This window comes from Vidua macroura, chromosome Z, assembly GCF_024509145.1.
Source record: "Vidua macroura isolate BioBank_ID:100142 chromosome Z, ASM2450914v1, whole genome shotgun sequence".
In the NCBI taxonomy this organism is placed as follows: Eukaryota; Metazoa; Chordata; class Aves; order Passeriformes; family Viduidae; genus Vidua; species Vidua macroura.
The window spans coordinates 27,633,055-27,777,233 of NC_071611.1; the positions used below are offsets into that span (position 1 = coordinate 27,633,055).

At 37.8% G+C, this 144,179-nt stretch overlaps 3 protein-coding genes across 5 annotated transcripts in view; 2 read left to right on the plus strand and 1 right to left on the minus strand.

Annotated features, from left to right (window-relative positions):
• Positions 1-846: 846 nt before the first annotated feature.
• DMGDH (dimethylglycine dehydrogenase) lies at positions 847-47,949 on the minus strand. Of its 2 annotated transcripts, XM_054003309.1 has the most exons (16): positions 47,543-47,788; positions 45,491-45,656; positions 40,541-40,639; positions 39,137-39,301; positions 38,493-38,697; positions 31,754-32,002; positions 30,242-30,440; positions 26,758-26,927; positions 26,443-26,596; positions 25,387-25,552; positions 22,847-22,977; positions 21,134-21,351; positions 20,095-20,252; positions 18,845-18,904; positions 2,385-2,519; positions 847-1,600 (listed from the first exon to the last, which is right to left on the minus strand). In XM_054003309.1, exons 1-16 carry the CDS (start codon positions 47,617-47,619, stop codon positions 1,385-1,387), a joined length of 2,568 nt encoding a protein of 855 aa, XP_053859284.1. In that variant the 5' UTR covers positions 47,620-47,788; the 3' UTR covers positions 847-1,384. The 2 variants fall into 2 exon arrangements, with proteins under 2 accessions (XP_053859284.1, XP_053859285.1); XM_054003310.1 differs by lacking the exon at positions 2,385-2,519 and having other exon boundaries at positions 47,543-47,949.
• LOC128821909 (betaine--homocysteine S-methyltransferase 1) lies at positions 47,941-65,167 on the plus strand. Its single transcript, XM_054003311.1, has 8 exons — positions 47,941-48,045; positions 51,806-51,938; positions 55,772-55,890; positions 57,851-58,042; positions 58,628-58,775; positions 59,624-59,806; positions 63,461-63,689; positions 64,169-65,167. Exons 1-8 carry the CDS (start codon positions 48,007-48,009, stop codon positions 64,341-64,343), a joined length of 1,218 nt encoding a protein of 405 aa, XP_053859286.1. The 5' UTR covers positions 47,941-48,006; the 3' UTR covers positions 64,344-65,167.
• A 29,585-nt stretch (positions 65,168-94,752) lies between these two features.
• JMY (junction mediating and regulatory protein, p53 cofactor) overlaps positions 94,753-144,179 on the plus strand; it is a 64,368-nt gene continuing 14,941 nt past the window's right edge. For both annotated transcript variants that reach the window (XR_008441163.1, XM_054002792.1), the window contains exons 1-7: positions 94,753-95,825; positions 112,874-113,047; positions 126,490-126,640; positions 128,440-128,609; positions 133,898-134,063; positions 137,371-137,558; positions 144,073-144,159. Coding sequence is in view for 1 of the 2 variants with exons in the window: in XM_054002792.1 (XP_053858767.1) it covers positions 94,986-95,825; positions 112,874-113,047; positions 126,490-126,640; positions 128,440-128,609; positions 133,898-134,063; positions 137,371-137,558; positions 144,073-144,159 (1,776 nt within the window). In the remaining variant the exon portion in view is untranslated. The remainder of the gene's footprint in view (positions 95,826-112,873; positions 113,048-126,489; positions 126,641-128,439; positions 128,610-133,897; positions 134,064-137,370; positions 137,559-144,072; positions 144,160-144,179) is intronic.

Below are 144,179 nucleotides of genomic sequence, written 5' to 3' on the forward strand. Positions count from 1 at the left end.
TCACTTATAAAGGTATAGCAGAGAATAATTTTTGAATGGATTTTTTCACTCAAGATAGTAGAACATGTAACCTGGCAGAGCTCATATATTTAATTTTGACCTGCTTTGTAAAAGGTATTCAAAACAGCACAATGTAATGTCAGCTTACTTTATCAAGAGTGAGTGTTCAGTACTCAAATTGTGTTTCTCCTGGTATATACTATTTATACATTTGCTTCTTTGCTGAAGATTTAGAGGCACCAACTCCCTTGAAGAAAGTGCATTTTGGACATGATTCATACATACTTTGAAAACATTTATCTATAGCTGAAAGGACATAGTTGGATTTAAGTTGCATTACTAAGTTGGAACTTTTAACATTGTTATTCAAAAGAATCGTTGAGATTATAATTGAATTCCAAATGAATGTTTTAGTAATTTAGTGTGTTCCCATCATACACACTATTCCAATGCTGCTTACTTGGGTTGCTGAATATTTAACACTCAATAAAGCTCATTTGCTGTGAATTTAATTATATTTTTTCATTGCTAATATTGCTATGTAATAATATATGGCTCATACTGTTGCTTCAATCTATAATTAACAGTAAGAAAAAACTGACCATCTTTGGTGCCTGTCTAGTGGTTCAGATTTAATACAGTAAATCTGTAATTTAAGCTTTGTTCAGAAATTGAACAATAATATACTGTTTGTTGTAGAATATTACATGTAATATGCTGGATGATTTATGTAAAATAGTGAAGAATGGGCTTCCTATAACTGTTTCATTGAGAAAAACTAGATTTTGGTCTTCTATGAGAATTTCTGCCAGGCTGACACACAGAGAAAAAATGCCCAGAGTTCAGTTTACCTTTAGTAATGCCTTTATTATTTTAATGGTTAATGGGATGTTTTTCAATTCCTTATGAAGCATTCTGTGTAGAACTAGTGACATGATTTTATGGTAAGTTTGATATTCATGTGTAAAGAAGACAGCATAAGCTACTTTACCTCAAGGGTAGGCAAAGGAGGAACTGTGAGTGTGAGGGAGGGAGAGGAATTTGCTATTGGACAGAATCAAGAGCACATTTCTCATATGGATTAACACAGATATGCCAGCCAATGTGGGAACAAGCTGAATCAATTATGTACTCATTCCCTGCCACTTTCTGCTCTCAAGTGCTCCTGGGAAGCAGAACATGGCAGCTCATCAACTCTGTTCAGTTCTCTAATGTGAACAGCGCATACAGGGAATTAGGAAGTAATGCCATTGAATTTCTCGTATATGGCAATGAAGATCTTGAGTTTAGTAACTAGAAAAAGTGAGTAGTTTAATTATCTTAATTTTATGCATATTAATGGCACTATTTCCTACTGCACAATTTGCTGTATCCTCATCTGTGTTTATATTTTGGGACTTTCACCCTTTCTCTGAAGGCGCATTCTTGTTGGTTCAGTCAGCACCAGTGGCTCCTGTATAATGGTTGCTGGATAATTTTTACCTAAAAGTTCAACTTCCAATTTCTGTCCAACTTTGCTGAGTTCCATGGGAACATATGCGAAAGCTAGACTCTGCTGAGATCCATAGCTGAAACATCCAGATGTGGTATTGCCAATAACCTGAAAAAACAAAAACCAATTGTATTTATTTTCAAGATGCAGTGGATTTTCTGGAAAAAAAAAAAAAACAAACCCAAAACCAAAACCAAACAACAACAACAAAACAAAACAAAACAAAACAAAAACAAAACAAACAAAAAAAAAAAACAAAACAAAACAAAAAAAAAAAACCAAAAAAAACCTCACACCAAACCCCAGCCAACGACCCAAACAACTAGACATCTCACATTTTGGTTTATACATGTCAGACATCAAGCAAGTTTCAAGTATGTCATACAGTTCATAATATTCTCAACAGAGAGTAACACCACCTGAAACGGTGAAGTTTTTGCTTTTTTAAAAAATACCCTGTTCTTATTATGTTCAATTAAGTTTTCACTGGAACATATACAATACATATGCGTATGTTTATTATCTATAACAATTTAACTGCTAGTGAGCATTTCAACCCATAATCTATGTTGAAGTGTGCAGCCCCAAACTTTGGTGTTGTTTAATTTCTTTTGAGTAGCAAAAGTGTTTTCTTAGAACAGCAGTGAACTTGCAGAAGAAGAGAATGGATGACAATACACTAGTCTGTTCCAACCCTAGTTTCAGTGACTTGACAGCATTTCACATATTCTCTGTATGTCTTCACTTCTTGCTTGAAGATTAGTGTGTTTATCACAGCTTCAAATTGTTCTGGGCCAGTAAAATAAAATTAATGCATTCACACTTGAAACACAAAGATTCTATTAATGGAGAATTAAGACTGATTTTTTGCAACATGAACTGTAGTCCTTGCCTTGCCATTGTGCCACACACTTTCATTTCCCTCTGGATCAACGTTATCTGTTTCCAGGGTGAGATATACCAGTTGTCGTTTGATTCCCTTTTCTTTAATCTGCTTCAGTGCTTGTTTTCCTGTAAAGTCTGCTGCCTGAAAAAATACAAGATAGGGATGATATATGTTTATTTGTGTTCTCCAATATGTTTGGAGATATAAATATTTAAATGTATCTTAATGTGTTTGCCTGTCACATGAGTATTTTGTATGAAATATAGATGAAATCAAATCTTTAGCAGATAGTAGATCTTGTATCTTGGTATTTTTATACTGGTACATTATATCTTGGTAACTTTATTCTGTATATTTATTTTCCTAGATCTCAGCCTTTAATATCCATAATTCCAATGTAGCAGAAACATATATATAGTGAGCTGTGTTAAAGACTATCTGCCCAGTTAAGGCTGTAAGCCAGAAGACTGTACATCATTTCAATGTCTATGAGAAGACATGAATTCCAATGCCCAGATCCTAAAGTCTGGGCCTTGCTCTGTGAATACGCTTCCTTTTGCAGGCATCATCTATTTATGACAGTAGCCTATCAGTATTCCACTTTGATGTCTCTGCCAGGCTTTGCACACCTGGCAGTTTACTCCATATTCTTGTTTTAACATAGGTACATTTTTTCCCCATATCTACCATTTTATGGGATAATGAAGCACGTTTTGTAAAGAATACTGCTATTGGCTGGAGTTCCCTTTTTCAGCCTGCTTAGGAAGGTACAAGCAGATTCTCATATTTCCAGAAGACTGCACAAATGTGTGACTTGTATTGGGGTAGTCATTGGCAAGTTTCAGAACCCTCAAGGGTATATAGGACAGTATTTACTGTATCTGATCACACTGAGCTGATTCTATCACAGAAACATTTAGGTAGGAAGGCTCCTCTAAGCTCATTGAGCGCAGTCTTTCACCAATCACTGCCTTATTAACTACAGCATAGCATGAAGTGTCACATCCAGTTGTTTCTTGAATATCCCCAGGGATGGTGACTCTACCACTTCCCTGGACAGTCCTTTCCAATGCTTAACAACCCTTTCCATGAAGAAATTCTTCATTATGTCCATTTTTTCTCCTATGGCATAGATCAGACAGAACAAAAGAATTATATTCAAACTAAATTGCCAAATACACACAAGCCTCCCCATGGGCAGAAACATAATAGCAGTTACAAAGTCCTTTAGCTTTCGAGCCTTTGCTTCACTAGCAGTGAAAGCCATTTTAAGGAAGTTGATCTTAGGTCTGAAGAAGGAATTATATTAATTTGACAAGTGTTTAAGGGAAAAGAAATGAAATATTGTTGAAATCTTCAAAAATACTGTTTCTGGTAATGTTCTTTAATTTCAGTAGAGAATTATTGCACTGTCAAAATTGCAAGCAACATGTATGTCGAATAGATATTATACAGTTAGTTCATGTGTTCTTGTATTTCTTGAGGTCCATATAAATCCATGGAAGAAATTATTTAAGTGATGAAGAGTTTTTGCACTATGAAAGGCTAGGATCTGTAAGCAGTTGTGAAAAACAGCTTATGAACCACTTAAGGAGCAGTTAGTCTGAAAATCAAGGTGATTCAACTGGGGATAAAGCAGATACTGCACATAAAGGTCAGAGCCTTTACCCTTGGGGGGAAAAAACCATGAAATACAGGTCAGATCAGAAATCAGAATATGAGGATTCATTTTGGAATATAATGTCAAGATGCAGCTGCAAAATATAAAGTGAAGATCTAACACCAGAGAATAACCAGCTATTAGTAGTTCCCTCTCACTTTTTTGCTACATGGTAGGTACAATTGTAAGAAATACCTACAACTAGAAATGCAAAGAAGACTGTATGTCATAGCATGGCTCACAGACTAAAATGCCTTGTATAACAAAGAAAAATAACAAGAAGTAAACATTCTACAGGGATACTTAGCACTGAATCAATTCCTTCCTATTCATGCTAGTGTAATGTCAGGTATTTAGCTACATAGAATGTAACTGTGGAACTAAATGCAAGTATTCAAATGCAATGTTATATGCCCTAGGTATGGAAACCACTAGAACAAGTAGCTAGCAGGCTTTAATATCTACCTAAGCATGGATCTTTTTTTGCCCGTTGCTTGCAGATACAAAATTAAATCCTTTCCCAATTCATTTTAACTGGGCCAAGCTTTTGGCCAACTGGAATAAACCACTACATAGCTATTATGCTAACTGAAGATGCATATGGGGGATTTAAGGTAAAGGGCTTGTTCTTTGCTAATTTCTGTTCATTGAAGGTTAAGAATATTTCAGTCTTTTTAGAATGATACCTTGGAAAAATAACCTGGATGTAACCTAGAATTCAAACTCTACAAAATACACGCCTGTCATATATATATACACATACTGCAAAACTGGGTGTATCTACACGTATAACTTGGCTACCCATGTCAATTTCACACTAACCATTATTCATTTTTGCTTTTTAAGTGTATATACATGGGATTGTTTGTTCCAATCAAAACAGAATTTGGAAGCTGATGCATTCAACCTCAGTCTGGTTATTTTTGGTAAAAATGCTTCCTCTTTCTAGGAGAAAAACAGTTCTCATACTGATTCTATTTGCTTTATCTTGTCATACAAAATATAATGCAAAAAAATAATCCTATTTAAACCAGTATAATATAACAAAACAAAAGAAAAACAGCTGCTGTTATCTACTATAACCATAATGTTACAACACTCTGGAGGCAGCCTCTATTCAGTATTTTGAAATTTTTCGTAGCTAGATGCTCTTTAATTATTTCAGGGTAACACTCCAAATGATATCTGCCTCACCAGCCTCATAAATGAAGACAATTTTTCTTCTCAGAGAGCGATTATTTGAAAAAATTCTTTTTCTGTAGCAAATCAAAACTACAAATTACACCACACAAAAATTTTTAAGGGAGGTGGCCAGTCTGCATGTATGGCACCTGCACCAATGCATCTTTCATTCAATCCACCTAAGCTCTTCTTATATGCAGTCAGCTCTAGGAAGTTGATATGATAGAAACAACTGATGAATTACTGAATTATTTTGACTAAAAATCCCTATCTAAGTGGGTGCTTATTCCTTTACATGGCCAAACAAACACACAGGGAGTCACCTAGATGTGCATTTTATGCAGATAACAAAATCTTTGCAGATTCTTTCTAACATGTTTCCTAACCTGTATAAATTTATGGAATAAGTCCTCTGTTTTCTGACCCTCTGGAACCAAATGATGTAATGATAGAATGCAGCTTCACACTGCTGAACTTCAATTTGAATTGGAGGAAATTGACAGGACTTAGGTGGAAAAGTACACTCAATAGGTTATATACATAATACATGGGGATTGAAAGGAGGGGGAGGAGGAAGAAGTACCACGCCTCATTTCAAATATCCTAATTCATCCTTTTTCCTGTTCCTGGGTTCCTTAGCCCTTCTTCAGTAAAGCCTCTGCTCTTTCTTCTTCCTTCCTCTTCCCTTTCTTGTACGGAGTAAAGCTGGCATGGAACACAATCTTATTCCAGGTTATGGAGTGAAGTCAGTGATCACTGTTGTAGTCATTTCTCTCAGAACAAAAGGGATGCAAGCTGGAGAAGTGAAGCAAGGGCAGGCAATGGCAGTCAGGAGGAGCTGCAGGAATTCTTGAAGCTCAGGCTGTTCCACACGAAGACCATGGGAACACAAGTTGGACTGAAACAACTGAGGGGCAGTTTTGGTAAATGGCCAGGGCAGAGACAAACGACTAGAAAGAGGAGGGAAAAAACTGTAAATCTAAGCCTGCTATCAAAGGAATAAAAGGATGGAGGCACATCCTTAGAGCAGCTCATTCTTGTTTCCTGAGAGATAACATCTTACACATTGTTATATTGGAGGATAGGTCAATACTCAAGGACTGGATCTTGTCATTCACTTACCTATATGAAGCTGAAGAGTGTGACAAAACTTCTATTCATAATGCATACCAAAGCAATTAAATACTCATGTGTCTAACAGGTGTAATAGTAAAAACCAGCAAATGTCAAAGTGAGAAAAAGAGGTAGCACTTGTAGCCTGAGAGATGGCAGTCACTGAGCAGGGATGGAGGAGATGAAATGCGATTAGTAATAATCAGACAAGAAAAAAGCAAGAATCAAAGGAGAAGGTTTCAAGTTGGTAGTACAAAGGAAAAAAAAAAAAAGCAAAAAAATGGGAGAAAAAAAATCCCTGGTAGAATAACCTAAGAAATAATAAGAGATTCTGGATACAGAAAAATCTGGAAAGAAGTTTGGAATTAAGAACAAAAAACCTGCCCCAGTAAATAAAGAGAGCTGAGGCAAAGAAACACTGCCTCCGAAAACAATAGCTTCTCCTAATGGAAACAGACAAAATATGAATTAAGCATTTGGATCCTGTCCTATTAGAGCACACTAGAGCAGAGGTCCAAAGGGTTTCCTTCATCTACTGCACTCCCATAGCAAGCCTCGGTGCTGTTCCCAAGTCTCTGCTTCTGCAGCAAGCGCGACCAGGAGATGGCAGTCTTGGATACAGCAACACAAGCACAAACTCACGAACAGCCAACTGTGGACTTAGAGCTCAGAAAAATCCTTCTGAAATAATTAATTTCCGTGAGCTGAAGGTTTTTCACTCAAACATCAAGTTTCATAGGGATTTCTGGTCCATTACAGTCAGGAGAAAAATAAGGCTATTTTAAGCATTCAGAGGTGATATACTATATTTTCGAGTACTCAAAAATCTGAGCAAGTGCAAATGTATGGAACAGCATTCTTGGATGTAGACCGAAAAGAACTGCAAATTTTCTTCCTTAAAGTTATTCTGTATATTTCCTGGCACAGTGACTAACATTAGGACGCTGCTGAATATTTTGTAGCAGAGTTCTTATTAATGAGATACCTAACTAACTTACTAAATGCAATTGAACAGCCAAAAGAAAGTCAACAGGTATTGAAAAAAACCCCAAACCATCCCTACCTGTACAGAATTTTGTTGCACAGTTGTGAAAGCATTTTATACTCTAAATTATAAATTGATCCTGTTAGTGACCCTCCACTTTAGTTAAATTGCAGCCCATCCTGCTCATCTGTGCAAGGAAGCAACTAACACTAACATTAATGAAACAGGGATTATCAAGCAGACTCTAGAGGAAACCACCTAGAACAGGGCCTCAGACTTAGTGACAAAATGGAAGTTGCCACAGAAACCCTGCGGAAATGGGTTTACTTATTGCCATGTTATAATTTAATACCCTGTGAAGTATTAAAGAAAGTCAGCTTCAGCTTTGAAGAGTTTTTCCTATTATTCATGACAAAAAAATTACTAGTTTGTCTGTACATGAAGATGATGTATGCACTAAACTTTCTAAACAGAGACCATCAGGATTTTACGAGGACTTTACATCTCTTCATATATATTCCCCAGATACATGAATGTCCTTTTGTAGAAATTAAAATTATTTTTGATCGTATTGCCTTCGCTGGCATCTGGCTCTTCATTAATTTTAATCTGTTTAGAAACTCTTTTCATTTTCCATGACATACCTCTCAAGATTCACTGTTTGTTCTAATTTACACAGCACTTTCCCCAGCTGGAGGCGCATGCTTAAAGGAATAATCTTTGTGAGGAGCTGAACAGACCAGAATGTCAAAAAGAAGTATTTAAGTATTTGTTGCTTGTAGTTTTTATCTCATTTACCCTTTTTTGAGGGGAATGTTTCCATAACAATAGAAACAGGTAACAAAATAGTGTTTGGCTTGTGTTGACTCACAGCAGCCTGTGAGGTCTGTGCTATGCGAAACAAAACCAGAGGCACAGAACTGGGACTCAAACTGCCAAGAAGCAGAGTAAATAATCTCACACTGCATTTCATGCTACAGTGCTTCCAGTAGCTGAATTAGCTCAGGTACCTCTGAAGTGTCAACATATAGTCACAACTGCCCTCAATTAAGTCAATAAAAAAACCATTGATTTCCTTTTTCACATTAATTCAACAAAACTGGCAGATGTTTCAGGCTGACATGCTGCATTTCTGTGGGACATTCATTCATGCCTATTTGTCTGCAATGTGAGTACCTGCTCTGGAGAACTGCTCCAACCCTGCATTTCAAACATGCAGAGTGTGCAGAGCAACTAAAGAATCAAGTGCTTCTTGCACTTTAATGTTTTTCTATTATCTGCATGGATATCTTGGCAAGCAACAGCTTTCCAGCAGCTTTCCCTGCTTATGGCTGCTTTTCTACTTATACTAAAGGAAAGGAAAAAAAAAAAAAAAGAAAACAAACAGATGTATCAAAACAAAGTGGAAATAAAAACAAGTAATAGTAACAATTTTTTATTGCCTTCCCTGCAATTCTACTAATCTCTCCTCAAGATGGGAAGGCTTTGATTTGTAAACGCAACTTAATCCTAATCTATACAATTCTGTATTTCCCTCACATGTGACACTTCCTTGTATTAAGGCAAAATTATACTACCCAATGGAGAGAACTATAACTCCACTACACGTAGGAACTGCCATTTACAATCTTGGGAGCAACCTGCCTCAATCATGCATAGGTTGAAGAACTTTATCTTCTATAGACAGGTCAACAGTGAGAGGAAAAACACTGTCCAGGGCTTGTTCTGTTATCTTCAGTGAAATTGTCTCATAAATATAAAAGCATCTTTTTATACTTAACATGTTTCTGTTATTCTTTCCTATGCAAAGTTCAAGATTTGTTTTTTATTTAGAGCTGTAACTTAAAGTTTGGGATTCTTCTTATCAGTTCTACAGCGCCTCCATATAACAGGGCAAAAATATCAAGGACCATTTATTATCTAGGTATTACCATTTCAGCTATAAAGGGAGCATAAATAATGACAGCTTGTTGCTATAACACATTGCATCACCGTCAAGATTAAATGTTTTGCAAATATTTTTTCTTCTTTAAAGAAGAAAAATATATATACCTTAGACTATATTTATATTTATATAATGTAAATTTATATACTTCAATTTACAAACTAATAATTGAAGCAAAATATTAAGTCAGAAATAGCCTGTCATTTAGGACACCTCACTTCCAATCTCTAGGACCGGATTTTTCATGTTAGAAGCTTCAGATCTGTTGTGCAGGCAACTACTGTTTGAGTTGATGGAGTAACTGATAGCAGCAGATGGCTTTAGGTCTGCACAGGACATGATTTCACCAGTTTTTGTGGAAAGGTCCTCTATTTAACAGAGTTTAGACATTTGATTTATGATTCATTTGGACCGGGAAAGAGAATTACAAACAATTTTTTGTATCTATTAGACTAAAACACAATTTGAATTGCTAAATATTAATGCAAAAAAAGTGAGGTTGCTAATTAGAGGAGACTGAACAACATATGGAACAATATATTTTCTTTTTTACTGCACAGTTAAATTCAACTAGGTCCATTCTCTAACCTTCAAATCAGGTGAAAACAAGTTATAAGCAGAGAACTGCTTCAGAAATTCCATGAGTAATTAATTATTCTTTTAACTAATGTACTAACTTAACTTATATTTAACTTATTGTTGTCAGTTGTCCCTAGCAGTTCTAAAAATATATTTTTTTTCAGTAATTGTTGTAGCAGAGTGGTAGCCAGGGAAAAAAATTCTAGATATACCTGCTTCAACAAGAATGAATAGGTAGAATATTATCACAATATGAATAGGTTTGTTCAACTTACCTTTACATAGATATATATATATATATATGTGTGTGGGGGGGGGGGGGGGGGGGAGGGGCCCCTGGGCTGCCCTGGAAGGTTACACAAGTATAAGTGAACTTATCCATCAGATGTTATGCCCTCCCTGATCTATGTCAGTCAACAGTTGGTCTACTCCCCTGTTCCAGAAAGTTCATTGTTCTTGTTACCCCTATTGGTTCTTTCTGTAAAGCCACTCCTTTTCCCTCTCTCCATTGGTTCTGTGTATGTCACCCCATCCTTGTTCCTCCCCTTAGCCTTTCCCCTATTGGTTCATTTGTACCCCGACCACTCCTACCCCTCCACTGTTATATACCCTAGCCCCGCCTTCCCTCGGGGCTCTCAGAGTCTGCTTCCCTTCCGAGTGGTTGTCTCCCTGCACCTCTCCCACATCCCTCGCCCTCTGCCTCTCCTACAATAAAACCCTCATGGAATACAGCAGCCTGAGCATCCTCCTGTTTCTCCAGTGGAGCTATCCATAACTATCTGGGCACCTGTGGATTAGCCAGCTGTGGGCCACCCTGCTGGACCAGATCTGCAGGCGCTTTACAATTGGCGCCCAAACACACTGACCACTTCCCTGGCCAGTGCAAATGTCTCCTCAAACCTTCCAGATCTGTGACCCAGATTTTCAGGACTTTAAGCGTCATTCGGAGCCAATTCCGGGAACAGTTGTGCTTCTATCTAAGAAGACCTCTGCTTCCTGACCCTGTCGACAGCCTGTAGAAGTCCAAACCTGCAGCTTCGAGGGAAGCTTTGGACCCTACAGGACCAGCTGGACTCCACCACCCTTCCAAGGCTCCCTTCCTTTCGTCTGTGTTTTATTTTTCCCTTTGCTTTGGTTGGGATTTTAATTGCTGTGGGAAATACAGGCAATCGCCTTTCCCCAGCGAGACAGGAGTTCTACTCCCAAGTTAAATCCACCCTTGTTGTGGGGAACATTTCTTTTAAGAAAAGGGAGTTAAAATCCTTTGTTAACTTTATTTTTGAGCATTTTCCCAATGTCACTAAGGAAGATGCTTCATATGTTCTGGGGAAAAGTTGGGAGATATATTTATGATTTACAAGTTGCTGGGAACTTTAAAGAGGGGCATTATTTTCCTGTTTATGATTCCATTTTTAATTTAGTTAAATCAAAAGGGGAGAGTTGGGTCCCCAGTTCCTACCCCTCATTCCTCCCTCCCCGTCCTATTCCCACTTCCCCTAAGGGTGGGTCGGGAGACAGATCCTGCCGCAAAGAGGCACAGTGTTGCTGCCGTCTCCCTGCTGCTTCCCGTCCCACTCTGTCCCTCTCTTGTACTGGGACTGGCCACCGCAGCATGAGCTCTACCCACTCCCTCGCTTCAGGAACCCCCGATCCCAGTTCTAATCCCAGTTGCAATGATAGCTTTAATGAGGAGTCAGCTACACAAAATGGCGACGGCCACAGGGCCGATTGTCAGACCCCTCAAAATGGCGCTTTCCCTCCTTCATCACTCCTTCAGGTTCCCGCCACTACATCGCCACTCCCTTCATCGTCAGGTGCTGCCCCATGTCGGGTCCCTCCCTTGCCATCGCATCGACTTCCGTGTCATTGGGACCCTCCCCTCCTGCCTCCCTGACCACACCCCTGCGTGGGCCCCTTGTGGGTGGGACAGGACTACAGGAAAGCTACGCCCCGGTGGGTGGGTCAGGCCACGCCCCCTCTCCTGCCACTTCTGGTTCCCACACCACAGGAACCGGAAGTAGGCCTGGCCGGAAGCCGGAACCTGGCCTGCCGGGTTTCCCATCACTGAGACCTGCCGATCAAGGAGAGGCTCCACGCCCTAGCCCGTCTTGCTTCATCCTCAGATGAGGATGAGGACAGTGATGACCCCCAGCCTACCACCACGTCGGGGTGGGGGGGCTGAGCCCAGATCAGGGAAGAGGCCATCCAGGATGGGGACCTGGATCTTGCCAGGGACCTGGGAGCGTTCGCGGCACCTGTGATTTTGAAAAGAGGGAAAGAACCCAAGTGGGAGCAGTTGCCATATGTAGAGGTTAAGGAATTGCGGAAAGCTGCTAAGAACTATGAATGCAACTCACCATTTTTTAAGAACGTGTTAGACCTCACGTTCTTGGGCCATACATTAGTGCAACATGATTTGAGATGCATTGCAAAGGCACTTCTCTCTCCCACGGAACTCTTCTTATGGGAGATCCATTGGAAAAAACTGTTAAAGCCACTTCTTACAAAATATGATCTCATGGAAGTGTTGGGAGAAAGGACTGAGGGACTTGAAGCCCTCACTGGAGGGGGAGTTTAATCGGCCTGAGGACCAAATATTACTTCCAAACGATTTGTTGGATGAGATCAGAGATGCTGGCAAGGCCACACTCCTTAAGATCCCTGATGGGACTACCCCGCTCCAGAACTTTGCATCTGTTGTACAAGGCCCAGAAGAGACATTTATAAAATTCATAGACAGACTGAGGGAGGCAATAGACAGGCAGATTGATAATACTGAAGCAAGAGATGAGCTTCTCTGAAAAATGGCCATGTCCAATGCTAACTTTGAAACTAAGAAGGTGCTTCAGGCATTACCTCAGGATCCTGAACCTACCATCACTCAAATGGTTGAGGCATGCTCAAAAGCTGTATCCATGGAGCACACAGTAGCACTGGCCGTAAGCAAAGGTGTAGGAGAAACCATGATCACTCTTAACAATACCAGGTGCTTCAACTGTGGCCAGTTGGGACATATACAAGCAAACTGTCCACACTGACAACCGGAACACCCGTTCCATACTAACATCCAGTTTCCAAGATCTGCCTATTGGAACCCATATCACCATCAGCAACACCGGCTGGGAAACGGGCAGCGGAGCGCAACAAGGGGCCGTGCGAGGACAGCAAGTGGCCCATCGCAGCGTCCCAGTCTTCCTACTATCCAGGAGCACCACTGCCCACCCGGTACATTTCTATGGACTGGCACAGCCACGAGGACGGGCTCCGCCTCTTCCATCGGACCTATCAAGTAGACCAAGGTCTCCGCCTAGTCCTCACCAGCTCCATCCATATCCTTTTCCCGGATGAAGATTTGGCGTGTGTTCCTGCAGGGTTCCTTCCACCACCCTACAGCCAGTAATCAACAACCGTCCTCCTCCTTGGAGACAGTCTGAATACCCCTGACAAACTGACAATCATCCCTGGGGTAGTCTGTGTGGAACCAGGTAATGAGATCACGGTTTCTGTGACCTACACTGACCCCCCATTTTCGTTGTGAAAGTGGTCACCTTTTGCTTTACTTTATATCCTGGACACACAAGACTCTGATGACAACAACGACAATCCACATGTCTTTTTTACACAGAATGTGTATAGAGAAAGACCATTAATTAAGTCTATAATTTCTTCCCAGGGAAAATCCATCTCCCTGATGATGATGGCAGACACTGGAGTGGACATCACCATCCTCCCGCAGGCAAAGTGGTCCCGTGACTGGGAGTTGATGTCCCCTTGTGGCACAATCTCTGGAGTGGGAGGAGCTGTCAATTCTCAAAGGAGCAAAAATCTGGTAAGCATAGAGGGACCCCAGGGTCAATTGGCAACCATCAGACCCTTTGTAGTCCCATCTAACATCATGCTGCTAGGCAGGGATGTTTTGTCCCAGTGGGAAGCCAAACTAGACATCCCTGACCCTAACTGGGATTTTTAGTATGGGCCACTGCAGAGCGCACCACCCCACCTTTGAACTGGAAATCAGACACGCCAGTGTGGGTGGACCAGTGGCCCCACCCGGTGGAAAAATTAAAGGCGCTCCAAGAATTAATTGCGGAGCAGGTGTGCCTGGGACATTTAATACCCTCCACCAGTCCCTGGAACACACCTGTCTTTGTGATTAAAAAACCTGGCAAAGACAGGTGGTGCGTGCTCCAAGATCTCTGTAGGGTCAATGACGTCATAGAAGACATGGGCCTCCTTCAGCCTGGCCTTCCCTCTCCCTCTATGCTTCCCAGAGATTGGCAGCTCGCAGTCATTGACATCAAGGACTGCTTCTTTAACATCCCATTATTCCCCAGAGATGCCCCTAGGTTCGCATTTTCAGTGCCCTCCATCAATCGTAGCGAACCATTTAAAAGATATCAATGGACCACTTTGCCTCAGGGAATGAAAAATTCCCCAGTGCTCTGCCAAACCTTTGTGGCACAAGTTTTGTCACCCATGAGAAAAACCTTCCCAGAAGCTGTTATTTTACATTACATGTCTCTGTGTTTGTGCTGCCACAGAGACATACTTAAAAGCAGCTCTCGCAAAGACAATTTGTGCCATCGAGTCAACAGGATTCCAAATTGCCAAAGAGAAGATCCAAATGTCATCACCGTGGAAATACCTAGGGTTCCTTATCACGGGACGGACCGTCGCGCCCCAAACCCTCACCATCAGGGAGGACCCACGAACACTGCGTGACCATCACATGGATCCGACCTCTCCTGGGACTCACCACTGAGAAGCTGGCACCCCTTTTCAATCTCCTTAGGAGAGACGGCGACCTAGCTTCTCCACGTCAGTTGACAACAGACGCACACCGACCCCTGGAGAGAGTCACGGACGCACTGAAACACCGCCAAGCACATCATGTGGCTCAGTCCCTTCCCATTGAGTTCTGCGTCCTGGGTAAGTGTCCTCACTTCCACAGTCTCTTATTCCAATGGGACACTAGTCAAAAGGACCCACTCATTATCATTGAGTGGTTGTTCCTTCCCCATCAACCCAGCAAAACAGTGTCCACCCCCACTGAGCTCATGGCTAAATTAATCACAAAGGCCCGTTTCCGCCTTCGGACCCTCGCAGGATGCAATTTGGAACAATTGGATTCATCACTGCAAACAAACGAGAATTTACAAATTGCAATTGATAGCTATCCCGGGATATCCGGGATAGCAATTGATAGCTATCCCGGACAGATTTCGATTCACTATCCAAAACATAAATTGTTCAAGGACACTTTACATTTGGCTCCAAAGACATTCAAAAGCAAAACCCCTATCAAGAACGCTCTCACGGTGTTCACTGATGGATCAGGTAAATCCCATAAATCAGTGATCACCTGGAAGGACCTGGACAGTCAGAAGTGGGAGTCTGATGTCCAGATAGTTGAGGGTTCCCCCCCAGATAGCAGAACTTGCTGCAGTCGTGAGAGCATTCAAAAAATTTCAACAACCATTCAATCTAACAATGTAATCAATGTAACAGATTCAGCTTATGTCACCAGGATAGCAGAGCGAGCAGAACATGCTCTGCTCAAAGAAATTCAGAACAAAAAATTATTTAGCTTGCTCTCAGAGTTAATTTGGCTGATCTCCCACAGGGAGCAGCCTTTCCATATTATGTATGTCCGGTCCTACACTGATTTACCAGGCTATATTGCTGAGGGCAACCGAAAGGCGGACGGACTTATTAGCCATGATAACACAAATGTCACCCGACAGACCTACTTTACTGGATATTTTCCAACAAGAACAGCTTAGCCATGCTTTTTACCACCAAAACATGCCAGCGCTCTCCCGACAATTTAAGATATTGCGAGAGCAAGCCAGAGCCATAATTTCCACCTGCCCCAATTGCCAGTCCTTTGCCTTTCCATCTGTAGCAACAGGGGTCAACCCTAGAGGACTGGGAGCTCTAGAACTCTGGCAATCTGACATCACACATTATGCGCCATTTGGACATCTAAAGTACATCCACATGTCTGTTGATGCATTCTCAGGAGCTATATTCACCTCCCTGCACACTGGGGAGAAGGCAAAAGACATCATCAAGCATTTTTATATGGCCTTCGCCTCCCTGGGCGTGCCAAAAGCGTTAAAAACTGATAATGGTCCGGGGTATAATCCAAGCAGTTTCGGGAATTCTTACAACAAGGGGCGATTGCCCACACCACCGGCATCCCACTCAATCCTACAGGCCAATCTGTAGTGGAAAGATCCCATAAAGAAATTAAGAAACTTATAGAACAGTAGCATAATCCTACCTTGTTAATGACCCCAGTTGAGAGACTGTGCAAAGCCATATATGTGTACAACTTTATGAACTGCTCTGATAGAGAGCCGAACCCCCCCATCTTAAGACACTTCTATAATAACACCAGAGCAGTCTTAAAGGAAAGGCCTCTGGTGCTCATCAGAGATCCAGAGTCAAAAAATATTCGAGGTCCATACCCATTACTAACTTGGGGAAGAGGGTATGTATGTGTCTCCACTGAGCAGGGTCCCAAGTGGATTCCTGGAAAATTCATCAAACCCTATCTGGACATCACGCCCATGGACGACACACCCCCAAACCATGCTCCTGAAACGTCTCAGCCAACTCAGCCAGACACCTTGGTCGCGTGGAGACGACGCAAGAGAAAGAAAACTGCACCACCTGATCTCATTGCCTGCGTGCTGATCACCCAGCGATACTTACCAATCATTAGAGATGCAATTCTTGCTACCCCTTCCCCTCCGACTTATCCTCCTTTTCCCTCTTACCACTTCCCTCGACCTTCTACCCTTTATCCCTAGCCCACAGTTTTAATTTATTTTATAATCTTTAATAAAGGGGGGGAGAAAGGAGGGAAGGAAATTAAAAACACTTCCATTAATACATGTTTTGTTTTATTGTTATACCAGAACCACTGAAACAACAAACACCCAGATGGCACCAGTCAAGACACCCCACAGCTGTCTGATTGTTGTGACCATAATTACCATTGTTGTATGGCTTCAAGTGGCAAGGAGCTGAATTGTCCCACAGCCCAAAGAAAATGTGTGGGCCACGCTGGCGAAATCCATCAGACAAGACCACTTCTGTATGGCCATGGGCAATATAGACAACCCATTGTCTACGTGTCTGGTGGGAGTCCCCCTGTCCAAAAATGATTATCCCTATGCAGGGATGAAACGCAACCCAGCGGGCTCCTGGCTTGGGTGGGTGAGGACCCTTCCGCATGCACCACAGGAACCCCAGGAATTGGAGCTACTGGGGTCCACAAGAGCCTATTTTTGCATTTGATTTTATTATAAGGCACCACAGGCAAACCATTGAGACACCCTCAGAGATATATCTCTAATTGACAAAAGGTATAATGATGACTGGTGCAATTATACAAGCATCATATGGTCCAAGTCCTACCCATATCCAAAGGAGCTCCCCAGGGGAGTATTTCTGATCTGCGGGGACAGAGTATGGGCTGGGATCCCCTCCAAGACCAAAGGGGGTTCCTGTAGCCTTGGCAAACTTACCACGTTGACACCCAACAAGACCCAAATTTTAGATTGGAAGAAAGAAAGTCAATTGGCTCGCCAAAAACGATCCTATGGTGAATCCAATCCAAATGCAACTCAGAAATTTATGACTGGGGCAAGAGCAAGAGGGTTGCTGCATCCATCTTTCTACCATGGTATGTGGCAGCAAAGGCCCTCAGTGAGATTTCTCACCTGGGGTGTTGGCTAAGTAAGTAGGCCAACGCAACGTCCGCCGCCCCGTCAGACCTGCTGGCGGATGAAGAAATCACCAGACATGCCACGCTGCAAAATAGAGCAGCAATAGACTTCTTACTGCTCGCCCATGGCCACAGTTGTGAGGATTTCGAAGGGATGTGCTGCTTCAACCTGTCATCAAGAAGCACATCCATCCAAGCAAACATCCAGCAGATCCAAGCACAAGTTAAAGATCTCAAAACAGAGACCCGGGCTGTGGACACGGTGAATAGACTGCTCACGCAATGGGGTGTCCCTGGGTGGGTGGTTCCGATCTTAAAAGGACTATGTTGGATTTTGATTATAATTTTTATTATTTCCCTTGCTTTAACCATCTTTAAGAAGACTTTAGTTAAAACTTTAGGGAATGTTTATTTAATTAACAGAAAAGGGGGAGATGTGGGAGGGACCCCTGGGCTGCCCTGGAAGGTTACACAAGTATAAGTGAACTTATCCATCAGATGTTATGCCCTCCCTGCTCTATGTCAGCCAACAGTTGGTCTACTCCCCTGTTCCAGAAAGTTCATTGCTCTTGTTACCCCTATTGGTTCTTTCTGTAAAGCCACTCCTTTTCCCTCTCTCCATTGGTTCTGTGTATGTCACCCCATCCTTGTTCCTCCCCTTAGCCTTTCCCCTATTGGTTCATTTGTACCCCGACCACTCCTACCCCTCCACTGTTATATACCCTAGCCCCGCCTTCCCTCGGGGCTCTCAGAGTCTGCTTCCCTTCCGAGTGGTTGTCTCCCTGCACCTCTCCCACCTCCCTCACCCTCTGCCTCTCCTACAATAAAACCCTCATGGAATACAGCAGCCTGAGCATCCTCCTGTTTCTCCAGTGGAGCTATCCATAACTATCTGGGCACCTGTGGATTAGCCAGCTGTAGGCCACCCTGCTGGACCAGATCTGCAGGTGCTTTACATACACACTATATGGTTACAAAAGTACATGACTAAAATTTCTCTCTGAAAATAAATTACAAAGAGTTATTTTTCACATAGACAACATATAGCATTTGGAAATTGCTCATCTAATGTATAATTTTGATAGCAATGAATGTGGGGAATATTTTTTTAAACAAATTGCTACTTATAAAGTAATTATAATTGTAGTTGTATCGTTTATTTACTAAATCTATTTTATTTTTCAGCTAATGGAATTTTTCATGTTCAAACACTTAAGGAATAATCTTGGAAATAATAAAACACTTTGAAAATAGTAAGACATACCTTGTTTAGCTTTACAAAATACTCCAGTCCAGCTTCCAAGGGATTAGTGTCACAGTTCATCTGTTAAATGATATAAATTCACCATCCATACATTATGGACCATCATAACTTTTGGATTAGGCATTATTCATTCTACACATCTTTCAATTTACTCCTGAGGAAAAATCTTCCACACTGTGCATGCACAGCTTCTGTCTGAATACACTGCAAGCTTCCAACATGGGATTCAGAAAAGGTATCAACACACCTAATATGACATATAGATGTGTAAACCGGTCATCTAAGTTTCCATATGCAAAGTAAACACTTTGCAAAGTAAGAAATAGGATTTTTCATCAAAGCAGAATGGAACTTCATAACTGAGGTATGCACATCATTTGCAACACAGCAGAGTGGCTTAGCCAGAGAGGAAAATAAATCGCAAAGCCAATTTCATTCACCGCCTTCCCACTAGGTGGAGGGGGAATAATTTCTTAGGCAGCACTTGAAGAAAGGATGAAAATAACTAACACAGGGCAAACCAAAAGGACCCCTAAATTCCCATAGTTTCAACCTCTTAGTTCTTTCATTTCCAAAGGAAAAATGCAAGGTAAAATGAAATTCCCCCCAAATTCTCTAGGCCCTTTGAGTAGTTCTTTGTTATGAGTGAGCAAATTCTGCAGGAACAGAATGGAGAAAATAAGTTCCAAATACATTATGAAGAAAAGAAAAAAAAAGCCTTTCTTTTGTCTCTAGTTGTTAGAGAAATAAAACACTTTGAGTACCTGTCAGCCAAACCTTTGATTTTAAAACACTGGAGCTCAGCAAAACCCTCATAATTTTGTTATACACAAGAGGAAAACCATCCATTAATCAAAATAAGTGTTTCTTTGCCAGCAGTTCAATGGAGTATACCAGTTGTTTCTATTTTAAAAATCACCAGTAAGAAAGTAGCTTTTCCTGCTTGAGGAAAATTTTCTTTTCACACTAAACAGAGAAAATGGTACAAATAACAGCTGTGCAAATTATGACTAAAAACTGCATAGTCATAACAAAATAAAAAAAATAAAATAAAAAAGCCCCACCAACACAACACCTCTTACCCTCTTACCCAACACACATACACACAGACACACACACACACACACACACAAAAAAAAAAAAAAAACAAACAAAAAAAAAAGAAAAAAAAAAAAAACACATTAAAAAAAAAGAAACTCAAACAAACCCAAACTTCCAGAAAAAATAATAAAGAAGTTATATTTCCTGACCTCTGCTCCCCAGGCTCGGAAACCCTTTTCCAGCCTCAAAGCATTTAGAGCATATGTTCCAAAGTTATCAATTCCCTCTTTTTGGCCAGCTTCCATGATTGCACTGTAAAGAGGTACAGAATCTTCTTTTCTATGGTAGAGCTCCCAGCCCAATTCACCTGTAACACAAAAAAGATTAATGTTTTAATCAGCTCAGTTAAATGATCCTAATAAATATATTCCTGTCCTTGGTCAAAAGTAAAGATCAATGCAGTAAGTGTTCATTCATACTCTAGGGTCAGTTCTATCATATAGTAAGTCTAATTCCCAGCAAGAACTACCAGAGGATTTGTGCCCTACATCTTAAGCAGTGGTACTATTATTCAAATTTGAACAGTTAACTGAAAACTGTGGGTAAAAAAACTATCAAAATAACTCATAAGGAAAGGTCATGTAACAAAGTCACAAGGATAAATTAAGGACATTTTAAACAGATGATGACTTGGCAAGTGAACAGCAAATGTAACTGAGTGTAAATAAGAATGTGTGTATTTAGCATATTTAGGACAAGAGAAAGAGAATATGAATTGCAAGGACTCCAGCTGCTTCAGAAAGCTCTCAATTCAATCTATTACACTCAAAATTGATGTAAAAAGGGGAAAAAAAGTAACCAGGAAAGCCAAATACTAAGCACTACAGTGTTACATTTTCAAGGCACATTACAAACACTAATATACGGTAATCCAAAAACAATTCTTGACGTTGGTTTTGCAGCAAATACCAAAGAGGTTATCAGAACTGGCCTTTTGTTCTGCAAAATAAATATTTACACTACAGGGTGTTTCTAGAGAAAAAGGTTTTGGAAAACTCAGCACAGACCCTGACCATATCACATCTGAAAGTCAATGTACCGTGATGCCTCCCACACTTACGTGTAAGATGCAGCAAACCTAGTTCTCATGAATACATGATGAGACTTAGTTTTCAACATTATTTTAGTGACATTTATTATTTTATTCATTGTCTCTTTCCTTAAGTGTATGTTTTTTCCATTGCTTACCTGTGTAAGATATCCTAATGGCAGTAACAGCAATATTGGAAAGTTTCAGATGTCTACACTGGAGAAACTTAAATGAAGCATCACTTAGGTCTTCATTTGTCAATTTCTGGAGGACCTGTCGTGCATATGGACCTGCTACACTAAGTACTCCCATCTCATCTGTCTTGTTTTCTATTTCAACCTTGTATCCACCTCTTGTTATTTTCTCTTCTATCCATCTGCATATAAAACATAACACTGATGTTACACTTCCTACAAAAAAACCTGAATTTTGTAAGACTTTATTAGGTGTTATTTTTTATTAGCGTTCATTTCCCCAGCAGCTCCCAGTCCTCTACTCTCAAAACTATGTGCCACATTAGACAGACAAATCCATCGTTGATGTTAAACAGAGTTTTCTGGTGAGACATTGATAGAGGATCACAGGCATCTGAGATACAGCCAGGAAAGAAGAGCATTTAAATGGGTAGAACAGTATTTTTAAGATACAAGAAAGAGGTGACCTCCTACAATGACAACAGATTTGGGCTTGGATCCAGAAGTGTTAATAAAATGTTAACATACAGGAAGAGTAAGGAATAAACACTATGAACATAAGAAATCTCTAAATAAATGTCTGTGACAACAGAAACATACAAGTAGGTTTGTTACTTCCTGAATACAGCATTCAAAGTATTGGCAGGAAATTCAGTTTGGATTTAATCAAAAACAACAGCTGCAAATTACCTTTCAGGAAGCTCAGAAAATAAATAAAATGGTTATATTTTAAAATCTTATGGAATTTTGAAGTAGTATTGTAAGATCTCAGGCCTAAGCGAATACCAAACAGGACTGCAGAAAATCTGTAGAATTAAATACATTAGATCTGACTCTGCCTTTGGTTTCTGAATGTGTCAATGCTCCTACCGATTCCTGTGGGGTTGTTATGAAACAGTACATTATTCTTTGCCTGTTAGGGTAGTGAATTTCAATCTTTAATGTGTTGGTTCATTTTGATTAACTCACTTGCCAGCAACCTCCAGTAAGAAGAGCACTAGAAATCTCAATTCCAATGCTCATCTATGAGAAGTAATTTAGTGAAGTCATCCTGCAACTGCTTGCTCTCTTCTCTTCTCTTCTCTTCTCTTCTCTTCTCTTCTCTTCTCTTCTCTTCTCTTCTCTTCTCTTCTCTTCTCTTCTCTTCTCTCCTCTCCTCTCCTCTCCTCTCCTCTCCTCTCCTCTCCTCTCCTCTCCTCCTCTTTATGAAAAAAGCCCAAAGCATAAGACACTACCACACATCAAGAAGACTACACTGCCTATCTGTTTGGGCCAGGTCAGTGCCCCTGGGGTCATCCCGGTCAAGAGCCAATTTTCTTTTTTGCGTAAGAGAACACACTAGAAAGGAACAGCCATGCTGTGTTACATCATGCAATGCCAAAGACAAATGGGATCAACAACAAAACAAGAACTACCTCCAATAAAGTCTATTACATAACTGTTAGCAAGTTCTCCATCTTTTTACATCAGCAATAATCCAATAGCCAACTAATTATACTTCAGAATTCAAGTCAATCAAGTTTCTAAGAAACTAAAATCAATAATAAGTAGAATTCTCGTGAACTTTGTTAAAAGTGTGTTGAGTAATAATTGAGAATTTGGAACTTAGTAAAAAATTTTCTGTACTAATGTGACTGTATAGCACTATATACTTACTGCATTAAAAAATACACTAACCTCAGATCATGGAGTTCTGACCCTGACCCAGTCACAAGCATGAATTCTCCAGGAAACAGTTGAGAGACAGTTAGCTCAGCATAAACTTTTCCTCTTGGTGTTAACATATGGCTTATATTTGTGGAACCCACCTACAGAGTAAAATTTGTGATTATTAAGAATGTGAAATAAAACCTTTGAATTCTTAAACATCCTTAAACATATGGCTATTTGTCTTCATTTGAGAAACAATTTTTTAATGTTTGCTCTGCTGTGCTGTAATAGGAGTGGAGAGATACACAGCTGGCCAATCTCAAGCTTTAGAATAGAAACTTCACTTTTTCCTTTATAGAAAAAAAGGAAATTTTTAAAATAAGATAAATCAAGACCTTTTTAAATATTTCCTAATTATGGCATTCTTAAGCTACATTTATTTCCATCTAAATAAAAAATTCTCCATGTAATTGACATGAATATTCTTTTTCAATCCTGTGAATCATGTTTTAGGTCCCCAGAGAATAACATATGCTTTTCCCCTTACTATAAGGAGAGAAATACTGAGCTGGCTTATGCTTTTGTGGCCCTGATTTATGAATGCTTTTCTATTTTTTGTAGTTGCTGACTATGAATCTATATCTCTGCACTTTTGAATCAGATTCTGTATAGAAACTCAATCCCTAGAGACAGAATTTCAAGTAACAGTTACTTAGCAGTGACCATAAAACACATACAAGTTCATACATATATCACCCATAGAAACAGAAATGTGAATGTGCCATAGCTGTTGTGCTGGCCTGGTTACAGAGGCAGAATTTAATCTCTCTGCTTTAATAACTCTGCTTTCACCAAAACTTGTCAATAACCCAGTCAGCAGCCAGATTCCATACAATGAACCAAGCAAGGAAAAATATTTCAGATATTAAAATAATTTTTCAGGTCTTATTACATCAATTAATTCTGCCATAGTTATTGGCATATTACAGGCATACAGTTGAATTTTCAGAACCTGATGCTGGTCACTCTCAATCCAATCGCAATATAAATATCACTGGTAACTCCAATGGATTATTTTATGATGGAGACAAGCATGAATGGGGCTAAAAATCAGGCAGCTTAAATAACAACAGCTGTGAATGCTAGATTTTGAAGTGGACCCCTAAACTTCTGCTTTGCCACCTAACTTTCCCTTAGCATCACTGATTAAACTCTGTAGAAAGCACTTGGTTTGTTCTCATAATTTCCTGTTTAATCTTGACTTCCCTGTACCACATATTCAGCAAGTATTACCCATGCCCACTGACAGTTACTCTGCCTCTACCCCAAGCTAGACAGAAGATAAACTTTCAATTCAAATTGTTACCACAAAGTTAATACAGTAAAAAATATGACTAGATGGAAATTCAAGTTCTTTTTTCTCCTAGGATATCAATCTTGTGCCTTCCCACTGAGTTGACATTAACCTTTCAGAAGAGCTTATCTATCCTCAAAACTATAGTCTCAGCATACTTGCTGTTTCCCTATGTTTTCTCCCTTTGCTGTCTGAAGCAACGAAAACTGACACCTACTGCAAATACTTAATGAAATTCTGTGCTGAAATGACCAACCCAAGTCATCCTGCAACTGCAGGATCACTTCAGAAAGGAACAATCTGCTTGCTGGAGGTGTATCTCTAAAGTTAAAGACACTATATGAGAGTGTTTGACAAAGTAGGAAATAAAAAGGACTCAGGACTAAAACCTGAAGACCAAGAATAAGAAATCTGGGATAGTATGCCATTTTTGAGCATAGGAATATACTCTGAGGATCTGTGAACAGCCACACTTGAGAAGAAACAATATATGTAAGGTGAAGTGGAATCTCCTGAGTATTTGCAATCCTGCCTGCACCAGGCAGCCAGGTGTGAAGCAGAGTCAGTATACTGAGTCAAGGAAAACAATGGGTTTCATTTGAAAAAAAAGACAAAGCTTCTCCCTTGGGAACTCATTCAACTGTGGTCAGGCAAGAGCCTCTTCCACTCCGGTGCTCTGCTCTGCTCAGCTCTGCTCTGGTGCTCATAAAGCATAAAGCTGCCACCATAAAGCACAATTTTAGGCAGGCAGCTGCCGAGCTACTCCACTGTAAAAAAATTCCAGGTAGGATTCACTTGCATTTTTTAGAAAAAGATTTGAAACACAGGAAGCTGTCTGAGGACATAACGAAGTATTTTTTTACTACAAAGTGGCTAAGCATAGGAGCCGGTTGCCCAGTTAATTCAAAAACCATCTGAACATACTCCTAGGCAACAAACTCCAGGCAACGCTTGTCCAACAGGGGGGTTGGACAAGATGATATTCAGAGGACCCTTCCACCTCATCCATTCTGATTCAATGATCCCTGCTGAAAGGTACTTCTGTGTGGGGCTAGTATAAACTCCATTTGTGTGCTTTTAACTGAGAGCAATACATCTGACACAGAAACTTCTCCAAAGGATCTGTGTATTTGGTATCCAAAGAATATTATTATAATATTATGGTTAATTTTCCATATCTGTACATTACAACAGTTACCACTGTCCCATTTACCTTTGGAACAACATTTGCAAATAGATGATCAAGCAGTTTAACAGAATCTGTGCCTTTTACTTTAAACTTGCCAAATGGTGACAGGTCAATCACACCAACTTTTTCCATAACTTGTTTGTACTCACGACCCACAGGGTCAAACCAATTTGTGCGCCGAAAACTGGGTCTGAAACAGAGCATTTAGACACATAAAACAAAATTTAGAAATTTTGTGCTCTTTGCAGCAAAACGTAGTCTTCAGTTTTTTTCAGTTTAATAATCATCCAAAAAATATAGACTTTCCTAAGTAGGTACCTTACCCAATATTTTCCTTAGTCTAACACAGCTTAATAATTAAAATCCTTTAACAACACAGAAAGATATGGGTTGATACTCTATCAACCACTTCGTATAATAAACTGTGAACTGTTCAAATGTTAGAATAAGTAGTGGTCTGTCATTGGTAAATTACAGCATACTTTGTTAATGAATCATTTAAGTTTGAGGTGTCAAAAGCTTTATTTCTGAACAGCAAAATGTGTCTCTTTATTCCTTCATGAGCCTCATTTAGATTAGACTCAAATATCCCCACAGAAAATATTTATTTGCTGGAGACTTCCTGATGCAGGCAGGTAACTAGGCAAGCAGGCATAGAGAAGGGGGGAAAAAAGCAAAGAAGATTGTGCTTCTCCTCTCCAGACACTTACACAGAGAGGAATGAAAATTTTCATGAAAATATTATACTGTGATGCTGATCAAATACTAAGAGATGGAGAAAAACACAAATTTATAATGAACAAGTTGTTCTCCAAGCTCTTCCTTGAGCTAGGTTGCTTTCTGGTATCTTAAACCTAGAACAGATACAAGATACCTTGATGTGTGTTTTGAAATATCTGCATTATCAGAATAAAATGTATTCTAAACTATGGAAAAAGCATGAATGGAAGATCAATCTAATATATATACCTGTTGCTGAAATGAATGATAAATGCATGCTTCTCATTAAATTTAAATTGACTGGCTCTTACTATCATGACAATTTTTTAGGGGAAGAAAAAAAATTAATATTTCACTTACCTGTATCCAGTCTCATCTCCAAGTTTATAGAACCAATGAGGTTGCTCCCATCCTGCATGGAATCCCATTGAACATTTTGACTTAAGCAAATTATACAGCCCACTGGTTCTCTCTGTTGGTCTCCCAGCAAATCTTTCTTCTTTAGGGTAGCCAACTAGAGGGAGGTAAAAAAAACAAACTAAAAATCACCAAAAACTATGGCATTCTAAGATCATGATCCAAGATAGAAAACACATCTATAAGAAGAGAAATCTAGATACAGGCTTTGCTGGAATTCATCTTCAGGACATAAATATATTTTTAAAAGTATCTTACCAATGTTATTAAAGCCATAAGATTCTCTTGCTTTGGCTGCTGTGTATTCTGTAGTGGTCCACTTTCCATAGCGGTTTGGATCTACTTCTATCAGGTCAAATGGAGGTTCACCTTCAAGGATCCAGTCACTGAGGTACTTTCCCATGCCACCAGCATGTATAATGCCATACCTGAAAAACAGGAAAAAAAGTCCTGCAGTGCCAAGTATTTTACATTTGGCTTTTTAAAATCAGTACTAGCATATACTACTAACACAACCCCCAAAGTATTTTGAATTTTTCCCTCTTTTTTAAAAAATTTGTTCTGTTTTATTCTCTTTTCAGAAAATAAATTCTATATTAATGGATATTTTTACAGCTCCACTGTCAGCAGGACAATGTCATTGGTAATGTACAGCAGTTGCAGTTTAATGACAAATAATCATTAACACCAAATGATTTAACATTTTTAATACCTTTTAATACCACCATGTCTTAAAAAAAAATGCCAAAATATCCTTCCATCTAGAATACGCAAAAATTAATTCTTAGTTGTTTGTGAAATGCTCCCATGAGCACAACAGAAAAATCCTTGAATAAACAGTAAGTCTGTCCCAAATCAAGTTTAGATTAACATGCAGCAACTGAACTATAGACACTCATGCAGAATAATGAAGCTAAAATCAACTTAAATTGCTGGTCATCAACTTTGCAATCTGAATTCTATGTCTTCAGTTAAAATAGGCAAGGACTTTGCCAAGAAGAAAAAAAAGAAGTAATAATTTCATTCTAAAGCATATGCACAAGAAGAATGAATCCATAATAGCAATGATATGAATTTGACATAGTATCTTATTGGTTATTTACTTTTTTATTTACTTATTTAAATTTACTTATTTATTTAAATAAAATAAAAACTTAAAAAAACTGAGTACATTAAATAATTCTATCAACTACAGTCAGTACAGTGCAGTTCAGCACGAATCTTCAGACTCAGCACAAAATTCTATCACTGCAGATGATGCAGGAAGGATGAGTGCTTGTAAACTGCCACTACAGAAGAGTTAGCTGTTGCTGGTGCTAATTCAATTAAGCAACTCTTAGTTATTCATGGATACAAGCTTTGGTACCATAAAAGCTTATGATACATTCAAGTACAGCTGCAGATGAAATCTTAGGCAGTTTAAGTCTGCCTGCGCCATTCTCTGCAGCCAAAAGCAAAGGAGAGCAGCAAAGAGATTGTGAGTGGTGACAGACCAAACACAATGAAGACTTTTAGCTTCAGCTGAAGACTGCTGAGCTGATGGCAGGGTAAGCCCAGGAGCAAGACAGTGTGGAAGAGGGTCTCCTGTGACTAGAGGTACAGCCCTGCAACTGGACTTCATTTTGCAGCTTTGCAGCACTGACTGAGCAACACATTGATTTTGATGCTCTTAGCTGGGCCTACATTATCAGAGATTTTCATTACACAGGGTGCCCAAATCCCTCTTTATCTCAGACAAGAGGGAGCTGATTGTGTAAATACAACCACTGCAATTCTGCTGCACAAGAATGAAATATGCATTTCAGGGACAGGATATTACAAGTTGCGATGAAGAGTGGTACAGCATAGGAATCTCAGCCTTCTTATGATTTAGACAAAGTTTCCTTAATGAACATGAACTGTTTTTCTTCTCTCCTTCCAATCCCTGACAGATTAACTCCCCATGCCTGTCACATTCTTGTGTCTTACTTATGAGTTGCTGCATCTCACCCACTTTCAAGAAATTCCATTCCTATTCATAGGAAATCTGAGTCTCTGCACACTGTGGTACTTTCTCTAGTGTCTTTGTCCCAGGTTATGGAATGGTTTCACTGCTTTGAATTAAACTTTTATGAATAAAATCCTCAACTACTCTTGTTAATATTTTCAAAACTTTAAGTAACTAAAAATGGGAAGCATTGAGCAACCTTAATAATAAATAGTGCTACAAGCTCTGCTAACTATACTTAACTTCTTTGCATGTTAAAATGCCTAGCAAGCTACTAATTTTAGATAATAAAAATCCTCTAATCTAAAAGCACTAAGTCCTCTGTCACAATGTCCCTGCTAGTTGACTGCAAGATAAGGATTTGCTAATGCACACAAAAAATTACAACACTGCTAGAAGCACTGCAGTGACCCAGAAGCATAGAACAGAGAGTCAAAAGTCCCTGAGAAGCAGACAAAGTAATCCAATGACAGCCACATAATTGCAACCTGTGTCTAAACACTTTGAGATTAATCAAACTCCTGAAATAAATTGTTTAAAGAAAATTAGACATGCAACACTAGTTTTCAATTTTTTACATAGGGAATTTGATTCTTTTCCCATTGACACCAAGAAAGAAAAACACGCTCCAAAGTCTGGCCACAGAGTAATGAACTTAAACAGTCATTTTGGTGAACAAGGTCTAGGCAAACTGCTTTTGTAACTATAAGTTCTGCAAATGTTACTGAAAGATAACATTATTTTTTTTTTAAATCCAAGCAGCAAAGGTGAATACCTTTCACAATGAATCATTGCAAAATTACCAAGCTCTTTTACTTTGAGGGCCTCAGAAAGCACGTTAGTGATACTGCCTTATCTTACGATCGGAGGGTTTGTTTGGTTTGGAATGAAAGAAAACTGGAAAAAGCTGAGCTGGATTTTGAAAAGCAAATTAGGCAATTGGAAAAACAATGTAAATAGAATGTGTTCAATAACATCTACTTGGAAATGTATTTGGTTCATTCTATCCATCTTGAATCAATGGTCAAACTAAGACAGTTAAAGAGATGTTGATGTTTTAACACTGGCTCCATACAGCCATACTAAATAAGATGTAAAATCACATTCAAGAAAAACACCATAACAGGTGGGAGAATAACACCAGTAAACCATATATTTCTATTGTTGGACTGCCATTTTATTTGATTTCCTCCAACACCCAGCAATGTAATTTTTCAGCTCCACTTTCAATAGTCAGGAACACTGGATTTGTATCCCTAGAGCAGTCAGTCACACGCTATACTGGAATGCCTTCTATTTAATATGCCTTCAGTTCTTCACACGGAACTGTAAACTGCACATTTGTTTTTGTCCATCTTCAGTGAAACCAGTTTTACATACAACAAACAACTGTAAAATATGGTGTAATTCAAAGCAAGAAATAAAATTAACTGGAAAGTGTACTTTTAAACCCAGTACTTTTGTGACTTCAAATTGCTGCACAGACAGTATGAAGTACTACCATTTCTTGTTGCTTCATAAAGTGGGACAGGTATTGGCCTCCAAATTAAAAGGAGGAAGCAAAAAATTATGGAGAGTAATGAAATAAGAGAGAAGGATGATCTTACATTATATAGGTTGTGGTCATTAAGATTTTTACAATTACATTTAACACAAAATATGTGCAAACAACTCCCAAGCCCATCAAATTCACAAAGCTTAAGCTACCATTTTAACAATATGACAGACAAAAATTGTCACAAAGAATTTACTCACCCGAAACCAATAGCTACCCAGTAATTTCTGACACCCTGATGTGGTCCTACCATAGGAAGAATGTCTGGAGAATAGGTGATAGGACCTGCAATTGTGTTTATGATGTCTGCTTTTCTCAAAACAGGGACCATTTCCATAGCAGCCTCAATATGCTCCATTATTCTGTCTAAATCAGACTCAAAAAGTTCTTTTCCAAATCCTGCACAAGTAATTGACTCTTATTATATTTACATATAAATAAATAACTTAAATATTTTACATGTAAATAATTTACATATAAATAAAATAAATATATTTTATTCACACAGAGAACATATACATTTTCAATACAGCTATGGTATCTATACATAATACAGCTATTTATACAATACAGCTATTTATATCAATACAGCTATCTATCTATATATAAAAGTTTTATGGGAATAATCAATGCATATGTTCAAGCCTTTGCCATCCTACATAGTAAAAATGCCATACATAAAAACCTAGTTACCTGCAGGACCAAGTTTATTTGTCACTGCAATTATACTATCCTTTATACATATTTGTTTAACCCTAAGGTCATGCAAATTCAACAATGAAGTAGAAAGGAAGTGAAGACACACAGAAACTTTCTTCTACATTAATAAGACCCACTTATTTTTCTCAATATGCCAATAATTTGAGGAGGGAAAAAAGATACTTCCTGCATCTGCTTATTATTTCCATGAAATCATATGAATTTCTGGGTATATTTCACCCCTCAGTTTGGACTCTAATCATGGCTGAACATCATTATGTAGAGGCACTTGATGCTACTGGAGACAGTAAGTTCAGGAAGCTGTGGTAGGGCTATCCAAAACTGAACTGTGTTAACTGCACTTCCGTAGGAAATAGTGTGTTTTTTAAACAGTAATTCTAATGACTTCGAATAACTTTCTGTCTGGAAGTGAATGGAAAGCTGGAGCCCTGGGACAAAAGGCGACAGAGCCCTAGATATAACACAATGATTTATAATGGTTTTTAGTAAGCAGCTATATGACATAGGATATTTTTGTATTCTATACATATCTACAGCTCTCTTGCACATATATCCAAGCACAGCATTTTGTCTAAGACATTCCTTTGCTGCTCCTATTTGATGATCACAATATCTCTGGGGTATCAACAAATATCCAGGGCCTCTGTCAGCATGCTGGAGAGAATTGTAACTTAGAAAAATTTCTACTCAGGAAAAAAAGACTATATAGCGCAGATTTTGTGACTGCCTCTAATTTAAACACACAAGCACCGCTTCAGGAAGTAGGGTAAGACTACATTGTAGTAGGCTTTTCTTATGTTACATTTGTATCTGTGTTATCTTTTATTGTTAGAGTCAGAACTATTATTTGAAAAACGTTTTTGCATTACAATAATTCATTGCAAATATTTTGTATTTTCTGTCACATAAGGCAGCATGACAGCATGGGATTTATGAATATTAAAATGTGTGCTAGTGCTTATTATATTTAAAGATTTAATGTTCTTAATCACCTGGTGGAACTCCATTTGTTACCCATGACTCTTGCAGCTTCATTTTCTCCTCACTTTCGTATGGACCAAATAAAAGACCATCCCTTTCTTGCCTTAGATAATATGATCCTTCTAAGTCACGAATCACAGGCAATTCTTTTTTTAGGGCTTTCACTTCAGGGACAGTTGATGTTACAACATACTGATGATGAACAGGTATGAGAGGGTGCTGCAGGCCAATCATCTTGCCTATGTCACGGGCCCAGAAGCCTAGAAAAGAAAAAAAACCAAAACCAAAATAGAAATATTCAAACACTCATTTAAGTGAATGGAAAATGACAATAAAAGATTTGCAGTACACACTCTGCTTTTATGTGTGACAGGTTTTTTCCCCATACTTCTATTTTTCACTTTATTTTTCATATTATCTAGCATATTTTTCCCTCAATAATCCATGTCCTTTTTTCCTAATTATACTACTATATATTATTATAGTATGTACCTATTAAAATATAACTAGTAAATTATAAATTAGACTTCTAAAAGTTCAGAAGAGAATTTAATTAACAGTTCCAGAAACCCTATGGCTTATTTCAGTAAAGTAAGTCTGCAATGTACTCCTAGCAAAGTTAGAGACATGTAAAATCCAGAATAAATTAACTCACATCAGGAATGTCAACCAAGCCTCTTACTATCAACCAAATGAGCTAGTATGCTTGACCAAGACACAAGTGAAGTCCTAATATCCCAATAGACTAAGGCAGTACTTTTCAGGCAACTGGCCTCAGGAATTGGAGTTTCTCTACTCTTCCACAGGCATCATGTGACTCACATTAATTACGTTTTTCATACAGCCATCAATTCATAATGATGCTTGTGTTGGTGAATAGTCAAGTGTGCTCTCCCACAGCTGTCAAATTAGAAGTTCTGATAAAGAATGACCAGAAAATGCAAGCAACCATTTCCCTGCCTCTGAAGCTGGCTCAAGATCTTTCATGCATACTGTGAGAGAGAAGTTAGAGAAGACTTAATTCTCCTGTGTTAAGATTAAGTTGGTATGGCACACTCACTTAATGAAGTACCTGTGTCAGAATGAAGGAGTGGAAACCACTTAACTGCCAAACACTAGTTTGGGCTCTGCATCATGGCTCACATCTGCTGTGAGGCTGGAACAGAGCAGACTTAGGAATCAGACAGGTACAACTGACTGGAACAGTAGCTGCTCTAAGATGCTTTGAATATACCTCAGCCCCACTCTCTTGACTTTTCTATCAAGGAGCAGAGGTCTCAAGAGTGGGAATGAAAGGGAAAAATCCAATGAAATAAGAGTTTCAGAGGAGTTTGGGAGTGAGGGTTGGAGGAAGACAAAATGAAAGATAATGAAGAGGTAGCAGGGCCTTCCAAATAAAAGGCTATGTGCCATATGGCACCAAGTAAAAGAAGGCAAGTCAGCCTGGTTCCTGTGTAACCAGCTGACTCCAAACTGCTTAAGACAAAATATCTCCAGCAAGATTTTCTACCTAACACAGCTGTCCCTTTTCCTGGGACATACACTACATGCTGCCCAGCTTAATGTGCAACTTTTCTTCCTTTTTGCTGTTTACTTGTCTTAACCAAATTCTCCTACCTCTCTTCAATTCCGTACTCTCCAAGACTGGTCAAAATTCCTCAGTGCCTCAAGGACACCAAAATGCATAAATGAGCTTGAATAACTTCACCTGGGATGTCCACTCATACCCGTGGGCACAGAAGTCTCATTCCAGGTCAGCTCAGGTCCTTTAGAACCTGTCTGAGCTGGTTTGATTGTGTGCCTGTTTACAGCTCTGTCACAACCATGCCTGTGCCTGGCCATGGAACACATTGATCCAGACCATGATCCGTGGATCTACTTCTCAGCTTGACCTCAGCTCAGTCTCAAATCTACAGTCCTGCTTATTGATTGGCGGGCATCATTTGACCTCGGTTACCATTACCAGGCCTGTTCCTGACCTGTGGTAACATTCCTGGCTTGGCCTCAGCCTGGCTTCATCACTATGGATCTGACTGTGCCTCATCTCCACAAGCCCATCTGGAGGCCTGGACTATGGGCTGACCCCAGCTGCAGGTCCTGGGCCTATCCTGCTCTGTCCCCTGTGCCCTGCCGGACAGAACCCTTGCTGGCTCGGCCAGCCTTGTTACCCTGCTTGGCTCCCTGTCCTGCGGGGAGCAGCCGGCTCATGTCACTTGCTGACATTAACTGGGAATACATCCTCTCACCTCCGCCATGGCTTAAAGCCAGGACAATTAGGAAAGTTGAACTGGGCCGTGCTGGCCTTGTGCCATTTCCCCATGCCAGGATGGCTGTCAGTCTCTTATTTAATATTACAAACCAGCCACAGGGCCTAACACCCACAGTTTTAAAAAAAGTGAACTTTCCAAGGAAAATATTTTCTGTGGTGATTCACTTAACAATTACTGACAGCCAGCTAAGGCAAAGCAGCAGAGGAAATCCCACATTACCTTCAAGAGATCTGTTCATCTAAAAGCCCCTGCCCAGTAAATGCTAGAAACTAGCACCTGTTGCAGTTGTCATATGTAAGGCTTTTGCTTCTAAATGGCATCTCAGCATTTGGAGGAGACTCATTACCAGAACACTTGTTATGTCAGTTAAATTGGTTGAGGGATGATTGTGCCATAATCCTATAGAGTGAGTGATCCAAAACCTCCTTTAAGGCTAATGAAACATGTCTCCTATACAGAAGACAATGAAAAAAATTGAATAAATCTGCATTTCTAGCACATATGCAAGGGTTTTCTTCATTACACAGGACACATGCAAATGTGGATTTAAGTGACAGCTAACAATCTTTAGGGAACTTCTTTTGATTTGGGCATTTTCATGTCACCTACAAATAAAACTATTTTAAGGTAAGGTGAGCTAATGATCCACAGAGGACAGAAAATTAAAGCAGTAGAAAATTAGGTCTTTGAAACAGCTTTGTTTCTTTCTTAATAATAAGAAATTTCTTAGCAATTAGATTTTGAGAATAACATTACACACAGAGCTAATTTTAAAGTGTTTTTAAGTAAGAGACAAATAGTGTAGGTTTATTTAAAATAAAATTTACGGTACTGTACTTCTAAAAAAGTCACACTTATGATAAGTACTTTCTAAAATGCTTAAAATAACAGAAGGTGACATTTACTAAAAAAAAATACTATGGTTTCTTTGTTTAAGGTTTTTGAACAAAAACAAAAATGGCAAAAAGAAGAATATATTCTCTGAAACAAAATTCTAATTGGGAGCAGATGTCAAGTCGTATCACACATAGTAGAGATAAATGAAGGCATACATTATATCTCTAGGACATTTGTGAAGATTAAATTTTAGACACTGCAAACATCTGATGCTGAAATATTTAGTAGTAGTATTACTTAACATATCTGCTGAAGTATGTCATCTGACCATTTCTTGGTTTTGAAAAAGACAATCTTCTACTGCTATATATAAATGCTTGCATATATAATGCGTACATGTCTGAAAATACATGCTTATATACACACCCCCACACTGTATATACAGACAAAATTCACTATTTTTGGAAACTTTAATCAAACATTCCATTATAAATAGGCTGCAAATAACTTCAGCAGGCTCAGTATAGTTGATTCATGTCAGGGATTATTTATTAGGCATCTGCCTTCCTCTAAAATGGAAATCTCACATATGGAACAGCTAAAGATTGGTTGGAACTAGTTTGTTCCAGTTCTGCAGCAGATGTCAATTGCGGGGTGAGGTGGGGAGGGGGAGAGGGAACATAAAGAGCCTTCTGATGTATTTTTCTCTGCAACATGAGCCTAAAATTATACAAGTCATGATCTGTAGTGGAATGAGGCAGGGCTGAGAAAAAGAATGAATGTTATCTGAGAAAACATTTATAAGAGATATGTGTTATACAGTATTGATTTTACATCTTTAGCCAGAATGTTAAGCAATATGTGCTTCAAATATTCATTTTGGCTGAACAGTTAACTACACAGGAGAATTAAATAAATATAATGCTGATTTTAAAACTCATTAAATAAAGATGTATGAAAAGCTCACAAGAGTGAATTTTAATATTTGCAAATAAGCTCTGAAAAGCATTTACCAGAAAACCCTGCCTAATGTTGATATATTAGCCAAAGAAAGATAACTACAGTACAAGAAGGTAAGAAAATTACTACATCTGTGATACTTCATCCATACGATGCAGAGCGAATAGGTGGGAATAATGAGTGCCTGGAAGTTTGTGGCTTAAATAAGTCTGATTGCCAAGAGAGCTGCCTTTCCCTTTCATAATTTTAGATCTGTTCCAGACCAATATATCCAGACTGTGTAACAAATGACATAAGGATCCTATTTGTTAGAGAGCTTGTGACTTTGTAACTGAATGGTGTTCCATAGTTCATGCCTGAAAGATATGAACTGTCAGTCCAAAGGCAATCAAATATTGACACCTCTCATTTTCCAAGAGCTTGACTTTGTGATTTACATAAATTTTTAAAATTTGGTTTCCCTGGTTGTATTGTTGATTGCCTTCTATGAAGCATACTAAACTCTTCTAGTCCTCTTTCTCTCCAAAATTCATTATATGGCACTCATGAGCAAGCTTAGAGCCTCAGAGTTTTGTTATTTTAGCAAGGCATATAGCAATAGCAGGTGATCACCTACGTATGGAAGGCATATATAAGAAAGTGCACTTTTCAATGGGTTTTCCAGTAGGTCTTTACCAAAAGCCTGAAATGATTTAACACAAGACAGGGTTGTCTATATCCCAGACTCTGACAAAAATACCTCTAAAGCACATCCCTTGAGAGTCCAGCTGTTTGATCCCACTCTCTCTAAATTTCTCTCTCTTTTTTTTTCTGCTGTCTCTAACTCTACTTTTACTCCAGTCCTTACATCCTTCTTCAGCTATTTTGTCATCATGTGCTAGTCAGTCTCCCTCGTTTGTCAAGTTCTGTCCCAGCAGCCTTTTCTTCCTTCCAATCCACTCCCATCTACCCTTCCCTTTCTATTACATATTACACCAGTCTTTCATGCTTAAACAGATCCATTTTCCACTCATTTTCACATATAACCATTCCTTGAGTATCCTTGCTAATCATTTAATCTGAAAAACTCCTAGCTCTAGTTTCCTTAAAGAAACAAATCAGATACCTTCCCACTATCTGGTGTCATCCCTACTGCTGCCATCCCCTCCCAGTTTGAGCTTCCTTATTCAGTAAGTCCTGTATCATGTAACTATTCTACTCACTGCCAGTGCTCCTAAACACTTCCAGAAAGCTTTCCAAGGCATTTTGCTCTCCCAACCTATTCCCCTTCCAGTCCAATTCTTTCATAATTCCAGTTGTGACCTATGGTATTTTACCCATCAACAAGAAGAGTCCCTGTCTCATTTAACTTCTTCATTTTATCTGCCTTGCACTAGAAATAGGTGCTTTTATTTTTTTTTTTCTGTTCCACTGCAAATATACAGAAAGGAATTATAAAGGTGTATTCTTGCTCTCAGTTCACTTGTCCCATCTGAGTAAGAAAGTATGGTATATCACAGCCTCTGACTGAAGCCTGATGATTCACTGCCATGGGAGGTATGCAGGACTAATGCCCTAAAAATGCAGATATGATCCAATTTGAGGCAGAGTGAGCAAAACTTTAACCTATATGGTAAATATTCAACATGTTTTGAAACAATTGAAAACAGAAAATTTTCTACTAGGCAGCAGAAAGCATGCTTCACATAAGACCTTTCAACAATATATCCAATAATATATTTTTCTACACTTGTATAAAGCAGCGTAATAATAAGTGAATAAATTTAGATTGAATACAGGTTTTTAGACTTATTAAGTTGCTTAGGAAAATAAACACAAATCCAAAGGACACTTGCCCAAAAGTTCTTTGAAGCAGAAACATCAGTTTAGCCTCTTTAACACAATGAAGAATAACATTAGTATATGTAAATACAAGCTCCCTTGAGTTAGGCAATTTTTATGACATACAAAAAATGCACTGTTTAGCCAAGCACATGTTTAAAATGTGACTCAACTGTTTCAAGGATATGTGGATAGAGTTAAATCTTGGAGAAAGATAACAGTGAAACAGGCAAGCTCAAATTCTCAGTCTCTTCGAAGAAACAGTGAAGATATTTCTATTTCATACGTACATTCCATCTGCCTTCCTAGGTATGTTTCATCAGGTTTTAGAGACATGGACAGTTCACCTATTGGGCACTGGAACAGGCTCCCCAGGGAAGCCGTCAGAGCATCAGCCTGTCATAGTTCAAGAAGTGTTTGAACAATGCTCTCAGGAACGTGGTGTGACTCTTAGGGATGTTGCTATGCAGGGTCAGGAGTTGGACTCCATGATCCTTGTGGATCTTTTCCAACTCAGGATATTCTATGATTATGTGACTCTAGACCCGAACTCACTCCTACACAACTTATTGTAGACCAGTAAAGGTCTCTTTTGCTACTAAAATCTAACAGGGCAGTCTGATTACTAACTGCTGGAGACAAATCAGGGCAAATCTTTTTAATGCCTATTCAAGGACAATTAATATAAGACCTAAATTTTCATGATACTGTGAAGAAATATGTGCAAAGGACAAACCAAATTAATGTTCAAAAACCATATATATACTCCTTATACATGTAACCCACACAATTCAGTCCAGGTGCTTTGTGTTAGCTAGTATGTAAATCTGAAAAGCACTCAAATGCTTATATTAAATCCTACCTGCAGTATTCACAATTCTCTTTGCTTGGATTATTCCAAGTGGAGTTTCAACTTCCCACGTCCCATCCGATCGGGAGTTCAGATTAGTCACTTGCACAGGATAATTTAATTGAGCACCATATTTTCTGGCTCCTGCAGCCAAGGCCATAGTTAGAGAATAAGGATCAATATGACCATCTCCAGGGTTATACAGGCCAGCTAAAACCTAAAAGGAGGTAAAATCCCCCAAATGAAAGAAAGTACAATTTATCAAAATTAGATAGTTTTTTTTAAAAAAAACTACTTTCTTACTTGAATATAGTAAACTTTAAGTCAAAACAAATTTTCAAAATATATAATAATTTTATCCAACCTAACAATGGTTTATGACAGTCAAATTCCTCAGATCTCCCGAGCAATCAAAGGTTGCAATGCTTTAATATTATAATATTATAGACACAGTAATTAATAGTATGTACTCTAACATACATTATACATAAAATTCACGAATTCTGATTTTAGGCTATGATACATCTTTTTTTCCATTGGAAAACAAGAATCTGTTGCACAATTTGTATAAAAAAAGGAAACTGTACATGTATATTTCTGATAGACCAATATTTAATTGCAATGGAAGTTATATGTCATGAAACTGGCTTATTTACCTTATCCATATTCAATAAGGGAAATAGCTCTTGCACTTTCTCAGGCGTGATTAAATATTGCTCTGTTGGGTGCCAACCAGCACGAGTCATTTGGTATTTGAATTCATCCACCCTAGTAGGAGTTGAAGCAATTCTGATACTGCCAGGCTGATGAAACCCCACAGGCTAAATAAAAGAGAAACAGCAAATTACTGAAAGAACCTTTACTGATTGCCATATATGTATTTTCCTGTGCTAAGAGGAGTCTACAGGATTTTTTCTACTAACATCATTAAGAAAAATGCAAGTAAGCTATGGGCCCTTGAAGGAAGAGGCCTTGGATATAGACACCTAGAAAAAATAATTTTTCAAGAAGTTATCAAATTAACTTCCTAAATTAATGCATACTATCTTCAAAACAGTTGGAAGAAGTGTTTATTGAATGCCATGATACATTCATTTTTACTAACAACTAAATACTTGATATATGCACTCACACGCTTTCAAAAATAGAATCAGATACATCTCAAAAATAAGTATATATGATATACTTTATTTTAAAAGCTGTCATCTGCATGATTCCTATTGAATGTATTTAACTAAGCACCTTTATAAACACAATGAAAAAACACTCGCTGTTTTTGTCTTTTTAATAAATTAAACATCCTTACAGAGCTGCACCCTGAATGCTTACTTTTCTTCATCTTTTCTATGTTATCTCACAGGATAATGATAAGGCTGAATAAGTCACTGGAAGTCACAATGATAATCTGATGTGGCAGCTTATCTAGTTGCATAGCAGAAAGAAGAAAAAAGCATTTTATGCATATTATGAAAAATATCTGTCATATATATATATATGACAAATATTAAAAATATATGAAATTTGTACACTTTTAAAGTGAGGTTCATTCAATTTCTGCTGCTGTCCAAAACAAGCACAAGTTTAGTAAATGAAATCTATAAGGCTGAGAGAGGCCAAATGAAAAAGATGACTCCTGTGTTTCTCCACATATCCATTCCTTAAGTCACTAAATAAAAACACTGAAAGGGATGCAAAGAATTGCAGCAATCTTCTCAAGTACAGACAGCATCATATCATATGAATCTTTAAGCAGACATATTTAAAGCAGGAATGTATCATAATCAATCTGTTCATTCCAGATTCCTTATACTATTTTAGCTTCTTTATCAAGTTAAAGTTGCAGACTCTCTGCTGTGTCTTGAGATGTTTTATGAGCACCATTTTCCTAAACTGTAGAGGGATCTGGGAAACCATCTGCAAAATGTAGTGACTGGGCATGAAGAAGAATGTATTTTAATAAAAAGGTATATACTCCTACTTCACATCATTATCAACTATATTTTTATAAGACTATTGCTACAATTGCTCTGAATTAACACTTCAAAGATTAAGGGGATTACCTGTCCCGTCTCTTCTTCCAGCTTTTCATAGAGTTTGATGCTGTAAGCATGGATTTTCTTCAGGTTTATTCCAGGATGAAAATAAGTAGTTAAACCAGCCTCAAATAAGAAATAGGAACAACATAGATTAGAAATGCAGTGTTTTTGCCTTCCTTCCAACTGTCATTTAAAAAGGAACTGCCAAGACACTGTAAAGAAAAATAACACAGAGCCAACTGCTACAAAAATAAAAATAAAGTCTTTTCTGTACTTAAGCCATTTCTGTTTTCTGCACAGGTGTTTTCCCATCTGTCTTTTCTCATCAAGTCTGCCAACCCATGATACTATTGCAGTTGTTCTGTCCTATCTGATATCTCAATTTATATACAATATCATAGTGCACCAGATTACTTGAAATGCCCAGATAATCCAGTGAAAAAGAGTGTAAAATTAATCATTTGTCAGTATAATATTTTTCAGTTCTATCTATATTCTATTCATAACTTTGACTCTAAGTATTTTTGGCAATGTTCATTACCTTAACAATCTGACTTTAAGAAGAGATCACAGAAACCTGTAGGAGGGAGATCCATCTAGTAAGGGCCCCATCAAGCACAAAGCAGGTATGTTGATTTCAGGAAGTCCCTGGGCTAAATTAATACTCTGGAAAAAATATTCCTTTTTCATTTCTTGTTATCATATTGAACCATTAGAATCACACAGGACACAGCTGAAGACTAGATATTTGACTAAATGTGATTTTTATGCCATTTGATATATGCGTGCTCATGTTGTGAACACATTTATTTTAATTACCTTAGAGTAAGCCCCAGGGCTGTTTCACTGCAGAGTTTTTAGCTGAAACTTGTTTGTTTCTCAAAAAATATATTCTAAGGGCCTTTTTTTCAGTGTGTACAGAATGAAGAAATAAAATAGGCATTGAAATATTCAAATTTCCTTAGCCATGTACAATGCCCAAGAGTAATTATTTTACTTCTACCTGCAAATTTTGTTATCTCGTTTTGTTTTTACTGTATTCTTTTATTTTGTAAACATTTTCTGGCCTTCTGTTATTCTTCCAAATGTAATAATAAATTTCCAGATGTAAGGAAATTCCATTTTAGTGGTCACTGTTAGTGTAGTCATTTTGAACTAAATGGATCACAAATCACTTGCAGGTTAGCTACAAACCCATATATATTCAAGAGCATTTAATTGCAGGGATTAAATAAATACTTCAATCTCTTACACTTTCAAGTGAAGAAGTTTAAATGCACTTGATACCTTTTGGATTGAGATAATAAATGTTTCTGATTTCAAGAGTGCAGCTGGCAGACAACTATAACCCAATTTCACTACATAAAAATTAAGATCATAAAATCATAAAATACTTTTAATGAAACAAAAAGTTTAGGAGATTTCTCTTAAATTTCATATTCAAAGCAGGGTCATCTACAAGATCAGACCACATTTATCAAGATTTTTTCCAGATTCTTTGAGAATCTTCAAAGACAGAGGCTTGCTTTACTTTCCTAGCTACATATGGAACTTGCATTTGGCCTTGTTAAATTCCATAAAACTGTCCTTTCATCCTTGCAGCCTGCCTAGGTCCCTCAGCATGGTTGCCCTGCCCTTGAGTGCATTGACTGTTCCTCACAATTTGGTGTAAACTTCAAAAGTGGATTAGCATGTACTTCGTCACCTACTCCAAATTACTGATAAAGATATTAAACAGGATGGGTGCCAGGACAGATTCCTGTGACATTCCACTTATTTCCAGGGTTTGGGTAGAATACGACCAATTCACCCTCTAAGCCCAGCCATCCAAAGAGTCTTTTAACTTTCTAGTTGTACAGCCATATAGACCATATCATCTTCTGAAGTTGAATATATGGAGAGTGTGAGAGAGAGTGTCTAAAGTCTTGCTAAAATCTAGGCAAGTGACATCCACTGATCTCCCTGTGTCTAAGAATTCATAATATTCCATAATAGACAGCAATCAGATTTGATCTGACATGATTTATTCTTCGCAAATTTATTTTGATTGTTATTGTTATTTGCAACATTATTTTAAATGTTGCAAATCACTATTTTTTTCTTCTTTATGGACCTGGGACTCACTCAGTGTTTTCTGAAGAACCGAACTAGGGCTAGCTGACCTTTACCTCCGCTGCTCAGTCCTTTGGCTTTTTAGAAAAAGTCATACCTACGCCCTTTGCCAAATCTCTGGCACCTCCACCAATTTCAATAGTATTTCAAATGTGATACATCTGAGGCCTTGTGATGAATCAGCAGCCTGTCTGCTCCAACATATGAGCATGTGCCAAATTACTCCAATAAACCCTGCTTTACTGGAGTAAACCTGGTTTGGTCCTTATCCACTGCCAGTAGTTACTCTTCTCCTTTAAACTGGAGACCTGAGAAACCCTGTCAGAGAAAACTGAGGCAAGAAGGCACTGAGACATTATTTGTGTATACTGTGACTGAATTACTCACCTCATGCACTTATTTTCATTTTTCCAGCCTTTTACTATTAATGAAGCAGTAGAAGCAGTTCTTGTTGCCTTTCAATTTTCTTACAAATCTTATATATAGTTGAGGTTTGGTTTTCCTAACATTCCCTTCATATGCTGAAGTATCTTTTCTAAATTGCCTGATTTGCAGCTTTTTCCTGCTCTATCACCAGTATACTGAGCTGGCTTCCCAATGCATCTACCAATGCATCTTCCCAGTGCTTTCCTGAATTTCAGAATGAACTACATTCTTGTAGTTGAAGGAAATTTTTCTCTAGGCTTTACTCCATTTTTCTAAGAGATTTTGTTATTGTACATAAACATGATCTGGAAAAATAATTTAAAGAATGGCCACTTTGCTATGAGAATTGACACAAATATTTTAAAGCATTTTTATAGTTGAAATTTTTAAATGTTGAGAAGTTCATGTATCAGTTTTGTTCTATTTCAATCAGTTTAAGATTTTATTCTAATGACATTATTAAATTAGCTTTCTGGAGGAAAATGTTGTTAACACTGTTATATACTAAACTCTTCTTGCAAGTGTGACTAAATTGTAACGAGTTATTATTTGACTTGTGCTTTACTGTCAGCAGCAAAATCAATGGCATGTTGCAAGAAAATGTATAATATAACATGTAATAACTTGCTTGGTTACACCTTTTCATAACTGGTAATATAAAAATGTGCATATTTGTTGTGCTGTCTTAATAGCACACATGAAAGTCAGCAAAAGTTATCTCAGACCTTAGAAGTGAAAGAAAGTTTTGGCAGCAACACCAGCAGGAATATTAGCTATCTGAAACATGATCCTGAGCTCTGGCAGGATTTCCTGGACAGTGAAAGAGGTAAAATGTGGTATAGTGCAGCAACATCTGAACCAGACTTTAAACATTTGTGGCTGCAGGCAATGTGCTCTGTGCCATGTCACATGATTGTCATCTGTATTTAGTACTGTATCAGTGTGAGGAAAACACTGATAAGTACACAGTATCTGGTATAACAAGGAACAAATTGTCATAGTTTTGATCTTTCTACTCATCTGAAACAGACATCACCAACTTTTTAATCTTCAAAGTCCTCTAATACTGAGTTCAATGAAAAGAGACAATGAAGACATACCATGTAGTTATCTATTTTAACATGACCCATAAGTAGGTGTCTTGCTGTGTTAATTGCATCAAATTCCTTCTAAGAGGTGTCATGAGGCATCTCTCTCAATTTTGGTAGTGCAGGCATTTTCTCTGCTGAGCCCCAGCTCCAGCTCCTTAACTTTGAAACTGACCCTCACTCAGGGCTCCAATGTTGCACTTACTAAGAAGTGTGGGCAAAAGTACTGGAGGAAGGGTTGCTTTAATACTGCTATGAGCAGTAAGTTAGGGTGAGCGAGTGTAACAACAAGAACAAAGGAAATATTCAGTAACAACACCATTCATGATTCTGGTTCCTTATTGAACTAGGGGATTTTTATTGTTTTTTACAATCATATTGTTTTGCATATGCATTGGGAAAGATAAAATTCAGTCTGTGCCTCTGAGTATTTTGTACTTATGATTCAATACACGAGATGCATGATCTGACACTTAATATGGTGTTGCTCTGTTTACCAAACTGTTGTATTGTACAATTAGTGAATGTTGTTTCTTCTTACTACATACAGCGTGTTTTCTTTTGCTTTGTTTATTGAAAAGCAAGTAAAATTAAGTATACTACTTATACACTGCAGGCAATGATATTTATTTTTAATTTTATTTTTTAATATTCTCTCAAAAACCCCAAAACCCACAAAACATCTGCACTAAGATGAAGCATTGCAGACTTCATACTTCCTCCTCTGGGAGAAGTATGAGAATACACATTAAATATAATTAATTAATTTGTCCTCTAAAATGTAAATTATTGCATAAATGCAATAATCTATTGTAAATTATTTCATAAATGCAATAATCTCTTGTATTAACAGAGTAGATCTAGAGACATCAAACTGTTGGGTTTCTGCTCTTTTGTGTTGCTACACATAGAGATCACAATCTCCCAATTTCAGTTAAGAATAGCTGGAAATAAATGGGAAAAGCATCCATTACTGTATTATTGTGGCAAGCTTTATTTAATTTTGTTACATTACCCACTCCAGATATAGATTCAGAAAATATATAATTACATAAATGCACATTGTGAACCAGTATGACCATGTGATTAACATTAATAAAGGAGGTGTTGCTACCCTGACATTTCTACATGTATGTCTTTTTAGTTCTTGTCCTCAGAATGCAGACAAATATGCAGGCTTAAAAAACTCAGAGTACATTTGTTACCTTTACTCCTCCAAGACTTTATGTACTGTCAACAATGGCATGAAAGAAAGAGAGGGAATAAAAAGGTAATGAAACTTCCACTTCCACCACCATTATATACACAAACTACCGTTAATTTGAGAGATGAACAAATCATTTCTTACTGCATGCCAGGTAGATCCTGCAGTGAGCTCAGATTTTTCTAGCAGAACAACATCCTTCAAGCCAGCTTTAGCCAAGTGATAGGCTAGACTCACACCAACACAACCACCTCCAATGATCACTGTATCTGCTCTGTCTTTCCCTAAGGAAGGAGATGAGGCTTCTTTACTAAAAAAAAAGGAAAAAAATTACAGACAGTTAGAAAAAGGCAATTACACTTTTCCCCACTTCTTTTGTTTACAGCTTCAACCATAATACACATGGGTTTCTACTTGGGAGTTTACACACATAGCTTAAGATCTAACCTGTTACTCATATCCACTTTTAAAGTAAATGTTGATTGAGGGTCATATAGGTAAACAGTAGTAATAAAAAGAAAAAAAACAAGAAAAAAACCCACCAAAACCAGAAAACAAGTTTGCTGCCACTTACAACTTTAAATATTATCTATCCAATATACCCTTATACATAGACCCTATTTCTTGAAAAGAAGCTGATGCATAACATGATAATGTCAAAACCTTTCCAAAGTACTGTAGTATGTGCAACAAATAGGCTTTAAAAATATTTACTTAGTAAGGCCCATTAATAAATTTCTAAAACCAATGTCAGTAGACTACATCAGTGTACATGTTCATGAAGAAAAAAGCTTGGTACTTGGTACTTACTTTGATGTTCTTTCTATTTTGCCATGTTCACAGATTCACTGAGTTGGAATAATGATCATCAAGTCCAACTTCTAAATGAATGGCCCATGTAGAGATTGAATTCACAACCCTGGTGTTATTTGCACCATGCTCTAAACAACTGAGCCATTCTCAGAGTTGGCATCTCCTACTTTGCTTAAGACAAAACATTATAGAAACAGGTTTTTGTCAATGGTCCACACCTGCTGCTCCACACTGTACTTTCATAACTACTTGAGTTCATCATAAACCAGAACATAAGCAGCCCTATTCTTCTGCAATTCAAGTGATCCTCTTATCTACTGCCTCATCCACAGACAGCCAAGCAGCAAGCTACATGTGGAAATTTATCACAAATTTTTAAGAAGTAATTTTTTTGAACGTGAGACAAAGTAGCACATGTTATTACAGTAGCAGTACAGACTACCATAAAACAACAGTATCTTTCTCTTCAGTTAATCTATACTCAAGTTTATCTCTCCTCTCCTGGTACACTTTCAACTCCTCTGGCAACAGACTTTCTAATGTATAACTAGTCTTCTACATCTTCCACTCAGAAATAAAGGCTACTAGTTTTATGTCTTATGAATGGAGATCTTATAACATTTTAAATGCAATTGCAGGTGGAACATGTACCACACTTATACAATAAGTGGTGGCGAATGAAAAGCAAAATAAGTGGGAGCACAGGACATCACAGGTGTTCTGTATTTAGCGCACCACACACATGCATGGGTTCTTTTTTCTGATTACACATTAATTTTTGCAAGTTAACAGTAAGCTGTTTAACAGCAAGATGTGCAACACACCATCTTCTCTACTGAATTTTGAGGCACATGGTAAACAAGGTCAAGCATAAATTATTTTCTTATTGTTCTTTTATGCTGTGGATTTGAAATCTCCTCATGTGCCTTTCAGCTTTTTTCAAACCTTTGCCCAGGAGCCTGGCAAGAATCCGGGGTTCACCTTCCCAGTGAACTAAACAGGTCACCCAGATGTTTGATCGTGCCAGTTAAAATCGGTCATTATTTGCTTATCGGTATGGCCCAGAAGACAACAGAAGGGACCTCGCTACACCAGGTCAGCAACGCACCCCGGGCTGGTTCCGGCTATGGCGCAGCAATGCGAGGCGCAGAGAAGCACCTCCTGGCCATAGGTGCCCCAGCCGGCCGACGCTGGAGCGCCGCAGCCCAGCAGCCGGAGCTGGCTCCCGTCACCAGCTCCTCTCTGCGCATCCCGGACAGCAGCGGCACGAGGGCCTCGCCTTCGGGCGGCGCGGAGCCACGCGCGGACGGCCGCGACAGCGACCGGCCCCTCTTCCCGCGCCCCCCGCCCGGCCCGGCCCGGCCCGGCCCGGCCCGCACTCACCGCCCCTGGGCGCCGAGGGGCCCGGGCCGGTGCGGGGGCTGCAGCCGCCGCAGGGCTCCCCGCAGCACCGCGCTCATCCCGCACACGCAGCAAGGATGGAGAGCACTAATTCCGCGCCGCTCTCCGCCGCGTCCCGTCCCGTCCCTGCCCCGCCGAGCCCGGCCCTCCCGGAGGAAGGCGCTGGACCGCCCCTTGGAGCAGGGGGCAGCCGCGGCGGCAGCCGGGCGCCTCCGGACCTCGGGCCGGGCGGGGCGGCGGGAGGGAGGGAGCGGGGTTGCCCCGGCCGAACCAGAGCGCCCCGTGGTGTCAGGGGCCGGGTCGGGCGGGGGTACCGCCCGCACCGCTGCCCACAGCGTCCCGCCTCCTCCTGGGGCTATAAACGTGCGGCCGGAGAGCCAACCTAGTCGAGGATCGCGCTGAGCCGTCGGGCATAGCTGTGCAGCGAGCGTCCCTGGGCGAGGAAGATGCTGCCGATCAGGAAGACTGCGAAGCAGGGCAAAAGGGTAAATCTCCTGTCTCCCTCCCTCGCGCAGACCCGGCCGCTGCTCCCCGTAGGTACGGGAGCCGTGCCCCCGTCGCGGTGCTCTCCGCCGCCCGCCGCGGGCGGGCGTTGCCGCGGCGGGACCGGGCGGTGCGGAGGAGCAGCCCCGCGCCGGGAGCCTGACACAGGGCAGAGCTCCCGGCCGCCTCTCCCGCCTCCGCACGGTCGTGTCCGCGGGCTCTGCAGGGGAACTGCTTCTTGACTGGCACAACCCGCGACCCTCGCCGGTTAACCTCCCTCTAAGGTACTCGGTATCTCCACAGGTAAGGCGATCTTGTGGAAACCTAAAATAAAGCCATTGTAATTGTACCTGTTCAGCATCGAGACGTTAAGGATATTTGGACCTCGTTATGAGACAGATAAATTGGATTGATCTCAACGCAGTCACAGCCCACATAATCTTTGTTTCTCTGAACGCATAGAGTGGAGCCACCACAGTACAAAACCATTTAGCGTAATATTATTTGATACACGAATTAAGCAGGACTTGCAACACACTACAAATTAAAATAGTAAATATTTTAAGGATAAACTGTCATTGGATGAGATTTCTATCTCTAGCATCCTACCTGCTCTGTTTAAAAGGTGCAGATTGCTCACCCCTTGATTAATATGACTGGTGTTTATCATATCAACCCAGACTCCTATGTATGCATGCCCACTGCTTCCCTATGTAGCTAAAGAAATAAGCCAGTATAAAAGGTTATCCAGGCACCAGCCATTCAGGCCATTAAGGCAAAGCTATGAGCAATATCTAAGTCAAACTCTCTGATGTATATCAGAACTGGTACCCTGTGCTGCTGCTTGACAAGGTCAGCAGAATCATATATTCTGTCTTCCATTTAAAGAACACTATTGCCATTAGTAGGACACATCTTTCTCAGAATGGGTTTTACTCATTTTTATGTGTAGAGCAAAAGAGCAGAAAGATATGGGAAAAAGTCTATGAGCTCTAGGTCCTGCAGGTAGATTGATTATGAAAGAAGAAGCTATGGGGTATTTGTTCTGCTTTTTATATTTTGGCATATACCACCTAATACCAACACCTAGCAGAAGAAAACTGTCCTAAATTCCTCCTACAAGCTAGTGGACTTCTCTTGAAGGCTTGAAATATGAATAGTTGTTTCAAGGTTTATTTTCTCTCCACTGATGAAATAGTGGGTTATAGGTTGACCAAGCAGGCTTTTCACTTACACAGTACAGTTACATGCCTAAAGATGGTAGTAGGAATATCTTCATAGAGGCATTTGCACTCACACTTTCCATGTATAGGTGTAGGGACCATGTGGTGCAACTTCATTCATAGTAGCAAAAGTAAAGCAGGAAAAAACGGCTCAAAAAAGCCATGGATAGCTTTTTACACACACTGTTTTTTGTAATTTAACACATTTTTTGTCTTCTCCCAGATCACCTGACAGTACAATATTGATCTGGATTAGATATAAGTGCACAGCTGTAGGTCTCTGAACAAAACATGTTGATGTGCTGAACTTCAGTTAGCTATATGGTGGTTAAATAGGTGGTATTTTGCACAGTATATAAAGTAAAAATGGTATGAAGAGAAGATATCAGACCTATAATGAAGTTTATGAAGGCAAAAAGGTTATTTCCATTTGAATCCAACCTGAACTGACAAACTAAGGTTTTATTAAGTATTTTGTCCTTTGTATTTATCTCTCCTGCCATTAGATACCTTGGTGCTAGACTTAATATATCACAATATGTTAAAGTGCCGTGGTCTATTCAAACATGGCTTATGTTGCATCTGTGTGTCAAAAGTGAAGATTTGCACTTCAAAAAGAAACAGAACTGTGAAGAAAAACTGCTATTAAATACTAGAAGTGACTTGTTAAAAGAATGTTCTGTTGTAGTATATTTAAATATATATAGGTATTATATTTATTATTATGTTATTTTGTGTCTGTTACTCAATGCTCAGTTAAAAAACAACAACTGAGGCTGCCTTTATGTTAAAGATTTATTTTTCTTCTGCACGCCTATTCTCTACATATCAAATTTCTGAAGCAGGATTCATCTACAAAAAATTCTTTGGCAGACAGAAGCAGCATGGACTCAAGCAGTGAGCTTTTGCTGACCCCATTTGATACATTCTTTACAAATGAAAGTTAGTTTATTGCAAGTACAATCTTTACAAAACCTCCTGACATTTACTCTAAAATTGTTTCTCCCTGGTTCTGTGGAAACAAATATAAAAACTTGCACACTTTGTTGAAGTTTTAAAGTTAATGGGCTCAATATTTTGGCAAGTCCATAGTATGCAATGGAATCTGATGCAGAGATTTACAGGCCAGCACTTGGCAAAGCTCTGCACAGCAGCAGTGTACAGACCAGTCTTGCCATTTTGCTGCAATGCCAATGCCTCAGCCAAAGTAGGTGATGCTCTCAGCCAGGCTTTGTAGCCTCCAATGAGCCTTATGCTGCTGTGTGTTGTTCTGAAACTGGCACAGCTGACGCACTCGTCCTTACTGTTGGAAAGGCCTTGTTCTTGTTCTGCCTAAACAGCAGTGCTGAGATGTCGTGTTTGTCTTTGTTGGATATATGGCATGAGAGAATTGTATTAATGAAAAGGAAATTATCAAGAAAGCTAATAACTGAAGTTTTAAGGGTAATTGTAAAAAAAACTGTCCAATCAGCATGAAAATCACATTCAAATCTATCTCTATAAGGCTTTTCTTTTTCTTACTCCCTCAAACTTCTTCTGTTGAAATGAAGAAAACTATGGATGAAAATTTCAGTCTTACCCTTGAATAATTCTTATCCTGTACTCACTACCTTCATATATGTAGTCTTCATTTAACCACTTTTTAATGTAGATGGAATTATGGTTGCCATCCAGTAGTAGAAATCAATCCTACTCTAATAGGATTGTACTTTTTAGAAGTTTTGAACAAGTCAATGAAGCAATTAAGGGAATAAAAATGCAATATATTTTAGGAGAAGACACTATTTGTTCTCATATTTTTCAGTTTTTCAAAAAAGATAATTGCCACTTTCCTTATGTTAGCCTGGAGTTCAAGAGAGAGGCAAGGTTAATCTTGCATAGGGTTTTGTAAGGTTTGTAATTTGGCACTCTAAAACATTTCAGGGCTGTGCAAAACAAATAGGATTTTCTTTCATTTTGTAAATCTGAGTAAGCAGACCCTGGCCTGTGGAAAGATTGTCAGAAACTGCAAATCAGCTTTCTGAGATGTGCATTGTTTGGTAGGAAACAGTTGCATGCTTACTTTTCTGTGATGCCTGTTCTGCCACCTGGAGTCACAAGCTGCTTGTGGTAAGGCTCTGTGAAGGTGGCATTGGAAGCTAGAGAGCAGATGAGCTAATAAAGAGATCAGTGGTACTAATGTCTTATTTAAGAACTTTCTCATGTATTTTACAGGAGAATTTGAGATGGCATATTACTTTCATAGGAACAGAACTGGACCACCTAGTTACAGTTCTGGAAACAGTATCTCTGGAATACAATATAACTGACTAATGAGTTATTATGCACACATAATATATGTGTGTATATTAAAGCCTTATGCTGCAAAAGAGCACATCTACCATTCTTTAATTAGAATTTTACAAAGGAAATTTATTACTTTTTATTATTGTGGCAAAAATATTTCTGCTAGCTCACAGATATTTATGTCTGCCTTGCAAATACAGAAAATAGCCACCAAATTGAAAAACTGTAATTGTTAACCTCATGCTTTCTCCAGGGTATTCTAGAACGCTTGGATGCTGGAGAAATTGTGATTGGAGATGGGGGATTTGTCTTTGCTCTTGAAAAGAGGGGATATGTAAAAGCTGGGCCTTGGACTCCTGAAGCAACTGTGGAACACCCAGAAGCAGGTCAGTTTTACTGGGAAATTATATTCCTATAGTGAGTGTAAACAATGACATTTTTGGCTAAATAATATACATATAGGAGCTCATAATACATTTTTAAATACAAGTGTTCCTTGACACTGTAGAATTACATTAAGAACAGCCTAAAAACAGCTCATCTTGCCTGTTTTACTTGCTCTAACACTGGCCAAAACAAGCTGGTTCTATAAGAATACGAGTAGTGCAAACATATACTGATACCTCTTCAGAATGATCTCCTAGTTTTCAGTAACTTGCATCTCAGGGACTTTTTCATGCAGATGTAGTTATATTTGTGTTTAATAACATCTCTCTCATGGATTTGTCCAGTCTTTTCTTATGCTGATCATTTAAAGCTTGTCATTTAAAATACCTTATGAAAAGTAATTCTGCAGTTAACTATCTGTTTTGTTCTAGTCATTAATTAAAAAAAACTATTTTAGTTTATAAATATAAATTAATTCTTTGAGATATGGCAGTTTTTGATAAACATTGTAATGGAATATTTAATGTTTCTGGCTCCACTGTAAAATGGGGAATGAAAAACCTGATAGGAACCTAAAAATTGCAATAAACATTTAACAGAATAACTCTCTTGAAGTGGACAGAGAAAAAATGAAGCATTCTATGCTTCCCAATGTAAAGATTGTAGTGTTTAGCATAAATCGTGCAAAAGCAGATGGTATTATCTATTTATGCATGCTTCATTACAAGAAAGCATTTGCCCTAATAATATGATGTGCAGTTAATCCCACAAGTCAATTCAGAATATCCTGAGGGAAAAAATTTCTTTCTTCTTAGTGTTTTCCAAGTTAGTTTTTTCTGCTATACAGGAGAAGAAGGAAGAGGAGTAGTACAGAGATATCTTAGTTCTCTCTGTTACATCACTTTGTACACTTCACCTATTTATTCAGCCTAATCTTTCTCACCCTTCAAATGTCACTTATGTGTCACTTAGTATCCCTAATTTAGGGTTACAGGCAGCTTTAGATAATGCAGAGCTTTAGGAAAGGTTTAAGGATTGATGACCTAATTTGCTGACTCTCATCTCCCAAAGAGACATTCCATCATCTCTCTATTTCTCTCCATGTCTACCTCTGGCTGCCCCTGCATGTTCCATCTTACAGCTCATAGCACTTGTTCCGTGCTCTTTCTTTCCCCTTTGCTTGTTATTTTTACACCTCAAAAGCCCTCCACACCCTGCACATGTCTCTTATAGGCTATTTATAAATCCACCCTTCAGGGCAAATCTGTTAATTTCTTTTTGTACAATGGGGCTGCTTTCCCTCCACGCTTTTGCTCCTGCTCACTCAAGGGTCATGTTACTTTAACAGCAGATGCATTAGAACACAAGGAGCAACTGGCGGAGACAGAGGGTGTAAAAACCATACAGCTACCAGAGCTTCTTGTCTTTTATAAGGAAAGGAAAAGGAAGGAAGTTCTGAGAAGGCAGCAAGAAATAAAAGAAAAAAAAAAAAAAAAAAAAAGAGTTCAAGGCCATTAACTGTATTACAAAAGAGGAGATTTGCCAGACTGGTAATTGTAGAAATTAGGAGATCTATATTTTTCTTCTGAGACAGAAGAAATGCTCTGATATGCTCTGTAGTGAGCCATATGCATGGGTGCTTATTGCTCCTATCTCCTCACAGCTTATGTCTGTGTCTTTTATGAAATGTCCAACTCATGATGGATTTAAATAAAAAATTGGTGTTACACATCTGATTCCTAAAACACATCAAATTATTAATAATGATTTACCCTCGTGTTATTCCCATTTCTCAAATGCTGGAGGAAACATGCTGGAGGGCATACAAGTAAACTACAGACTGGTTTAGGTTTTTGATATTGCATAGTGCTGTGGGTTTGATAAAAACAACAAAGTATTCTACTGGTAAAGCCTATTTGCCTGAGGTTGAATGAGATTCAGGCTGATACAACACTATTGTTTACCTCAAAGTGCATCCCATGTCTCCTATTCACAAACCTGGTATTTTGGGTTATGGAGTTCCTTAATCACATGTGTTAGATAATATTTCATTTTCCTACTTATGTCACCATCCATATTCACACAAATCCCAGGCATTCTTCTATGAATGATCTACTATCAAAATGTCATAAAACGTTTGTGAAAATATTTGTAGATTTTTTTCTCTTTTCTTATTTTCTGACCAGTTTTCATCAATGCTTCCTCATTCAGGAAAATAAAAAAAATCCACTAGAAACATACAGAGACAGTCCTTTTATTTGGGTTCAGTGGCCTATGGTCATGATGTAGGAAAAAAGAATACTCCCAGCACTACAACTTTTTTGTCTCTTCATAAAGATGTGAAAATGAAATTTGATTCCAGGCGTTCAGGAAGATTCCAAGAACTTTTTGAACAGTAGCTCTGCTATAACCTATGTTCCTGGAAATACTTTTGTGACTGCTGGGCAAAGAAACACTGTGTTAAATCACCTGTGTAGTAAGAAAAGAAGCACTTTGTAGTTACCCAAGGCAGCAACTAGAAATAAAATACTGTACCAGTAGAGAAAAGCAAGTGACACTACACCGATCCTTCACTGAAAGCAGACATGCTTGCATGTATGCACGTTAAATCTAGCAACACAAAATGCTCTTTGAGCTTCTCTGATGTAGAAAGCTATTTTTCTTCCAGTCTATGGGAGTAATTTTATTCTCATGACAAACTTGTTTATTTTCTTAGTGACACAAACTGTGTCTGTAGACAATGAGTTGTGATAAACTTCGGAAAACCTTTCTGAACATCTGCCATAGATGCAGTGCTCTTGTGTATGTAGGTAATAAGGATCTTGTGTACAGTAAGTAAGGAACTCCTGCATTTGCTATAAGCTGTTAAGCATTTAACTCTGTTTTACATGATCAGTAGCATTCTAGTAGTTATTGTAATTATTATTCTGTGGGTATGTATATAAAATCAATTAACAGATCCTGTTCTGTTGCGGCTGTGGAAATTGCAGTGTACTGCTTACAGCCAGAAAGGCACGACTACCATTACAGAGCCTTTTCACAAAGTCTTAATGTAGGAAATTTGTCTATTGAAAGTAATGGTTACCTTCCCTTTAAAAGGGTTGTTGTCTATGTAGTAAAATCATCATGTGAAGACATATGGGAAGAATTAATTCTGTGCTGTGAGTCACTTTTCTGGAGGAACAAATCTTCTTTTAAGTAAGGATGTATTTAGCAAAATAGAGCTTTGGTTTTGGCTGACTATACTATTTTTAAACTTTGTTTGGGGGGGGGGGGGGGTGGAAACTCCAAAATGCAAAATAGAGGAGGCAATGAAACACTATTCTTCCATATAATTATCATCTTGTTGCTTAATTTGTAGCTATGATATTTTCTTCTGTTTTCTTCTTCATAATACAGAAGCTAAGAGAAGAAAGCTTTTTCAGTTGAAGTGCCTTTTGTCTGGTATTCCTTGTTATGCTTTCATGTTCCTTTGTCAGACATCCGTTATCCCTTCCTAAATCACTATAAAAAGCTCTATAAAGCCCTATAACTGGGAGATCTGAAGGACTGCAGAGAATAGAGGACAGTCAAGGTGGCAGGCAAAACTGAATCTGCTAAACCGTATAGAAATCTTGAATCATTCTTAGCAGAAAAAAATGAAGAAGAAATTTTTCTACCCAATGTTTTGATGGTGAGAAGAAAGAAATTCTATGCAGACTTGGGTACTGCTTCTAATTTCTCATAATGGGACTTCTAGTAAACACAATGTCACTTATTTTACAGTAACATTGCATCAATAAACACTGGATTTGGGGATAACACAGTAATAACTTTGTCTCTTAATTTGCAGTTCGTCAGCTTCACCGAGAATTCCTCAGAGCTGGATCCAATGTTCTGCAGACCTTCACCTTTTATGCCAGTGAGGACAAACTAGAGAACAGGGGCAATTATGTAGCTGAGAAAATAAGTGTGAGTAAAGTAGTTTTGGAGATACAAAATAAGTTGATCAATTTCAAAATGTTTGGCAAAGAGATTAGCAAGTTTGTTGTAACAGTTTTGGCTATATTTGAGGACCAGAGAATGAGATGATGGAATTCCAGAGTCTGAAATGGCAAAAAAGCAAGGTGAAGTGACAAAAAACCCCAAACCAAAACAAAAAGCAAACAGAAAATGGGGAAAGGATGACGAGAGGAAGGAGAATGGCCACATTGTATTTTTTCTGTATTTTTATCTGAGGAGATGGGTTCACTGGAGTTGAGATACAAAGATTATAGGGAGTACTAAATGCAGAGACAGCAAAACTAGTAAAAAACCAGAGATGTTTTAACATCCAGAGAAATGAATGAACTGTAAAAATGGTGAAGAATCTTAAAGAATAATGAGTAGCTAATGAGAACAAAATGTTTTTAGAACCACATCTTCATTAAGTAGCAACTAAAATAATCCAAGCTATACACTGTATTCAATATTCCCCTTCTCTTGTGTGAAGGTAATTTTTTACATCAGCAGAAGTACCATGTCAGTGTTTTCTTACTCCCTACATAGAGGAATTGTAGGATGCTGGGTGTGTTTACTAGACACAGGCCCAAAGAATTCTTGGCCAAATATTTCTATATAGTACCTTTGAGACTAGAATGTTTGGTGTTGAGTGGTTTCTCTGATCCTGTTCCTTTGGTCCTACTGTACATTCTATTTTCTGCAAACTAGAGAAAATTCTCCAGGGCTCAGGGAGGAAGGAATAGCTGTATCTGTGAAGATATCCTCAGTCAGAAATTAGAACAATCTGGACAGTAGGGAAACTGAGGCTTAATTGAGTTCATACCAAAATGTCATATGACCAAATTTTCTCTGAAATGCTGTAACCTTTTACCTTCAATAGATGCAACGTTGATATGTCTGAAGTGGTAGTCCCAGAAAGACAGTAACCCTGGAACAAGTCATGCTTCAGTTCTTGCTGACATGCAAACTTATAAAGGCTGAAGAGCACCTGGTATTTGGATTACATTACATCAAACCTCTCAAAATTTATTTCTTGCCAGTTCTAGAATCAGGTTCCTTCAGGATTTAACTAATTTATGGTTCCACCTTGCAGAGTACCCAAACATGTACCTATGCACAAGTGCAAATGGAAGACGATCTGTCAGCAACAGCTTTAAAAATCAGCTGGATTTTTTGAGGCAGCCATGTAATCTTCTCTTCTTTTGAGAGAAGATTATGGACTTATAGACTTCTAAATAATCTATGGACTGCAGAGAAATCGGCTATAAACCATACATGTTAAATACCACAATTATTGATTATTTTTCCCAGATCTTTTTTTTCTCAGTTTAACCTCCTTTTGAAAAGCTGTTCTGGTCATCCCAATTTAGATATAGAAGGAATATGACTTCCAGTCTTGGTGATTAACTAGCAAAATTTTCCTCTTTCTTTAAGTTGGCAACTTTATTATCACATAATTAATGATATCTTTTTAAAAACGTCTTTAAACCCTATACAAATATTATATTGGGGTGGGAGGTGTTAATTATCAGAACAATAAAGTACATTTTAAAAAATGTAACATATGAAAACATATGCTTAGGTGTAACTAACTAATTTTCTAAGAGGCAAAGAAAATTCCACTTCACACCAAACACTTGTTTTTTATAGGCTATTTGTGTAAGATCTACTAAAGGTAATGTATTTTGTAGTATTTGATAATATGATAACTTAGAGGAGGCAAGAAATTATTTTCCTAATTTTTTTGTTGTTTGAAAGAATTTTATCTTCCTAATCAATGTTACTCTAAAAATCCATTTGATTTAAATTGCATTTAGTTAAATTTAGCAAAAATATGAAAAAGCCATTATGGACTTTTGACTATTTTTGTTCTTCTAGGGTTCTGCATACCTCTGGTAAGATAAAACTAACAGATTCTGTATTCACACAGTGCCACAAAGTGAATGAAGCTGCTTGTGACATTGCGAGAGAAGTGGCTAATGAAGGTGATGCTTTAGTGGCTGGAGGAGTCAGTCAAACACCATCTTACTTAAGCTGCAAGGATAAAACAGAGGTTAAAGCAGCCTTTCAAAAGCAACTGGAAGTCTTTGTGAAGAAGAATGTGGACTTCCTAATTGCAGAGGTAAATCTGTAAAAATAAGTACGTGCCTTCAACTGGCAAAGTGTTAACTTTTAAGATGTCTAGTCTACTTTAGGAACTATCACTACATGTTGCTACCTCCTTCAAAATTTTCTGCTGTGCTTTTATCTCAGTAATATCAGATATTTTTGTAAATGTCCACCAACATCTGCAGGTGTTCTAGAATAGGATCTTTGAACCACAATTTCTACCCAAGTCAAGTAAAATTCTGTACTGATACAAAGAGAAAATGAGAAAATGTTGGTGGGATCTTGACTAATCTGTATTTCTTCCACTACATGGAAAGCAACCTAAGATGACCTTTTTAGTTGACTATAGGTCTTGGGTTAATCCTTGATTAACCCCTGCTATGGCCAGTCTTGTTCTGAAACACAAGCATCATTGATTGTAATTGATTTTTACTCACTTTTAAAAATCCTTTTTTAACTGCGTGGCCAGTAAACTCAATTGTTAGTATAAATCAGAAAATAATCAAATCATTGCATTGATGGTGAATTTGGGGTCTGGATAAATATTTTTATATTTCTTTGCTGAGAAACAAAATAGCCTAGTTTTAATTTTTTTCAGTATTTTGAACATGTTGAAGAGGCTGTCTGGGCAGTTGAAGTTCTAAAAGAATCTGGAAAGCCAGTTGCAGCTACGATGTGCATTGGTCCAGAAGGAGACATGCATGGAGTGTCCCCTGGACAATGTGCTGTCCAGCTAGTAAAGGCTGGTAAGAATCTGTTTTAATGCGCCCTTTGAAAGTATGGAACAAAGAAAAGTCCCTAATTATTGAAATAAATAGATGTGTAGACAAGTAGGTAGCTTCCCAGTTGTATCTGATAGGCGTTTTGACTCTGTAGAAAGGTTTTTGTATGTACTTTACCAGAACAGTCTTGTAAAAACATATGGAAATAGAGCTATGAAGTCCTTGATTATTCGTATGAAACGGGTAAAGCAATAGCCATAGAAAACTGATACTGAATACAGCAAAATCCTAAACCTACTCAAATTTCATTGCAGACCCATCCCCAAATTCTAGAATTGCAAACACAAAGCTGCCTTTGATTCTCTGCTCTTGTTTTTGCACACAGTTCAAGCTCAAGATGAGAGAATTAAGAGAATGAAATAATTAATAGTATTGCCTATGGAAGGCTGTTTTCTACAGAACAAGGGGAAGGGCATGATGGGCCAAGATACACAGGTTTACATATTTATTCTGAACTGCTCTTTTCCTTTCAAGTTATAGTTGAAATCCAAACATAGAACTTATGTTAGGATCCTGCTACCTGTTTCCATATGTGGCTTTATATAATCAGATTTCGCTGATTAAACACTGTAAGAAAAATACATCTGTAGGAAGGTAGAAGATGTGATTCATCATTAGAAAGGTACAGAGGAGTGCAGCTGAGATGTAAATGGCATGATCAATCTCAGAAGAGTTGTGCCTGACTGTAGCACAGCTGCCTTGTTTTTATAATACTGATGTGAAGATGGACAGCACTGCTTCTAGAGTGCTGTGGAACTTTCATCTCCCACTTCCTGGGGAGTTGTGACTTGAAATTACTTTCCTCCTCCTAGGTGCTTCTATAGTTGGAGTCAACTGCCATTTTGATCCAGAAATTTCCATCGAAACTGTGAGGCTGATGAAAGAGGGCTTGCAGGCTGCTAAACTGAAAGCCCACCTGATGTGCCAGCCACTTGCATTCCATACACCTGATTGCGGAAAACAGGGGTTTATTGATCTTCCAGAATTTCCCTTTGGTAAGACAAGGGTATATTTTTTGTTGGTGGTGTTGCTCTATTGGTTGTTCCTGGCTTATTTTTTGCCCCCAGCTATTAGTACAGCTGAAGCTGCAAGGTGTAATTTTATTCAATATGATGAGTCCTAGTTATCCTGTCTGGCATTTTCCAAACAGATCAAAATGTAACATTGGAGTAAAGATCATCCACATAGTGAGAATACATCAGTAGTATCACAGCATGTAACTCAATGTGTAATTATGATCAAAAGAATTAAAATGCCACTATCTAAATTAATTTAAAAACTATTCTTCCTCATGCTATAGAACCCTATTCAGGACTGCTGTAAACAGTCCAAAGAGCAGCAGCAAATGTACCAAAAAACCTCATTTTTCTGGGTTTATCTATCCCACAAGGCCTATGTTTGCCTGTGTAAGGATTTAATGTATAATGCAGTACAACAGATATAGGAGCATTATTATTGCACTCATAATAGTTAAATCTTGTAAGTGTGACTGTCTAATATATGTGACATTAGAGAGACACCAGAAAGGGAACTTTAATATTGCTAACAAATTAGCAGTTTGGAGAGGAAGTCTCCATGTATGCTCAGGAGAAATTCTACAAAAACTGAAAGAGATAGCCATTTAATATTTATATAAGGCTTGTGTATTTAGAGCTTATTTTCATGTGAGTATTTTGCCCTGTATTGTAAGGGCAAAATCAACTTAAACATTTTAAGACTCATTAGAAAATTCTTTCATTTTCAGATAATATACACCCTTCTTTTCAAGATCAGAATAAATGGTCCTGAAGTGTTCACAATTTGAATTTGCAGCAAAAAAACTGAGAAGTAGATGTGATTTTCAGGAAGCTTGTTGGTTTTTTTTTTTTTTTTTAATTCCTCTCTTTACATAAATGAAGGAAAGAGAATAAAGCATAAGCCTGGGGCATTCATTAAATGGTAATAACACGACTGAGTCCTGAAAATATCTAAGATGCTTAAAAGTGTTAGTAACTCATTTATCCTATTCATTCCTTCATATAGTTCCTCTGATTGAAAGCAGAAAAAAAAATCAAACAGATGCAGTAAGCAATCAAGTGAATGGAAGGATTCACTCTGGTTTATTATGGTTCTTGGCTTGTGTGCTATAAGCAATCTGTATGACATCTCAGCATTTAGAATTTCCATGAATAATTAATTGGTGAAGACTGGCTCTGTGAGTGTTTTCAAAACCCTGAAGTAGCAATTGATTGCTTGACAGCAGATAATCTTTTCAGTAAATCATTGTTAAAGTGACCAAATTACCTGGTTTTCATGAAGGCAATAACAGAGATATTTAGATATCTGAAGAGTACATATACTCTCTACAAGGCAACAAGATCTAAATTTCTAGGGAAGCATTAGGTATGTTGTATTTACAAACTCCAGCAATTAGATGCCAGAAGGATTTATTTTTCTGTAGAACTCTTTGATTTTTCTATGTTTTCTTTTCTGTTTTACTGCAATTTCTCTCAAATATCACCAGTTCAATAAAGACAATGTTTTAGAAAGAAATGACCTGGTCACTGAAAGCATACCCAATTATCTCAAGGGTAGATATATTGAGGGGACAAATCTAGGAGCATGTTACAGTTTTTCCTCATCAAGAACTGTTAAGTTAGAGATATTTAATTCTAAATAAAGCCAAGAAAAGTATTGCATTGACAGACATGGAAAAAATAAATAAAATGTTAGTCAGTTTTGGGAAGGTGTCTCTCCACTTTAAAGACAAGGATCAGTGTGTGGGACAGTATCAAATGCTTTGCGGAAGTCCAGGAAGGTGACATTCATCATTCTTCTCTTCTCCACCAATGCTGTAACCCCATCATAGGAGGCCACCAAATTTGTAGGCATGGTTTGCCCTCAGTAAAGTCATTGCAAAGTAAAACTGCCACCAATCACATCTTCATTTTCCATGTGCCTTAGTACAGCTTCCAGGGGATTTGATCTGAGGTTTTTCTGGGCATTGTAGGACTGACTGGTCTCTTTCTCTGGTTTTTCATTTTTTGCCTTTTTAAAAGTGTGAGTTATGTTTCCCCTTTTCCAGTCACTAGGAACTTCACTGGACTGTCACAAGTTTTTCAAATATGATGGAGAGCAGCTTAGCTACTTCATCTGCCATCAGATCAATGCGTCTCATCAGGTCACATGGATTGTGACAGCGTGATGGAGATGACAAGGAAACAACCTATACTGTTCCCCTGACGCTTAGTTGCCTATACAGGTGTAAGCTGAGTGCACAATGATGCATTCTTACTGTTGATCATTTGTATAAATTTTGCATTAATTTTTAAATTATATATGAAAGAAAAGGAAATCATGCATTTGTACTTCTGATGTTTTCTATCATATCTTCAGCACTGTACAAAAGCTTGTTTTTATTTGAACAGCTTTCTAAAATGCTTAATCAAAGTTTTCCATGCCATATTAGTCCACCTACTTTTCCTTTGTCCCATCTTTCCCTCTGAGACCAATAATTTTCTCTATAAAAATCTTTAACTCTCTTCCTTCTGCTTTTTTATTTGTGAACCTGATTCTTAACTACAAAATGGACTTAGGGTATAACCGCTTTGTATCAACTTGTTGCATGTTAGGCATTTTCGGGACAGGATATAGGGACATTCTTCAACCCTACCTCTCCTTTGTGTTGCTGGAGTCTTACTACCTCAACCACAGCTGCTTTGCCCAGCAGTGTTCAGTGCACAGATATGATGCTGCACTTAAATGATAACCATGCTGGTTCACATCCTGCAGATGTGCACATGCATTATGAAGTGGGAGGACTTTGGGGTTTTTATTTCTGTATTTTTATTTTTTAAAGTGTCTTCTTCAGTCCCCATTCTTTTCTTTCCACTTATGCCACTCTTGTGCCTTCAGTTCTTTGAGGTGTGTTTTTCCTTGCTCTTTTCACTTTTTATTCCTTTCCTTCCACAATTTACTCTCTTGGCTCTTGTTATTCCATCACAATGCTCAACAAAACTTGCATCAGAGAGAAGGGTTCAAAATAAAGATGGCATTATAACTTACCTACATACAGAACTTTCCACAAGGAATGAGGTGTTTTGAGGCAGTAAGCTGCTCATGACTGGGATTATAACTAAGGGTTGGGCTAAGAAATAGCTAAGATCCCAACTGGCTGCCAGTATCAGATTGTGGAAAAAAGTAATAAGCATTTATGAGGAATAATAAGCAGGATTATTCCTATGCCAGTAGGCTGATACCTTCTCCTTTCACAGATTAGTGTGTGGTAATCAGTTTTCCCAGGTATTTATTGTTTATTAGGAAATTTAGCCGTAACATTGAAAGTATTCCAATTCTTCAGCTGAGAACTCTGCAGAATGGGAAACGTGATCAGTCTCAGAAGATATTAGGTGCTGTTTTGCAAGGCCAAAAATACTTAAAAGCACAGGTCAGCAGAGCACTGCAGAATCTGAAAGCTAGCCTTCTGAAAGTTTCAATTCTAGCTCAGACAGTCAGACAGTTCAAACATATGCATCTATATCTACAACCACTTTTGCAAACAGAGTGCAAGTGTTTCAACAACATGATTTCTTACCAAAAAAAAAAAAAAAAAAAAAGGATAAAAATTGAATGGACCATGGTGGAAACTTAAGATATGAATGTGTTTATAGGTCTGGAGCCAAGAATTGCCACCAGATGGGACATTCAAAAATATGCAAGAAAGGCCTATGACTTAGGAATTCGTTTCATTGGAGGCTGCTGTGGGTTTGAGCCATATCATATCCGAGCAATAGCTGAGGAGTTGGCTCCTGAAAGAGGATTTTTGCCAGAAGCTTCTGAGAAACATGGTAGCTGGGGTGATAATCTGAGCATGCATACCAAACCCTGGGTCAGAGCAAGGTATGTATATCTGACCTGGAAATCCAACACACCTTTTGCAAAGGCTTACATTGCTCCACAGAGCACACTGGCTTAGCTGATATGGGCATCCAAATATTACTGTAAACATTTTATGTTTAGAATTACATGTTTTATGTTTAATAATTTCCAAGAATTAAAGCTGACCTAAGAGCAGGGAAAGGGGTGAAGGAGAAGTAGACGAGCTCCTGTGAATGTAATTCATGACAATGAAAAGGAAAAACTGACAGAATATTGTATATCAGCTCCTTATGGTGGCTTTCTTACAGTATTCCTTTCAAAGATGGAAAGATACTTTTAAAGCATGTAGTATTTAATTGAATATTTTCATTCATACTTCTAAATATAATGTCCACCTTTACAAGTTAGATGACCCTTTGCAATTGTCATTTAAGTCACATTTCTTTCAATATTAGGAGGTGCTGGGGAAAAAAACTCTGAGTTTCTTTTTCTTTATTTAGGGCAAGAAAAGAATACTGGGAGAATCTGAAGCCTGCTTCAGGCAGGCCATATTGTCCTTGCATGTCAAAGCCAGATGGCTGGGGAGTGACCAAAGGAGCCAAGGAACTGATGCAACAGAAAGAAGCAACAACTGAACAACAGCTGAAGGAGCTCTTCCAGAAAAAGAAGTTCTAATCCACTTCAGTTATATAAATCTTAAAATGATTTATCTACAGACCATCTCATGCTTCAGAAGAAAATCTGTGAAGATGAGTACTGTGTCGATTTATCAGTTAAAATGTAATGAAAGAGACAAAATGCAGAAAAAATGTGATTATATAGTAAATATGTCTAACTTTGATAATAAAATCCTTTTCTGAACAAATAGTTTAGAGAATACACAGTCAAAAGTAATTTTGGATTAAATTAAGCTTCTGTTAGCTGAGTACCTTTAACTGGGTAGACACAGAAATACCTGGGAAGTAATAACTGGCTCAACTCACCTGTGAAAAAAGAAAAAGCCATCTATAAATACAGTGTCAATGGACTTCAACTCCCAAGTCTGTTTTCAGTTTGGTATTATAGGAGCTTCCTCAGACCTCAAGATTTGAGGACCTTCCTCAGACCTTGAGACTGAGAACTAGTGCAGGAACACACAAACTGCCAATTATTTGTGATCACTTTCTGGGTTTCAAGAAAACAAAAGTAAACGGAAAAATATATCTTATAATTGCAATCAAAACCTAAGGAAAATGAGATCTTGCAGGAATTTCTTATCTGCAGAGAGCTTTTAGAAGAGAAAAATGGCAGGTAGGCAGTTTTTGTCTTAAGGTACCATGTAGACAAGATTTACTCTTCTGGGGATTAAAAGGCTTAAGAAATTACTCTGCAATCTAAAGAAACATCAAATAAATTAAAAATAATATAATGAAATAGTACTGTATTATCTTAGCATCTTAAATTGTAAAACCTCAAAAAGAATATTGTATCTCCAGTAAAAAAAATAATTTTCAAATGATGCAGCTGATTTCTGGAAATCTCATTTTAAAAGTAATACAACATTTTTTTTTTTTTTTAGCTGATTGATTCACTCTACAATCTTAGTTTTAACAAATGAAAAACTCAGTTAGGAAATTTGAACACTGATTTGTTTTCAAACAAGATAAGGTTTTCATAGGAGGCTACCACTATATTTAGAACTTGTAAAGGACACATTTCCATAATTTATTTTTGTGAAGTACCACACAACTTCAATTTCTGCTTAGAGTGAATTTTCATCCATCCTACATTAAGGCAACTCCCTTTATGAAAATCTCATTCTCACGGTTAGCATTGAAAGATATAGTTAGACTACATTTTATTTATAAGCTTATTTCCTTGCTTCTATCCATGCTGTATTCTGCAGTTCAGGAAACACATATGCAACACTTCAATGAGAAACTTCATGCACCCTTTTCAGACTGTTATTGGCAGACAGGTTTAAGCCTGTGTTCCCCAGGCTTAAAACATTAATATACTAGAAATTTTGCCTGAAATCCAAAAGCAGACAAATCAAGAAAGCAGATATTTTAAAATGCAGATTATTTGGAAAGCAGCCATGTAAATATATATACTTTATACGCTTTATAAACTCCCTTCCTTCCTAAGTGCTTCTCAATGTTACCTCTGCAGAGAGTGGAATATTGCAAAATCTGTAAAACAGGAATACCAGATCTTTGATCATCATCAAAATGCATGTAGCATTAAGAACATGTGCAGGATTAGGTGGCTTAAAACAAAGGGTACAACCAGTACAGAAGTGCTTTGAACAATCATTACCTGTATAGGGACTTCTTATTGCATTGAATGCTGTTTGACCATCATACACTAACTGTACAAGTAGCTGGGCTGATTTTTTGGAAACTGTCATAACGTGCAAAACTTTGTATTGAAATTAATGACTTCACAACACAGAATACTGAAGAACCTGGTATTTATGAAGATATGATTTTGAAGTTTTGGTATCCAGTTTGAAAAGGATGAATTTTAACACATTATGATGAGAAATACTTAAAGGCCATTTAAAGACCATGGAAAGTGAGAGCTGGCCCAAGAGCAGGGTGAAATAAACATTCCCTATTTTATTCATATCACAGGCTGGGCTTATAAAGGAATTTCCAGTGGGATAGAAACAACTTCATTGTGCTTTATTGATCACTAAAAAACCCAGTCTATTAAGAAAATCCATCCTCCACCAAAAAATCCAACAGCCTTGTCCTCAAAAAAACACCCCAAACCCAAAAAAGCAACCAGCAAAGGCAACCAAGCTACCAAGCTTTCTTTCCCATTTCTTTCTGTGTAACAACTTAGGCATAAGGAAACTGTTAGATTTCCATATGTTTGTACTGGTTAGTTACCTGACTTGTTAAGGAAATAAGAAAAGTCAACAGCACAGTCCTAGGAAAATTGTTTCTCTGGAAAGCCTGTCTGAAAACTTTAGAAAGTGAAAGGGGCTTTAGACAGTTAGCTCCTGTATTTAATACCCTAAGGATCATTTATTTGTAGGACAAGGTGTTTGCTTATCCTGTTTGGAAATAAATCTAATGATGTAGCTTCCATGACAATGCCAGATTAGTTCAATGTCTATAATCACAGAAACACAAAATATTTGGAGTTGGAAGGGACCCACAAGGATTGTGTTTGGTTTCTTCACTCTTAACAAATTTTTCTTAATTTGAATATTCCTTGATGGAATTTATTCTTTCTTTATTATTTTTTATTGTTTTTCTCCATTATTTCTTTACAGCTCATTAGAGACATGAAGACATGAAGAATTTCTTCCTAAACTCTGTTATACATTTGAAGATTTACTTACATACATTCCTTGTTTCTCTCTCAATCAAACATACCCTGTTCATTCATTCTTCCCTCTGAGTCTCTGATTCATCAGATACCCAGAAATCACCTCCATCAGATCTTTATCCAGAGCTTGCTATCTCCTATGTTTTTTTTATCTGAAGTAGAAGTGATCTGAACTTCAGAAGTTCAGATCCAGAAGTGAAAAGCTAAAGTCTTTGACTTTTCTGAAATCTAAAGAATAAATCTTATTCATGACACTGACTGTCAGGACAAGAGGGACCTGAACAAACCATAAACTTCAGAAACTACTTGCTATCTTAATACATTAAAATACTACATTAAGATGTAGCTACTACATTAGGAGATGGCTACGTATTAAGTAAGCTCTGAAGTTTCCAAGAAATTAATGCAAAAAAAGGCCTAAAAAACTGCTGTGTAATGGTCAGGTGTTGATCTGATTTATCTGTAAACCAGAAAAATGCAAGGAGGATGTTGTAAAGAAGGAAAATTAGGAGTTAATAACAAAACTCGCTGGTTTTTTTTTTGTTTTTTTTTTTTTTTTCAGAAAACATGGCTTTTGTTCCCCTGCTCTTTTGAAAATAAAGTTTTCTAAGACTCCTACTAAATCTGACATCTTCAGGTACCACAAATTTCTTCCTAAAGCAGTTTATGGCTCTGCCTTATCTTTCAACTCTGTTCACAAATGCAATGGCAGGTTCAGTGAAATTTTCTAAATCTAAACATTGAAAGAAGTGGATTCATGTATCTGTCTTGTTCTGCTCCATTGACTTAATAAAATATTGAACATAAACTAATCTATCCTAATCCTGCATTTAATTAAGTATAGACACCAGTGAAATAGGATGGGCAGAATATTATGGTAAAATACATTATTTCAGCAGCTTGCTTTGTTACAAATTTCTTTGTTACCTTTTTCTTATGTTCCACTTTATTCAGGTAGATGGTATTTGACATAAATTTTATGAAATCATGATACTGAATCTTGCCAGTGGTGTGTACTTCTTCATGTACAACTCCTGAGACAGACAGTGATCAATTACATCCATACATTAGGAATATGAAGATAGACTTTCCATATGTTTTGGTCAACTACGCCTCAGAGCTTCTGTGTCTAGTACAGTTGTATATCTGAAAGAAAAACAAATTTGGCTAATAGGACTTGATGCAATCAGAGTGGGGAGTATGAATTTCAAAGCAAATTGAGAAATGTAGGTTTGGAATGGGGAAAAGTATGACTTACAATTGACAAAGCAACAGCAAACATGTATCAATCAAACTTTACAAGCATTACCAGCTTGTGGTTCAAGAATGTTTTCAGCTGGGTGGTTCAAGAATGTTTTGTAGCAGTCATTTGCAAACATTTGCATGTTATTGTTTCTGTGCAATGAGAAAGAGATTAAGTGGCACTGTAACACGGGAAGTTCTATGATCCACTTTTATTTATAATCAGTCAATCCATCAATCAATCAATCAATCAATCAAACAATCAAATAAAAAATAGGTCAGTTTTACCCAAGAGAAAAACCAAGAATACTTTTGGTCATACTTTAGGTCAAGCAGCACTATTTTTCTGCTCCATGCAGGAAATTTTGCATGTTCTTTTCAATTATGTCAGCTGTTACGCTGGAATATCCTGCTGGCTCTTCCTACAAAGGTTTTTATTGAAAAGTACTTCACAGGAGCATCACAGTATTACAGACCCATGGAAAATCAAAGGTGTATCCTATGAAGGCAAAGGCTTTTTTAAAAAAATCATGCTTTCTAGTCTATAATATTTTTCTCATATTTTTTCTGTATGATGAAATCTCAGGAAATTATACTTTACAAGCACAGGCCTGACGCAATCTGTGCGAACACTGCCTCCAGGTGGCTCTGTGCACGGCTACAGCACTCGGGAGGGGAGGCCCTCTAATGGCTTCTCAGATCTGCGCACTCGAACAGAAACCAGAAGAGCTGTTAATTCTGATTTAGCTTCAGAATAGGCTTAATTACACCTGTATTTGCTACTTAACAAGGAAGTGTCTTCTTTACAAGAACTGTAAAAGCTAATTAAGTCTCCAGTTGTGCAACATTTTAGTCTTATTTTACTTCCTCAATAAAAGGACTGACTAGACTAAAGTTTTTCCTTGAAAATGGCCAGGTCTTATCTCATCTTAAAAAAAAATCAAATTATATACAGTGTAGACAACCGTTTTAAATTATAGAGACTGGACAAAGGACAGAAAGGTTGGAGCAGGGACAGGACAGAGGTAAAGAGGCACTGTGTGCAGTATTAAATGATGTACAACACTGCATCTACCACACAACCATGCAGAATTTAGATGTGATAGATGTGATAGATCCATGTCCTCTACAGACACTGCTTTCTGCAAGGGTAGACCTTGAAAGGTTTCTCTGTGTTATTTTGGCAAGACTGCTCTATAACTGAACAGTAAATTAAGGCTATACTCTTTAAATCTTCTGCTTTTCCTAATGCTTCTATTCATATGAGAATTCTTGTCTCAAACAAATCATTGTTATTCCACCCTACTTTCATACTGCTACACCTATGTTTAATGTGACTGGTTCTGCTGGTTCTTCTAGACAGACAGGACTCTTAAAGATAATTAGTATTTGAACCATTGGTCTGAAAGACAATTTGCTGGGTTTTTCTTTCCAGATCTGGAGCTGTACATGCTCCATTCAGTTCACAGTGATACCAAGGCACAAAGGGGCACAAACAGGATTAGCTGTTTTGCCTAGGAATGAAGCAATCCTTGTGTTTCATAATGATACACCTGACTCTTACCCATCATGTAGGAATATAAAACTTCCTACATGAGGGAATATAAAACATTGCAAAGGTGTGAAAGTGTGGCCAGGACAGCCCATATTCCAGTTACTTTTGGCTAGAAAATTAAAATAATTTATCAGATTTGTCATGTTATCCTGTGGAAGAATGGATGCATAGGAGTATGAAAGTAAAGGATTAAATTAAAGAATCTGTTAGTGCTTTAATTTTATGCTTGACAGAATTGTTACAAACTGCCCAAAGTGTAACAATGCAATAAATCAGACTTTTGATTTTTATGTGTAATTTTTACCAGAATACTTAGCTTATAGTGCCCTGAGGCATTACTGAAAAGCTGTGTCTGGAAATTGTCCTCAGCTGAGGACAGAAAGGACATAGGAGTATGTCCAAATAGTAATTACTAGTATTTTTCAAAGTACATGCAGAAAAATCATTTGGCTGAAAAAGGATCTGGCCCTTGGTTCAAATCTTCATGCATAAGCACTGCAGAAGTCCTCTGCAAACCTGATTAGCTATTCTGTTCTCACTATTATATGTGGAAAAAATTATGGATCTAAATCACTACTCCCTTGAGTTATTAACAATTGGGCAGATCACATGGGCGAGCATCCAATGCTGACAGACCAAAGTGCTTCACTCTAGATCTGTGGGCTGATCTCTAGACCTGTAGCCAAGATCAAAGCCAACAGACAGTCACATAATGTAGCTACATAAAGCAGAGGTACTAGAAGCAAGAATGTATTGCATTCACTACTGGATATGTCTTTACTGTTCATGGCATGAGCTTAATAGTCTGACTAGAACAGGATCTGCTTTATTAGGGTGTCTGGTTAGTTATGTATCTGAAGCATATGGAGATTTCTGAGCAACATAGCCTATTCCATTAGTCAGCTTGTTAGCGGTAATAAATCTAACTAATAAAACAAAGTTCTTCTCATTCTTTTGTCCTAATGTCCTGGCCTCCTTTCTAAAAGTAGTGCCAAAATGTGTGCTGTGCATGTGACAGACTTGCCCATTAATTCAATCTTACAGGCACCCTACAGCCATAAATGGGGCTTTGCAGACAATTGTGCGACATTCTCCAGGTTTTTTCTACTCATGAAGAAAAAATACATCAAAACTCCATAAACCAGCAAAACTCATGTTCATTTACAGGAGCACACAGTGAAACTTTTGTTATAACCTTCAGTGATCTGATGCATGCAATTCATTGAAATAATAAAATGCATAAGACTCACAGCTCCAGATTTCCTTACACATGAAAGCCTTTTTCATGTGAAAACCTGCTGCCCCTCAGCGGTTTCTAAAGGAAACAACAGAACAACATCATCGAATATGCAGAACAAGGTGAACCTGCTTAGAGTCTGCTTCTGTTGGTTAAGAATAAATTAACATTTAATTATTATAGCTAACTATTTGGTTAATAATAAAGAACAGTCTGATGCCAAGGAATAGTTTGTAAACAGTGTCTTGATGATAATGCCAGTTTATTCTGCTTATTTCCTGAGCTTACAAGCACCTCCCTCCATCCAAACAATGTCTGTTGCAATTCCTGTAGGGTGACAACAAACTTTGAGTTAAATGTTAGCCATTGGTCTTATTAGATCTGGGAAGTTTCAAGAAGATGCTACAGTAGAGAAATTTTGCATTTCAAAAAACTGGGCCCAATGTTTAGAAGCACTGAGTGTTCACAACAATGGATTAAATCAATGTGACCCAGAAGTTTCCATGACCCAAAAAAATTGTTCATCAAGCAAAGAAAATAAGACTGGGACTTATCATCTGAAATAACATCTAGTCTCTACAATCACTAATAGTACAAATAAACAACAAGGACATAGCAGAAGACTATGGTAATGAAATTGTAATTCATCTGAAGAAGCTTATGTAATTAGATTACATTTATATAACCTCCATTCTTGCAGTATCTCAGTGATTTCATATTATTTTAAGTTCTTAATTTCACAGGATCCCAGTGAGGTAAAAAAATAGTGACAATCTATTTTATATCTGGGAGGGCAAAGCAAAAGAATGAACAGGGGCAACATTCAGACTGGCTCATGTAAGTTTACTTCACTATCATAAATACTTTGCCCACTAGTGCCTCTGGAAGCTGGATCTTCCAATCTTGTATAAATAGTGCTCTGAATTGCTGTGTGGCACACTCTTATAGATAGATACCATGGCAGTTGCAAAACCAAAGGTTTGTACTGACAGCAAGCAGTCTGGCTAAGGTGCTTAAGAGCTTGTCCATGGCCACGCTGAGTTTGAAGAAGAACAGAAAGTTGTCATTGGATGCTTCCCAAGTCCTGCAGGTCAGGCAGGAAAAATCTGGGCAAAGGAGGATTTCTGAAAGTAATCCTTTAATGTAATGGCTGTTTAGGCAAGTCAGTGGAAAGCACAGTGCCCTTACCTAGCTTCATAATGTCCTATAGGAGCTTCTGGCAGAGATAGTCACAAATACACTTTGTTCTGGGATTCCTTTTTCCCAAGATCTATTTATCTACTTAGCTCCTTCTCTGTAACTTTTTTTTTCTTCTTCTTTTTTTTTTTTCCTTTTTAAGAGATCAAGAGCTTCATTTTCAATTCAAGTGAAGATGATTATAATTGATGTGAATTATGCAAAGCCTTTTGTTGCATTTTCCAATCTGGCACATTCAAAGACTTGGATCTGAAACACCACTCTGTATTGCTGTTCCAGGTCTCAATCTATAGAGCAATCCCATTTCTAGTTTCAGAAATTTTTGTCTGGTTGATCATATTAGTAATTATGATTAATATGAATATAAGTCACTACATTTAAATTTGGGTCAGTGGATGAATACCATCAGATGAAACTGTCCTTTAGTAAGTCCTTTGCAATCCATAAATAACACTGATGAGAGCATAACAAAGGCCCTTTGTGTGATTGCAGAGTGAAGCCAAAAATGTTCTTGAAGCAAAGTTTGTTTTCAATATAATTACATACAGCTCATACATAAAACAGCTTCCTGCGCTGAAGCCAAAAATGTAGTCTTTTAGATGCTATGAACATCCTCATCTATATTAACAATAGAAACAAATGTATGGCAAGATCATTTATGTTTCACAGGTTCTTTTTATTCTGTTTGATATATTACTTCTAATCGGAGGACACAGTCCTGCAAGAATCTTACTGCTGGCACAAATATCTGCCTGTACAAACAGCTTTGAAGCACTGGGAGTTCAGTAAGTGAATGCAGGGCTGTTTTACTGTCTTTTGCAGTACTGCCTGTTGCTGATGCTGACTGAAGACTTAAAAATCTTCAGAAAATGTACCAAATATATATTAAAACACTGAAGAAAAAGTTGAAAGTAAGTACCTAGGGTTTGGGGTTTTTATACTGTGTGTATTAAGATGCATTCAAACTTTCCAATCAAAGTTAGATGGTTTTCTAAGCCACTTCTGTCACCTGAAGCATCCTGTCAGGATAGTCCATTTTAAGACTCTTCTACAATTAAATTATCATTCTGGTTGGCATGATGGAAACAATTTTGGATTCCTTAAGTTTGGTGGGAGAACCAGACAATATTCCCTGCAAGGAAGTACCATAATTCACTAGGAAATTTTGTTCCTTAGTCATTTGTCCTCACATCCCTGCACCCTTCTGTTCCACAGTATAATGACTACAGAGTCAATGCCAATAATATCTTAATTTTCCATTGAGTTGACTCACATAATTCAGCATTTAATCTTTCTTTTTTAGAGCACTAGTGGAAAACAAATTATGATAATCCACAGTGCTGTGTCACTCCTCAGTAGTATATATTTCTCTGCCATTGGAACATCTGGGTTTGTATAGTTCCAGGAAAAATAACTTTTTACAGAAAAATTGTCCCTACATAGAAATTTATAGTCAGTAAATGGCTGCTATAGTGACCCATCCCATCTTCATCATTATTCCCACTGAAAGGACAGAAGAGACACAATAGCTATGCCACAGTAAGTGGAACAGATCGAAGGACAGAGGTAGCTGAAATACTTCATATAAAAGTCACTCTTCTCTGCTGGGGACAGGTCAAAACCCTGGAGGCCTAAGATCAACATAACCAATATTTGTGCATATCACAGTTTACTTTGCTATGAAAGCATGTTCCAGAAACCATGGTTGGAAAATTTCTCTTACTGTTAGAAAAAACACTTTTTCCATCTTGGTTTCTGAGGAGTTCTATTTGCAACAGGCAAAGGACAGTTCTGATCCTGACACAACCTTCACAATAAGGGCAGTATGTAGCTAATATTTCTACCAAAAGAATCACATCTTCAGAGAACAGTAGTACTCTGATTTTTCTCTTTCATCTTATTGCCATACTCTGAGAAAGAAAAATATTCTTACAAGCATTCTTTACTGTGACACTACCTGGCATCTCATCAGGGTGGAGTTAATGCTTGAGCATCACCTCTGTCAGAGAAGCAGGTTGTAATAGAAAGCAGTGACTCTACAGGAGGTCTGCAGTATGTTATAGGAGCAGCTTTGCCCCCTCCACCGATTTACTTTCATTTTCTCACACTTCATACTCTACTCACTCTACTGGTAGCAACAACTGGGGGCAACAAAGGCAATCCAAAACCCTTTCGCATTTCCCACACACATTTCCCTGACACATAGGCCAGACTAGTCATGTCCTAAATAGTAATCTAGATAAACGAAGCCTGGAAATCACTGAATCATTTAGGTTAGAAAAGACCCTTAAGATAATTGAGTCCAACTGTTAACCCAGCACCTGCCAAGCTCACCATTAAACTATGTCCCTAAGTACCACATCTTCACATCTTTCAAAGACCTGCAGGGATGGTGACTCAGCCACTTCCCTGGGCAGCATGGGCAATTCCAATGCTTGACAGCCCTGTTGATGAAGAAACTTTTTCTTAATATCCATCTAAACATCATATCATCATGTTGTCATATCAACGACAACACAAAATTGTGACACAGTGCATAAAATAAATCCCTCATTGCCCCTGAGATTTCTGGCTTTGATGAAAGTAAGCAAAACTCTAGAATGCATTTTTTAATGCATTCTCAGAGACAGAATCTAGAAAGAAACAAGATAAAATAATATATATTACCTATGCATATCTGGCCTAAAATTTAAAAACTGCCCGCTCATTACCTTGCAGAAAGCTAAAACAAAAAAGTTAATAGATACATAAAATACAAGGTCCCTACCCACAGTGGATAATATCATTACATGGAAAGTATAAATTTGCCTTTTCCATGGTAAGTAACATCAGGGAACAGTATTTTACTGGTATGATTTAAATAGACCTCATCATCAAAAAGATATGCCCCAAGGATTAGTATGCATTTTATATTTACTGCTAAATCTCTGGAAATAAAATAGTTAAATAACTGCTTGTGTAAGCAGTTTCAAGCTATCTTATAACATGCAGTGACAAAAATACATGTCCATATGAGATCCAATGGAAAACATAAATTCAGGCTTAAGGAGTGTTCTGTGCTAATGAAGGAAACTTCCCTATACACAATTCAAATGTCATAAATAAAGGCTAGCAGAAAAGGGTTCCAGAAGAGAAGAACCTACAAAACAGCCTTTTAAAATTCCAGCAGAAAACAAAATTGAAAAACTAATAGAGTAGATTTTGATTCTTGAAACTTTAAACCATGTGGAGAGTCTACCAAAGCAGAAATACCTGTAGCAAACTTTAAGGTAATGCTGCACACATGTTCTCAACATACTGTGACCATCTATAGTTCTCTGTAAACTGGTAGCACACAGGCAGCCTGGGTCCTAATTCTATCCTTAAGCACCATCTGCCTGTAGTTCAATAAAACTTCAGAATTAAGTAATGAAAACAGTTATCAAATGCACTAGACACCTAATGGGAAAAATTAGAAAAGCTGACCTGAAATTTTTATTATAAAACTTCATTCAAATATGTGGCATTTATTTAGACAATCCAGTACTTAGTGAAAAGCAAGCCTAGTAGTAGAACTAAACCCCTGTGTTTTACTTGATTTCCTACCATAGGAAATATTCTGTATTCTGCCATAAAGAATATTCCATAGTTCTCCATCAGCTACGTTCCCAGTGAATGAGTTTTTGATCTGTGGGCAATTGCTTTGATGAAGTTGCTGGCACAACAATTACCCTTCATTCAGCCTATTTCAGGAAACAATTTGGAGGGACCCTGTTGTTCAGCAATGGCTAAAATAGCAGCAAATCTGTCACACAGGGACTAAGCCAGTGAGGGTGGGGCAACTGCTGAACTGTAGGGTCCCATGAGATCTCCCTAAGTGTGGGAAATGGCTCAGATCTCTGGGATTGATTTGAATGCGCTATAATGTGAGTGTGTGTAGGCATTCACACACAAGTGAACATGTGTTTTTAACAAACACAGCAGTGAAGGGAATCTCTGCAGATGCAGACGAATAAGTCGGCAAAAAAAAAAACAAGATACAGCCAGCAAAGGAGTGGCAGGAACAGGACTGTGAACAAAATCAAAGCAGCTTTTGGGCTCTCTGTGCTGAAAAAGGCTTCAAACTGAGAAAAGAGAAATTTGCTTCTCTTAAGTTCAAATATACTCAGAGAAATATGTTCAACCTCTCTAAAATCCATGAATTGCATCATAAAATACCTTGCTGCATCTTCATTTTATTCTTTTAGTGGAAATACCCTGAAATACTTTCCAAACTGATGAAATATTAATGCCAATAATGGTGAAACAATATTTAGGCAGAAAATTTGGGAAGCTGTACAGGAAGTGGAACTAAAATCAGAAGATTATCTGGAATATATCTGCAACTAGTTTAATGTCTGGGGTTTGGGTGTATGTTTTTGAAACTGAAAGAAGGAACGCTTTCAACTACTTGATTTATGAAAGTTGCACAGTGCTATGTCTGTACTTATGTTCATATAAAGCCATTGAACAAAATTTAGGTTGTAATTCAGTTTTGATTTAAACAGATCTTGCTGCCTTCTGTAGCAGCCAAATTGCTACCTCCAGCATGATGTTTCAGTCTCGCCTGCTCCTCCCTCACCTTGCCTATCAGAAAGCAAACCGAATGCACATCGTGACAGTGTTAATGAGAAGAGCAGAAGTTGTTACTGACTGAAATTACTACACTGGAAAAGAAACTATGCCACATATATTCTATAAGTGAATTGCAGAATTTTCTTTATTTCCTTTAAAAGCAAACCAACCAACCAACAAACCAAAAGTTAAAAAGAAGAAAGAAGTGATTTAACAGACGTATTACACTGTATTTTAGAGTATCTGTACTGTTGCAAACACTACTTTGATGGAAATCAAAGTTATGTACATGCTGAATACTGGAATATATTCAAAATATTCTTTCCTCCCTGTTGTAATTGCAAGAGCTTACAGAAGATTTAAATTATGCCCCTTTCACAAAGACGACTCCATATTAGAATCAAAATGTCTCATGGGAACTGGGAATTATAACTAGAAATCAAAAACAACCCAGCATGAGCAGTGACAGTTGCAAAATGGAAGAAAATGGAAGTAAAAAGCATGCAGAAAAGAGCTGATTAAAGATGAAGGCACAGAAACTATTGCTTTAAATGTTAGTAGTATTTGAAGGAAGAAGATGAGAAAATAAAATACCTCTATGATGTATATACTCAGCGGCCAGTGGGAAAACAACTTGGAACTATTAATACATAGGGTCAATATTTCAATTCAATTTTGTCATATGCCAAAACCACTTTAAGTCAAGTTATACTGTCTAAGGAAAATGGAGTAGGGAAAATATTTCTTTCACTCCAAAAGTGTAGTTAGATTTTAATTGGGGCACTCAAAGGAGGCCAAGTGACAAATGATGGAGATAGGCAGCAAAGAAGAAAATAGTAACTAAATTAGGAAGAGAAGAAAAGTAGGGAAAGTAGAACAGGAGGAAGAAGCAAAACAAACTATTTCGCTCTTGCTGCAGCCCCTGAAAGCTTTTGTGTTCCACATCTCTTTCACATTTACTGTGACCTCCCCAAGGACCTCTCTATTTCACAACTGTATAGAGATCACGAAAACACATTTGCATCACAGAGTATCCATTTCTCAACCTTAATTTTTCTTAACTTGCTTCACACCTCCATCATTGACTACAGTCTGCTAAAATTATTTAAAGTGCTTTTCTGAGCCACCAATCTGTCTCCAACAAACCCATCACCTCAGACTCCCACCCAGCAGTCTTCTGCTCCTCTACAACTCCACCTTCCAATTCCCTCCAGGCTGCAGCTGCTCCTACTGATAGAGTTTGTACGCAGTAAAATGTATTCAGGTGTCTAAACTGGAGAAACTGTTTCTTTCATGACAGTAGAAAACTTAATTACAAAACAGCTCCTAGCCTATAGTTAGGCACCAATTAATTCCTCTTGGGCCCCAAAACCCTTTTGTCTTCTACATTAAAGGCATAAGAGCTCTCATTGCTCCTTTGCAGTTTATAAGTCATAGTATTCCAGCAAAATAAGTTTGAAACTGCTCAGTATTTCACAAGAAGAATGTTTATATTATTTAAAAGATTCAAAAACTTTCATTTTCAAAATGAAATAAAAATATTTTCCTCTGACCTCTGACAAAGAAAAGAAACAAAAAGCACATAAGCTATTTTCATTTAATTTCTATGTATTGTCACTGAAATACCTTCTATTTCCAGCTGAAAGAGAACAAATTAACAAATTTGAAAAAAGTCTTTGGCTTTTCTTGAAAATATTTTTATACCAAATCATCTGGCTTTTCCTACAAACCCAACAGAGTGAAGAGGCTGGGCCTCCCACATAGGCCCTGGCCTGAGGAGCTGAAACATGTCTCAAGTTGTTCAAAGTACAAAAATACAGCTCAGATGGTATTAAGAAGATATGCAATCAATCTGATGAGAACTACTTAGTAGACTGCAGGATAAGAAATTAAATATATTAAATGTAAGTGAAGAGCACATATGCTATTATCTTAAGAGAAACGCAGGGGTTGACATCCTGTGTGGAAGTCCAGCCAGAGCAACTGTTTTGAACACCAGGGGAAAAAGAGATGTTGAGACATCATCTGGTCCTAAAAGAGATACAAAAAAAAGAAAATTAAATAAACTTTCATGCTTTCTTTGTTTGGTTGGGTTTTTTTTTACAGCCAGATTAGTGAGGCACTGGAACAGGTTTCCCAGAGAAGTTGTAGATTCCCCATCCTTTAAATGTTTAAGCCAAGATTGAACATAACTTCAAGAAACCTGGTGTCGAATAAAACTGGTGAACCTGATGTTCAAGAAACCTGGAACGCATCTGTGTCCATAGCAGAGGGAGGTTTGAACTAGATAGTCTTGAAGGTCCTTTCCAACCCAAACCATTTTACAGTTGTGTTATAAAATTAATGTTTCCTCCCAAGGTAAGGAAGACAATGGTTAATAAGGGCCAATTGATGTTTACCCTGTATCCATTCCAGCTCAAATAAAAGTGTAATGGTTCTTTAAAAAAAAACAAACAGTCAGTGGCATGGCAAATCATGGTATTCAAATAGTTATGAGTGCCTCTCAAACTGTAATAGGAATAGCAGCTCAGATTATCTGATATCCAAAGGCATTTATTCTGAGAGAAGCCCAGATAAGGAAATAATAGTCAGGAAATATCAGAGTTCAGCAAACTGTCAAACAGCATTATCTACATAAGTCAGAGAAGATTAAAGCTAGAAAGATCTCCAGGTACCTGTCCAAGCACCATGAAAAGATTGTGTGGCAAACAAGTACATCCACTGTGACCCCTCTGGATCTTCTTTACTCAGTCCTGAGAAACACCCTGACTAGAGCAATGCCTAGTGTATGCATGATACTGACTCTTCCTCCAGCTTCAGCAAATGCAGCTGCTGGAAGACAACTTTCTTTCCTGCCATCACATCTTTTTACCAGTGTCTCTTTCACTCCCCATCATTTTCTTCATTCTGGTCTTCCTGCCATGCCTTCAGCTTACGTCTTAGTTGGCTAGATCACTCTTTTTGGCAGCACCGATGCAAGTCTAAAACAGGCAGACTAAAACAATGCTTTTGAACAACTCAACGCTTGTAAAAGCCAAATCTTGAAGTCACTGTGTCTGCTCTAAGAACAATTCTGTAAATGAAAGTCAAAGCAGAAACACAAAATATATTTTCTAACTTGGCTGTTTTCCTCCCTTTTCCTCTTTGTGTCCATTTCCTAATTTATCATTGAGGAGGCAGATTCAGGCTTTTACAACAAAAGTAATAACATCAACTCCAGCTACTTCTTCATCCAAAAAGAACAGTTACTACCATCTTTAGTACCACCCAAAAGGTTGCCAAATACAACAGCTTCCATTATTATAACATACAAAACAAAATTAACAGCCACTACTGCAGCTATTGAGAAAGGAAGTTAGAAATGTGATTAAAATCTTCCTCAACTGCTGTCCTACTTTTCTGATTTTTTTTTCTGTCTTCTTGGTGGCTAATAAGGGTTTAAACTTCCAGGATTTGGCTGGTGGGGGGTTTGTTTGTTTTTGGTTTTTGTTTTTTGGTTTTTTTTTAGTTTTTTTTTTTTGTTTTGTTTTTTTGTTTTTTGTTTTGTTTTGGTTTGGTTTGTTTGTTTGTTTTTTAAGTGTGGGTGCTTGTTGACAGATGTTTGGGTGTCTCTGAATGGCCAGGCTTTAATTACTTAGTATGTGCAGTGGGTCATATAAATAAATACCTTTGACCCTCTTGACTCATTTGTTCCAGTAAAACAGGTATAAAGTTTGTAATTAACACAGGATGCCACTATCATGTATCCATCCCTCAGAGAGGTCCCTATAAACACTGTGGCATTATTTCTTCATTATTTCCTTCATCCTAGTCCTCTTCCTCTCACAGCTTAGCTGCCAGTCCCTAGGTTACCCCCCTGTTCTTACTACCTCAGGAACCTCAACTATGTCTGCTCTCCCTAGGCAAGAAGCTGCTCCAATCCTGATATCCGTTAATGAAGTGAAAGGCAGTCCTTTATGCTAAAACTCAGAGTCTTCACTTTTGATAATGAAAACCTCAGACAACACAAAATGAGGCCTGAGGGCCTTTTTATAGCTCAGGATGTTCATATTCTTGCTTTCAAGATTCTGGTTTACATCTAAGGTATAATTCCTACATTGCAGTTCTACTCCTCCCTTTTGGCCTCAGCAGTCACTGCAGCATCTCCAAACCTTTTTACAGCACCCCCCTCCTTTTACAGGTTGTCTTTTGTGTAGACACTTTCCTTGGAAAGACATGATGGGCTCCTGGGCATCCATTATCTCAATTTACTATTTCCTATCACAGATTCCAGCCAAATATAGAGCCAAAGCACTTCACCCTTATTGAAACGGCAGAAGGTAAATAAATCACACACAAGGAAGCATCTTCCCATCAGAAAGAAAACTCACTGGTGTAGTTTTCCTAACAAGACTGAGAAATTTCTGTTGTTGGACACATCAGGAAAGAGATGGCAGGGACTTGGCGAGTTACCTGGTGAGGAGCAAATTATCTGCAGTGGATTACATTCTGGGGGAATGGATGTTCTACCTGATCTGTTGAGACCCTTCCAGACATAGTTCCTGATCTTGCAATAAAAATAGGAATATCTGAGTACTGTTCAAGCAGCCATTTAAAAGCTGTGGTCAAATTGCATTAGAGCTAAGCGCTTAGTAACAAGTTGTTTAACAAAAGAAGTATGTTGCCACCACCTATGGCCTAGTTGCAGGTTGCGTTTTCAACACCAGCCTTTTCCCAAATCCTTTTCCCTGCTTTGTAGTGCCTGCTAAGACTGCAAACATGACAGGAGAAATAGCAGGAATATTTGCCATACCACTTGGAATGGATGACATTCTTTTCAAGTCAGAGAGACAATTCAGACTAGTGAAGGAAAGCATGTAATTTCTGCAAAATATTAGTGTAATAACAATGAAGATTTGAGGGATTGTGGAGACTCGCACTTAAATAGATATAATAAGGAATTACAAATCAACCACATTGAAGGTAAACTTTCAATGAGGGAAATGGCATTGAAGATTCTGATGCTGCACAAATGAAAAATAACAGCCTTCAGTAAAAAATAATTTTCATTGCCATATAAAATAGATTTGGTAGCCTTCAGATTACTCAGGAAAATTCCTAGTGCAATTTGTGAAATTAAAATGAAGGGTGCTAAACAAAAGCACCAAATGGGGAGTCTTCTGTTACTGATGAGATGATAAGGGAAACATCTGTTTGCAGAAAGAAATGATCAGTATCTCACTGGAGCAAAGGTAAACAAAAGATGAGGTGATAGAAATTCTTGATTCAAGATGTTTAAACTCCTGACATACCCAATAAAATAAGAATGCAATGCAGCTGACTTGAATTAGTTGCAACTGGTGAAGTTCTTCAGTTGGTCCATTTCTGCCAGCAGATGTATTCCAAACTTTGAAAACTATCAAAATACAGAATAGGTTAAAGTCCATCAAGTCTTATAGAAAACAGGCAGCCACTACAAAAAATGCAGTTGTTAATTACAGAGAAACCATTGATATTTTAAATAAGCAGAAATAGTGTGATTAATGCAATGCATAAATGAGTTTTCTGTGTTGGTAAACAAACAAGGAATTACCAAGCAAAATAAACAGGGCCATCTTTCAGTAGTCAACAAAGAAAAAATTTCATAATCAGAAAAATCAAAGTCTGTACTACTCCTGTAGACAATGTAAAGGGAAAGTAATAGAATTTAACATTTACTGATCATATTAATTAAAGTATTTTTTAATACTACGTTTTCCTCCAACTATATTTGTCTAATAAAAGGCATATCTCACTCATTTTAACCACTGTTAGTCTCTATTTTTTATAGCTATGGTTAGAACAATCTGAATATCTCCAAAAGGAATAAAATACAGAACATGGCTTTAATAGAATTAACCATAAAAGATTTGCCATGGTATGATGACAAGAAATTACCAACAGGAACTTTAATAACAACTCTGAATTCCTTAAATCTTGCATCAACAGCAAAGGATGTTGAGATGTGTTTGTCATATGATGTAATCCTAGGAATAAAGACTGGTTGGAAAAGGTGTCAGCTGGTAATTAATGACAACCACATGACAAATCTGTAATAAAAGCTATTCCTATGGATGACCAGTTTCCATGCAAAAGGAAACAAGATCACAGTCATAAAGCAAATATACAATACCATAATAACAATTGTTTTTTTATGTAATTCTTTTATGCATGCTATATCATGTTAAAATACGTATGCTATATTATGTTAAAAGCAAACTGGTGACTGTTAGAATGTTTAATAACTTATAGAGTCATTAGGTTTCATTTCAGTAATGTCAGATATGAAACAAATTTACTAAACAGATGCTGAAAGTAAGCCTTGGTAATTTGAGATGCATAGCCTGAGCTAGCAACACTGAAATGAGAGTCTTGAACCCCACTGCTGGGTGTCTAAGAAAACAAGGCTTACACAATCACCAGCCATTACTCTGTGTCCCTGCCACTCCACACCTAATAACACTTGAATGGGCTGGCCAATTCTTTCACTCGAATTGCAAAATAATAATTCATGCTGGATGAGTCTAAGTGATGAAGAATCCAAAGTTAAATTAATTTTAACAATTTGAGTCACAAAATTATTTGTATGGGATTAGACGTCAAGAGGTCATCTGGTTTCCACTGATGAAGTGCCAATGGGTAAATGCATTTTTATTAAGTTTAAAAAAAAAGAAATTTCCATTAATGTACATATTTATATGCAGAGCTTACACTTTGTATCAGCTGACTGACCAACTAAGACACATGTACTTGTATTAACATAGCTCTAGGTGAGTCATAGCACATACCTATGCTTACCAAGATGGGATGGCACCCTGGTGAGTGCTGGGTGAGTTAGGACATTGAATTGAGGATACAGAACACAAATCTGTAAGAAAATAGCTTTGAACATTCTATTGCTCATAGAACTAAATTGTTTGCCTGAGGCATAAATGCAAGAACTGAAAATAGTAAGACTTATTAAATGGGCTACAGAACAGTAGCATAACATCTGATATAGGTAATCTTCTAATTTCAGTTTAAAAGGCCATGTTTCATTTACTTGAAAAAGTAATGATAAGGACATTGTTTCTATTCTGAAGGGCCCACAATCAGAAGGTGAATTTTTGTGCAGAGTTTGAGATACTGCTTGAGGGGAAAAATATTTATTTCTAAAAATGAAAGCTTCTTCTTCTTATTTGCAAGGTTGATTTTGTTTCAGATCATGTATTCACCAGCAATTATATGAAAGTAATAAAGACTCAAAGAAACAACCCTCTACAAATGCTGAACATTATTCAAACTTCTGATCAAGACTTCTCTCCCTTCTTCAACACTTGCATTTAAATCACAAATCATAGCTCTATATGATCTCTCTCAGACTTTATTACTCTTCAAAATATGATCATCTGAATCTGAGGAGAGATTTTATCCATCTGTTGGGAAGCATGAAGGCCCCTCAGCAAAAGATCTGTACTTGTTTTTAGCAGGAATGTTCTGCTTTCCTCAGTGCAGGCAGTGGGATCACATGGCAATTTATCTGAAGATGGAACCAGATGAAGATACCATCTGTTTCTTCTGTACTGTGTAACTGGATCAGACTCAAGTATGTAGCAGCTGTGGGTGTAGCTATCTCTATAGACCACAGATGATGCTATCCAATACTTCTCAGGAAAAGTTTAATCAGGATGAGAACTTCTTTGGAAAGTCAAGTTAAATGTCAGGCTGCATAGAGGAGAACACCTTAGATCTCCTATGTAGGTGTCTCATCTTGACATGCTCATATGAACATTTGGGAAGAAGTCTTGACTGAACATCAGCAGCATTACTGTGACCTTTCTCTCCAGAACATGAGATTGTGCTGTTGTGTGTTGCGTGTTCCCACAGTAATCTGGAAAATTTTGTTGCAAGAGTTTCTTACTCATGTGAATTTCTTTGCCCAGCAGGTCTTGAACTGTCTGTCCTGAACTGTCTCTAATCTCACTGGATCCCAAAACGCTGGAACACATATCTGCCAAACTATTCCTGCTACCAGTAGCTATTTCTGCTGAAAAGCTGGTGAGGCTTAAACTTTACTCTAACCTGCTGACTTGTGTTTTACAAGACAACAGAATTTCCAAATGCTTAGGAAAATAGCTGTGTTTAGTAAGTATTGTAGAAGTCTAGTTATTTTTTATGTTCTAAAGTCTGTCAGTATTGGTGTTTACTTTCGATTTTAGCTTCTGTCCCAACTCTGCCTCTGTTTCAGCATACTCTGTTGCTCTTGTGGTAACCAAATCCAATTTTTTTAAGAAGTTCCTCGTCAAAGGAACATTTAAGTATGGCTATACTGCAGTCAGAGCTGTAACTGATCCCTGCACAGATTTATACAAGGCAGCTTTAACAAAAGGATGTTGGATATTTAGAAGAGTAAATTTGAAATAGCAGGGACATAACATTACATTACATTACATTACAGGCTGGAGATACTGTAGTTTCTGTGGTGAGGCTAGCAGGTGACTTAAAAGGCAATGGACATCTTGAGAGGATGAATAAATAATAAAGATCACTAATTATTCATGGTCTTCCCTGACCTGTATGAAAGCTGGGCAGAATGATACACATCATAATGTCTTGGGGGAAAAATACAATGTTCTTGTAAATAAAAATCACAAATTATAATTATTAATTCTTAGAATTGTAAACAAAATAAAGAAAGCAATAAAGATTAATGGAACAGGAAAAGACAAATTCCCTGTCATTTCCTGATGGTATTGCCTTGATTGACATCAAATTCCCCATCTGGTAAGTCATCTTTGAAGTCACAAACATTGCAAAGAAATCCTGATGCTTTCTTGGATCAGGGCAGATTTTTGTCGTGTTAATACATTCACTTTACCAGGTTTGGGCTAAGACCTCTTGAGTATTGGCTAAAAATGTCACACTTACCCCATAATCATGTAATTGAGCCATTTAGGTCCATTACTCAATATATACTTGGCCTTTTAGAGAAAAGTATTTAGAAATTTTACAATCCAAACTGTGACCCAAGGATAGCACTGACTGTACTTACAATGAGTCTGTTAGGCTCAGCTCAGCCAACATATATGCAATGACATAAACCCTGCAGAATCTTGCATAGGTCAGATTGCCTGGAAATGTACTGGAAATACAAATGACTCATCAGTGCTCAATTTTCCTCCTTCACCCCACAGAAAAAAAACCAGCTTAAACATTTATGGGATATGCCAAGGATTACACATGAGAAAGATAAGAGATTGCAGTGGGTTGATCTTAGCTGTCAGGTGGCCGCCACAGCTGCTCTATCATTGCCCCTCCTCACCTTGATGGAGGGGAAGAAAATGATGAAAGACTTATGGGTCAAGGTATAGACAGGGAAAGATCACTCACCCATTACTGTCATAGATAAAACAGACTCATCTTGGGGAGATTATTTTAATTTATTGCCAATCAGATGATAGCAGGGAATAAGAAATAAGGACAAGATTAAAGACACCTTCCCCTCACCTCTCCCTAATTATTGGGCTCAACTTCACTCTGATATTTTTTACATCCTTCCCTTCAGCAGCACAGGGAAACAGGGAATGGGTCTGCAGTCAGTTCAACATATATTGTTTTGCCACTTAGTCCTCCTCACACTCTTCCTTTACACCAGTGTGGGAGTCTCTCCCATGGGAAACAGTCCTTCATGAATTTCTCTAACATTAATCATTCCCAAAGACTACAGGTCTTGAACCGCCCCACTGTGGTTCTCTCCTACTGGGTGCAGTACTTCAGGAATCACTGGGCTCTCCATGGGGACACAAGTCCTGCCAGCATACCTGATCCAGTGTGGGTTCCTCTGTCCATGGGTCCATAGGTTCAGCCAGAACCTGCTCCATTGTGGGCTTCCAATGGGGTTACAGCCTCTTTTGGGCATCCAGATGCTCCAGCATGGGATCCTTCACAGAAGGCAGGTGGATCTCTGATCCACCATGGATCTCCATGAGATACAGGGGCACAGCTGTTTCACTATGGTCTTCACCACAGGCTGAAGGGGAACCTCTTCGCCAGTGCCTGGAGCATCTCCTGCCCTTGCTTCTTCACTGGCCTTAGCTTCTGCAGATCTTTTTCTCTCTTATCTTCTCACTTCTCTCTTGGGCTGCTGTTGCTATTGCATAGTTTTATCCCCCTTCTTGAATACATTATCCCAGAGATGCTGCCACTATCTCTGATGGGCTTAGCCTTGGGCATGGGCAAGTCTATCACAGAGCCACCTGGCACTTGCTCCATCAGACAGAGGAAGCTTCTCACTGAGGCCAACCCTTGCAGCAGCCCCACTACCAAACCCCATGTAAACTCAATACAGAGGCCAAAAGCTAAGGGGTCTTGAACGTACTCTTTTAATACAAAAAATAATCCAGAATTCTTCAGATAAATCTTTTTTCATACATTGAAATCATTTTGGCACAGGCCTGATATGATCTTGCAGACAGAGAGATTGATCTCTCTATCAGTGTATCAGGGACAGAAATGACACCTTCAAAATATCTGAACTGTTCTCTTGTCATTTGTTCTGCTGATTAACCAGAAAGCAGACTATATTAACTGCCATAGAAGCTATAATCTCCATTATTAAGACTTGTGTAGGTATTTTATCTGTTGTAATTTGATGGTTGTTCTGTGGCTTGTGGCTGCCCTTCCTAGTTCCAAATGTTCTTGACAGAGTTGAATTGTAGATGTGGCTAAACATATTGCTTCCTCCTTCCTTGAGTAATCTCTTTCAACACTCCACTACAGTCTCGATACTGCTGCAGAGATCAACACACTGTATTCAGAGCCAAGCAGGCTTCTTCTTTGTAGAGAAATATTTTAAGATTCCTCAGGAATTACTTATGACTGCAGTTTTTCACTCTTGTCCTCGAAGAAAAAAAACACTTTTTAAAAACGTTTTTATAAAATGATCTTTTTTTAATAATGAGATATTAAGAACAACAAAAAGTATTTTTTAATGCCAGTAATATTTCCTGGATTTTTATACCTAAGATAAAAGAAAAATTTTCAAATAAAATTTTGTATTTATCAAAGTTCCAAATTGTTCTTTCTGTCATCAGGATAGTTTCTGTATCACTATGTACTTGCATAGACAATGTAAGAATAACGATTCTGTTAAACAAACAAGTTGACAAATTGCTTTGTAAACCACTAAAAGAGCTTCAAGAAACACCACTCCCAAACCATCCAGCTTCCAAGAAAGAAGTGTTCCAATTTTCTCTCTTACTGAAAAATGTTTTCTATCTACCACAAAGACTACTGATATCTTCAATACAATTCAGTAAACTTAGAGTAAAAACTAGTTAAATGGCACATTTAAATTAGTAACTTTGGGTTTTGCATCATCTGATCTTACAAAGAGGGATTCTTGAGTATTATCAACATTATAATAAGTTAATTCTGCCTTTTATTTGAACAGACAAACTGACCTTGCCAGTGTACTTATTTGTTTGACTAGAAGGGAGAAGATTAACTTTCATGAACCATTATTTTAAAGGAAAGGAAATTATTTATACTTAAACTCCTGAGTGCCCTCTCAGGAGTAAGCAAGAGATTACATTACAAGTTCAGTTCATCACACATTCGTAAAGCTTACCATACAGCAATAACTCCATGTGTTCTACAACTGCAATAATACTTGGTTGCAGAAAGTTCTTCAGTTTAGAGCCAGCATAAATACCCAAAGTATACAGTTGTCCTCCATAAAATGGACAGGCTATCACATGCACTGTAGCTATACTGGTACTGCTATACAATGCAAATCCTTGTCCTTGGAAACTACCTGATATGTTTTCTATCAAAGCTATTAGGGATGGGCACTTCCAGAATCTCAAGTGCAGATACAGCTATTACTAGAAAGTATGCTTTTGGGTGGGTGTTTCACTGCTACTAAGACACCACAAAGGCTTGTGGTGGTCTTGTCTCACTTAACACAAACAGAATCACAGAAACACTACTAAAACTTTTGCCAGAATAAAAAAAAGGACTCCAACCAACAACAAATAGATGTTGCTATTTGGCTTGCCCACACTAAAATTTGAATCATACTATCAACAGAAAACTACTAAAAATGCTTGTCCAGCACAGCTATGTTGAGCACAACACTTAATAGCAATTTCAGGACACCTAAACATAGTTCTGATGCTACAGTTCGTTGAAGCATACTATTGAATTACCTCCTCCTTTCATCACAATTGCCAAAAGAACATGCATTAACTAAGTTAACTGGTTAACTAAGACACTATAGTCTTGTATTCAGGCAGAAATCACTTTTCCACAGCAGCTGTTTGGAATTGATCAAACCTTAAATCAGGCTTCCCAGATGAGGCCTTGTTTCTCATGAACATTTTGTACTAAAGCCACTTTATCCAAGGTGGTCAAGGATTCAGATCCAGATGGGTATAATTTCAGTTAAGCCTGCAGCATACTGCAGGAATCACAGACCATGTGCTGGAATGCTTGTATAAACACATACAAGAATATTCCTATTCCTATTCACAACATCAGCATTCAAAAGACAATTTAGGCAGCATCAGGTGAGATCACTTTGCAAGGGTTCAGGTTATTCAAAGGCTTTACACTCAGCAATTACTTATCTACCTCACACGTGCCAGTAAATGTATATGTGCAGTTCCATAGGATTTCATCCCATCACCAGCTCAGTTTTGCATTTTTTATGTATGGATCTGCCTAGGTAGGTCACCTTTTCTGCCAGATTTGGATTCCCTGTTTTCCCCACACCAGCCTGAACTGAAATCAGATTCTGATAGAACCAGCAAATAAAGGCTCAGGGAAATGATACTGCAAGGCAGAAAAAGCAGAAAACTCCTGGAAATTTGCAAACCTACTCTTTTCTGTTTCACTAGTTCAAGATTTTATTAAAAATCACAAGATTTTATTAAATTTAAATTAAATGTCATTGCCCAGGGACAGCAATGACTCAAAGTACTCCCTGCCTTAAAAATTCTGGCACTTGACCCACTTCTTAAAGAGAAATAGGACATCGATTGAATTCCTAACTTTGCATTTCAGCTCACTTGTGACAGGACTCTTGTGGCCTCTGTCATGGTTTGACACTGGCTAAATGCCAGGCACCCATGATAGCTGCTTCCTCACCCTCCCCTGCCACAGCTGGGCAGAGGAGTGAAAAATTTAACAAAAGATTCATGAATTGAGATAAGGATCAGGAGAAAACACTCCAAGGGCAAAACAGCTCAGCTTAGAGGTACAAAGTGAATTTATTGCTAACAAAATCAGATGATAATGAGAAGTAAAAGAAGCCCATAAAGAATACTTTTCCTCCCAACCCCTCCCTCCCTCCCACTGACAGCAGGGAGACAGGGCATGGGGATTTTGGTCAGTTCATCACCTGAGGTTTTCTTCTGCTGCTCAGGGAGAGGAATCCTTCCCCTGTGAGGCCGTGGGGTCCCTCTCACAGGACACAGTTCTCTGTGAACTTCCCCAGCATGGTTCCAATCTCACAAGCAGCAGTCCTCCCAAAATTGCTGCAACCTGAGTTGCTCCCACGGGCAGAGAGTCCTCCCAAAACTGCTGTGGTGTGGTCACTCTTCCACGGGGTGCAGTCCTCCAAGGACAGGCTGCTCCAGCCTGGGAGCAGGGCCCCCTCTCTCCATAGAGTCTCCCACTGGACCACAGCCTTTCCCAGGCATCCACCTGCTCCAGCATGGGCACCTGCCCCATGGGCTGTGGATGGATCTCTGCATCCCCCATGGATCCCCATGGGCTGCAGGGGCACAGCTGCTTCTCCATGGTCTGCACCACGGCCTGCAGAGGAATCTCGGCTCCAGCACCTGGAGCACCTCCTCCCCTCCTTCTCCACTGGCCTTGGAGTCTCCATGTTGTTTCCCTCACACGTTCTCACCTCCTCCTCTTCTCTAGCTAGGAAAAACTGTGCCCACTTTGTTTTGATTTTCTTCTTATATATGTTATCACAGAGGCATTACCAACATCTCTAACTGGCCAGCAGCATGTCCATCCTCATAGCCATCAGGGATTGGTTCTGCCAAACAGTGTGGAAGCTTCTGGCAGCTTCTCACAGAAGCCACCTCTGTTGCTACCAAAAACCAGGCTGTGCGAAACCAAAATACCTTCAAAGAGCTTTGGTTCTATAAACATAATAAGCCAGCTTGTTGCTACTTAAAACAGCCCTCTTGGTAAAGTAACCATGCCTCTCAGGCATGCAGTTTCCATGATAGTGGCAGGATCCCCATGTGCTGCAGTGTCATGATCTCAGCAGCAGCATGGCAGCAGTTCCCTTCTCTCCAGAAAGCTTTGGAGTTTTTTTTTCAGAGACACTTGCCAGTAGTTCTTTCAGTTGCTGCAAACTTACCATCTTTTTAAGACATATGAATCAACAACTCAGGTGGATTGAGTGCTACCTAACCCACTTCTTTTTAGTGATGAATGGTCCAATACACCCCACCACAAACTGCAGGCAATCTAGAACTTTTAAAATGTGATTTTAATTTTTTTGCTGGTTTATTTAGGAACAATGATGTTTTTCCTTTAACCACCCTTAAAAAAGGTTCACTAACATCTGAAAAGACTTGTCTGTATTTTTATGTATGAAGAGTTATGGATGTCTCCCAATACAGAAGTTACTATGAAGGCTACTCAATGCTTATTGATAATGTAATCTAAAAAAGTTATTTCCTTGTAGGTCTCTTTCTGTAGGGGTACGATTTTAGCAAAGTATGACAGCTACTGAGAGCTGATGGTATGGCTTTTCTGTGCCTGAAAAGAGGCCTATCAGAAACTTAATTGTAGCCAAGTGATTCCAGACTAGTTTTCAGCCAGCTCTTAAATGTTACATTTACCTAGTTCTTGCTTTAAATCATACCAGTTTGTCCCTCTGCAGTCTGAGAACAGCCAGAAGACCTCTACACTAGTGTACCTGAAAGACCAAGAGTCTCATCCTTTGTCTGATGAAACATATTTGATCCATGTTAAATTTTCTTAAGCCTGGACATGTAGGGAGAGATATATATTGCTGCATTTTCACTGTTTTTTCTTTTACACATTTCTTTTACACAGACAAAACTGGCCTGCTGATTACATTCTTCTCCAAAATTTTTGTTTAATAGAATAACATAGTCACAGAAGAGTGGGGGTTGGAAGGGACTTCTGGAGATCATCTAGGCCAACCCCCCTGCCAAGGCAGGGTCACCTACAGCAGGTGTGAAGCAACACATCCAGGTGAGTTTCTAATGTTTCCACAGTGGGAGACTCCACCAGCACCCTGAATACTTAACAGAAAGATACTGTATTTTCTCCGCCAATGTATTCTTTGCTTGCTTGGCCACTTCTGGATGGGATATAATCAAATCCTTTTCACACCATTTCACAGGTGCTTTGATCTGATGCCTACATTTACAGTAATAAGAAAGAGTGCTGCAATCCAAGATGTACAGAATATGTCACCCTTAACCTTAAGAACAGAGATAGTACGTCTTTGGAATGCTGAGCCATAGTTCCTCCTTTTTTCTAACAGCTAGGACTTTCAGATGTAACCTCCATTCTCCTGCATACATGAGGTTAATGTCCAGAGAATGTCTGGACTGCCAGAGGCCCTTCTCAAATACTTCAGCCTCCAAGGACAGTATGATAGTCAATACAGTAAATTTAGAAAAAGGTTGTGACTCATTCTGGCTTTCCTGGCAAATTCCAATGAAGATTTTTTATTTCCTCGGTGCTTCCTCTGATTTGGAGCAGGACAACAATATCACCAATGGGCTGTATTTGGTCCAGCTGAGATGAAGTTAATTTTCCTTACAGCAGCCCTCACAGTGCTGTGCTTTGCACCGGTAGCTACAGAGATGTTGATGACACCCCAGTGCTTGGCTTCTGCTGTACAGCACTGGCATAGCACCAGCGCCGTGTTCCCAATGTTCTGCCCCCCCCCCCCCATCAGTAGGCTGGGGGTGAACAAGATCTTGGAAGGGGACACAAATAGGCCAGCTGACCCCTTCAGACCAAAGGGGTATTTAATATCATATGGATATAAAATATCATAAAACATAAAAAATGCAAAAGCTAGCAAAAGGAGGAAGAAGGAGGAGACATTTGTTATTTATGTTTGCCTTACAGAGCAATGGCTACTTGTGCTGAAGTCCTGCTTACCAGGAAGTGGCCTGACATCACTTGCTGATGTGACATAGTGAATAAAATCTTGGTCTTTTTCTTTGGCTTGTGTGCATGCAACCTTTTGCTTAAGTAAATTGCTCTCAACCCACAAATTGTCTTCTGTCTTATTCTCTGTCCCCTGTCCAGCTGAGGAGGGGAAGTGATAAAGTAGTTGGTGGCTACCTGGCATCCAGCCAAGGTCAAGCCACCACAGTTCTTTTTGGCTTCCAATATGAGGCAAGACAATGTCAGTTTTATGTCATGCATGCTATCATTATAGTGGCTGTTATGTAGCAAGCCCCCTGCAGAACACTAAGTTTGTGAGCTGCTTATCTCTTTATTTTGCGAAGTTTAGGAACGTGTTTACACAAACAATGACTTTGCCCTTACAGTGATGGCTTCGCCATGCTGGGGGAGCTATCTTGGGGGATTATGAGGGACTATATCTCTCTTTCTCTGACCATGATTGATGTGGATGGTTTTATTATGCAATAATAATAGGCCCCTGCAGTCCTTGTTCATCCCTACAGTGAGCTGTTTAATACTAATAATTAATACTCCTAGCATATTATGGGATTTGTGTAATCTGGTGGTGTCCTGATATAAGGGAAAACAGAAGATACCGCAGTTAAATGAGCTGAAGTGCTGCTTCCCAGGAAATGCCCAGACATCAGTTGTTGCTGGTAGGTAGAGAATAAAATCTGTCTTTTTCCTTAGCTTGCATGCTAAATAAACTATTGCTTCAGTAAACTACCTTATTTAAACCTATTAGTTGTTTTCCATCTTACTTTTTCTCCTTTTTTTCAGGGGAGAGAAAAACTGAAAATGGGGACTAATAAAGAGGCATCCAGCAAAGGTCAAGCCACCATATGGGCCAATGCACATTGTCCACCAGTCTTATTTTTGGTGCAAATATTTTCAGTTTGTTTTAGTAAGAAGTATTTTTGTTCATTTGTACATAAGGATAAATGGGATATCCCAAAGGGCATCGGGAAAGAGCTTCCCTTGGGCTCAGAATCACAGGGGATCATCATTCCTTCAAGACAAGCTTGTGAGAATTGTCTGTCCAACCTCACTGAAACCTACGTGTTTTGCAATAAAATTGGCAACCTGGGAAAGCACTGCAGACACTGAAAACTCCCAAGGTGTGAGCACAAAAGGCCAGGTCTCAGTGCAGTTTCCTGCAGTTATAAAGTACGCACCTGCCTCAAGACAGTTATTTCGGAACACGCCCTTGTCGCCAGGACTCGTCACAGAAGCTGCACTCTTTTGCAGGGAGTGCACTCTTTTTGCACAGGAGCGCAAACGTGTGTTGCACGGCGTGCCGCTAGGCGCTCCCGACAACTAATCTTTTAGCATTTTGCTTCAATCGCCGGTCAGAAATAACACACACAACAACCACTAAACCATTCCCGCGCCGCGCCGCCTCCCTCCCACGGCCCCCGCCGCACCGCCCCCTAGCGGCTCCTCCGCACGGCGCAGCGCGAGGGCGCCCGACCGGCCGCGTTGGGGTTCCGAGGGAAGGGGCGGGGCGTCTCCCTGCCACGCCCACCGAGGGAGAGCGAGCGTGGCGGCCCCGCGGCGCGCCCGGGGCGCGAGGCTCCGCCCGCCTCCCTCCGCCAATGGGGGAAGGCGCCGCGGGGGGCGGGGCTGCCGCAGGCCGCGCGGGGGGCGGGGCCGGCGCGGAGTTGCCGCAGCGCCGCCGCTTGTAAACAGATCCCGCCCCACGTGACGCGCGCGCGGGGCTTGCGCGGGGGTGCCGCGCATTGTCCGCGTTGGTGACCGGCAGGACCCGCGCGAGGAGCGGGAGGAGGCGATTCCCGTCCGCCCTTCCTCCCTCGTCGCTCCGGTGGGGAAGCAGCGCACCCTCCCCCTTGTGCCCCAGCCGCTAAGATGGCTGGTGGTGGGCGGTAAGGCGGTGCGGGGCTGCGGAGCAGCTGACGGGACGGGAGCGCGGAGGGCGGGCGGCGTGTGCCCGTGTGCGGAGTCGCGCAGCGCCATGTCCGCCTTCGCCCTGGAGGAGACGCTGGAGGCCGACTGGGTGGCCGTCAGGCCGCACGCCTTTCAGGAGCGGGAGAAGCACAAGTTCGCCTTCATCGTGGCCTGGAACGAGATCGAGGGCAAGTTCGCCATCACCTGCCACAACCGCACGGCGCAGCGCCAGCGCAGCGGCTCCCGTGAGCTGCGCCGCGGCGGCCCCGAGGCCGGAGCCGTCCCCAAGGCTGGCGGCCCCGCGGTGCGCAGGGACCCGGGGCCGTCCCGGGGTTGCGCCCATCCCCGGGCCGAGGCGCTGCCCAAGAGCCCGCTGCGCCCCAAGGGCAGCCCGGCCCGGAGGCCGGAGCGCGGGCCGGAGGGGGCAGGTGCTGCCGAGGAGATCGAAGTGCTGGAGCTGGGGAAGGAGGACGTGGCCGCCGGGCTGTCGCTGCCGCCCTCGCCGCCGCGGGCGAGCGAGTTGAGCGCTCCCGACGCGGAGCCGGCGGGGGAGGAGTGCAGCTGGGCCGGCCTCTTCTCCTTCCAAGATTTGCGGGCCGTGCATCAGCAGCTGTGCTCGGTGAACTCGGAGCTGGAGCCCTACCTGCCTGCCTTCCCCGAGGAGCCCTCGGGCATGTGGACGGTGCTCTTCGGAGCACCAGAACTATCCGAGCAGGAGATGGACGCTCTCTGCTACAACCTGCAAGTTTACTTGGTTCACAGCTTGGATACCTGTGGCTGGAAGATCCTTTCGCAGGTGCTCTTCACCGAGACCGACGACCCCGAAGAGTATTACGAGAGTCTGAGTGAGCTGCGACAGAAGGGGTACGAGGAGGTGCTCCAGAGGGCCCGCAGGCGCATTCAGGAGGTGAGGCTATTGCGTGGTCCAGATGCCCCCACTTTAGTGTCGCATTCAGTTTAATCTGTGCCATCATTTTTAGTCGTTCTTAGTTCCTGCTGTCCTGTTCCTTGGTGCGAAAAATGGGGCTTAACCTTTCCAAGGTCCCTAGGGCCAGGATTTAAGGAGGTGCAGATTTCCATACTCATCGGAGTGTGGCTCAGTACTTTTTTCTGTGCAAATGTGGATGTTTATGAATAAATATCCAATGGATTTGGCAAGGTCTTGCTCCCATATTTTTGTTCTTGCGTTGCCTTGCACCAGGATGTGTTGGGGTCTGAATTTTTTTCTTTTAAATGAGAGCAGCAACATGTGTTGTTAATTTTGATAGTACAGTTTAGGCATTCGAGACCAAAAAATTCCAAGTTCATACAGGCTCTGGGTGATGAATCTGGTATTTATATAGCGAGATTATGTTTTCCTGTGGAGTTGGAGTAAGTACAACTTTTGTTCAGCTGAGAAGTTCCTAGAGTTGGAACTTAAAGAAAAAAGCAGGCTGTCTGTTCCTAGTGGATATTTGCTGTGTTGCTGTTGATATTGTCTGTCAAGACTTGGATGTTTCAGGACACTTCGTGTCTTTCTTACACCCTATACTGTTCTAGACAGAGTAGTTGAGGATGCCCATCTAGCTGACTTCTAGCATCAGTGTATGAGATTTTTTTACACTTTCTCGTAAAGTGTAAAAATGGACTGAGTTGTGTGAGAACCCAGATTTTACAGGTATAAAATGAGAATTTTACATCCGTTTTTGTGCTTCAGTGGCCTTGGTCTAGAATGTACCCGGATCTATCAAGGTGTGACTATAAGTATGAGTCTTACTTACTTACACTGTGCTGTATTTTTACAAACATCATCTTAATTCTGTTGTGGATATAGGTCAAGTTTGGCCGCTTCAGCTACCCACGTATATCCTGCCAATATTCTTTTACAAAATGTGTGGTGGTGATTGTTTTTTCCTTGATGGAGTGTGAGCATATCTTCTTGCTCTCCGATGGCATAGTTTTGAGTCCATAAAATTCATGCCAAGCTTTTCCTTTGTGACTGGAGTTACAGAGTATGAGAAAATTGTAGTATTCTTGATGTAATCATGGTAAGAACATCCAAGTATAGCATTGCCAGGTAGTTTATTTCCATACTGTTGACTATGAAAACATATTGTCTTTCATTGGTTTTTTTTGACTGCATGAATGCTTGGGAGTGTATGCTTAAATTAGATTTAGACTTTAATTCAGCAGTTTTTACAAGGAGCTGTGCAGGATAAGAGAAGTTTGTGTTAAACACGTGGAATTTAGGAGCGGGATACCTAACTCGAAGGATGTGGTGTTTTTGAGGAAATATTAGTTAAGAATTACTGAGCAAGAACTATTTGTTTCTTGGAGAATCTCAATTTCTATTTTGCCAGTACGACTGCGAAAAATAAATTGGTTCTCTAAGCTACATCATTTTATTCTGTGTTAATGTTCTGAGCTTGGTGCAGACAAAATGGCAGAGCCTGTGTATGTATTTGACTACTGTACAACCCTCCTTTCCCATGATAACCAGTCTGGTAGTGTACGTAAAGTCAATACAGCTGTACTTATGTCAGTTGTGTAAGTCGATCCTTCTTTAATTAAGGGTAGTTCATGTTTAAGAAAAGAAACCAATGGAATGACCTGCTCTTTCCCTCTTGGCTCTCAGGTTTCTCTTTTCCTTACCTGTTAGGGGTTTACTTGGTCTTTAGGAAATGTCTTTCTTTAAGCAAATACTGATGCCCTTTGTCATTACAATTCTAAGCAAATGAAGCAGTGGATGATGGGCACTGCTTGGTATTTCTGAAATAAAGGCTTTTGTACTTTAAAGAAAACATGAATGCATGTTTTATCTCACAATTTACTTTTCCATCTGTGCTGGAATTCTGTCAGCTGATAGCAGGAATGTTGGAGCCAAGGAATTTTAAACAATTTTGTCTCTTACAAGAATTTTTTGGGAAAAGAGGAAGTGATTGAGAAGCACTGGTAACCAGAATGGTATCTAGGAGGGAATGTGAAGGGTCTTCATTAATGTAAAATTGTGCAATTCCCAAAATCTTGACTTAGCATATTAAAATGTGCCTCTATAGTTAATAGTTATTTAATATATGTCCTATATTTCCTAGGACAAATTCCTCTGTGCAGTTAGACTATTACTTGAGAAATGCTTGCAGGTTCTCTTGATTTGTATTTTTAAGTAAGCAACCAAACCTCATGTTCATTGTTTTAGCATCCCCTGCTTGGACAGTCATTGCTTTCCATAAATTACATGCAAGCCAGTTTATTTTCACAGCAGTTTGTAATCGTTGCTTTTTGTAATAGTAACTTTTATCTCAGTCCGAATTTAAGGTCTTTAATAAACCATAAGAATGCTGCAAGTAGAAACAGATCCAAGATGAGTAAGTAAAATAGTTGTAGAGGAACTGTGTAACCTGGGTTTCATTTCTTATACCTGATTTGCTGTTTTGAAATAACACTTCTTTTATTCTTTTTTTCAAATAAAACTATTAATTTTGAAATAGTTGAGGAATTTATTTAAAGTAAAAACTTGTCCATTAAGTTTATACCTGGTGAAAAAAAAATTAAAGTACTCAGTTAAAAGATAAAAAGATGTTATTTCAACAGAGAGTATACCATTGAATCCGTTTTTGGGATTCCAGCTTCCTGGGCAGTATTTCCAAAATACTATACTTTGTGTCAGGAGGGCAGAAAATATTTGTGTCTGTACTCTTGGTCCTGCCAGTTGCCTGTTTATGTTCTTCCTACATAGAGGAGAGTTTTTCTAGGCTAAGTGTAGATTTTTGTAAATTTCTGTGGGTTCACGTATCTGTGCTGTATCTCTTTGTCTGTTCTGTAATTTCAAAAGGCTGAAGGTAGTCATGTTTTCCTGAATAAAAAAGTTGTTAGTGTCAACTGTGATCAGGAGGGATGGGTGGCTTAGTTATGCCCCAAACACATTTCATTGTATGCTCTTGCATAGCAAGTTGACAATTTGGGAAGTCTGTCTATATGTTATATGTCTACTTCAGCATCTTTGAAATACCAGCTTCTGGGAATGTTCCTGTTCCATACAGCTCTTAGTAGGCTGAAATTTGGTCTACAGCCCTGGTTGGGTGAAATTTGGTGGATGATAGTCTATAGGGTCTTGAGTGCCAGGTATAAAACTAGTCTGAAGCTTGCTTTGGTTTTCTTTTTGCTTTATAAAATCTATGAATTCCAGTGTTTGCAGGTAGACAAAGACTGTTTTGTATCCCTGCTCTGTGTGTCTTCTTGTATTTTTTTTTTTTTTAATGTGAAAGTTCAAACACTTGTAAGTGCCTGATTAAATTCTGAAGTAATTCTGAAAGCATCTTCTCTTCAGTGGCTGACTTTAGACTGCTGTGAAAGTGAGGACCTACTGCTATTTATAATCTCCATCTTCTGTATAGTGATGTATTTGCTAAGCATGAGAATAATCCTGCTTGGTTTAATTTTCTTTTGATTCAAAGGACTAGAAAGGCTAAGGAAAAACAAATCTATTTTGTTACAGTAACAACTTGTATGAGAAGAAAATGTAGCATTTTTTTAATGGGAAGGTGTATGGTCACTTTATTTCCTTCATAATCAGATTTGTTTTTTCTAAATTACTTTTGCATATTTAGTAGGCAAGTTTGTTTTGAATGAACGAAATATGCTTGTCAAAATAGAGGAAGTGGCAAGGAATTGGTTCGGTTATATATATCATGGAATTTCACATTTGTTACTTTCCAACATGTATTTCTTCCATATTGTCACTCATTTCTATTTATATTAAAAAAAGGTATATAATATCCAATAATATTTTGTTTTGTTGAAGCTGTTCTAATATTTTAGTAATCAATAATATTCAGGGTTGTGTCAGTAACTAGAAGAATTTTATTTAATTGGTTTTGGCTGTATGCATTCAGTTCGAAAGTAAATGTTTACATGGTAGGTAGTGAGACACTATAACAAAAGTGGAAGTTTTCCAAAAGTGTGGTGACTGATTGCTGTTCAATGATCTGCATCTAGGCACAGTAAGATTTAAAGAGAGTTTCAACATCAGAATCAAAAATAATGCAAAAGTAAGTATAAAACATTACCAAAAAGTATTCAGTGTTCCAGTAACATGGAAAAAAATATTAGCAACAGTAGTGTTTCCATCAAAACTAATGTAACATCTTTCTATGCAAGAAGAAAGACTAACTGAATATTGTATATGAACTGCAATATTTAGGTTTAGAAGATACATAAGGTGTTTCAGAGGGAACAGAACACTGGTTTGGATTTTACATTGGGAGCACAGAGGATTAAAATAAGATACTGTGGATTTTTTTTCCTCTTGACATGAGGAAAGCAGAGTTAAGACTAATGCTGAGCATGTGGGAAGTCCAGGCTAGTTTTGGTGGAATGCTTTTTTTTGTGTTTATTATTTGTAGAGTTAACGCTTGTTTCCAGTAACACTGTTTGGATTATAAATCCATTGTAAATAAGCTGTTTAAGTGCTGAACTAGTACTGGAAGTTAGTACTAACCAAAATATGTTAGCAGCTGTAAGCTATGCTCTGTAGAACTGGCAGGTAGCCTCCAAGCTCTTTGAAGACACCTACATCATATTAATACTCTGGCTGGTATTGGGCGAATGCTAGAGCAAGTTGGCAATGAGTACTGCAGCTGTACCCAAAACTCAGAGTGCTTAAAACAATGTACATTTCTTCAAAACATGGGAAATTTATATGTACACAAAGAAAAGGGCATTGACTTCGAAAATTAGATCTTTCTTGACTGAATTTAAATCTTAGGTGAAAAGTAGAGGTGCATTCTGTACAATATAGCAGTATTAGTAAGCCTGGATGTAATTTTTAGGAACTGGAGACAGCAGCTTGCAAGCCTCACAATTAATTTCCTTATCCAAATAACTGGAAGATGAGAAAAAAAAAATGCAGTATATGGTCTTTTTAATTGCCTAAAGTGGGATTGGGGAACCATTTATGTCTATTACTTGGGAGAGTACTCTGATGCTGAGAATTTCATTTGATATTCCACTTGTTTCCATAGATGTAAATTTTCCTCTTTTTTGTTTAAAATTGTAGGTACTTATTTGCAGCATTTTCATATGACAGAATATTTTGAAAAGGTGCGAACAACCTATGTAACATGTTCTATATCCATTGTGTTACTCAGGTTTCACAGCTTCCTTGATTTCTTAGCTTTTAGAGATGATACTGGGTTGTACTTTCTTCGTGCTTACCTTTGTCTTGTGTACTTGTTCTCTTTTTTTTTTCTACCATTGTTTTCTTTCTCTTCAATTGACTGTCCTCCCTTCAAGTAAATGCTGTTTAAAACTGCTTTCTTAAGCCAGTAAATTTTTTTTTCTCTCCTTTTCTGGCTGACATAATATTATTACCCAGGCAGGTGTTGAATTTGAAAGTAGATTAACTGTCATATGTTAATCTTTTTATGTTTCTGTAACATGACAAGACACTGTTTACAAATAGTCAGGGAGGATTGTGTGCTTTACATATGTAAATATTGCTATCACAAACCTAAAGAAGGCATTGAGAAGCAGAGATGTTTGGAAATTGCTACATTTTTTGTTTTTGAGGGTGTGCTTTTAACATTTATTTTTTTAATATTAGCAACATAGCATTGCAATGCATCAGGATATTGCTGTTACTGGAGAGAACTTCAATGGAAATTAGGACTCAGTCCAGCTAAAGATACATCTTCCAAAGAGATGAAAACCCAGTTATTAGAAATATGGTAGAGAGAGAAGGGAGACTGGACAGCAGGAGAGGGATATTCTAAGGATACAGAGGATCAGTGAATGAGTCAATACGTGTACGTATATGCTTTGATGAGAAGACGGCTTCCCTGTCAAGCCAGGCTTTGGACATGAATGTCTGCAGCCATTCACTGTAGATGTGAATAGAACATGGGTGATACATCGGCATGACTCCACTCACCACTTACAAAACCTTTGGCAGATACTGCTTTCAATTCAAAACCTTTCAGTGGTAAGATCCTATCTCTGGGTTTCTTTTCTGTCTATTCTTTTCTGGGTGTGGTATTTTTGTAGGAGTATCAAATGTATGTCTGTGAGTTTTTTTGATTACTAATGACAAACATTACCCATTCTGACAAATTTGAACACATGGTGCACTTTTTTTGTTAAGGATTTGCTTCTGGAAAGGTCTTCCAGAAACACTTCCAGTCATTCAGCAAGCATTTAATTTTTTTTAAAGGACCTTGAGTACTTCTGATTTCCTAAATACATAAAACAACCCAAATTTTTAATTATCTACTGTTACAATACTTTCCAAAATGTATTTGTGGCAAGCGGTTCTGACCTTCTTTTGGAAAAATGCTGTGATACTAGTGTGAGGGAGCTGCATGGGTTTAATTTTTTTCTCTGAAAAATGTTATTTATTTAAATAATCAATTAGCATTTGTTTGTGGTGACTTGCAATGTCTGCAAGTTATGTCTTGCAACTTGCAGCTTATGTCTGCAAGTTAATAAAATTAATAGTAGTGCAACTTTTCACATAACAGTATTGCATCATGACTTATTTGAGCTACTTTAGGGAAAGGGTGTTCTAAAAGATTTTCAATAGCTTAGAATCATAGATTATTGTGTTAGAAGGAACCTTACTGTGTTTCCTAGTTGGACCTTATGCTTAAAATAGAACTAGTTTTGATTAGAGCTTTCTTTTTTTTTCTTAAAGGAAACTTGAACTTTAAAAAAAGCTGTGTTTTATATGTGTTGAAAGGAAATTTTAAAAAATGAAGAAGAAAAAGAAGAAATGAAAAAGATATGAATGTATTAATTAAGTTGTGAAGCTTTTGAGGGGGAAAATGTGTAGATTAGTTCTAGAAGTTTCTAAGTTTGTAATTTTTCTACGGTATAAATAACCCTGTGGCTTCAGATCCCAGATTCTTTAGCCTTCAATAATGTGTTACTTGTTCATGATCATCAGATGTCCAAATTTTAAATTGTATAATTTTGTCACTTCAGAGTAGTATAATTCAGAAAAAAATTCATATACGTGAGGAGGTTAAAAAATCCCAAACTACTTGCAATATTGGAGATCTTCTGGAGGAATTGAATGAGTAGGTAAATGGTATGTATAATTTCAAATGTGTTTTATCATGCTGCTTTATCACACGTGGATTTTATTTCCCTTTAACATTTAAACTGAGTATCTTTTCCCATTCATTTCTCCCTAAGAACAGGAAGAAAACCAACTCAAACAATTAGTACCACAGAATACTAGTCTGTGTTCCCCTGGTGCTAACAGAAATTGCTTTTGCCTGAAATACCGTTCTATTATGAAAGTGATTTAGTAGCTTGTAATTACTGTATTTACTGTTAAGATAGGAGGAAAAATGTGCATGATGTGGGATCTAAGGATTTTCTTGGTATCTTATTTAGCGTTTTATTCTTAATAGTGAACTGTAAATATGTTCTTTCTACTGGGCTTTTTTTTTTTTTTTTTTTTGACTTATTCAACTTCTAAATAAAATCCCTATTATTTGAGCTTTAAAAATTGCATTTAGGGATGCAAAATGCTGTTTCCTTAGGCCTGCCTTTCCATGATTGCATCATTGTATAAGGTGCCATAGAGGCTAAACTGTACCAGCACTGAAAGAATTCACAGAGGGCTATTTGAGTTACCTCTCGTCTGTCACCCAGGCTTAAAGGTGGTTCATCAGCTGTGTTGTTGGAGGGAGCTGAAGAACTGGATCATCAGCTTGCTAGTGTTGACAGCGGGGGATGCTATCCCTTTCTGTCCTCCCCCACATCAGCTTTGTGTTCCTTCCTGTTCTTATTCTCTGTCCTTTCAGTATGCTGATTCAACTCAATAAACCTCAGTAAATTATCCAAGAGAGACCACAAAGTAGTTTTTTGCCAGACGCTGTGTTAGTTTATTGAAGGATCTGAGAAATACTAAAGCCAGTGAAGTGGAGAAGAGGGCACCTGAGAGCAGAAGCAACATGGAACTGGAATAGTCTGGGAAGAAGAGAGGCAAGAGGGGATGGGAAGTGGAATCTTCTCTCGACAGGAGCAAGCTGTTGGGTCAGCTTTAAAAAGTAAATTCATCCTCACAAGTACTTAGAATCTTCTGTTGTTGTAATGCTTTTCCTGCTTTGAATTAGATTTTTAAAAGTCTAACAGTAACTTATCAGACATTTGAGAATTATTCTCTACCATGCCAAATGCACTGTAAAATTGCTAAGAGTACTAATTCAGTGCTACTAATCTAATTCCCATGAGCTGACTTCACAGTGAAATTGATTGTACCTCTTTAATTTTTTTTCTTCCCATCGAATGTTCTTCTTTGCTTTCATAAAATAACATTTGCTGCAGTAGAGTATTTGGTGCGTGCAGTAGAGTATTCGGTGTGTGCAGTAGAGTATTTGGCTAGGCCTGTGTCCTGACATGGCAAATCTTATGTGAAAGGTTTTAAGACTAGCACTATAATACCCCCTAACTAAATGTATTTGTTCTATGCAAATATTAGTTTGTTTAGATAGTTGTCAGTTTTGATGCTCTTGAGTATATTCTCCTTACTAACAGCATAGTTCAGAAGGATAGAAGACAATTTGTGGACCAAATGTTGTAGTGTTTTACGGCACAGCCTGAACACTTATGTAATATATGTTCTCAGTCTTCTGACCTGCAGAAAAAAAAATTTACTTAGAACTCATTAGGATATGTGTAAAGTAAGTCTTTGCCAAGCCTTCAGGGTGAGGTGTTGCCTAGAAGTCTTCTTGTTCAGAGTTACCACGTTCCAACCAACCAGTGATTCATTAGTGACTTTATCTTTTAATTATTTTGCCCTTTTTCAAAGGAAAGGAGTCGCAAAATACAGTAATAACTCTGAAATACAGATCTAAACAGATCTGTTTCATTCATGAAATTTTGTTACATTGTAAATACCTATTTTTGTGTTACTATCAGGAAAAGGAAAACCTAGCACTCCTGTATGATGAGTGCTCCCATGCAGTTAGCCCTTGTTTGCTATGATTTCTATAGCTCATCTGTGGCTATCCAAGTAATATACTAAATTCAAACTTATACCTGGTATTTATAGACAGTCATTTGACATGGCAGTCTGACTAAGGAGTCGTACAGCCACATCACACAGTAAGGTAAGGTGACCAGACTAGTACCACCTTAAAAAAGCACCCCACATAGTGTTTGTTAGATGTTTATCTTGTTTACAGAGAAGGAGATGCATAGTTTCTAGTTTTTGACATTTCCCTCTTGAGCTTTCAGAAGAGATCTAGTGTGCCATATATTGTTGTCAAAGCTGACAGCTTTATGCCTGAGCCTTGTAATTTTCCAACAAGTTATATATGCATATACAGTTCTGCTGAGATTTCTATTTAGAATTTTGTGTGGGAGGAGAGAAGTTGCATTGTTCAGTAATGATGCATACATAGAAGTAATGTTTTGGTTCACTTTGCTGCATTAAAATACTACTTCAGTTTTTCTTACTCAGTTCAGTTCTTTTCTTTATCTGTGGAGTTGTATTAGGGGTAGTATGTTGAAATGAGGTACGTTTTGGTAGGCAGTGTAAAAGAACTAAATAAAGGTAATTGTTACTGTCCAGGAGCTCTTAACCTGAGTTAAGTGAGGATCACTGATAGGACTGAAAAGTGGCTAAGCAATCTGTGCTGGTCATAAACTTCTGGGGTGTGCTCTTGCAATGGGTAGAGGTACATCAAGTGGCCACTAGAGCTGCTCTATGACTCCCCTTCTCAGCTGGATAGGGTGAGAAAATGATGTGGCTCATGGGTTGAGATAAGGATAAGAAAAGATCACTCACCAGTTATTGTCACAGGCAAAACAGAATCAGCTTGGGGAAATTAATTTAATCTATTGCTGATAAATCAAGAGTTTGATTGTGAAAAATAAAACCAAATCACAAAACATCTTCACACCACCCCTCCCATCATCTTGAGATCAACTTTCCTACTGATTTCTCTACCTCCTCTCCCTGGATAACATAGGAGGACAGGGAAGGAGGGTTGTGGTCAATTCATCATGTGTTTTCTTTACCACTCCTTCCTCTTCATTTTTTTCCCCTGCTCTAACATGGGGACCTATCCACAGGAGACAGATCTCCATGGACTTCTGGCAGTTTAAGTCCATCGCATTGGGTGCAGTCCTTGGGGAACCAAGTGCTCCACTGTCTGTCATCCATGAGATCATAGGGGTCCTGTCAGAAAACTTCTCCAGCATAGGGTCCCTTGTCCATGGGGCCACTGGTTGCCAGAAGCCTGCTCCAGCATGGGCTCTCTATGAAATGGCATTTTACTTCAGGGCCCATCCATCTGCTCCAGTGTGGGGTCTTCCACAGGCTGCAAGAATATCTCTACACAAGTGCTTGGAGAACCTTCCACAGATTCTTCTTCACTGACCTTGGTGTGTGCAAAGTTGTTCCTCTCACCTGTTCCTGCTCTTCTCTTGGGCTGCAATTGTTGGACCAGCACTCTTTCCCCATCTTAAATGTGTTATTCCAGAGGTGCTGTTGTGGTTGCTAATGGATTTGGCCTTGGCCAGTGGTGGGTCCATCTTGGAGCTCACTGGCTTTAGCTCTGTTGGACATGGGGGATGCTTCTGGCATCTTCTCACAGATACCACTTCTGTAGTCCTCCAGTACAAAACCCTTTCCACCCACCCGGGACATCTCTGCACACATGTACTGAGGTCCTAGGCTCACTGTGTACAGGTAAAGGACTGTTTAAAGTAGTGTTTAAAGGGAAATGATACGGTTCATTTTGTATTAGCAGCTCTTCAGACACCTAGATGGCACATCTTATGCAAGTATTCTTAAATTTTTGTGTTTTGAACACCCCATGTTTGGCTTTCCAATATCTTTGTTGAGTTTTCTTGTTTGCTGTTCCATTTTGTGAACTTTGAACTTGCTTGCTATGTATGCTTTATCTGTGCTTTTAGTTTAATTAGTTGAATTAACTCAGCTTTAACTTCTTTAAATAGCCATTTTAAAAACTACCAAATCCAGACAAAAACCTTGGCAGTGCATCAGCATACATTTCAATTCCCTGTCTTCAGAAGTCTCTTTCAAAAAAAATGGACACTTTTTGTGCACTCAGTAGGTGGTCAATTGCTATGTTGTTTCCAAATAAGTTAGTATGGAATTTACTTGTTTTTCTCTTTTTTTAAATCTTAGGACAGATGTAGTGCTGGATCCAGCACTTCCCATGCTAGTCAGTATTAACTAAGTTATTTATGACATACTCCCTCTCTGTCTAGGTTTTGTGTTCTCTTAGATGATTTCTGCCCTAGCAGTAAAATATACTTTAGATCTGTGTGGGAGAGTCTGGCTTTGGTCTGTTACTGCTACAGTAATGCAAATGATCTTTTTTTACCACAAAGGTAAGGATTATTGATGGCAGTACAATCATGCGAACAGCTGGATATCCTGGCAAGTCTTAATCTCTTAACTGTGATGTGTGACATTTAAGTACAGAGCCACATGTTTGTAAGAGTGAGAAAAGCAGTTTGCCTGTAGTGAAGATATCATGTAATTGAGACTTCTGTTTGTTGTCAGGACATGTAGGAGTGTATTTGCTTTTAACAACGATTTATTTTGTTTGGTTAAAGAGAAACAGTTCTAAGCATGTTCTGGTGCAAAAAAAAAAGTTGCCTTCTATGTTCAGTTGCTAAACTTTTGCATACAGATTTTACATACTCTCTAGCTTTACTTCTTTATAAGTCATTGTCTGAATGTCGTTGCGGACTATTGCCAGTGCATCATCAGGAGGATTGAGTACTCTACTCTTAGGATTGCTGTTCTTTGGACAAAGGATGGAGTATCTAAAACTACTCTGTCTGCAGTACTGTACTTCTCTCTGACAACAGCTATCTGTAGTTCTCTACCTGTGAAACTGAATATGCTTCAATTTGAATCTTTAGAACTCTTCTTGGAAATGGCAGGTAATACTGTCAGGCTTCTGACAGTCTAAATTTATAGAAAAAAAGGGTGTTCTGTAGTTATTTCTGAAGTATGAAGGAACTTAGGAAGATACTGAAAAAATATCTTTATGACTGATTTCATGTAAAAATGGTTCTGTGTCATATTGCAACGTTTTTATCAAATATGCCAAGAAAATAATAACAGGGAAAGTTTTGGGAGTATTAGCAAAGAAAATATAAGACCTGACTCTTCTATGATTAAATTAAACTTTGGATTATGCACCCAGCTGAGGTCAACCTGCACATAATTACACTGTTGTAATGCTTTTAAAGCTCTTTGAACAAAATAAAAAAATAAAGAAAACAGAAGTAATCTTTGTTATATAGTTCAAATATATGTGCTGTTAAATTAAAAAAAAAAAAGGTGTTCCTGCTAGTTAGAGTGTATCTGCATAATAGTTGCCTAAAATATATGGATTCATTTAGTTGTGAACAATGTAACATCTGTGAAACATGATTCTTAAAATAAATGCAGCATTCAATGGGTATAGCGCTAGTCAGGCCTGTACAGGATGTTACTCTACTGTCCTCCACCCACTTCTTTAAATAATGTAATTAAAAAATTGTGAAAGTCAAAAATTCATACTGAGACTGTTGAAGTAAATGAGCAGTAACACTGAATGTCTGTGCTGAGAACTAGTCTTCACTGGGGCATAAAATATGCCACAAAAATTGTTCATGTATTTTATGCCAACACCTTGCCTGGCTTTAATGTTCTGGGTTGGTCTAGACATTTGGCTAGGTACTCATTTTGTACTGCCTGTGTGAAAATAGGAGCATACAAAATCAAACTACCTGTGGGTCTATGGAGGGCATGGTTTTCATAATGACATTAATTCTGTGCTAGTTCCAGCATCCCAGGTATCTAGTAGTCTGAATATCATCTGGATGGCAGCCAGCTAAAAATAATGCTTCAGCTAGCTTTGATCTGGAGCAGGAAAGCTCCATCAGACTGTGTTATAATGGGAGGTGCTCTATGCAGCCAGCTTGACACCATCTGTTTCCTGTGTTAGTGCCCCTTCCATACTTCTGGCAGTGAAGCACCTGGACTCTTCATTAGGGTTAAAAGCCTCCGTACAGAAGCAGAATCAAAGCTATTGGTCTTCTGTTCATACCACCCTGGATTGTTGAAGCCTTGGTGGTTGGTACGCATTCCAGTTTGAAAATGTGAGAGAGAATAGTTCTGTATTCCTTTAAACCACTTATATAGAATCAGGGAAGACCTTTGAAATCATCAGGTCCAACCATTAATGTAGCACTGTCAAGCCAACCACTAAGCCATGCCCCTAAGTGCTACATCTGCACATTTTTTAAATATGCCCAGGGCTGATGGTTGAGTCACTTTGCTGCACAGCCTGTTTCAGTGCTTGACAGTTCTTTCTGTGAAGTAATTCTTCTACTGTCCAATCTAAACCTGGCACAATCTGAGGTTATTTCCTCTTGTCCTGTCACTTGTTGCTTGGAAGAAGAGATGGATCCCCACACAGCTTAAAAAAAAAAAAAAAAAAAAACAAAAAAACAAAACAGTTGACCAGTCACCAGTAAGACAAGCTCTACATTTGCATTAGGCAAGATTAGGGAAGAAGGTTGGCAATGGTATTTCCAAATGCTGTATTAGCTATACTGTCTTATTTCCCTTTGTTTAAAAAACATAAGAGTTGACTTTTATAGTTAGTTCATATAGTTCAGGTGACTTTCCCTAGAAGCTGATCTACTCATCTTGGGGAAGATTGGATATTTGTTCAAATACACCTTTTCAAGTGGGTTTTAAGTAAGCTACTGTACCATTTTAAGAAGTGCTGTATCTAGAAATCCCATTTAGTTTTTTGTAGGTCTTTTCCTCTCTCTCTTCTCTTGGCGAAACATGCATTGCAATGGGACACCATAGTTTTTCTGCTTCCTTGGGAGCTGGTAGGGCAAGTAGCTATTTTTAACCAGAAGGAGTCAGATATTGTGATTTATTTAGGCTAATCTTGTAAAACTTATTCTCTAGACAATTCACCAGTGGCATGAAAAGCACCTTAGTGCTTTTCTTGTAATGTGGGTCCCAAGGCTGAACACAGCATTCAAGCTTTATGTCCAATATTAATGTTTTTTGTGAAAATGGGGTGTGAATAGATGGATGGGTGTAATGAGGCTATATGTAACAAATATTCTCAGGCTGGTTACTTTCCTATCTGTTTTGAAGAATTGAAGAATACCCTTATTGAATAGCTCATTGATTTTTGAATTAAACCAAATAAGATTATACTCTTTGGTTTCTAAGTAATTTTTCTTGTTTTGTTGCTTTTTTTTTTTGGAACTGGAGAACAGGTGAAATTTTGTTACCATTTTCATTCAGTAAGCCCTCATTAGTAACAGGATTCTGCTTGCATTGTTGCCTTAGGGATGAAGAATGGAAGCTTACCTTGTTTTAATAGCTAAAGAATAAATATATAGATACAATTCTATATTAATTTGTTATGAATAACCTGCCCTTACTTCCAGGTTTGGTTTTTTTAATTGAAGGCTTGGTATTTTTGAAGGAGTTCAGCAGCAGGCTAACACAGGCAAGACCATGAAGTTATGCACATTTACTTACCTTTTGTATGCACAGGAATGCATTGATAATTCATTATTTTATCCCTGCTATTTTCAGCGATGGATATTATTTTTTCTGAACAGCCAACTAGCTATAAGTAGCTACTAGTTTTTAGTGTCTTTACAATGTCTTTGTACTATTCTGATAGTCATAAAGTTGGATTGCTCCTCCATTTCTTGGCACTTTCACTCCAGCTTATGCAAAGTTGTACCCATCTACCAAAATACCAGAACTATTAAATAGACCTTAAGAATTATCTGTGAATAAAAAGGAAAAAGGCCCAGCACTGTATTGTTGTGTCCCTGGCATAAATGTACCTAAGATTCCCCTTTAAATGATATTTAGATTATTCCATTTTCTTGAGTTGTCTTTTTTTGCTGCCCTCTAGAATTTGTATCCTAGTAGAGTAGAAGTGTTTCATGATGAAACAGAGGTGTAAATTTATTTAATAGTAAGATACTAATAGCTTAAGCAACTAAAAGGAAATTGTCATGTACTGGTAGAGTTGCTCCTTTGTACAATGGGTGGCTTGAGAAGAAAGATTTAGTAGCTTGATGGAGGGCTAATTACAGCTTTAGGACTGCAGAGGAATTTCTGATTGTGCTCAGGGAAAGCAGAAGAAAGCTGGTATATGGCAACTCTGCTTTTGGGCCCTAGTCACATGGAAGTGGAGTTGTGGAAGATGGTGCATTCTTAGATGAGATGGTTGAAACAAATAGTGAGTTGGAATAGTGTGTGAGATTCATAGGGACTTAATGCATGAATCCAAGAGTATCCGGGTTTCTATAGTTTCAGGTTATGTTATATGTATCTAAGACTGAAAGTTAATAAAATGTTAGTCTTACAGACTGCAAGTCCAATGGTTGTGTTCTCAGTGAGAACTCAAATACCGTGTGCTACTGGAAGAGTAGAAGAGCATAGGCAATGACTTTGTGATAGGAACAATTGTCTGTGTGGAATTGTTTAGGTACAAAACAGTTTGCCTTGTGCTGAAGTTTCCTCCTTGTGAGGATTTTCACATGTGTTTTACATCCTCTCTCCCAGACCTTTATTTTCTGTTAAACCTTAATAAGGGAAAGCTCTTCTTGTCTTTTCATGGAATCTGATTGTTACTTTAATACTGAATGTATAAATAAAGCTGCTGCAACCATCTCTGCATTCTGCTCTGCATCCTCTCTCTAACCTTCTTTAGTGCTTCAAAGGTGGAGCTACATAGATGTTCTAAAACAAACTTTCCATTATGAAGAAAGACATTTTTCATACCCATTCTGGTAACTGAAACACAGTTCACTGTACAGAGAGTATTTCATGGATGGTTTAGCATCCAACTTCAATGAACAGATAGAAGATAGGATGTATTTACACCATAGTGTTACTAATCTATGTTAAGTTTAGATAAACTTGGACTATGAATATATACTTTTAAGATGATAATATAAAAGGCAAGAGACTTTGACTTTAAAAATCATATGAGGGAAATTAATTTCAGATAATCTACATTAAGTACTCCACATGTCTGTATAAGATGAGTTTTTATTAAACAACTAAGTATTTTTTATTAGACATGGTAAAGAGTTTCCAGCATGATGTAAAGTCTGCTCAGGCAAATGTCCAAAATAGATGCAAAATGAGCATATACAATATACTAGCTACAATCATGCATTGTAGCTAGTTTGTACAAACAAGTGAATTTTCTGCTTCATAAGAAGTAAAAGACAGAACAGATAGACTTTGATGCTGTATTTTCTTATATGAATTGAGGTACTTTCATACTGACATCTAAGTATTTTTAAGGATTATAATGCTTAGGTAATTCCCATTGTAAAAATAAAATGAACGAAAAGTTCATACATTTGAAGTTTTGTGATTGAACTTTCTAGGAAGTTTTGTTTCATATTGGTTACTCTCTGTCTGAGACCACACTGATGTAGTGGAGGCTGTGTGTATCCAAAGAACAGACTGACAAAAAACTGCAAAACCCAAACACCAAAAAATCTCAAAAATGTAGAAAGTTGAAAATGCAACTTCTCTTTTTGTCTTCTTGTCTATCACTCCATTTTCCCCTGCTCTGATACCCAAAAGTGGGAAGTGTCTGAAGTAGCATACCTGATCACTGCATTATAAATTGTGCCAAGTTGCTTTTTCTGTTGGTTTGTGCCCATATTCATTACCTTCCAGAAGTCTTTGGAAATTGAAAAACCAGTCTGAGTGCTGCTCAGTTAAGGTTATCAGAGGTGTGCTCATACTTAACTGGCTAAATTGAAGATGTGTTTTGGGGACTAAGATGGTTTTGTTTATTTGTCTGGTGATTTTGTGGGAAAGGGAAGATGATACAAGAGGATAGGCTAAAAAATGTTTTTAAAATTGCTTTCACTTTTATCAGGAATGTTCCAATATTTTCATTTAAACTCATACTTTTTCTGCAGCTTCTGGAAAAACATAAGAATACAGAAAGTATGGTAGAGCTCCTTGAACTGTACCAAATGGAAGATGAAGCCTACAGTAATCTTGCAGAAGCGACCACGGAGCTCTACCAGTACTTACTGCAACCATTCCGAGATATGAGGGAACTTGCAATGCTTAGAAGACAGCAGATAAAGGTAGGGTAAAGGCAACTGAAATCCTTATTATTTGGGAAGTTCTGGCTTTTAGTTCCTGTTTACTAGTTCTGTTATGCAGTATATGAACTGATATTTTTCCACTAGATGCTGACTCTGTTTTTCTGGGCTCTTCATTAAATGAGTGCTTCTGATGAGTGAGAACATCTGACATATGTAACTAAACACCACCTGTTTATCTTATGTCTTACCCTTCTAATGCATGGCTGAATTGAATAGGTCAAACTTAAAATTTTGTGGTTGGGAATATTGAGTAATATATAAAAGACAAAGAGATATGCAGTATTTATAGTATTGTAAATTCTAGAAGATTATCTCAGGAAACTAAAATGAAAAGTAACTTTCTGTGTAATCTGGTGAACTGTGAAAAGTCAGTAGCTTTTTTTCTCATATTGCAAAAGACTTAAACACACAGAACCATATTAAAATACATAATTTGTTGTAACACTTGGACAGTATATTTTCCTAAGACCTAAAAAAGCCATCTGAAGAATACTGCATATTGGTAAATTTGTTCCAGAATGAGTATGTTTGTTATATTTGAAAGTAATTCTAATCTTGAATGCTTAGCCAGAACTAACAGATGTTATCTTTATTGCATCTTGGATATACTTTTGATAAAATTATTAGTTCCTGTGCAGATTATTAAGACTCCAGCCTTCTAATTCTATGCTAAAATTTTGTTTCATTTAGTCTGTATTGTAAATGTCATTTTATCTCAGCTTGTTATCTTATTCAATTAGCCAACAATTTCTTTACTGTTTTCAGCTTAAAAATAGTGTTCCTCTCTGGTTTTGAGAAAGAATGAGGGAGGGAGGCAAAAAGATTTATGATGTATTAGTTTTATTTTGACATATTGCTTTGTGCCTAAAGTAGTTCTTCAGAAAAATCAGCAATCTTAAATGAACTCAGTTTTATAACGTGATGATGTTTTAACTAAAAGTGCTTTTTCTTCTCTTGAATGCTGTTGCTGCACAGAGAATTGGCATGAATATTTTTTTCAAACATATTATACAGTTGAAGCCTATAAACACTTCATTTATTAAAAAGCTTTCTTCAAAGCATGGTGAAATAATTCCCATTTTGTTGGAATTTTTAGTAGAGAAAAAGATGATTTGTTTGTTCTTCTGTCAAATAAGAGAAGTAAATATTAAAATGAGTAGAAATACATATTAAGAGTTATGTTGTGTTTTGCTCTGTTTTGATTTTTTAAAAACTCAGTAATCTCTTGAATTCCAGTTTTAAAATGCATCATTTAATGTTCTTTCTGAAAGATTTAACGTTGATAAACTTCAGTGTATTCTGTGGTTGATTATTTTTGTAATACATAATTTCTTTTAATGTACATTGTGTTCTCTTCCTAATTTGGCAATTTGTGAGTTAAAAAACTTGGTCATCTGTATAATGCAGTAGAGAAAGATGCCATCGCTTGTTTTTCCTTTCATCGTTTGAGAGAAAGCAGTACTTGTATCTATGATGACAAAACATATATTATACTGGGTAGCTAGGATTGAAGAAATGTTTTCTAAATAGAACTTGTGCATGAAATGGTTTGTATTAACTTGCTGCTTATGTTTTCCTGGCAGGCTTTAATGTTTCAGACCTTTTCTGTATTAGGTATCTGTTTCTGATTTGTGGGGAAGTTGTTTTTGTTTGGATTGGTTTTTTGGATTTTTTTAAAGAATTTGGGAGGTTTTAAGTTTTTTAATCAGCTTAATTTTGTCAGTTTTCAAAATGAGTTTAGAAGGAAGTTAATTACATCACCTGTAATCTTTGGGAAGAGTCTTTTCTGATTTTGGAGCAGGGCATAAAAATTGGAATATATGTCATCTGGTGTTAAATTTCTGCTATTCTTGTGAAATTTTAAGGAAGAGACAAGCCTATAGGAGGCAAGGGAAAAACAAAAACAAAGTTCTGTCTTCAGTGGAAGCTTACTAGAAAGGGACGTCTGTATTGTACCCAGAGTCCTTCTTTGGAAAAAAACCCTACCAAACAACAAACCTAACAGCCCAGAATGAAAGTTAAAAACCATGTGGAAGCTTGGAAATGTAGATTACTGCTGCCCAATATAGACATGATAGAATCTTGTTTCATTTTATATTTTGATCGTACACTAATCTTTCAGGTGTATTTTGCTTCATTTAGTGTAAAGGATGGAACATTTAGGTGTGTAAAGAATCAAAGCTGTCAACTACTTAAATACTTCTGGATTTGAAAAGCAGGATGAAAAAGGTATAAGATCATGAAAGGGAAATAAGCTGGGTTATTATGAAATGAAACGTCACTATGGAAAAGTAACTTCTAATGGCATTTCTGCTTAATTACGAGTTAGTCTTCTGACCCTAAAACAATGTGTTCAGTAAGTGATATGCTTGTCTTTTTTTGGGCTTCCAGCATCAGAAACCTGGTTTTGTTTATATAAATGCTCTTTATATGTAAGTGCTGCTCAAATCCATGGGGACTTCACTCCAAGCATTTCAAGATGCTTACCAGATACCATGCATTCTTGAAAGAGCTGAGCATTGCAAGCACAGCTGTGTTTTGGACTTAAATCTTTATATGTATGATATGGGAACAACCCTGCTCACCCCAAGGCCTTTATGAGGGACACAGAAATAAAAGCCAACTTGTAATGAATGGTATTATCAAATTGAGAAATGCCTATCAAAGAAGCAAGTCTGAACTCATTTCAAGATTAAAATATACTTACTAAACATACTCAGTGTGTTTAGTATGACTGTATTTTGTAAGGTAAATGTGAAAAGTTGTATTGATAAGCCAGCCAAAGAGTCTGTATGTTCACTGAATGCTGGAGAAGGCATAATAAAGGAACTGAAGACAGTATTATATTTTTTATATATGTAAAAGCTGGGCTGGATTTGTATTGGGATTTTCTGATTTAGTTATGGACTGTTGCTGGTTTAGTTGTAATAATATGTAAAGACATTAGAGTAGTGAGTTTTAGCATGTTAATTTCACTATATGTGTTACTGGACCTTTTCTTGCGCTTTCAGACTATTGGGTATTATATAGGCACCAGGCAAATGAAGCTTGATACTCAAATGCTGTGTTACATGTTTTGGGCTGTCTGTATATTCTTCCAAGAACTGGGAAGACAACTGTGAACACAAAACTACAGGACAAACAAGGTTCATAGATTAATCTAGCATTAATGTTGAATTTTAAATGGAATTTAAGATACTCTTTTTGCTAAGAATCAGACTATTTGGTGACTAAGAAAAGGTGTTATATTTTTGATTCTAAAAATGTTTCACATTTATGTCCACAAATTTTTCCTGAATCAAAATAAATAATTTCTCTGTGAAAATTTGCCTATTTTTTGTGTGTGCAGAACACACATTGCCATAGGAGAAAAGTGGGATGTAGTAGTCATCAATAGCTGGAAATGAAAATGCTAAGTGTTTCTGAAATTTGGAAAAGTCAGAGTAGATACCTCTGTTCTGGTGCCTTTGATTTCAGAAAATTAAATCTAAACTGTGTGAGATCTCCATATATAGTGCTATGTTTTTCAGAAAGTATGTGAGGGAGCTACAAGTTAGTGGTTGATACTTGGCTATAGAGCTTCTGGCCAGGTTACTGTGATCAAGCTTTAAGTCTTGTAAGACTAAGACATGAAGGTTTCTTTGATACAGGGTACCAAATCTGGTTAATTAGAAAAGACAAAAAAAATTATTTAAAAAAATTACTTCATGGGTTAAACCCCAAAGCCTTTTTTGTCTGTATGTCTGTGTTCACCAGTCTTCATACAGTCAGAGAAACTACCTTGCTACTTAGAATTTTTATGGCCTTGCAGTTGTGGACAGTATTTCAGTCAAGATGAATAGGCACCAGGTTTGTTCAAATGCCAAGTGAAATCAGTGGGAGGCCTTCTCTTTTCATGCTTGAGGGTTCTTTGTCCTTGATATTGGACTAGAGATAAAATGTAAACAAATTACTTCACAAGCTACATGTAGATGCCAGCAAAACTACAAAACATGCATTCTTGAAGGTCTGAGTTGAGCTGGTTTTGCTTAACTGGAAACTGGTAATATCTCATTATGGGTGAAAGCTTAGAGCCACCATTATATCTCAGCTCCTCTCCAGGAAATGAGAACATTGAAAACTTATTGTATGTTAAATATATTAAACATACTCATAGCTTCATTGCTTACGTGTAAATTATTTTTACTTGCATGTTAGTTCACATGAATGTGAGGAGATTTTAATGACTTCAAATACATTAATATTGAGGTCTAGCACTGGAAGCTAGAGATTAGAACAGCATATATGTTGGTGATTCATAACATCCTGCTTTTAAAAATTTTGGAATCTTTTATTAGTCTATCTGAAAGTTTGCTTCCCTCTCAAGCTCGCTTATGCATGTTCTAGTATATTAAAAATACAATTCTAGCTCAACTATGTGTGGATTTCTTTGTTTAATATATGGTGGTGAATTGCAGTAGTGAACTTTATAACTTTGATTTATGCAAAATTAAGTACTTAGAAATAAATTGTATTGTATTGAATGTGTAAAATTTTGGTTAAAAATAGTTTAGTATGAAGTATGAAACAAGTTCAAGGGAGAAGAAATTTAGCCATGAGAACAGCTGGCAAAACTGAGAGAATTAATTTAAAAAGTACTTACAGAATATCTTTTTTTGAAAGGTCTCTAATCACATAAAGATGTTTTGGAGAAACTGTAAAACATCAAAGGATTTTAAACTTATTTTTTAATCTATTTGCACCTGAAGGGGTGTTCTCACATCATTAGGAATAATACTTAAATAAATACAGCTTTTGAAAAACTTACAGACTGGAGAAGAAATCTAAGTTTATGCGAAATGTTCAGAAACTTCAGGGAAATTATTGCTTGCTTGTTTGAGAATATGATACAATATGGTGAATTATGCTAATTGTCTTTATAGTTTGATTCAAAAGGATTGTATGTCAGTCTCTGTTAACAGTCTGGACTATAAATCCTCTAGACTATTAAATGATCTCAGAACAGAACATATTGCTGACTTAAAGTCAGGACTTTATGGACTTTCTCAAAAAAAAAAAAAGTTCTAAAGAGGCGATCTGATAAAAAGCAGGTTGGTACCCTAAATCATTTAATGAAACTTAGTTCCTGGTAAGAGGTAGCTGGCTACAAAACTGTGGTGTATATCTGATTGGTTAAATCTGCTTGTCTGCAAAATGAGTAGAGTACAAGACTGCTCTAGGTGTTCCGCTATGAAAGTGCTTAATGAGACTTGTAGAAAAATTTGATTATGTAGAATGCTGAAAGGTTTATTGTTTAGTTTTTTAAAAAGTCACCATACAAAAACGTGGTGTGAATAATAAAATGTCAGGTGAAATTTCAATAAAGAAAAATGAATGCATGTGCAAAAAGCTTGATGACAACCTCCAGAAGCATATATGCATATTTATGTGCACCTAATTAACTAATTACTACGCTTGAGAAAAAATGTCTTAAGATTTATCTTGAGTTTGCTGCCAAACGCAGCAAAATGGTGCTTTTGCCAAGTGTCAAAGAGAAAACATCATACTTCGAAATACATCTATGGTATATTTGCATCTTGAATGTCCCAGTTTTAATTTCTTCCTCTCAAAAATGTACCACAGTATCAGGATAATGTCCGTATGTAAGGAAAGAGTGTTTCCCTACTAAGCATCCTCAGTGCTAGACCAGAGTAAAAGAATTGAATTGCCTTAGTTTGGAAAGCAAACTAAAAAAACAAACAAACAAAAAAAACCAACCCACCTAAAAAAACTAAAAAAAAACCAAAAAAAAAACAAAACAAAAAAAAAAACAACCCCAAAAAATCACAAAGATCGGAAAGATATATAAATCATGAATGTTAAAGGGTAGAAAGTATAGAAAAATAGGGATACCTCAATGAACCTGTGGTGGTTTAAAACAACCTACAAATAAAACAAAAACAAATTCTTAATACACCTTACATGCTCTGTGGCAATAATTTCGGCAGTTTAACTGTGGACACCAAATGCATATGTGTTCAGAAAGAAAATCATCAGTGTCTATTAATGATATTAATGATTAACTGTTAGCGTAGGAGGTCTGTAAAAGAATTCGGGAGTTAGCAATGTACCTTGTCTTCATTTTTTTTTTTCCCCTCGAGTACTAGTAATGCAGGAAATAGTGCAGAAAAATGCAGAATCAGTGTATCCATTCAAAAAGGCATTTGATGGAACTTTGAAAGGCTAGTAAATGTGCAGAAAATTCTAAATTATGTGTCCCTGAGGATTAGAGTCAAGGAGGGTAAAACCTAGAAGTGTACGATTTTTTCTTCTTTTTCCTTTGCAGTGTTGGAGATAGGGAAAGAGGAAAAAGGAGGAGACTTTGATGCAATGTTATTCAAACTGTGGAGATCAAGGAGAGGGACTGAAGGCCTTCAGAGGTTGAAAAATTTGCTGAGAGTCTAAAGTTTATAAAGATTTTTTTTACCTAAATATCTAAATAGTTAGAAATCTAGTACTTTTTAGTACTTCTTTTCAGTAGTGCTCTGAAAAAAACCCTTTTTGTAAGCTTTCATCATATTTTCTAGCTTCATACTGAAACTTACCAGGCTTTATTTGCTAGTTGTTACAGTTATTTTCAGTATCCACGTTCATGGCTATTTATATGTCTTTAATCTGATTTCTTCTGGCTAATACTTTTGTCACTATTTCTCTTTTTTCAGGATATCTGTATATAAAAATTATCAACCATATTTTGATGAACTCTTGATATATATGCTTAACATTTTGTCTATTGCATATATTAAGTTTTTTTTAACTGAAGATTTAAAAATCCATCCAATCATTTTCATGTGCAAATAGAACATAGAATGTCTGGAAACACTCAATCTCACTTGCCTTTGAGTTAACTTGGCTTAAACAACATTTTCAAATAACTAGTAAAATATGTCTTCTTAAAAATATATTCTCTGAAAAATAAAAGCTTTCTTTTTGAAGGTGAACTCTCTTTTAGTCTAGGTCTCAGTCAGTGAAGCTGAAATGTATAGAAAGGTTTTATGCTATACAGATGAATGAGTAAGGAAGGCGTAATGCTGGGTACACTATTTGGCTTTAATTCTGTCAATTGCCAATATAAAATACTGTAGCTTAGTGTTTTTAACACTTTATCTCTTTACATAAATTCTTTTGTGTCTTGGGAAAAAAATACCAGTTAAATAAACCCAGTCTTTCCTCTAATGTTTGCCCTAACCTAAATCTTCTATGATTTTTCTCTTCTGACTACTTCTTAGTTTTTCAGCATTCTGCATAATTCTGGAAAAAACATTCACCACTGCACTTTGAAGTAGAGTGACATTACTATTCAGTCTTCTTTCTGTATGTCCTAACATCTTGTTACCTTTTGGTTTGTTACTTCCTTTACAGTCTTGACTGAATTATGTGTGTTGTTCTCCTGTGTTTTAAGATAATCAAAACTCCCGCAGTTTGTATTTTACTCCCAGGTGCCAGATATTTTGAGGCATCTAGACCATGCAAACTAAATGTGTTTTTATGTATTAACATTGAAGTCCATGTCCATATTCCTTGGGGTAAAACTATAAAGCCTTTTTCAAAGCTGAATATATTTAGAGCTGTATGTACAGAATTATAACTTATTAGTGTTGAGTTTGTGTTAATGGCTGGGAGCACAGTTAAATTAAAAACAACAATAACAAAAAACTTAGTAAGAAGTAACTTTGAGAAGTCTCTGACTAGATGCTGAAATGCATGTTTTCTGGCTGCTATGTCTAGCAGGCTGTGGTTGGAATTGCTTGTTTGACCTCTTGGAGAAGGCAGATAGCTGAGCCTTTGATCTGAAACATGCTTTCATGTATAAAGCCATTTCCATTTTGTGTTTTGCCACTGTCATCTACACTACTCACTCAGCTTACTTTTTTTTTGTTCTTATAATTAACTGACCTGCTGTTACATGTCACATTTTTCTCCTTTTCTACCTATTACAAATCCATCCAGGAGAAGAATAACAAAGGGAGTTGGAGTGATGTGACATATCCCTGCCTAAGTTATTACATGGCCTGAGTCAAGTCTTACTCCTGTCAATCTTGCCCATTGTCCAGAAAAAAACATGGGAGGTATTAAAGACCTTCACTTAGTACATGTATAATATATGTGTATCCCATCATTTCAGGCCTGTTGCTCATATTTTCTCTCAATCAGCTTAGTTTAACCATAATTTGCGAATTTTTCCAGAGAAGGATATTTCGAGTACAGCATTGCCTCTGTTGATCCATCCTCATTTGCCAGTTTAGGAACCCCCTTTCAGTTTGTTTTCTCTGAAGAATTCATTTGTTCTCCTTCAGAAACATATCAATACAGTGTTGACTTGTGTTCTTTTATGTTCCATTAGTCTAAAGCAATAGCTGATGAAAATAGGTGCTTGTGTGATATGTTGAAGTTGATGGCTTCTGCTGTTTCTATCCTTTCTTCTGTGTTTTGCACAACCACTTTTGTGAAAGCTGTCATAATTTTCTTAGCTTCAAAACATCATTTGAAGTAAAGCTTGTAAAACATGAAAGTCTACAAAAGCAAGTTTCATCATCGGGGAAAAAAATCATAGCAAATTCTACCGTGAAGCTTGGATTCCTCTCAAGGAGAATATAGGCTTTTTAAAGGAAGAATAGCTGGATTGATTTATTGGTAAAGTGATGAGTAGAAGAGAAACTGTAGATTTGGCTACTCATCTAATTGTGAGATGAGAGGTTTTTCTGTAAACCAGGCTTTCTCCAAAACTTTTGAGTCTAAATGAGCAATTCCAGGCCAAAAACTCACTTTGAAAAATGTTAAGTAACTGCAAAGCCTTTTAGGTTAGGAAGAAACTTCAACTACATTAGAGTTTCTTAATTTTTGACTAAAAATATTATTAAATCAAAAGTAGATACACAAGTTTACAAGAAATGTGATTAGATGACAGCACTTTTTAGTTATTCTTTACCTTCTTTTAGTCATATTTAATATGGATAATAGTAATTTAAAAATTATTAGTCTCTGAAATGAGACCTGCTCTTTTATGAACTATAAAAACTGAAGATGCTTGCATCATAAAAGTGAGCAAAATAAAGCATAAACAGATTATGCATGTATTGCAAACAGTAATGGAATGCAGAAGCATGAAAGAGCTTCCTTTTAATTCCATAATGAGAGTTGTTGTCTTACATCAAGGTGATTAATTATTGAAGAGAATATAGAAAACAAAGTCTTCAAATCTCACAAGCCTGCTCATGTTGATGTTTAATAGTCCATGGCTACTCCCTTTTCCTTTTTAAATTCTTAGCTAGGACAAAATTAGGGAGTGGTCACTTCTGTCATGGAGGTGTTTGCAGGTGGGGAGAAAACCTGCCATTTCATAAGCTGCAAGTTTGAGATGCATATTCCTTATCTTTACTTCCCAACTTTTCCCCCTGTTATAGCTGTAGTCTTCATTTAAGGTCTTTCCCACCATGGGCTTACTTTCTATTTCCTGTGATAACATATGCTATGAATAATTTCTATCTTGTATATAAACGTACCACAGTTATATTATTTAAATTTAATATTATGATTTTATATATACTTGTGTAGATTTTCTCTAATGGCATTTTGTTGGACTGAGATATAATGCCCAGACAGCTGTTTGGCAAAGGGGATCATATATATTTCACCCCTATGTCTCAGTTGTTCATCTCTGTTTTCCTCTGGAGATTCTGCGTCCTGCCTAGAAAGGATGACAAGCATAAATTTAATTAATGACCAGTAGATTACTGTAATTCTCTAGCTAGCTTGCACTTGAGAACTAGTAACTCTTCTAAGTTGTTGGTGCTATCAGTATTTGCACTCACAATATGGCTATCTCTTTTTAATGTTTTCCCAAAGTGTACCAGGTGCATGGCTAGAAGTATCTTTTTGTATGCCCTCTATCTTCTAGTATGTCATAGTTATTTGGTTTGATTATAAAGAATGACCATAATTACCTTTGGAAAGGTTGCGATCAATATTTTCTTTTATACTGGGTTTTTTTGATTGTTCCTTTTTAATAACTATTTTCCATTTTTACTTTTTTGATGGTGAAATTGAATCGGGTGGAATGAAGTGGCTGGATGGGAAGAGATTGGTTTTCCCACAGGGAGCATTGGATCACCTTCAGGTCAATGGAGTGGCTCTCAAAAGGCTACAGGGCATGTATGTCAGGCAAACCCAGCAAAGCAAGCTTGGGCAGGAACAACACAAGCCTGAACTGAGAAGCCCGGAGCAGTAGCCAGCTAGATCTGAGGCACCAAAAGAATTCCTAAAGTTTGCTGCCACTCAAAGTCATTGACCTAATAGAAACACAGGTGGGAGCTGTCTTAGAGGAGGCAGTGCAGACACTATTCATTGAATACTGTTCTAAAGTCACCTTTTGACAAGTCTGCTTTTCCAAAAATTAGATCCTATCTTTCATGTATCCAAAGAGTAACAGAGATCTTTGTGACTGAGGATTGTTACTCCAGCCTGGAAGCTTGTTCTTGAACTTTCTCATTTGGAATTTGTCACCTTGAACCTCAGTTCTCTCAGGCTGGCATAGCTGTGGAGAAGTTGTGGCTGTGGTAGTCTGGTCCAACAGCTTCAGAAGTGAAGGGAGCAAGCTTTTCAGTTTAAGGTTCATCCTTAGCTTCTAGCCATTCAACTTTATTAAGAAAGCATGTGGGATATTTCACCTGTCAAAGACAGTTCCCCACTCATACCTAGATTCTGTCTTCACCTTTAGATTGGATGCTGCCTTTGTAATAGAGCCTCATTCTTTCTTGTAGTTGAACCGTGACCATCAACTAAGCCTCACAGGGTGGCTTGTTCACTCTAGCTCAGTGGTGGTGGGAAGAGAATCAGAAGAGTAAAACTGAGAAAACTCATGAGTTGAGATAAAGACAGTTTAATACACAAAAACTATGCATGTGAAGCAAAGCAAAACAGGGAATTCATTCTCTGATTCCTATGGGTAGGCAGGTGTTCAGGTATCTCCAAGAGAGCAGGTTAACAGTGACTTAGAAGGACAAACACCCATCCCTCTGAATATTACCTGTTTCCCCCACCTTTATTGCTGAGTGTTCTATGGTAAAGAATGTCTCTGTTGGTCGGTTGGGGTCAGCTTTCCCACTTGTGTCCCTTTCCAACTTCTTGTGAACTCCCAGTCTCCTCAGTAGTGGAGTGGGATAAGAAGCAGAAAAGGCCTTGGCTCTGTGTCAGCACTGCTTAGCAGTAGCTAAAATATCCCTGTATTACTAGGACTGTTTGCAGCACAATTCCAAAACAGAGTCCATACCAACTAATACAAAGAATACTAATCCAGCCAAAACCAGCACATCCATCCTCCATTATTTTGTGTCTTCAGAACCAGAAAGTTAACATGAACATTAGCTGTATCTTTGATTTTTTTTTTTTTTTTTTTTTTTTTTTTTTTTTTTTTTTTTTTGATTGTTCTGCAAGATATTTAAGAACCACGTTCTAAGAGTTTGACTGTCTGGCTAGATGTGTAGGTGTGGGCAAGCATGAAAGCAGATCAAGCAACATTAGGGAAAAGTTTCTATCCATTTTATCTTTCTGGGGCTCCTTTCACACTCCTTTTAAGCACACCACTGTTCCTGCAGCTTAAAGGCAAGTTGTTGATCTGTTCTTGTTCATGCAGTTGATTAAAGCCATGACTTCTTGGGTTTTCTCTGTGTTGCTTTATGAGTACCTTTAGCACTAACTGTAATATATGGATGACATACTTGGGATTGTGGATAATGAAAAGATGCTTCCCTTTTTTGTTACTTGTAAATACTTGCCCTAGGGAAATACAATTATATTATGCAATCATGAAACTCTTTAGCTTGCACGATGTGTGAATAATATTTGGCAGACAAAACTTTATAAAAAAAATGTTACTTTGAGGCTTACTCTCCTAGATCTCATGCCTAATAAGAATGTTACTCACATTACTCAGTGATCCTTTGTCAATTCAGTGTCAAGTTACCTTATCTCTACCAAGGAGCAGAAAAGGATGACTTTTAACTGTGTTTCTTTTTATCCAGCTTCACAAATGAATTTGCTGTTTCAGAGTTCTGTATAAATGAAAAGCATTAATTTCACCAGTGTGTAATTCACTGGTATGTGTATATATGTATATATGTATATATATGTCTACAGTTCAATATTTATTTGGAAACCTGTCTGTCCACTCGTAAGTATTGCCCGTGGGAAACATGGTACATGTTTCTCCTACTCCATAGAATGACATGTTACAACGTATCTAGTAAGTGGTATTCACTTGCCACTTGTCCACATTATACTTAATCTGTTGCCTTTCTAAGAGTTTTGGAAATATATAAGAAGTAAGATTCAAATACCTTATTAATGTCCTCTAAGTGTTTTTCAAGAAATGAACAAGTAGTTAGAAGTCATCTATTTGTTTTAACTTGTGAAAATCATCCATCTGAGAGATGGGGACAAGTAGGTATGGAGAAGTAGGTCCTGAACAGTCACTTAAAAACCTTTCATTTGCAATTGAACTATAGAGTCGATTGGATATTTAGACCAAACCGAAGCTTTGTGAAATCAAGATTAATATTTAAGGCATTAGAACTTCAGGTTGAAATATTCAGGGACATACAGAGTTGTGAGCACTTTTGGTTTTGTTCAGTTTTGCCTATACTATTAAGGTGTCTTCTTGATTGATAGATAAGAAAAATATTAATAATGAATATTTCAGAATTGCATGAGCAGGCTTAAATTTTTTATTAAGTTACAAGATTTGTAGTCTGCTATTGTAGTGTGACAGGTGTGTAAAAATTCTCAGATTTGGGAGAGAAAGCTATGTATTTATTATTTGTAAAACAAACTCCAAGTCTTTTATTGGCTTCAGCTAGCTGGGACCTCAGAATAAAATTGCCTTGATCTTGGCAACGAAAGGATGTTTGAGCTCCCAGGCACTAGGAAAATACAGTTTTTAAAGTCATCTATAACAAGGAAAAACTTCTGAAATGTTAATGATCACTTCGCTAGTGCTACCCCAGGACAACCCTGGTTTCTAGCTTCATTCTGATTGAAGAGCATTCATTTACTTCAGAATGAAATAGACCAGGCTGGAAGAAAACCTGGATGAAGCATGAAACATGCATGTAATCTGCAGGTAATATGATACATAATAAAAAGATACTGACAAATCAAACTTATATATATGGGTTTTATGTGTCCAGTAAGAACAATGATTATGAAACGTGGATGCACTTTTTCAAGAGGAAGAAGTGCTTCTAAAGAGTTTTTTAGAGTAGAAACTGTAGTGGTAGTTTTATCTCCGTTTTGTTTCATTTTCTTTCGTAGCCCTGAAACTGTATGCTGTTGGCAGAATAGCTGCAATTAATTGTATTTTTAATCATGGGCTGATTTATTTTCAGATCTCAATAGAGAATGACTACCTAGGCCCCCGAAGAATTGAGAGTCTGCAAAAAGAAGATGCTGATTGGCAGAAAAAAGCCCACATGGCTGTGCTTTCTATTCAAGATCTTACAGTTAAATATTTTGAAATAACAGCTAAAACACAAAAAGGTAGTTATTTCCTATCCATCACATAAAAAATTAAATTATTTAATGTTTACTATGTTCTGCATTGTACTGTGAGGTTTTTTTCAGTAATACTTCATGAGGAAAATGTAGTTGTCATTCTTATTTGTTTTTTCTTCTCTGTCTATTTGAATCTTTCACTTGTAAAACTTTTCAGAACATCATCAGCAGTGAACAGAATAGAAATTTTAGGTAGAAGTTTTACATCCACTTTCTCAATGTAATTGTATTAGTGGTACTCTGTATTTGCAAAGGATTTAGGAGCATAGAGTCCCTGGTGGATTCTGTTTTCTGTACTGGATATGGCAGACCCCCATAGCAAATGTTAATTGTCTTTCAGTTAATTTCCTTTTCTAGTCTTCCTTGCCTTTCAGTAATTTTTTTCAAAATTCTAAACATTAAGCATTGTAACTACTCAGTGAAAGCTGCTCTGTTGTTCAGAAGCCTTCATGGATATAAGCTTGGCTTTTCAGTGTTTGAAGAATGTGATGGTTTTAGTAAAAAGTGGTGCAGTAAAGTGAGGTCAGATGACTTGGTATGTACGCCCGTGCTCTCATCCTTGTACCATTTTAACTTAAAAAAACAGTTTAATAGGGCAACTATTTTCTAATTCACTGACAAAGGTTATCCTGGTGTCCTGCCCTGCTTGATTGCAAGTCCTGTTTCTTTCTTTGCCTTGGTGATAGTGATTGTTCAAGATCCATGGGAGAAGTCCTGTTTTGACTGGTAGGTCTCTTGTCATCTCTGTACATGACTGCTGCATCTGGCTCAAGAGATGCAGGCACTGCAAATTTACTCTGTTCAATGACAACCCAAGTTAATGTGAAATTTCACCCTACTCTGACTGGGTGACTTAATAGGTTAAAGCATGTTGGAATAAATTTAATTAGAGGAAATTCTAAATGTACTAATCAGCTTCACTCTTTTTTCTAGTGTGACAAAGGCAGCCAGTAAGATGCACTACTAGTTGATAATGCACATTTATAGATATTGGCTTGTTGTTTTTTTCACATGATTTTTTATGTACAGCAGTCAGGATTCAGAGGAAAACCAGTGGAAAGTGATATGTGTGAAGGTTGATTACAGCGTAGATCTTTAAAATGCAGGTTATTTACCTGATTTTTGTGTTTGTAGTTTTTCTTGGCCTCCTGCTGATCACAGGTAGTCTTCCATACCCAAATATTAACAGATGGCAAAGGAAAACCACATGAGAACGTAAAGGTGCTTTTTATTACCTGAGACCAGTATGTAGTAGCATGTGGTGACTTAATGCCACCCCTTTGGTTCCATTACTTTTGTGGCTTTTGCTTTGCAAAGCTAAGTACAGTATCACATGAGCTGTATATTAACAGTGGTGAAAATCTTGTATGTGTCCACCTAGATGTTATCTAGTGCCCAAGAATAGTAAATCTGAATCAGGCAAGGGACTCCTGCATTTTGAGTTAAAAGATAGATGTTGTTTTAATTTCATGCAGTGTTCTTACGGAATTGCACTTGAAGTTAAGCTGAAATCTTTGTTTTAAATAGTAATTTTTTCATTCTTCAGATTTATTTTAATTTATGACTGTACTATAAACGTTATTAAGGTAAGCTGGAGACTTTAGTAGCTGATAATTGGTGGTTACAGAAGTGGTGAAAATTTGGGATCCAGTTCAAGACCAAATGGTTGTATTAATGAGATTTTTATTAAATACAAATGTGTGCATTTTCTTTGCAGCAGGATCACTAGTAGTTTGAAGAGTAGACTAGTAAGATGCTTGCCTCCTTTTTTTCCCTTTCTGTAGCTGTGTATGATCGAATGCGAGCAGACCAGAAAAAATTTGGTAAGGCAGCATGGGCAGCAGCAGTGGAACGTATGGAAAAGCTTCAGTATGCGGTATCTAAGGAGACTTTGCAGTTGATGCGTGCTAAAGAAATCTGTTTGGAGCAGAAGAAACATGCACTGAAAGAGGAGGTAAGTTTACATGTCAGTAAGTAGAAAATTAAAGCACACAGAAAGAAGCAATGTTAGACAGGTGATGTTGCAATGTAGGGGTGGTGAGTTTTGTGCCACTTATGTATGTTTTCTGTTCACCTTTTCCTGGTTAGTGAACCAGAAAGACAGTTTTTGCTGTTAATGTTTACAGTGATCCACTGGGATGGGTAAAATGAAGAGAAAGGATAGGACAGAAATTGGCTGCTATGTAATCTCTGCAGTTTATCTCTAAGAGGCATGACCACCTTTTCAGAATAGCTCTGACATTCCAGATGGAAGGTGTCTGACCATTAGTAAATATATAGGTAGCTGGATGGTTGTGTTGCACTCTTTCTCTGCTTACCTTAATTGCTAAGGGAGTCTTCCAGAGGGGGCTGTGCTAGCTACAGTTTCCCTGAGGAAAGAGTTCATGCATGAAACTGTGCTTAAATGCCTTAGCAGGAAAAAAATCTACATTTATTGGATTTTATGACATCTCAAAAGTAACAATGCTTTAAATTCTCTTTTAAACTTTGCTATCGTATGGACATTTGGTGCAAAGAACTTTCTGTCATACTAATGTTAATGTGTGTTCTAGCAATTAGATGATTGTTTTAAAAGAACTTTTCAAATGCTTCAGCAAAATTTGACTAAACTGATGGTGCTGTTATGAAAAAGTTATCTAGAGAGCTCATGACTTTAGCACTGCAAAGGCTGGTAGGTTTGTAAGGCTGATAGACTATGTGTCTATTTTAGGAGCCTCTGTAGAAGACAGCTTGATCTGCAGGGAAGAGAGAGTACATGTAATACCCAGAGAACAAATATAGGTTTACTGCATTTCAATGCTCTTTAGATTTGGAAATCCAAGAGTTGTCTGAAAACCTGAGTTTATCAGGCTGTTGTTATCTTTAGTCAAGAGCTGATGAGACAATTCAGCAGTACTAATGGAAATATATTGAATATTTTCACTTAACTGTGCATCTTCTTTTTGTGGCGCATCTTATTTTTTTCCCTGTGCAGACCTGTGAATTTTTGTTTAATGAGATCTCAGTTGGGTAAATGAGTGAGTGTTTGGTGTGATATGCTAAAGTATTAGGGGCTGCGCAGGAAAAGGAAGGATTCCGTGTAGTATACATCGGGATGAAAGTGAGCTGTGAGTTTGAGGCTTTTGGGGACAGAGAAATAAGGAACATCTAATGGCCACGGTATTTTGTTATGGTGTATTACAAGGTATAGAGGGCTCTTGGTCTGAGTACGGTGATAGGGAGATAGCACCAACTAGCTTCTGCTCTGATACACATCATGTGTTCTGAGAATGTAAAAAGCTTAAGTATAAAGAGTTGAATGTGAGAAACCTGACTGGGAATCCCATCTTTGTGAAGAACGGTGGCAGTCTCATGAAGATAATGTTAGTAGAACTGAAATACCTCCTGGCAAACCATTTAGCTACTATATTCTAGAAGATAAAAACAGGATATTTGTTTGAAGAGACTAAAATGCTCAAGAAATTAATACATCTGGATTTTAGCTGAGAAAAATAACAATTCAGAACAAAGATGTGATATTATTTCACTTGAGGAAAGTGTTTTCAACAGGTTGTCTGTGGATTTTTGGACATTTAGTCTTGGAAAAGAAATTTTTTGCAAGGGCATATTGGGGTAGGAGAAGAGGAAATAGCTTTAAACTGAAAGTGGATGGGTTTAAATTACATATTGAGAAGAAATTCTTTGAACTTTAAGGGAGCAACACTGGAACAAGTTGCCCAGAGACGTTGTGGATCAACATCCTGAGAAGTGTTCAAGGCCAGGTTGGATGGAACTTTGAGCAACCTGGTCTAGTGAAAGGTGTCCCTGCCTGTGGTGGAGGGCATGGAACTTGATGAGATTTCAAGTCCCTTCCAACCTAAGCCCCTCTGATTCAGTGAACGCAACCACTCTCTGATTGGTATGAATGCAGTAACAAAGACTGTAGAGATTATTTGCTTTCATTAGTGCAGAAAGTTGTGGCATTACAGGAAATTGAACTTGGATCTCCCCAGTTTAAGTCTTTTGTTCCACCGCTGTGGTGTTTTAACCCCAGCCAGCAACCAAGAGCCATGTGGCTGCTCACTTGCTCCCTCACAAGTGGGATCAGAAGGGTTAAAAGCTAGAAACCTCATGGGTTGAGATAAAGGCAGTTTAATAGGGAAAGCCAAAGCCAAACACATGAGCAAAGTAAAACAAGGAATTAATTCATGTCTTCCCTTGGGCAGACAGGTGTTCAGCCATCTCCGGGAGTTCAGGGCCCATCACAGGTATCTGTGAACTTGAGAAAACAAAACTCTACTAACTCACTCCCTTCCTCTTTTTTCCCCCCACTTTTTATACTGGGCATGATGTCACGTGGTCTGGAATATTCCTTTGGTTAGTTGGGCTCACCTGTTCTGGTTGTGTCTCTTCCCAGCCTCCCATGCACTTCTGTCTTCCCTGCTACAGTGACCATACAAAAAGCATATAAGGCCTTGGCTCTGTGCAAGCCCTGCTCAGTAATAACAAAATAATTTCTGTATTATCAGCCCTGTGTTCAGCACAAGCCCGAAACACAGCCCCCTACCAGGCATTGAGAAGAAAATTAACCCTACCCCACCCAAAACCAGCAGAACTGCAGAATGTTTCCCATACCATTCTTATGTTAAATTTCCTTGTGTTTCTTTCACTGTGTTGATCAGCCTGAGAGCTACCAAGGATGCAGTAAATTAGTGGCACAGATTAGGTAAAAACTCATAAGAATTGCTCTCAGTTAAGAAGAGAAGTTTTTGACAGAATATACTGAAATATGTCCAAAAGTGATTATACTGTTTTGAATTATCACACATTATTAGGATCCTACATGAAGTTTTAACATAAATTGTTGAAATTCAAGGTCTTCATTTTACTTTTTCATGGGGAGCTATTATGTAGCTAGGATATCTGCCCATGAACCATACAGCAGTACTAATTTCCCATTTGTTTTGCACCTGAAAGCTGAATAAAGTGGCAGGGTATCCCTAAAACAGAACAGATAACTAACAGCATCTGTAGTGTATGCTCTTTGTAGGGCAAAGGTGCAGTTGTCAGTTGCTAAGGTCCTTTATCAGGCAGACACCAGTGCACCTAAATGAAGTACTCAGCAGCTATAACTGGGTGAGACTTTTGAAGATGGTCTGTGTGTGTCTTTATTCAGTTTTTATATACATTGTTCATTTAAATTTTGGAACATCTGTTTTTAAGAAAAGAATTGTGAAGGTCTGAGCCATTTTCACAATTCATGGAAAAAGGGAAGTTCTTAGGTGTGGTCACATTTGACACTACCTTAATTTAAAAAGCAAACAAACATTTCCCACACCCACTTTCCTCACCCCCAAACCCACCAAATTTTGCTGCATTTTTACAGTGAGGAAATCCTTGAAAAATGCCAAATCCCTTGAAAAATGCTAATATCCTGCCTGAACAATAAACATTATCCCTCTTATTGGAAAAATTGGAGAGTTCAAGAGAATCAGTCCTTTTGTCTTGAAAAGTAGCCTGTAGTTCACTCCAATTATGCAGTCAGTATATCATTTACTGTTCTGGTCAAATTAGTAGCTTAATATGGATGCAAAGTAATAAAATGGTGTAACAAGACATTTTTGTGTAGCACTGGACGCTAGCATATACATGATACATTAATGATTGCAAGGTTTCTGGTGTTCACTTAAGGACTTACTGGAGTTTTCAGACATATAGTTGATATACAAAAGATGCATACAGAAGTAAAAAAATATAGCAGAACTTCTTAAAATAGAAGTTGCAGGAATTGATTCACTGATATTCTAGCAGTCTAATATGGAAATAAGTACAATATACAGAACTATTTGCATTTAATTGAGCTGTGAAATCCCAATAGGTAATGGTGCAGGTGCTAAAAGCTTACATGTTAAAAAAAAAAAAAAAAAGGGATAGGACAAATGTATTAAGTCCAGTAAGTCTGTTTTGTATAAGAGGCAGCAGTGTGATTTAAGTTGTGCTACAAACTGTGCTAGAGGCTGGTGAATCCTTTTGGGATGATATCACTGCACTGCCTGTTATATTTCATCTTCTTGGATTTTTGCAACATTTTCCCAAAACAGGATATTGACTGAAAGAGATCACTGGTTTAATTCAGTACAGATATCTTCCTAGTTTACTGTCGTCATATTTAAATCTCAAGGAACCCATTTGTAGCTGTTTTTTACAGACTCAGTTTTACAACTTGAAGATAACACCATAATGTACAGAACATGCTAGCAAATATTTTTTAATGTATCACTAAATAGGTTGGGTATTTTTTCTTGGTAGACATCCCTTTTAATGATTGACTGTCTATAATATGAAACTGGACATTTCTTCTGAATAATGAGGTAGACAGATCACAAATCTCCATTAAAATTTACCATTACTTTCGTCAAGTATCTGAGAGAAACTAGCAGATACACATATTCTGAGCAGGTAAAGAATTTGGATGTGGTCCTAACTCTTCTGCATGCAGGTTGTAGAGGTGCGTGAATTCCCTCCAACCTCAGCACATAAGATTTCCTTACATGCTAGTATTTCTTAAATATTATCTGAATGGCTGACTGTATTGAGCAGATAAATCTTGTTTGACTGAATGAAAGAGAATGGTTGCAGTTCACTTTGGTTGTGTGTTACTTTTCTATTCAAACATATAATACAAATGAGTACTGAAATATATATAAGTATTTTAATCTATGTATTTAATCTCCTGTGAAGGATTCCAGAAAGAACAGAACAACTAAATTGTCATTACAAGGTGATCAGTGCATGTATTTATCCCTATTTGCACATCCTTTCACATTTTTTCCTCAGTTCTGCTTTTACAGGTTTTAACTGTAGATTTCTAGATGCCTACTTTTAGACTGGGGATTGAAGATAGGAGAATTCTAATTTAATTATGTACCTTCAGAGAATCAAGGGGTAGAATAAAAGAGTGTGAGGGATGTTTCACACTATGCACTGTATGACTTGACACCTTGACATGACAGTTGCAAAGTATAATTCAATGTCATGGATTTATTTCATTGCCACGTAGAAAAAAAGTCAGTTATTAAAGGCACCTTAAGAACATGTCCTAGGGACTTTATGTGTTCCATTTTAATGTGTTCAATTTTAATGTGTTACATTTACTGTACCAGACAGTATCTAGCTGTAATCATAAAATCTGTGGTTTTGTTCTCATAATTATCCTAGAGTTGTATGGTTTCTGTTTGTTTGTTGTTTTCTCTTTTTATTTAGATGCAGAGCCTGAAAGGTGGTACAGAAGCATTAGCTCATTTGGACCACTTAGAAGCTGATTACTATGATCTACAGCTTCAGTTATATGAAGTACAGTTTGAGATCCTGAAATGTGAAGAGCTGCTACTGACAGCACAGCTTGAAAGCATCAGAAGATTGATGTCAGGTGCTTTATTTATTTCAATTAATTCAAATCTGTGAAATATAATTTTCTTCCTAAGAGTGCAGGGAAGCCTATGGGAATGAAATGAGAACAGATTCTTTGCCATGTGAAGAGGTGCAAAAGTACTGTTAAATTAAAATTTACACCTGTTTATAAGGCATATACATACACATAAAGAAGTTCTGGTATGGTTCTCATTGCCTGTATTTGGAAATTTGCATATAAGATATGCAAACTACATATGTTTTGAAGAACTAAGATCAGGGAGAAGGAGATGTCTAGAAATATGCAGTACGTGTTGATATTACTTGTTTCTTGAAAGTGATTGGTTTTCAAAAGCTGTATCTGCAAACTGGATTCCTTTTGCTACACTTGAAGCTCATATTGTTATCTCAAATTTAGAGCAGCAATGAAAACCTTATGCTTCCAGAACAGACTATCCTACTACACCTCATGTACTTACACACTGTGGAAACAGTACATGTAAATCGTACAGCATTTTTCAATCCAGTTCTATCTTTCAGAAATTTTTATCTTTAATGTTTGCATTTAGGCAAGCTTTGTTTTGCTGTTTTCAGAGTGTAGGGCTTGAATAAAAAATTTTGCTATGGATAGAAAATTCTCCTAAGAGAAGTTTGAAGCTGGATTGTATTTTGAGTTGCCACTGGAAAAGGAGAAAACATCGGTATCACAGATTTGTCTCACTATAACATCAATCTCCACCTTTATGGCTTCTGATGGAAACAACTATAACTGTATGCTTGGAACATAAGGGTTGGAAACTTTATAAATGAGTTACAGAAATGTGGCAGCTTTGACTGGGTAGAGAATTAGTGATTTTGAGGTAGATAGATGTTGGACTGGGAAATCAGACATGTAGTTTTGGTACTGAAGACATCTGCTTATTTATGAACTAAAAGTAATCCCCTGAACAGGGGACTGAGAAGAAATGTGTCTTTGTCTTTGGCATAATGACAGTAAAACCTCTGGGCTGTCAGAGACCAAGCTGTAAAAATGTCACAGGGCAATATGATTTGTCATTGATTTCTCCAGAAATCTCAAAAAAGGCCTCAACCCACAACCTAATCCAAAATAAAACCCTCAGTCAGCTAAATCATCACCCTGTTCCTTCCCTCAGGGCAACAAAGCAGTTCACCATTCTGTCTTCCTTTGGTATTTTAAATTTGTATGATATTGTTTAATAATAAATCCAAAACTATCCCATAGGACAGAAAATGAAAAATACAGTTCCTAAATGTCTGAGAATTGTTCAACACACATAATTACCTTCTCAGACTTTCCTTAGGTGGATAGAACAATAAATATGAAAAATAATGTGATATGCAAGTGACTACATATGTTTGAGACTATTCAACACCAAAGCTGAAGTTAAGCATCTAAAACATATAGTGGTCTTTTAATATGTGTTGTTTCCTATGAAAAGGAATATAAGGCTTTCCTATCAAAAGAAAAGCATGGTCTGTTACACTTTCTTTTTGAAGTGTACTGATAGTAACAGATTTTGATGTTGCACATCTATATGATTTGAAATTCATGTGTGTAAGCCAAGTAGATGCTGTTGTTTCTCTTTAGTCTTTGTCTGTAGTGGGTCTGCAGAGATAGTTCAGAGAATTCCCAACTAACGTTTTGAGAGCATGGTTTGAATTGACTGCAGTTGGTTGTGACCTAGAAGAACATCTTTGCAAATTCAGCAAAGGATCTGAAAAGGATCGAGTGATAATAGATTGTCATATTATGAGCAACACTAGTCATTAAGCAAATACCTGCATTGTAATTCAAAAAACATGACTATTAGGTAGAATTTACAAGGGTTTTATCTTATTTGTATGAAATATGAGTACATTCTTGTCAAAATGGTTTTGTGATGGGTGAACTTGTATATTTCTGTTTTTAACTTTGCATGAAAGTCTTCTAAGGCAAAATTCAAGTGTAAATTCTCCCATTTTATAACTGCATGGTGAAATATAATTGTCAGCCATGAGTCTTCTTCTTACTCAGCGGTATCTCAAAGGGAGTTCCAGTGACTTGACAGTTATATATTGATGAAGCTTTACAGGGTCTTTATTTTTTAAACTGAGCGCTGAAGTAAAGGAACTGTTTGGTTATGCTTTATTAGCTTTTATTATAAGGTGCAAATCTTGCTGTGCTTTGTTATCTGGTCCTGCCATGACTTCTACTGAGCTGAAATCAGCCTGGCAGTTGGAATTCTGGTTGCAGCAGAGACTGTACACACAAATAATATGAAGTGACAACAGCTTTTAAAATGAACTGTGTACTGAGGAAAATCCTGTACCTGTCCCCAAATAATCAAGTGGCTGAAATAGGAGAAATTACAGTCTTTCTGAAAGTAGTTGAAAAAGTTGAAATAAGAAAGTTCGGTGTTGCTGTGGAATAGACACTTGACAGACATGCCAGCTGCATCTGCCTGTTTCAGATGCAGTAATGCATTTCCTTCTTGCTGTATGACAAATATATCCTACTTTGTATGCCAGTGGAATAAAGAACAAGAGGTCTTCACTGCTTCTTCATCCCAACGTCCTTCAAGGATTTATAATCACCACTCTTTCCTTGCTGGCAAGAGATGAGAAGGCAGCATTTAAAGATCAGCTCAGTGTTATTCCAAACACTTCACTCAGGAAGCTAAAAATCATGAATGTTGATAAAACTATCAGTAATTACCTTCTTTTCAGGCCTGTACTGCTTTGAAGGACTGCCTTGAAGTTGCCCTCCCTCCCAGGAGCAGTGACTGGGACATCAAAAACCTATGAGAGGATTTTTGGTGTCCTGTTGTCTGAGTCCCCTTACATGAAATTACGAGTTGGTTGTAACAGAAGAATCTCATGCCGAGGACTTCAGATAGTCTTTTCTATCCTAAACTTCATGCTGAAGACCAGAGAAAATTGCTATAAACCTTGGGTCCCTTGTGAGACCTAGAGACATGTGTGGGCATTGTGTTCAAATTAGGCTACACATTATAGCTGTACATTTAGAATTGCATTTGTGTTTTAATACTCTGAGCTTGCCTGAATAGCAGGCTGAGCTTCATTGGTATTAATTTCTGTTCCCCATAAAGACCTTAAAGCTGTACAGTGCCGTGCTGTGCTTTTCGTCTGACCTATTGATTTTTGGTAGTAGTCCTCTGAAAGGGCTGTGGCATTCTTCTGCATCATGTCTTGCAAGTCAAGGGTTGGGTTGTTGTTGTGGAAAGGGTTGTTGTTGAGGAAAACAAAATGTTAATCAAATACAAACCATTGATTTAATTTTTAAATTGCTGACATCTTTAAAACAGAGAAGAGAGATGAAGTGGTGTATTATGACACTTATGAAAGTATGGAAGCCATGCTTGAAAAAGAGGATATGGCAACATCTGTACACTTGCAAAAAGAGGAGCTGCAAAAGTTACAACAAAAAATCCGCCAGCTGGAAGCAAGGCGAGGACGTATTTCAGCCAAGAAAGCCTACCTCAGAAATAAGAAGGTACTGTTTAATTGCCTTTTTTTTGGACATAATTAGCAAAGTTAAATGGTTTCCTTTCAGATACAAATTTCCCAGAATTTTTGTGGATTACTTTCATCATTTGCTAGAAGTTGTTTTGCAGAATACTAAATAAAATAACATGTATTATTATATTGATACATTTAAGATTCTGTTTACCTTCTAGCTGTAAAGGAGCCTTCAATTACTTTGAAGTCAACAAATAACTAATCTATTAACTAATCAGAATACTTTCAGGCAGGAAGTCCATGCTAGAATGAATGTTTTTTTGGAGATTAGTTTTGTATATGTTTGCCAAAGAGAATTTTCAAGTGTGTTTCTCACTAGTGAGTTCTATTTTCATTCTCTTACCATCCTTTTAAACTTACGTCATGTGTTGTTGATACTCTATGTTTGGCAGATCTGTATGAAATACAGTCTATATTCTTAATTTGTAATTCTGGGTGTGCTATTTAGGTCAAAGTTTGGGAGACCATTGCAGTACTTGTTAGAAAGTAAGTTCCACCCCATACTATGTACTGTAAAACTATGCAAAAATGTCAGTTGAGGCCTCATTCTGGATTAAGATGAATGGTCAGTTTGGTTGTGTGTTCGACAGTCATGTCCCTTTATGTGAAAATAACCCTTTCATATAAAGAGTTCTAGCAGATTGACAGTAAACCCTTCAGGTCTTCACTCCACTTCATAATTAATATATCTTTTTCTGTACCTAAATCTGAAGCATAACAGAGTAAATGAAAAGTTGTTGATACATTTAATGTATTTTATTTTTTGTATTTTGTCAACCACTGCCTGGTTTCTACTTAACCCAATATTGAGAAGACTGCAAAGGAAGTATTAGAAGAGAGGTCTCCTGTTAGCCAATTATGTGAAGTAGCTTGCTTTGTCATTGTGTTTCTTTTGCATAAGTTTGTAAAGAGAAAAGGTATGAGGAACCTTGTTAGTATTTTAAGTAAGAGAACTTATCTGTCATGTTACACTAATTTATACAGGCTATAGTATAATATGAAATTATTTTCTCCTGGATATGAAAAGACACTGCTGGCACCTTACAAAGTAGACAAACCTGTTTAAAAGTGAGAGCCTGTTTCCTGTTCTTTGCTTAACTTATTGGAGTCCACAGGTCAAGAAGAAACCCTGAAGCAGTAGAGATTTTTTTAGCATGCCCATATATCTTTATAACAAACTAGTCACCTTCAGTGGCTCTTTTGTCTCAGTGTTATGCTATGATAGACTATCTTGTTTAAGCTGAAGGTGTTGGTTTTGGCTGTAGCAGGAGTAGCAGCATACCTGGTTGTGCACTGTGACAAGATGCAGAGCTGTGTATGGTAGTGTTGCTTTTCTGCATGCAGGAGTGGTACAGTTTCATCTTCTCAACATTGTGCTGGGATAGCTGTGGCTATATTGCTTTCAGGACCTGAGGTAATGTCTCCATGTGGAGCTTGGACATCACATTGCTCTCAGAACTAGTTCCAGCTCTCTTACTTATGTCATTGCCCAGCATAGCATTCTCTGTAGTTGAGTGCTGCAGGGAGATACTTAGCTTCTAGAAAAATCACAGAGTAGAACAAGGTGTATTCAAACTTACAGGAGAAAATAAATGAGCTTTATTTGAGCAAAAAGAAAGGGCAGAATCTGTTGTGTGCCATTGTGTGGCACTTGTTGGGCAGAAAAGAATATGGCCATTTTTTAGCTTCTCTTCTTACTGCTGGATAATGCAGAGTTGTACTAAGCTTTCTGGCAATTACCTGAAAATCAAAACATATAGATTTGTCTCATTTTTTAAAGCAAGCTTTGTATTTTCAATGGCCTTTCTAGTGATATTGTAAAACATTCATGAATGCTATTTAAGATGCCTGGTGTGAGTACTTGCATATGTGGGGAAAAAAAAAAACGGTTCTTGCTCTGAAGTGTTTGCAGGTTAAGTCAAGTATGCACAACTACGATACAGATGGGATACAAAAGCAGACTGTAGATGGTGAGAATGAGGGCAGTGATGACTGAATGCTATGTGAAGAAAAGTGACTTTTTGAGGATGAATGTGGAAAGTACATACTATGTGGTAAATCTCTGGGTCTGTCTCAAGAAACATTTATTGTTGAGCTGAGATGAGAGTGTATTTAATGCTTTTCAGATTGTGTTCCTGACTTTGCATGTTTCAGCAAAGTATCTTAAAACAGACTTTTAAACTGGTGTTCTGTTCTGGATTTCGTTGGTGAGATTTTGGTGGTGGATTGGTGGGGTTTTTCTTTCTTTTTTGTTGTGGTTTTTTTTTTTTTTAAGCTTGTAAGTTCTGTAGGTGAAAACAAAAAAAAAGGCAAGCTATGCATTAAGTGGTGTATAGGACAGTCTTGTGATATATTTAGAAATTAAAGTCCTTTCTCATTATCAAGATTTTGGAAATTGAAAATGCCCTTAGGAGAATGTCTACTTTCTAAGAGCAGATATCAGGGTTAAGGAAACAATAGGAAATTTTTCTCTGTCATCAGTTTTATTTTTTGGAAGAAGGTAATTTCATAATCCAGGTATTTAAAAATCTTTTCTGTTGAGGAGATAACACAATGAAAGCAAATAAATTACTCTTTATAGTGTAAGACAATTTGTAATTGAAATATAAAATTCAGTGACTATAGTCTCTATTTTGTTTTTCAGAAATTTCTTCCCTAATTTTGCAGATGATGAATCGGTTTCAGCGATGTTGTCAAATAATTGTACCAAGCTTTTATTAGAAACTTTCATTAGAGGCTTGTTACAAACATATTTCAGTTGTGGCTCTAGAATAACTGAACTGGCATTTTAAAAATTCATGGTTTTACAGAGTTTGATATTTTTTCACTGTACTACCATGAGTATAAACTCTTCATTCTCTTTTTTTTAATAGAAATCTATTTGCATTTGTTAAACAATCATTTCCTGATGTTCCTTTGTGTTGATGACAGTTAGTTACTAAAAAATAAATTTTTAACACCAGTTTCACTTTTTTTTTCTCCTTACTTCTAGAGAGCTAGCTGTAAATTCTTCATGCAGGAAATTGCTATTGTTATGCCAGTCTACCCCCTGCTGGCTACACGTTAGTATTAATTAGATTTTCATATGGAACAAGCAGCTGATTTATTAGGGAGATAGATTTATACCAAAGAGTCAAGGTGAAAAAAATGGTATAGAAGGTATCTTGAAAATTCTGAAAAAACAGAATTGTGATATAATCAAATTGTTTTGCACCCAGGAAGATTATTCCTTATCACAAGCAGACTAGGAGAAGCAAGTGGTTGGTGAAGCTGTTTAGGTGTGTGCTTTCATCTAGGAAACTTTCTCACATGCTTTTGTGTTCATTTAATAGACGCCTTTAGAATTTTGCAAGCCCACATTTTAAAGCACAGCCCATGCCAAAATAGGTGTTACGAAGATGCAGTGACAGCTGGCAAAGGATTATTGGTATTCTGTTATCAACTACTATTACAACAACAGCAGCATAAGAACATAACTACACTGAATGCTTACAGTAAAATGTGGTTTCTGCACATGAAAAGCTAGCCTTTTAACTGAGATGTTCTTTGAGCTGAATGCAAGATTCACTGTAACTAGTTAGATATAATGCTAGTGCAGATCTCTTTTACATATATTACATGTTACTAGTCTTAAACATTGTAGTTCATGTAGTGACAAAGGTTGAAATGGTTCCTCAGCTCTCCCTTTTTGTCTCTTTAATAGAAGTACAACTTGATACTGTGAAATCAGTCAGTTGATTAAAGAAAGAATGGGCATTACTTCTTGTTCTCAGTTCCATGCAGTTGTTCAACATATTTCTTGAGGTGTGGCTCTCACTGGGCATAATTTCACAGGGAGGTGATAAAATCATCCCTGAAGTTGTTTGAGAGGTGTCAGAATCTGGTGCTGGGCGATGGTTTAGTGGTAACAGTGGCAGTGCTGGGTGGACAACTGGACTGAATGATCTAAAAGGTCTTTTCCAAACTTGATGATTCTATGAGAATGTGCCTGCTTCCCAATGCTTAGAAGTAAGGACTACCTTGCCTGTGCAGTAGGCTCTGTACTCCTGCTATACACCCAATTATTATGTTTGGTTTTATTGTTTTGGGTTTTTTGCAGGAGTTCATTATATACTATATATTATAATATATACTATTGAATTTGTCATCTGCCGTAATTGGTTTTCTTAATGCTGCCATCTGGGTGTTTTTTATTTCATCCTTTATTTGAAGTCACTTAATCTTGTCTACAATTAGAAACCTGCATCTGTACCTCTGAAACTGCAACCTTTCCTTTTTTTCTTCAACCATTTCTGTAATTAAAGATGATTCAGATTTCAAATCCTGTCCTGCAACATGTTTTCAGTTCCTCTTAGTAGTTTTTATTATTTCATGTTAAAGAGATCTAATTACATTGAAGTAGGTTGTTTATTAAAACAAAGTCAGCATCAAATATGTTTTGGTCAGGTTTATCTTCTTTACATACTTAAAATATCTTTTGTTATTGCATTTAATCAGAAATGTTTAAATACTGATGCTAAAGTGAAAACATTTAAACAGAAACAGAAAACATAAACAGAAAATTGTGCCCCCTGAGTATCTGAGACATGTCAAAAATCCCAAACCATGTTTAAATTACATATTCTCATTATTTTAGAATATTTAAATATTTAATAGAGAATAAACTGTAAACTAGTTAGGAGTATTACAGAAAGTTGTTCAGATTTTCTGTTAGTATTATGTAGCTTGCTGTGTCTTTGAAACACAGAGATGAAGTATTTTGTACTTTTTCAGCTACAAATTAAATTGATTGACTGTTCCAGGATTAATTCTTTTCACCAAGGGGAAAAAACCTCCAGAAAAGAAATACAAAACCCAGCAGTGTTTGGCACTAAATATATGTGGACCTGTTAGAGCAAGTCCAGAGTAGATCCACAAAGATGATCAGAGGGTTGGAGCACCTCTCCTATAATGACAGGCTGGGGTTGTTCAGCCTGGAGAAGAGAAGGCTCTGAGGAGACCTCAGTATAGCCTTTCAGAGCATAAAGGGAGCTTATAAAAAAGAAGGAGTGCCTTTTGACATAGACAGATATTTTACATGGACAAGAGGGAACAGTTTTAAACAAGGAGAGATTTGAATAGTTGTTGGAAATTTATTTACTCTGGGAGTGGTGAGCTGCTGACATAGGTTGCCCTGAGAAGTTGTGGATGCCCCATCCATGTAAATGTTCAAGGACAGGTTAGATGGGACCCTGAGTAGCCTGGTTTAGTGGAAGTTCTCTATCTGTGACAGGGAGGTTGGCACTAGATGAGCTTCAAGGTGTCTTCCCACCTAAGCCATTCTGTGATATACCTCTGATGAAGGTAGGAGAGTATTTGCACAGAAATCTTTGCTTTTGTCAGTTACCTGTATACAGCAGCAACATTGATGACAAATGTCCTGTATAGGACATTTTACTGTCCTATACAGGAACACTGGTTACTTTTTTATGTGATCAAAGCATGTCCATACACAACTTACAGAAGAAGAGATTTTTCTGCATTTTTAAGCATCCAAAACAGTGAGGTTTCTTTAATCCCTTCCCTCCTTATTTTTGTGCTTTACTCCATCAGCTCCCTCAAGCAATGCATTCAGTGGCAAAGCTCTTTGCTGGATCTACCCAAAAAATCATACTGAATGATACTTGAGAACCCCATCAGCTCCATGCTCTATCTGAGTTACACTCCAAACTACTAACATTGCATTGACTTGCACAACTGTGAGATTTGTTTATGACTGTACATCTGACTTTTTTCTAGTTCTGTGTGGTGCTTGTACCAGATCTAACTCAATTGATTATACTGTCCAATTTCCTGGCCCTCAGTATCATCCAATGAAGTTGTCTATCTACTTGAAGTTTGACTGTTATCCTCTTTGTCAGCTGTTGTAAAATGGCCTAGTTTTTGTTTGTTTGTTTGTTTTTAACCTGTTCTTATTTGCAGACAGTGTAACAAATTCTTGTTTTAAACCAGATGTTAGAGATGTGAACTCAGTGTAATAAATGAACACAATGAATTGTAACAACTTTATTCCTGTCTGTGCTTGCAGATAGTACATGGAAAAGATGAACTGACATCTGTAAATGGGAAGCTGTCTATTTGCACAAACAGGAATATGTATGGTACATTCAAGAGTTAGTTATTTTCCATGGGTGCAAATACATGGGGTTAAACAAGGGCTTTATGAAGTGTTGACAGATTGGTGATTTTTGCTAGTCTTATATTGGTCCTGTAGAACAGACTTTCCAAGCAGCTGTCACTTGGATCTACTCTTTCGATAGTTAAAACTTATAGATTTGGGGCTGTCCGGCTTGTTTTTTTTTTATTTACAGTTCATTATAAGCTAAATGAACCTGTATGAAATGGGCTCTACATTTTCTATTTTCCTACCTGCCATTTGCTAAATATGACATTATGTAAATCTGTATTTAAATTGCATGCTTTATCGGTTGTATTTTGTGTCCCTGCAGGAGATATGTATTGCAAAGCATAATGAGAAGATCCAGCAGCGTCACCAGAGTGAGGAGGAGTACAAAATACACCATACTGTTCAGCTGGTAAGTTTGAGTTTTCTGCT

Coding starts and splice junctions, on each gene's coding strand:
- DMGDH (XM_054003309.1), bottom strand. CDS start 47,619: ATGAGCGCGGTGCTGCGGGGAGCCCTGCGGCGGCTGCAGCCCCCGCAC. Junction 26,928..30,241: donor TGGGTAGCTATTGGTTTCGG/GTGAGTAAATTC, acceptor CCTGTTTTTCAG/GTATGGCATTATACATGCTG. Junction 2,520..18,844: donor ATTTTGTAAAGCTAAACAAG/GTATGTCTTACT, acceptor GTATTTTTTCAG/GCAGCAGACTTTACAGGAAA.
- LOC128821909 (XM_054003311.1), top strand. CDS start 48,007: ATGCTGCCGATCAGGAAGACTGCGAAGCAGGGCAAAAGG. Junction 58,776..59,623: donor TGTCCAGCTAGTAAAGGCTG/GTAAGAATCTGT, acceptor TCCTCCTCCTAG/GTGCTTCTATAGTTGGAGTC. Junction 63,690..64,168: donor AAACCCTGGGTCAGAGCAAG/GTATGTATATCT, acceptor TTCTTTATTTAG/GGCAAGAAAAGAATACTGGG.